At 52.2% G+C, this 141,319-nt stretch overlaps 3 protein-coding genes and 1 non-coding gene across 16 annotated transcripts; all 4 read right to left on the bottom strand.

Annotated features, from left to right (window-relative positions):
• Positions 1-19,438: 19,438 nt before the first annotated feature.
• On the bottom strand, positions 19,439-29,963 carry NOP53 (NOP53 ribosome biogenesis factor). 3 transcript variants are annotated; one of them, XM_033430605.2, is made up of 13 exons: positions 29,620-29,963; positions 29,099-29,163; positions 27,177-27,285; positions 26,347-26,546; positions 25,926-25,996; positions 24,673-24,768; positions 23,260-23,364; positions 22,983-23,186; positions 21,968-22,143; positions 21,665-21,731; positions 20,827-20,903; positions 20,664-20,720; positions 19,439-20,280 (listed from the first exon to the last, which is right to left on the bottom strand). In XM_033430605.2, exons 1-13 carry the CDS (start codon positions 29,946-29,948, stop codon positions 20,055-20,057), a joined length of 1,782 nt encoding a protein of 593 aa, XP_033286496.1. In that variant the 5' UTR covers positions 29,949-29,963; the 3' UTR covers positions 19,439-20,054. The 3 variants fall into 3 exon arrangements, with proteins under 3 accessions (XP_033286496.1, XP_004271154.2, XP_004271155.2); XM_004271106.2 differs by lacking the exon at positions 19,439-20,280 and adding an exon at positions 20,342-20,402; XM_004271107.2 differs by lacking the exon at positions 19,439-20,280 and having other exon boundaries at positions 20,660-20,720.
• On the bottom strand, positions 21,508-21,618 carry LOC117201845 (small nucleolar RNA SNORD23). The gene has a single exon (XR_004483974.1). It is a non-coding gene; the product is annotated as a small nucleolar RNA SNORD23 (small nucleolar RNA).
• A 1,494-nt stretch (positions 29,964-31,457) lies between the features above and the next one.
• Positions 31,458-49,318, bottom strand: EHD2 (EH domain containing 2). Of its 2 annotated transcripts, XM_004271108.3 has the most exons (6): positions 49,172-49,318; positions 46,704-47,164; positions 46,250-46,347; positions 41,880-42,292; positions 35,919-36,083; positions 31,458-33,256 (listed from the first exon to the last, which is right to left on the bottom strand). In XM_004271108.3, exons 2-6 carry the CDS (start codon positions 47,105-47,107, stop codon positions 32,705-32,707), a joined length of 1,632 nt encoding a protein of 543 aa, XP_004271156.1. In that variant the 5' UTR covers positions 47,108-47,164; positions 49,172-49,318; the 3' UTR covers positions 31,458-32,704. The 2 variants fall into 2 exon arrangements, with proteins under 2 accessions (XP_004271156.1, XP_049559618.1); XM_049703661.1 differs by lacking the exon at positions 46,704-47,164 and having other exon boundaries at positions 49,172-49,285.
• Positions 49,319-54,002: 4,684 nt separating this feature from the next.
• On the bottom strand, positions 54,003-137,300 carry BICRA (BRD4 interacting chromatin remodeling complex associated protein). Of its 10 annotated transcripts, XM_049703652.1 has the most exons (17): positions 133,626-137,299; positions 132,755-132,963; positions 110,720-110,921; positions 78,292-78,392; positions 76,167-76,212; positions 76,023-76,065; positions 73,958-74,023; positions 69,328-71,292; positions 68,618-68,794; positions 60,281-60,898; positions 59,944-60,124; positions 59,520-59,629; positions 58,503-58,564; positions 57,199-57,347; positions 56,897-56,991; positions 56,601-56,703; positions 54,003-56,029 (listed from the first exon to the last, which is right to left on the bottom strand). In XM_049703652.1, the coding sequence occupies exons 5-17, from the start codon at positions 76,205-76,207 to the stop codon at positions 54,921-54,923; spliced, it is 4,719 nt and encodes a 1,572-aa protein (XP_049559609.1). In that variant the 5' UTR covers positions 76,208-76,212; positions 78,292-78,392; positions 110,720-110,921; positions 132,755-132,963; positions 133,626-137,299; the 3' UTR covers positions 54,003-54,920. The 10 variants fall into 10 exon arrangements, with proteins under 10 accessions (XP_049559609.1, XP_004271157.1, XP_033286503.1 ...); XM_004271109.3 differs by lacking the exon at positions 110,720-110,921; XM_033430612.2 differs by lacking the exons at positions 73,958-74,023; positions 110,720-110,921 and having other exon boundaries at positions 133,626-137,300.
• Between the last annotated feature and the right edge of the window lie 4,019 nt (positions 137,301-141,319).

The raw sequence follows: 141,319 nt of genomic DNA, 5'->3' as shown, positions 1-141,319 counted from the left end.
ATTCCTATTTATTTACAGCATAGTGAGTGCTGGGAAGAAAAATAAAGCCCGGAAGGATGGCAGGGAGTGCTGGGCTGGGGAGTTTTGTAAATAGATCAGGGAAGGCAGCTCTGTTATTAAATACACAATGAAACAAAAGCCTCCTTCAGGCCTAAATGGCAGGAAATGTGTTATCCCATTTTACAGATGGGCAAACTGAGGTACTTGGATGAGGTCACACCAGGCACAGAGCATGGATATGACCCCACTGTCTGGCTGTGGAGCCTGTGCTCTGAACCACCTTCCTGTCGGCAAGATGGAGAAAAGGGGGGTGGGCAGGTGGGGTGGGCCAGGTGGGATGGGGGGTTGTCAGGGACCCCGAAAGCTCCAAGGGGTGAAGGAGACCTGGACTTCCGAGAAGCCAGGAGGTCCAGCCTCTGCCCCACCCCTGCCCCAGGGAAGACGCTGCCCGAGACTCTGTGTCTAATCAGGTGGCCCTGGAGAGTGACCTGGAACCCCATCACGCTTTCAGTGTCTTCAACACCTTGATGCAGGTAAGGCTAGCGGCGGGGCACCCCATCTGACTGTCGTTCTGCACGGGGGCCAGGGCCCCCCTGAGGCTGTGGCTCCTCCTTGTGCGCCCCACCCCCACCCCAGGGACAACCACTGAGCCCTCCGCAGACCGGGCCTGTCTGGGGAGGACCCTGACTCCACCATTCATGGGACCAGCACGTGCAGAGGCCCCCACCTGAGGGGGAGCCTGGAGCGTGTCCTGAAGCACTGACCTGACCTTGTCACTCCTCTCTGTGGGCCCCCCAGTGCCCTCTAGACAGGTCCAAACTGTTTAGTACTATTCACTCTTTCATTCATTCATTCAACAAACATTCACCGAGACCCTGATATATGTTGTCCCCAGACGGAGAAGACCCAGAGTGGGCGGGGCTAAGTTTGGAGGCATCCAAAGGGGGCATCTGACCAGCCTGGGAGGAGGTCAGGGAGGGCTTCCTGGAGGAGGGGACTTTGAGTTGACGAGGAGGAGGGAACCTGGCAGCAGGAAGAGCAGGTCCGAGACCTCTGTCCCCGGCGCCCACCTTCAGCTTCTCCAGATCTCCCACACCGAGACCAAGCAGGGTGCTGTGCTGCACCCCACCTGCATCTTCGCCAACATCCCCAAGGTGCTGCACACGCAGGAGCAGGAGGCCAGGGGCGGCGACGAACCGAGATACCGTGAGCCCAGGCGGGGGTTGGGGGAAGCCCTCCATTGGGGACGTGAGGGACAGGACAGTGACCTCAGGGTGCCCCTCGCCGTCTGGGGTTACCTCCTCGCTCCTCCCCACACTCTGCCTTCTCTGGGACTGCTGACGTGGGACCTGCAGGTCCCAAGAGCCAGACCTGGCTGGGTGGCCTTGGCAAGTGCACCCCTTGCTGAGCCTCGCCCTCCCCATGAGGTGCTGGCTGCCCTGAGCCCTGAGCCCGTCCCAAGGCCTGAGGTTTTAGCAATTAGAAGCAGCGCCTGCCGGTAGACCCGTCCCGGGAGCCCCGTGAACTTCAGGGCTTGGTCCTGCCTGGGGGGCTCCCTCAGCTTTTCACAAAGCTGCTCTGTACCTTCATGCACATACGTCTTTGCACGGCCACCTGCTTTCCTCTGTCTTGTAGATACCTAGGTGTAGAAGCCCCGGATCAGAGGGTGGGTGTATGGTTAACTTTTCAAGAAACTGCCCAACTGTTGTCCACAGTGGTTGTAACAGTTCATGTTCCCACCAGCAGGGGCGCCAGAGTTCCAGTTGCTCCATCCTCATCCTCGCCAGCACTTGGGAGAATCAGTCTTTTTTTTAATTTATTTTTATTTTTATTTTTTTTGCGGTACGCGGGCCTCTCACTGTTGTGGCCTCTCCCGTTGCGGAGCACAGGCTCCAGACGCGCAGACTCAGCAGCCATGGCTCACGGGCCCAGCCGCTCTGCGGCATGTGGGATCTTCCCGGACCGGGGCACGAACCCGTGTCCCCTGCATCGGCAGGCGGACTCTCAACCACTGCGCCACCAGGGAAGCCCGAGAATCAGTCTTTTTAATTTCAGCATTCCAATGGACCTAGGGAAGTATCTCACTGTGATTTAAATTTGCATTTCCCTAAATATTAATGAAGTCTTTTCATGACCTTATTTGCCAGTCCTATGTCTTCTCTGATGAAGTGTCTATTTCCTCAGATCTTTCGCCCATTTTTTATTGAGTTGTCTTCTTCTTATTACATTGTAAGAGTTCTTTATATATTCTAGATATGTCTTTTGTCAGATATCTGTTTTGCAAATATTTTCCCAGTCTGTGGCTTGCCTTTTCCTTTCTGCAACAGTGTCTTTTGAAGAGCACGACTTTCATTTTGATGAGTCCAGTGTATTTTTTCCTTTAATTATACTTCATGATTTTGGGTGTCATATATAAGGTATCTACATCAAACCTAAGGTCACTAAAATTTCTTCCTCTATTTTCTTAGAGAAGTTGAAGGGTTTTATATCTTCTTTTAGAGCTTATGCTTTTTTTTTTTTTTCCTTATCTGGCTTCTCATCTTGTTCAAATCCATCACTGCCACTTGGCCTCTTGGAGAGATAAAGATTCAACCTGCAGGCATCAAGGGGGTGAGGGAGCTAGAGTGTCAGAAGCAGTTGCTATAGCAGTCTTGGGTCGGCTAGCCTTAGAAAAGTCCGCATGCAGGGTTGGCCCTCGCCTAGCATTGGGGAAATTGGCTGATAAACATTTTCCTCCACGGATATGAAACTTCCCTAAAGATAGGAGTGCTCAGTCTGCCTGGACTGTACGAAACAATATGGTTTATGCTGCTGATGTCTGCTTGCTTTCTGGAAGTCTGGAATTTGGGTACATGCTGGGTAGAGGGTACCTACGTGAATAGCCTCCCCAAAACGCTTGGGTCCTGAGCCTCTAATGGACTTCTTTTTTTTTTTTAAACTAATAACTTTTTTTTTAATATTTATTTAGTTGCACCGAGTCTTAGTTGCGGCACATGGGCTCCTTAGTTGTGGCATGCGAACTCTTAGTTGTGGCATGCATGTGGGATCTAGTTCCCCTACCAGGGATAGAACCTGGGCCCCCTGCATTGGGAGCGCAGAGTCCTATCCACTGTGCCACCAGGGAAGTCCCTCTAATGGGCTTCTCTGTGCAGAAACGTTGCATACACATTGCCGCATTTTCATTGCCGGGGAAACGTGCTCAGGGTGAGCCCTCATGGGAAGGGAGTGAACATAAGGAATCTTGCACGCGGATTTCTCCAGACTCTCCCATTATGATCCGCTGCGTGTCCTACTATGTCACTATAATAAATCAACTCTAGGGAGTTCCCTGGTGGCCTAGCAGTTAGGATTCCCGGCTTTCTCTGCTGTGGCCCGGGTTCAATCCCTGTCGGGGAACTGAGATCCTGCAAACCGCATGGCACGGCCAAAAGAAATCAATCCATCAACTCTATACGGACTCCTCTAATACCTTCTAGCAAATCCCTGAACACGGGGCTGGTTTGGGGACCCTGACACAACTGGTAACCCTGGTCAGACCCAGAGGACGGAGGGTACGCAAAAGAAAAAGTCTAAAACACAAACCACGCCACGCTGTTCGCTGTCGCATTGTGTGTGGGCTTGAGGGGGCTGCCAGGAATCGCTTTATGAAATTTCGACTCTACTGCACTAGGTACGGAGAGAATGGGCATTTTTCACGGATTTGGGATATAGTTAATGCAAATTCCAAATGCATACTTCCACTCCTGAATGCCAGGTTTTTACATCCAACTGCCTACTTGCCACCGACAATTGGGCGTCTAACGGGCACCAGCAACCTGTGGTCCTGATTCGCCCACCCCACCTCTGGGCCCCTCCTTCTCCGGTCTTCCCCATCTCGAAATGGCAACTCCAGACCAGGCAAAAAAAACCTTGGAGTCCATTGGCTTCTTTCTTTGTAGATCAGTCAGTGATGGTGGATTTACTTTCACAATGTATCCCGGATGTACCCACCCCTCTGCACCTCCACCTGCGGGCGCTGTTGGAGACCCTACCACCTCCGGGAAGGACTTAGGGAGCTCCTGCCCTGCCCTACTTTCCCTCACAGTCTGTTCCCTATGCGGCCGCCAGGAGGCGCCGGTCCCCACCAGCGTCTGCTCACTCCCGGCTTCATCACCCAAAGTCACCGTGGACCACAGGCCCAGATGTTCTGACCCCCTCTTTACCTCTCTGATCTTATGCCCTCCTCACTACGCTCCAACTACTCTGGCCTCCTTGCTCTTCCCGGAACAAAACTGACACGCCTCTTCAGTGGTTTTTGGGGTTTTGTGGAGTTTTTTCCTTTTTTAAAAATTGAGGTTAAATTCACATCACATAAAATTAACCATCTTAGAATGTACGATTCAGTGGCATTTGGTACATTCACAGAGTACATCCTGTATTTTTAAAAAATGGTCTTGTGATCATTTCTTATAGGAAATGGTGGCGATGGGAGACGGGAGTTGTGTGTGTTTTAATTGTGGTAAAATACACCTAATCTAACACTTAACATTAGAAGCATTTGGTATAGTCACAGTGTTGTGCAACCGGCACCTCTATCTAGTTCCAAGACATTTTCATCACCCCAAAAGGAGGCCTATATCCATTAAGCAGTCCCCACTCCCCCCCTCCCCCCAGCCACTGGAAACCACTAATTTACCTTCTGTCTCTATGGATTTGCCTGTTCTCGACATTTCGTGTAAATGGAATCATACAATACGTGATTTTTTCTTTTGATGTGGACCATTTTTAAAGTCTTTATTGAATTTGTTACAATATTGTTTCTGCTTTATGGTTTTTTTTTTTTTTTTTTTTTGTGGCCGCGAGGCATGTGGGATCTTAGCTCCTTGACCAGAGAATGAACCTTCACCCTTTCACTGGAAGGCGAAGTCTTAACCACTGGACCTCCAGGAAAGTCCCTACATCGTCTTCTGTGTCTGACTTAGCATAACTTTTTCGAGGTTCGTCTGTATTTTAGCATGTATCCACCTCAGAGATTTTGGGTTTTGTTTGTTTGTTTGTTTTATCTTTTTATTTATTTAGCTGCGTTGGGTCTTAGTGGCGGCACGCAGGATCTTTGTTGCAGCGCGTGAGCTTCTCTGTAGTTGTGGTGCATGGGATCCAGAGCGCGCAGGCTCAGTAGTTGCCGCACGCAGGCTTAGTTGCCCCACGGCATGTGGGGTCTTAGTTCCCCAACATTGGAAGGAGGATTCTTAACAACTGGCCCACCAGGGAAGTCCCCACCTCAGAGATTTTGCATTTACTGTTCCCACAGCCTAGAACACTTTTCCTTCAGACAGTCACAGGGCTCTTTCCTCAATTCCTTCAGATCTTTGCTCAAATGTCATTTCTTCCCTGACACCCTCTTTAAAATTGCAACACCTCCTCCAGCCCTCTGTACCCCCTTTTTCTCATGGCGCTTACGCCCTTGACATTCTATGTATCTTACTTTAGTTTTTTGTTGTTTGGTTTTTTTTAAGCTGTTAGCCGTCTCCTTCGCCTAGAATGTGCACTCCGTGTTTTTCTGTTTTTTCTTCCCTCCTGGTATGTGTCCAGCCTCTAAAGTGGTGAGTGGCACGCGGCAAGCACTTAGTAAATACTTGTCAGATAAACGTATCTTTAAGAAAATATTTAGTAAGCTTATTAGAGAGTCTCTTATATTAATGGATACAATTGAATGGTATAAAGAATGTAAGAATCTGCCTGCCAATGAAGGGGACACGGGTTCGAGCCCTGGTCCGGGAAGATCCCACATGACGCGCGGCAACTAAGCCCGTGAGCCACAACTACTGAGCCCACGCGCCGCATCTACTGAAGCCCGTGTGCTCTAGAGCCCGTGCTCTGCAACGAGAAGCCACCGCAATGAGAAGCCCGCGCACCGCAACGAAGAGTAGCCCCCTCTCACTGCAACTAGAGAAAGCCCGCGCGCAGCAACAAAGACCCAACACAACCTAAAATAATAAATTTATTTTTTTTTAAATGTCTGTGAAACAGGAATGCAAACTAGGTCATTTGTTAACACCAGGAGAATTCTTATCTTCCTCTCCCTGTGATAATTCTTATCTCTTTCTAGGCGAGTACCAGGCGCTTAGAATTCAGGCAAGTTGAAGGGGGGAGAGTGGGGGCAGGGGGTTCACTTCCTTGCAGACTGGACCTTGGCTGATCAGAAGCCAATTTACATCCTTAAAGGGAAAGGGCATATTTCCAATTTTAAATGTTGTAAAGTAGGGCTTATAGGCTCTTCTTCCACTGGAGGCAGATTTGTCCAAAGTCCCACCGAGTTTCCATCAGGCCTCTTTCATTCACATGGGGCATACTGAGCCACCGACACAGGTGCAAACGGTAGGAGGCAGGAATCTCGTGTGACATATTCTGGTGAATATGGTACCCAAAGGAACTAGGGCAAGTATTTTGGTGCGGGCTACACTGAGGAATACGGTACCTGCAGAAGCCTCGGAACTTTCAGTGGTGCTGGTGACAGGAGTGTTTATTCAAATGTCACTTCCTAGGCGAGGCCTTCCCTGACCATCCTCTTTTTTTTTTTTTTTTTTTTTTTTTTTTGCGGTACGCGGGCCTCTCACTGCTGTGGCCTCTCCCGTTGCGGAGCACAGGCTCCGGACGCGCAGGCTCAGCGGCCATGGCTCACGGGCCCAGCCGCTCCGCGGCATGTGAGATCTTCCCGGACCGGGGCACGAACCCGCGCGTCCCCTGCATCGGCAGGCGGACTCTCAACCACTGCGCCACCAGGGAAGCCCCACCCTCTTTTTTTTAAATTACCTTTTTAACACAGTATAGTGCACAAATATTAAAGTTACAGCTCAGGGCTTCCCTGGATCCCACATGCCGCGGAGCGGCTGCGCCCGTGAGCCATGGCCGCTGAGCCTGCGCGTCCGGAGCCTGTGCTCCGCAACGGGAGAGGCCACAGCAGTGAGAGGCCCGCGTACCGCAAAAAACAAAACAAAACAAACAAAAAACACTAAAAAAAAAAAAAAAAGTTACAGCTCAGTGTAATTTTCACATGTATAACACCATTTAACCACCTCCCATATCAAGATATAGGTCATTTCCGGTTCCCCAGGAAGTTTTCTCATGCATCTTCCCTGTCAGTTACCCAACAAGGGTCACCACAATCCTCTCACCATACATACGTGAGTTTGCCCTCTTCTAGAACTTCGTATAAATGAAACCATACAGCATGCACTCTTTTTTGTTGTTTTGTTTTGTTTTTATTTATTTAGTTTTTTACATCTTTATTGGAGTATAATTGCTTTACAATGGTGTGCTAGTTTCTGCTTTATAACAAAGTGAATCAGTTATACATATACATATGTTCCCATATCTCTTCCCTCTTGCGTCTCCCTCCCTCTCCCCCCCATCCCACCCCTCTAGGTGGTCACAAAGCACTGAGCTGATCTCCCTGTGTTATGCGGCTGCTTCCCACTAGCTATCTATTTTACGTTTGGTAGTGTATATATGTCCATGCCACTCACTCGCTTTGTCACAGCTTACCCTTCCCGCTCCCCATATCCTCAAGTCCATTCTCTAGTAGGTCTGTGTCTTTATTCCTGTCTCACCCTAGGTTCTTCATGACATTTTTTTTTTCTTAATTCCATATATATGTGTTAGCATGCGGTATTTGTCTTTCTCTTTCTGACTTACTTCACTCTGTATGACAGACTCTAGGTCCATCCACCTCATTACAAATAGCTCAATTTCGTTTCTTTTTATGGCTGAGTAATATTCCATTGTATATATGTGCCACATCTTCTTATCCATTCATCTGATGATGGACACTTAGGTTGTTTCCATCTCCTGGCTATTGTAAATAGAGCTGCAATGAACATTTTGGTACATGACTCTTTTTGAATTATGGTTTTCTCAGGGTATATGCCCAGTAGTGGGATTGCTGGGTCATACGGTAGTTCTATTTGTAGTTTTTTAAGGAACCTCCATACTGTTCTCCATAGTAGCTCTACCAATTCACATTCCCACCAGCAGTGCAAGAGTGTTCCCTTTTCTCCACACCCTCTCCAGCATTTATTGTTTGTAGATTTTTTGATGATGGCCATTCTGACTGGTGTGAGATGATATCTCATTGTAGTTTTGATTTGCATTTCTCTAATGATTAATGATGTTGAGCATTCTTCCATGTGTTTGTTAGCAGTCTGTATATCTTCTTTGGAGAAATGTCTATTTAGGTCTTCTGCCCATTTTTGGATTGGGTTGTTTGTTTTTTTGTTATTGAGCTGCATGAGCTGCTTGTAAATTTTGGAGATTAATCCTTTGTCAGTTGCTTCATTTGCAGTATTTTCTCCCATTCTGAGGGTTGTCTTTTGGTCTTGTTTATGGTTTCCTTTGCTGTGCAAAAGCTTTGAAGTTTCATTAGGTCCCATTTGTTTATTTTTGGTTTTATTTCCATTTCTCTGGGAGGTGGGTCAAAAAGGATCTTGCTGTGATTTATGTCATAGAGTGTTCTGCCTATGTTTTCCTCTAAGAGTTTGATAGTTTCTGGTCTTACATTTAGGTCTTTAATCCATTTTGAACTTATTTTTGTGTATGGTGTTAGGGAGTGATCTAATCTCGTAATTTTACATGTACCTGTCCAGTTTTCCCAGCACCACTTATTGAAGAGGCTGTCCTTTCTCCACTGTACATTCCTGCCTCCTTTATCAAAGATAAGGTGACCATATGTGCGTGGGTTTATCTCTGGGCTTTCTATCCTGTTCCATTGATCTATCTTTCTGTTTTTGTGTGCCAGTACCATACTGTCTTGATTACTGTAGCTTTGTAGTATAGTCTGAAGTCAGGGAGCCTGATTCCTCCAGCTCCGTTTTTCATTCTCAAGATTGCTTTGGCTATTCGGGGTCTTTTGTGTTTCCATAAAAATTGTGAAATTTTCTGTTCTAGTTCTGTGAAAAATGCCAGTGGTAGTTTGATAGGGATTGCATTGAATCTGTAGATTGCTTTGGGTAGTAGAATCATTTTCACAATGTTGATTCTTCCAATCCAAGAACATGGTATATCTCTCCATCTATTTGTATCATCTTTAATTTCTTTCATCAGTATCTTATAATTTTCTGCATACAGGTCTTTTGTCTCCTTAGGTAGGTTTATTCCTAGATATTTTATTCTTTTTGTTGCAATGGTAAATGGGAGTGTTTTCTTGATTTCACTTTCAGATTTTTCATCATTAGTGTATAGGAATGCCAGAGATTTCTGTGCATTAATTTTGTATCCTGTTACTTTACCAAATTCATTGATTAGCTCTAGTAGTTTTCTGATAGCATCTTTAGGATTCTCTATGTATAGTATCATGTCATCTGCAAGCAGTGACAGCTTTACTTCTTCTTTTCCGATTTGGATTCCTTTTATTTCCTTTTCTTCTCTGATTGCTGTGGCTAAAACTTCCAAAACTATGTTGAATAAGAGTGGTGAGAGTGGGCAACCTTGTCTTGTTCCTGATCTTAGTGGAAATGCTTTCAGTTTTTCACCATTGAGGATGATGTTGGCTGTGGGTTTGTCATATATGGCCTTTATTATGTTGAGGAAAGTTCCCTCTATGCCTACTTTCTGCAGGATTTTTATCATAAATGGTGTTGAATTTTGTTGAAAGCTTTCTCTGCATCTATTGAGATGATCATATGGTTTTTCTCCTTCAATTTGTTAATATGGTGTATCACGTTGATTTATTTGCATATTTTGAAGAATCCTTGCATTCCTGGAATAAACCCCACTTGATCATGGTGTATGATCCTTTTAATGTGCTGTTGGATTCTGCTTGCTAGTATTTTGTTGAGGATTTTTGCATCTATGTTCATCAGTGATATTGGCCTGTAGTTTTCTTTCTTTGTGACATCCTTGTCTGGTTTTGGTATCAGGGTGATGGTGGCCTCGTAGAATGAGTTTGGGAGTGTTCCTCCCTCTGCTATATTTTGGAAGAGTTTGAGAAGGATAGGTGTTAGCTCTTCTCTAAATGTTTGATAGAATTCGCCTGTGAAGCCATCTGGTCCTGGGCTTTTGTTTGTTGGAATATTTTTAATCACAGTTTCAATTTCAGTGCTTGTGATTGGTCTGTTCATATTTTCTATTTCTTCCAGATTCAGTCTTGGCAGGTGGTGCTTTTCTAAGAATTTGTCCATTTCTTCCAGGTTGTCCATTTTATTGGCATAGAGTTGTTTGTAGTAATCTCTCATGATCTTTTGTATTTCTGCAGTGTCAGTTGTTACTTCTCCTTTTTCATTTCTAATTCTATTGATTTGAGTCTTCTCCCTTTTTTTCTTTTTTTCCCCCTTTTTTTCTTGATGAGTCTGGCTAATGGTTTATCAATTTTGTTTATCTTCTCAAAGAACCAGCTTTTAGTTTTATTGATCTTTGCTATCGTTTCCTTCATTTCTTTTTCATTTATTTCTGATCTGATCTTTACGATTTCTTTCCTTCTGCTAATTTTGGGGGTTTTTTGTTCTTCTTTCTCTAATTGCTTTGGGTGCATGGTTAGGTTGTTTATTCGAGATGTTTCCTGTTTCTTAAGGTAGGATTGTATTGCTATAAACTTCCCTCTTAGAACTGCTTTTGCTGTATCCCATAGTTTTTGGGTCGTCGTGTCTCCATTGTCATTTGTTTCTAGGTATTTTTTGATTTCCTCTTTGATTTCTTCAGTAATCACTTCGTTATTAAGTAGTGTATTGTTTAGCCTCCATGTGTTTGTATATTTTACAGATCTTTTCCTGTAATTGATATCTAGTCTCATAGCATTGTGGTCGGAAAAGATACTTGATACAATCTCAATTTTCTTAAATTTACCAAGGCTTGATTTGTGACCCAAGATATGATCTATCCTGGAGAATGTTCCATGAGCACTTGAGAAAAATGTGTATTCTGTTGTTTTTGGATGGAATGTCCTATAAATATCAATTAAGTCCATCTTGTTTAATGTATCATTTGAAGCTTGTGTTTCCTTATTTATTTTCATTTTGGATGATCTGTCCATTGGTGAAAGTGGGGTGTTAAAGTCCCCTACTATGAATATGTTACTGTCGATTTCCCCTTTTATGGCTGTTAGTATTTGCCTTATGTATTGAGGTGCTCCTATGTTGGGTGCATAAATAATTACAATTGTTATATCTTCTTCTTGGATCAATCCCTTGATCATTATGTAGTGTCCTTCTTTGTCTCTTCTAATAGTCTTTATTTTAAAGTCTATTTTGTCTGATATGAGAATTGCTACTCCAGCTTTCTTTTGGTTTCCATTTGCATGGAATATCTTTTTCCATCCCCTCACTTTCAGTCTGTATGTGTCTCTAGGTCTGAAGTGGGTCTCTTGTAGACAGCATATATATGGGTCTTGTTTTTGTATCCATTCAGCCAGTCTGTGTCTTTTGGTGGGAGCATTTAATCCATTTACATTTAAGGTAATTATCAATATGTATGTTCCTATTCCCATTTTCTTAATTGTTTTGGGTTTGTTATTGTAGGTCTTTTCCTTCTCTTGTGTTTCTTGCCTAGAGAAAGTCCTTTAGCATTTGTTGTAAAGCTGGTTTGGTGGTGCTGAACTCTCTCAGCTTTTGCTTGTCTGTAAAGTTTTAATTTCTCCATCAAATCTGAATGAGATCCTTGCTGGGTAGAGTAATCTTGGTTGTAGGTTTTTCTCCTTCATCACTTTCAATATGTCCTGCCAGTCCCTTCTGGCTTGCAGAGTTTCTGCTGAAAGATCAGCTGTTAACCTTATGGGGATTCCCTTGTGTGTTATTTGTCGTTTTTCCCTTGCTGCTTTTAATATGTTTTCTTTGTATTTAATTTTTGACAGTTTGATTAATATGTGTCTTGGCGTGTTTCTCCTTGGATTTATCCTGTATGGGACTCTCTGTGCTTCCTGGACTTGATTAACTATTTCCTTTCCCATATTAGGGAAGTTTTCAACTATAATCTCTTCAAATATTTTCTCAGTCCCTTTCTTTTTCTCTTCTTCTTCTGGAACCCCTATAATTCGAATGTTGGTGCGTTTAATGTTGTCCCAGAGGTCTCTGAGACTGTCCTCAGTTCTTTTCATTCTTTTTTCTTTATTCTGCTCTGCAGTAGTTATTTCCACTATTTTATCTTCCAGGTCACTTATCCGTTCTTCTGCCTCAGTTATTCTGCTATTGATCCCTTCTAGAGTATTTTTAATTTCATTTATTGTGTTGTTCATCACTGCTTGTTTCCTCTTTAGTTCTTCTAGGTCCTTGTTAAATGTTTCTTGCATTTTCTCTATTCTATTTCCAAGATTTTGGATCATCTTTACTATCATTATTCTGAATTCTTTTTCAGGTAGACTGCCTATTTCCTCTTCATTTGTTAGGTCTGGTGGGTTTTTATCTTGCTCCTTCATCTGTTGTTTTTCTGTCTTCTCATTTTGCTTATCTTACTGTGTTTGGGGTCCCCTTTCACAGGCTGCAGGTTCGTAGTTCCCGTTGTTATTGGTGTCTGCTGCCAGTGGTTAAGGTTGGTTCAGTGGGTTGTGTAGGCTTCCTGGTGGGGGGGACTGGTGCCTGTGTTTTGGTGGATGAGGCTGGATCTTATCTTTCTGGTGGGCAGGTCCACGTCTGGTGGTGTGTTTTGGGGTGTCTGTGGCCTTATTATGATTTTAGGCAGCCTCTCTGCTAATGGGTGGGGTTGTGTTCCTGTCTTGCTAGTTGTTTGGCATAGGGTGTCCAGCACTGTAGCTTGCTGGTCATTGAATGAAGCTGGGTGCTGGTGTTGAGATGGAGATCGCTGGGAGACATTCGCCGTTTGATATTACGTGGAGCTGGGAGGTCTCTTGTGGACCAGTGTCCTGAAGTTGGCTCTCCCACCTCAGAGGCTCAGCACTGACTCCGGGCTGCAGCACCTAGAGCCTTTTATCCACACGGCTGGCACAAGGTGGCCATCCCTGGTTTCACATCAACATGATCTCAGGCACAAACCTCCTTGTTTTTCCATTTTGTTTTTAAGTTACTTGTTGAAACAACCGGCCCGCCGTCCGCACGACTGTCGCGGCTTCAGCCGCCGGGGCCCCTCCAGAGCCGGCAGCCTCAGTGAGGCCACCCTCCCCTCGGGCTCCGGGGCAGTTCCGTGACGGCGGAGGGAAGAGACCCCGAGCTGGGAGTTCCAACTCTGCGGAAACGCGGGCTCCGTTCAGCATGCACTCTTTATGTTTGGTTGCATGGATAAACGGATGGACCAATGGACAGATAAGTGGATGGAAATGGATGGATTGATAGATGGATAGATGGATCCAGTGATGGATGGATGGGCTGAAATGATGCCTGCCAGCCCCTAGGGGTTCTGGGTAAGGTCTCTGCCTGGCAAATGGGGGAAGGTACAGGGCAGGTGGGACAGGGGAGTAGTCAGAGGTGAGGCCTGACATGCCTTGCCTACAGCAAAGTGACAAGAACTTTTGAGTAACTGTCTCTGCCCCTCCTGCCCTCGCCCCCACCGGGATCTACACACGCCCTTCATGGCAGGATCCCTGTCTCTCCTATGGTCCCTCTGGCCCTCGCCCTTCCATCACCTCTCCATGTCGAGGACCCCTGCCGACCCCCGCCTCCGATCTGCTCCACCCATTCAGAAAGCGTTGCCTCTCGCCTGGGGGGTGGGGTCTAGCTTTTATCCCGCCTGCTGCAATGTGGTCCTTTGAGGGGTCTTGAGTAAGGGGGAGGGGGAGTTAGGGTCACCTGGGAACCTCCAGGCCAGCTGGTTCCGGGTGTGGGCTTTCGGCGCTCCCCTGGCGGCCACTGTCTCTCCAGCATCTCTACTCGCTAGGGTCTAGAACTTCCGAGATCCTGCATCTGACGGTCCGCACCCGACACTCTGGGAGAGGGGGACGTTAATGTTCACGCAGGACCACGGGCGGCGCCATGAGACCGCTCCAGGTATGGTCACCAGGGGCGTCCCCGCCCTGGATCCCCAGGACAGTTCTCAGCAATCCATCCCGAACCCGACCTCCTGGCCAACCCTCCTCCCTGCTGGGGCATGTCCAGCCCGTGGGAGTGGTTCCTCTGCAGTCCAGATTCCCTCCCACCTCTCTGGCCGCTTTTGCTGGGTCCCTTTTGCTGATCCCCGCCCGCTTCCACGCCTCCTTCCCTCCCTCTCCCATCCCCCTCTCTCCTCTCCTCCTGCTTTTGTTTACTTAGCTCCCACTGCCTCAAATGCCACCAATACCCACTTGCTGACCGCCCCAGTCTCTCCCCGACCGGGCCTCTGAACTCCTGGGTCCAGCCACTTCCGCCACTTTGCCTTTTACAAGCCTGATAGGCAACTCGGGCTCGATCTGGTCAAAATTCAATATGAATTTCTCTGCCCCAAGCCCCCTTTTACTTGAGTTGTCCCCATCTCAGTTAACCAGCTTTTTACTATTCCCCCTCCATCCGTTCAGTTCTCACTCATTCTCTGTCTCCCTCTGCCTCTCCTCACCAGCCAGGAACGGGTTAGTGCTTTGCTTCCTGGAACCTGTGTTCCCCAAACCATCTATGTCCCATCTCCTCATCGAGCATCCCGCTCCATCCAAATGTTCCACCCAGAATATCCTCGGTGTCATCTTTGGTCTCTGTCCACCCTCTCACGTCCACGTGCAACCTCTCAGCCAATCTGGGCGTTCCACCTTCAAAATGGATCCAGAATCTGACTGCTTCTCCCCTCCACTGATTCCACCCTAGTCCAGCACCGTCATCTCCCACCTGGACTACTGCAGCTGCTTTCTCGCTTCATCTCTTGCCCCCAACAGTCTGTTCCCCAACCACGGCCAGAGGGACTCTCTCTCCTCACATGGTCTGAATGGCACTGCATGATGCCGTCTCAGGTTGCATCACGGGCCTCACATCCCACATTCTCTCTTTGGTTCACTTGGTTGCAGGCGCCCAGGTCTCTTTGCCCTTCCTGAGGCTCCCAACCCCAGGGCCTTTGCACTGGCTGTTCTCTCCACCTGGAAACAATTTTTCCTGTCATATCTTCATGGCTGCCTCCCTTGTTTTATTCCAGTCTCTGCTCAAATGTCAATTACTAGGAGAGGACTCGGTATTTTGGAGTTAGTACCTGGGTGGGTAAGTGGGGGTGGGGACAAATGCAAGAGCTCTTTCAAAGGGAGAATGGACATGACCCGGGTAGAATCTCAAATCTGGACAAGTCACTTCCCTTGTCTGTGCTTCAGATTCCTCAATGGTAAAGAAAAAAAGAGGTGGGGGGAGCAAGAGAACGCCTGTCACACTGGGACCAGAACAAGGACGTGGGACAGAGACAGCCTTCTAATTATGGAACAAGCATTAATTGTTTAAATGACATTATCATTAAAGGAAAGGGAGGAATCCATGATGTTGCCAGGTTTTTGGCCGGGGGGACTTAATGTGTCACTCTAGAGTTTGGGTCACAGGAGGATTTTAGACCATAGGTCAATTCCCCCCTCCCCTCGCCATGAACTTGTGGGGCAGGTGAGCACAAAGGGTTGGAGGTGTCCTCAGCCATCTATCTATCTGTGCTCCTGCCTCATTCATGGAAGGCTGGGCTCTCTAAGTGCAATGGACAAAGTTCTGCCTGGCCCCTGACTCTTAGCAACTGTGTGGTCTTGGGTAAGCCCCTTGTCCTCTCTGGGCCAACATCTCTTTGGATGGCAAATGAACACAGCAAAAACGTCACAGAAATGGTTTAGTTTCTTGCAGACCTCGGAAAGCTCTTAGAATTTAAAAAATTACTTTCCTGAGCGTAAAAACAATGCATCTTGGGCAGGGATCAGAGCCTAACTAGAAACCACCCCAGGTGTTTTAAACAGGAAGGGATTTAATACAGGGAATCAGGTGCTTACAAAACCAAGGGAGTCTGGGGCAGCAGGCTCTAGGCTGGGCCCTAGGCTGGGCCCTAGGCTGGGCTCTAGGGATAATGCCCAGGATGGCTGCACAGAACCCACCTGCTTCCAGGGAAGCTCTGGGCATCAAGAACGCCCAGTACTGGCTGTGACCCTGGGGTCACTTCTGCCGTCCATGTCTCTGGAGGGACTCTAACCGCTGGGGCCTGTTCTACACCTAGAATCCAGCTGCAAGGGCGTCTGGGAAATGCAGTTGCTGCCTCCAGCCCCTGCTGTAAGGAGGGTGGGTGGAGGTTGGCAAAGCCCACCCAGGGTTTGCCCCAGTGAAGTGGAGAAGATACATAAAAGCAGATTTAAGGAGGAAGATACAAATCTAGCATCATTCACCATCCGAGCGTAGTCCCTGGTAACCCTGGTGTACATCTTCCGAAATGCCTTTCTCTGCCTATGTTTATTTACATTTTTAAACCAGTTAGAGTCATAATCCTTTCCCCATTTAACAGTCCTCTGAGACAGACCATAAGTATTTCCGCCGATCATTAAAAATTCCTCCCCATCCCCCCCAAAAATATTCTCCCCAAAGCTGTTTTTTTCCTTAAATGGTGATGAAATACCCCATTGTGTAGACATCTCACTTATAAAAACCCATTTCCCATCGTCTATATTTGGACTGTTTCTGTTTCTAATCTTCCACACAGCACATCAAGGCATCTATGTCCACATTTTGAATTCCTATTTTTAAAAAAGTTTGGAAAAGCTGGAAAAAGGCTGAAGATGGAAAACGCATCCCCTGGAATCCCCCACCCGAGACTCTGGGCACAGGGTTAGTACAACGAACCCCAGCATGGATGGGGCAGATCCTGTTTGCTTTATTCCACAAAAGAGCAGAACATAAACACATTCCAGTTACTACACGTGCTTCCGACCCCTGGGTTAGTGGCCGCAGAGGCCTCCCTCCCCCGAGTGGCCAGGCCCAGCCCACGGCCATTACCACGCTTCCTTCCATTCTACACAGCACTCCGACCGACCTGCCTCTGCATTATGCTTTTCCCCAAGTTTCCGGCCATTTCCTTCAGGCATGTTCCCAAGAGTGCAATCAGTGGGTCAAAGGAGCATGTGTGAGGAGTCTTTGGCACAGATTGCAAGTTTCCACACTTTTTTTTTCCCCATTTGTGTTTCCCCCTAACATTATAATACACTCCTCTAGGGCTTACTCTGTGCCAGGACCCTGTCCTGAGCACTTCTGTGTGCAGAATCCACCCCTGGAATAACCCAATGAAGTAGGCACTATCATTATGTCCATTTTGCTGATGGGGACTCTGGGGCACAGAGAGGTGAAGTAACCTTCACGAGGTCACACAGCTAGTATGTAACGGAGCTGGGATTTGAAATCAAGACTCTAGCTCCCAAGTCCATGCTCCTAACCACAATTTAAGGCTGCTGCCTACAGATGGCCTCCATCCTTTAAATAACCAACTCTAGCTCCCTCTGCAGTATAGATGCACTATCATTTATTCAGGCACCACTCAACTGGTGGGTAATTCACTTTTTTTAATACCACAATTGGGAAGATTCAGGTTTTGTGGTGTCTGAAGCTTTTACAATTTGGGGGACCCGCTACAGGAAAAATTGTAAGTTACAAGTTCGAAAGGAGGTGTAGGACCTTGGAAGGGACCAGTGCAAGTTAATTAATTGACTTTGAACCTTAAGCCTCCATCAGCATCACGCTAAATCCCAATGTGCTTTTTCCCAATAATTATTAGCAAGATTTTCAAACAGTAAAGGCAAGTGAGTTTTCCTGGGAGCACCCACATGCACCAGCACCCAGATTCTACCGTTAACATTTCCCTGAACTTGTTTGTCCGTTCATCCCCTTTATTTTATGCATTTCAAAAAGAAGTTGCCGACATCAGGGCACCACTGCAGCTTGCAAATCTTTACCTAGAGTTCAGCATTTTTAAGTTTTTTCTTTTAATGTAAAAATCAGAAGTGAAATATAATTGACATGCAGGGAAACCCACAAACCTGTCTTTGCTGCTACCCCGTGTTTTTTGCACACAGGGGAACAGATGCATTTCCCCAGGACATTAAACAGTGAGAACTTCCTGAGGACACTGCCTAATGCCCCGGCTGGCAGAATCTGCCCTCGGGTAGCTGGGATCACTCCATCCCCCGGGTATCCCAGCATTTGACAGATGCTCTGCTGGCCATCTCTGGACATTAAGAGTTTCCTCCCTTTTTCCAGCAGCTTCTTTCAGACTCTCTTCCCAGGATGAAGTTACTGGGTCAAAGGCTGGGGCTTAAGGCTTTAGCAGACACTAAATGGCTTCCATTTGCACCTCAACTTACCATCCTCTGCCCCCTCCCCTATACACACACGCACACTGCAGTGTTCTTGTCTGTACAACAGTCCTTTTTAAGATGGGAGAGGGGGAGGAACAGCAGGAACAGTTCCTTAAATTGTGATGTGGGGGGAAGGAGGAGGCTCTGACGTTAGTCTCTCCCTTCAGCCATTTGTTTTATAAATTGCCTGCTCTATTTTTATAAACATCTTGTCCTGGAGCAACCTGCCTAAAGGCCATGATAAAAAATAGACGAAGACTAACAGAAAACTAAAAGCAGTGGACACTCCTGACAAGATACCATGCACAAAGTCAAAGGAAGAGCCTGGAAGAAATGTCTGTGACATGTATGACAGTCTTCGGATCCATAATAAATAAAGAGCTACTATAAACAAACAAGAAAACAGCCCAGGAGGAAAATGGTCCAAAGGTTTGAACCAGCATGGAAAAAACCACCAGTGATCATATGAAAAGGTGCTCAACCTTACTGGTAACCATGCACGATAAAATAAAAATAGTGAGACCATACCGTAGTAAAGCTATGAGCAAACAAGGGGTGGGGGGGCTCCTGTAAGCAGGGAGCATTTTGGCTGGATCCAAATGACATTTTAGATACACTTTCCCTGTAGCCCAGAGATTCACTTGCAGGTACCTGTCCTACAGACACATGTGAAATGGCACAGGTCCATAGGTATCCCCTCCAGCTTCACCAGGAGCAATATGGGCCTGGGTGAGTGGAATCACAGCACGGTCGTACCGTGGAATTCTCTGCAGCTGTGAAAAAGAATGAGGATGCACCCTACACAGACATAAATTCCTCAACATGCACTAAATGGCAAGTTACAGAACCACATATGGTATGATCCTATCCCAGACACAGAAAAATTAAAACACTTCTATTTTCCAATGTATACGTATGTAATTTAACAGACTCACACGTGGAACATGACAGAACCCTTCAGAGCAAACTGCAGAGCCGGCTACCTCTGCAGAGGATTAGAATGGAGGGCAGGGCTTCCCTGGTGGCACAGTGGTTAAGAATCCACCTGCCAATGCGGGGGACACGGGTTCAAGCCCTGGTCCAGGAAGATCCCACATGCCACAGAGCTACTAAGCCCATGCGCCACAACTACTGAGCCTGCGCTCTAGAGCCCGCGAGCCACAACTACTAAAGCTCGCGCGCCCAGAGCTCGTGCTCCGCAACAAAGAGCAGCCCCTGCTCAACGCAACTAGAGAAAGCCCACACGCGGCAACGAAGACCCAACGCAGCCAAAAATAAATTTATATTAGAAAACAAATCAAAAACCCAAACACCTCTCTCCCTTCTCTCTGCCCTGGGTCTCTCCTTCCTCCTGTAACACTGAGGGAATTACTTCTTCAGGAGCCTCAGTTTCCCCTTCTATAGAAGGGGGGGTGGGGAAAAAAAGGAGGGCAAAGGTCAAGGGTGATGTTCACGTTTCTTTGGTATGTGTATGAACCGTATCAATGACTTACAGTGAGACCAGTCCTTTATTACTTGCAGAATAAGTGTTTTTAAAAGTCCTTTATAGTGGGGGTGGGGGGGGGAGGATCAACCTCCTTTCATGGACTTCAGTTTCCTCACCTTTAAAAAGGGGATAGGGACGGGGGGCTTCCCTGGTGGCCCAGTGGTTAAGACTCTGCGCTTCCACTGCAGGGGGCGCAGGTTCAATCCCCGGTCAGGTAACAGATGCCACATGGTGCGGCATAAGAAAAGGGGGGCGGGGCGGGGATGGGTAACTCCAGCCCTCCTAAACTGGCTGTCAGGGCTTGAATAGAAAGGACAGGCGGGCAGCGAACGTCAGCTACTACTCTAAACAATGTGACATGCCTGTAGTCAAGGTGCCTGCGGTCAAGGTCCGCCTCCCCCCTCACTGCAGTGCAGTGGGCCACCTCCCCCCACCAGAAACCCAAGTGCAGCCCTCCCCTCTCCCACACCCAACAGCAGCTGGCCCGTCCCCTCCGCCTATTTCTGTAAGACGCTGCTCGCTCCCGGGACAGCTGCCCCTGCCTCTGCCGGACAAGCCCTCTGCCACGCCCTGGCTTCCCACCAGCCTTTGGTGGAGACGAAGGTCCTGGTACCCACATCCCTGTGTGCTAGAGGGGAACAGGCAGAGCTGCCCTCAGGAGGGAGACAAGTCACACGCGAGGCCTGAGGTGTTGGTCAGAAGGTGCTTTATTGAAGGGCAGGGGCTCCAACATCTCGTGGCAGCTACAACCTGGGGACAGAGGGGAGGCTGAGGGTGGATGGGGGGGGCCACATCCTCCTCCACGTGACACCCCTTCTTCCGGTTTGGGCCCTTCCATTTCCCCTCGGGGACCCTCCCTGGTCTGACTCTGGGGTCAGGTGGCTCTGGCAGGCTGACCCTGTCCCAGGCCTGGCCGAGGGAGCATCGCTCCATCACTGGCTACAGCAACCGGGTCTGGGAGGGGCCCCGGGACCGCTGGAGACCACTGGGGAGAAGGGGAGCGCCACTCACTGGATCTCGCGGAACGCCCGCTTCTCCACCAGCTTCACTTTGTACTTGCGCTTGAACCTGGGGGAGGGAGAAGAGAGCAGTCGGCGACCTAAGCCCATCTGGCACCCATCCGGCGGGGGAAGGTTCCCGATGCCCGCCCCACATGGCAGGCCCCGGCTCTCACTTGGCTCGCTCCCGAGGCTCGATCATGTTTCTTCTCTGGAAGCTCTTGAACCGGTCACGGAGGATGTTGCCCTCAGGCTGCGAGACACGGACAGGGAGGCCTCAGCTGGTGCTAGGCAGAAACCCCAGGGCCCTGACTGCTCCACAGGGTCCAGTGGAGGGGGGAGTCCGCCCCGCAGTCCCCCCATTAGTCAAGGCCCCGAGTCTGGCCTCACGTACACCAGGGGCTCAGCCTGGCCCTGACTCATGGGGTGATAGGTACTGACCCATGGGCCGGCCCTGAGCTGGGCTTGGAGGAAGCAACACGAAGGAGGCTGGAGAAGGGGGAATGGGTGTGGCCGGCAGGGGAGCGCAGGGGCAGAGGTGGGGTCAGAAGAAGGGTGCACAGTTGGCCCACTACAAGTACAGCTGGCTGGAGCCCCAAGGCGCGTCAGACCACACAGGGTCTGTGGCTGTGTGAGCTGGGCTTCCTCCCGGGGGCACTGGGGAGCCACAGCAGGCTCCGAGTGGGGGAGGAACAGGGTCTATTCTGAGCTTTAGAAAGACCCCTCTGGGACTGCAGACGCTGAGAGTGGGGCCCGCAGACCAGGGGCTACAATGGGACCTGGCCAGGAGGAACGGTCTTCTGAGGGCCCCAGGCTGCAACTATCCATCACTCGGCCCCTCACCCACGGGGACCCCGTGCCCTCAGCCCCCAGGCATCAGCCCAACCAGCCCAGCCTGGGGGCAGCCATGATGTCGCCCATAGTCCCCGGGGGACACGGGGAGCAAGGATGGGTATCATCACCAGGCACGGGTGTCTCCCCTGCAGCCCCCCAGCCCCCCAGCCAGACAAGTACCTTCAGGGTCCTGAGTGAGTCAGACAGCTCCGAGCTGAGCTGCACGTCAATGTCGGGGTCCTGATACCTGGGGAATACGGGGCGTCCGGTGCGGGGGGGGGGTGAGGTGAGCCTGGCCCAGGACACAGGGCCAAAGACCCCTCTTGGGAACAAGAGGCCGGGCAGTGGGGTTGAGAACACGGAACTCTGGGGGAAAGAGATGGTCTCCCAGGAGAGGCCCAGGCTGAGCAAAGATAGGAAGGCGCCAGATAGGGGATTTGGACTCCTCCCAGACTCCCAGGGAGCCCCCAGCCCAGGCCTCACTTGAGCCGCCCCAGCCGGCGGGGTCTGTCCGTCTCTGCCAGCCGCTGTGCCTGCCGCCGCTCCCGCTGTCGAGCCAGCTCCGCCAGCCGCTGCGCTACCTGCGCCTTGATCCCGCACAGCCTGAAGACCTGCTGGTGCCGAAGCCGGGCGGCCCGCACCGCAGCCTGCTGCACCCTCTGCGGGGACGGGCAAGGTCAGGGGCCAGGTCGAGCACCACCTCGCCCGGGGGGGCCTTTCCTCCACCTGCTCCCAGGTCACAGCAGCTGTTTCTCCACAGCGCTTGCTTTCCTTTCTTAAAAATTTTATTTATTTGTTTTTGGCTGCACTGGGTCTTCACTGCCGTGCCTGGGCTTTCTCTAGTTGCCGCAAGCGGGGGCTACTCTTCACTGCAGTGTGTGGGCTTCTTGTTGTGATGGCTTCTCTTGTTGCAGAGTACGGGCTCAAGGCACGCGGGCTTCATTAGTTGTGGCACGCGGGCTCAGTAGTTGTGGCTCACGGGCTCTAGAGCACAGGCTCAGTAGTTGTGGTGCACGGGCTTAGCTGCATTAGTTGTGGCACGCGGGCTCAGTAGTTGTGGCTCACGGGCTCTAGAGCACAGGCTCAGTAGTTGTGGTGCACGGGCTTAGCTGCTCTGTGGTATGTGGGATCTTCCCGGACCAGGGCTCGAACCCGTGTCCCCTGCGCTGGCAGGCGGATTCTTAACCACTGCGTCACCAGGGAAGCCCAGTGCTTGTTTCGTGAACTGACCTTCCTTATCCGTTTCTCTCTGTCTGTGGTTCATAAAGCCTCCCCAGCCCCCACCCCCGAACATCATCACCAGGGCAGCAGGGCCTGACCTGGCGTGTTCCCCACTGCATCCTCTGAGCCCAGAGAGGCATCTGGAAGATGCCAGGAACCAGGTCTCAGCTGACAAAGGAGCTTCAAGGATCCCAAACAGCCCAAAAAAAGCAGGCTGCAGGCAGGAGAAACCAGGCTGTGGGACTGGGCAGAGCAGACTGGAGCCCAGGGTGCTCACCAGCATCCGGGCAGCCTTCTCCCGCCGCCGCTGCTGCTCCGTCTTCTTCTCCACGGAGGCCGGGCGGACGGCTGTGGGCGAGGCCTCTGCTCCCGTGGCCTGGTCTCCTCCAACCTCGGGACCCTCGTCCTGGCCCTCGCCGGGCTCCCCTTCCCCATCCGACTCCTCCAGCAGCCCCTGGCACATCTCCTGGAAGGCAGACTCCTGGGGAGAGGGGGCAGGTCAGGCGCAAGGCAGGGAGCGGGCGGGAAGGGTGGGCGAGTGGGCCTGGGCTCACCTGGGTGGCGGCCTGCTCCGAGGCCGGCGGGGCCAGCTGCCGCTCCAGCTTCTCTGCTGCCTTCTGCCGCAGCAGCTCCACCTCATGAGCCGCCCGGAGCAGGGTCTGGGAGGGGGCGGGGATGCAGGTGAGGACCCAGGCCCTGGAGGCCTCTCCTGGGAGTTACAGACCCAGCCCTTTTACCTCCCACCTGCACCTCCACCCCAGGGCTCAGCCCACTCCCCTCGATGGCCCAGGCGCCCCCTCCTCTCCCTGGCCTCCCTGCACCGGCCAAAGGGGGCTTCTCATCCCTAATCTCACATCTGCTCTGCCCGTCCTCTTAAAGGACAGTCTGGTCTCTACACGCCGCAGGGTTCCACTTCTAGGCAGTGCCCTGAACAGGCACGCGCACAGACAGGAAGAAGTGGTGGCTGCCCGAGACCAGGGGAAATGGGGAACTGGGGGTGACGGCTGATGGGCATTCGCTTTCTTTCTGGGGTGATGAAAATGTTCTAAATTTGACTGTAGTGATGGCCACACAACTCTGCATATACTAAACACCACTGAATTGAGTCCTGTAGGTGGGTGAATCACATGCATGGAAATTATATCCTGATAAAACGATTATATTAAAAAAGAGAGAAAAAGAAAACGACAACAGCTCCCCGTGAGCGACAGCCTCTGCGAGCAGCCTCCTCTGCCTGTGGCCAGCCTCATCCTCTCAATGTTTCGCGCGGCGCTGTTTGTCCCGTAGTTGCTGTTCCCTGGGAGAGGGACACGGCCCCCCGCCCCTGGTCAGCTAAGAGTCTGTCTCACGGGGAACAATGCTGAACAGCATTCACAGGAGCACCTGCATCTACTCAGTGACCTCGATTTCTCTCCAGGAACCCGAGCTCCCCGAGGGTGGGGGTTTGTCCCCTCTGTTCGTGACATCTGTACCCGACAGATTTCTGTGAGATAAACACTGACTCTTGCCACCAGCTTTTCCTGTTGCTAAACTACCTTCACCCTTGCACAAAGCTTACTAGGTCACACGTTTTGTTGCCAACAGTTAAAAGTTTTTTTTTTTTTTTTTTTTAGTTGAAAGCCTTTTGCATTTATGTCCCACAGAGTTCCTGAAACGTGCCACAGTCTCACCCATCTCTGGGCCTTTGCACATGCCTCTCCCTCCGACTGGAACACCCCCATTCCTTCCTCTCTTACCATAACAAACTGCCCCCAGTCTCAGCTCTGATGCCCCATTCTCCAGCAAGCCCTCCCTGACTCCCAAGGCTGGGTCTGATGCCCCCTCGTGCCCTTCCATCCCAGCCCTGCCCACTCTGGGTCATCACTGTGCACGAACAGTTCTGTCTCCCCGACTGGACCACAAGCCCTGGGAGGGCATGCTGACCAAATGGCCAAGCAGCGAGTGAGAGGCCTGGTGGGGCGGCGTACCTGGTGGTCCTCAAAGGTCGGGTTGTAGGAAGCTCCCGCGGGCATCACCTCCACGGCAGGCGCCTTGGAGGGCTTGGTGTGGAGACGCTGCGGCCGCTGGAGGAGGACAAGACCAAGGCAGGCTAAGGCCTGGGAGCGCCATGACTCAAGCTCCCACAAGTGCTGGGACCCGGGCCCGGGAGGCGGCAGAGGCCTCAGCACGGCGCACGGCCTTCAAGCTGGGAGGTGCCTGCGGCAGCTGGAACAATGGACAGCTGGTACCGCAGGCGCGGCAACCCCAGGACGAGCACGCAGGGACTCCGCTTGTCTTTCCTGAGTAGGGTTCCTGTCGCCAGAGCGGTGGGGAGGGGTGACACTTGCAAAACCGTATGGTACGGTCATCAGGCCATAGCTGAGATCGGCAGCTGCGCCTGGCAGAGGGCATGAGGTTCTGTGTCTGTCAGTGCAGGACACCGCAGACAAGGGCTGACAGACACTTAGAGTGTAGCCCTGCGCCCCCGGGAGCTTGGGAGAAACGCAGGGCCACGGGCTCACCTGAAACCAGCTAACCAGAACCTGCACTTTAACAAACCCCCAGGGGACCCGAGTGCACGCTCAGCTCTGAGCAGCATCTCCCCGTCTGGACTTGCCACGTCCCTGCACGGCTGGCCTCCACCCCAGCAAAGGCTCCCCGTCTACAGCAGAAGCCTGGGGGTCGCCCCTGACGCCCCCTGCCCCTCCCCACAGCCAACTGCCCGCTAGGCTGGGTGCTTCTGCCCGAGGACTTGCCTTGGGTCACCCCCTTCACCCCCGCGCTGGGGTGCCCGGCCCCACCTGTCCCACCTCCTCAGAGCATCCCACAATCCCACCGCTCCCGTGTGCAAAAGCACTTAGGATAAAAGCCCACAGCCCCAAGTGGGCTCCCGCAGCCTTCTCCCACCCCCGACCAGCGGGTCTCCGCACCCTACAGCCGCGCCCTCACTGGAGGCTCCGCCCCCCATCTCTGCAGGCTCGCTCACGACACCAGGTCTCCTGCCCCTTAGTACCATCTTACTTTCCAGTGAAGGTTCCCCTCATCTCCCTGAAGCACGTCCCACCGACCTGCCACCACTCTGCTCTGTGCCCTGGAGGCGGCACTGCCTGCCTGGCTCCAGCAAGTGGGCTCCCGGTCACAGGACGGTCGGGCTCTGACGCTGAGGCTCTACGGCCTGAACGCTCCCCAGCCCCGCGCTCTGACCCCTATCCCCCAGGACGCCCTTCTGACGAATTCTCACCTTCACACCTTTCTTCTTGGTCTGCTCCAGGAAAAAAGGGTCCTGGCGCTCCAAGGGCTGGTCCAGAGGGTCTGCGGAGGCAGCGAGGGGCAGCTGCTGGGGGAACATCGGGGCCCCGAGGGGCTCCCTCCCAGCCCTCCTCCCTTAAGACGGCACCGAAGCACTGACTGCAAGATGGCCCGGGAAGGACTGACTCTCAGACCCCACAGGGCTTCGAACGCCAGGCAAAAGAGCATGTGGACAGGGTCCAGAAAGCAGAGGAGACCCCAGGCGGAGGGGCAGGAGCCGGCCCGCTTGCAAAAGGGGAGCGCGAGCAGGAAAACGGTGCCACTTCAAGACTCCTGACTCTGCCGAAGACCCTCAAAGCAACCCCCGCAGGGCGCCCCCCTTAGACACGGTGCGCCGCAGCTGCGACACTCACTGTCTTTGACCCAAAGGTCGTAGAAGGGCCGCTCAACCGTGTCCTGTGGCCCCGGCTTGGCTTTGGCCACAGGAGGGTGGAGGAGCCGGGCCTGAGCCCTGCGCACCTCCCGGGGCAACTCGCCCTGCTCTGCCAGCCTCTCCCATAGCTGCTCCTTCCGCTTGAGCTTCCTGGCGTTGGGGACCTGGTGGGCGCGGATGCTGGGCCGGGGAGAAGCGGCACAGGCGCAGCGGGTGAGGCGAGCTCCCCCTGCCCCCGCCAGGCATCCCAGCACCTCCTCCCTCCACAGGGGGCCTCCTCACTCGATCCAGCAGCTTCAGAGACCACCTCCCCATGTCTGCCCCCAGCCCAGGTCTCTCTCCTGAGCCCCAGACCTAACAACACAACAGCCCCTGGGGCCCTTGCCCTGGATGTCTCCCAGGGACCTCACACACCATTTCACAACCAACCTCAGCATCGCTCCACTGTCCACCCCATCAGCCATCCACGCCCCACCCCCACCCCCACTTCAGGGGTCAGTCACTAAGCCCTGCCTGACCCATCCCCTGGCCGTGGCTGCCCACCCAGCCCTCCCTTCCATCCCCAGAGCCCTCGGCCACGTCCAGGCCCATCCTCGCCTGCCCCGCCACAGCACCCTGGCCCCAGCCTCACTGCCTCCAATCCGCTCTCCAAAGCGCAAATCCGACCCCATCCTCCCCTCCAGTGCCCTTCACCTATCACCCTCCCTCCCCAGAATTCCTTTAGGGTCAGGAAGTGAATAGGGCCTGCACAGAAGGGTGTGAGGCCAGAACCAAAGGGGAAGGAGGGTCTGGGGCTGGTGGGACACTCACTCTTTGGGTGCAGGGACCTTGGACGTGTTCTCTAGGATGAGGTCGATCCGAAGGGGTTTCTTGAGAAGCAGCGACCTCTTCTGACCTTTGGTCCTCTTCTTGTTCGGCTCTGGGGGTGGAAGAAAGGAAAGAATTAAGGCCTCAGGCCTCCTCACTACCCAAGACCAACTTCCCACTCCCCTCATTCCGGCTCCTCTGGAGACCTGCATCCCAGTACAGACGTGGAGGGCCCAGGCTGACCCCAGGCTCCCACCTGAGGAAAGAGGCCCCCGCAAGGGCAGGGCCCAGGGTGCCCAAGCTGTGACTCCCCACACCACACCCATTTCCTGGGCCAGCTGGAGGCAGCCCTGTGCTGGGGACACAGAGGAGTCAGACCCACAGCCCTGCAGACAAGGGGCTTCCAGAGGCAACAGGGAAGAGGCCACAGAACCACTAACGCTAACAAGGAAGAAAGCAGGTGATCAGGCGACATGAGGCCCAGGGAGCTGGACTCAGGACCCAAGACAGCCGATTCTCAGCGCAACAGAATTTTCTGCTTTTACTTCTAAAGCCTAACAGTAAAAAGGACTCTAGAACAACACATACTAGGATGGAATCCGCATCCTTCCATTTGCTAAAGGACCTCATGAAAGTGACTTTCCTCCCCTGTGCTGCCAAAACGAGGTTTAATGCCTACCTCACAGGATCAGGCGGAGATGTACTGGGTTGACCAAAAACGTCGTTCGGGGTTTGCCATAACATCTTATGGAAAAACCCAAACAAACTTTTTGGCCAACCCAATAATTGCAGCTGACCACTGAACAACATGGGTTTGAACTGCGAGAGTCCACTTATACCAAGGTTTGTTTCAACAGCAAATACTACAGGAACACACGATCTGCAGTTAGTTGAATCCACAGATGTGGAACCAAGGTACAGAGGGCCGACTACAAATTACACGTAGATTTTCGACCCCATGGAACGTCAGCACCCCTGACCCCTGCATCGTTCAAGGGTCCATTGTATTTCGACTCCACAGCACAGTGATCACCCGTGAAAGCGCGCAATCGCTGTTATCCTTCTGCTTTTTTTTAAAAAATCTAAAGCAGAATCTGTAACTACTTCCTCGCCTGTTCACCAGGGCAGCTCCCTGCCTTTACTCTTCTGTTCACAGAGCAGATCTCCTCACTCCTGTGAAAGTCGACCTCTTTAATACCCCTTCCTTACCTGCTCACTCAAAGACTGCTCTCCCCCAAGAGGTCCTTTCACTTCCCTTAGACCAGACCCCTTGACTGACCTCATACGTGCTCATCAAGGCCATCCTGCTGCTACAGCAGCCTGACGTTCTGCTCATTAAAGCTATCGGCTTTCCCGTTCAAACGGACTCCTCAGCTTTTCTAGACGCTCCTTAAAACAAGTCGCTTATCCTTCATCTGTTTCTCCAGGTATTGACAGTGAACCTTATTACTCACTGAAGCAAACCCTAACTTGCTTCTCCTCCACTTGTTTTAGAAGGTCCCGACCCTGCATTTTGGCAAATTAAAGCAAGCGGGTCAAGAAGGATCTCTTATTCAAGTTGATCCTTTTGTTCTCATTAAAGGAAAAACAGGTACGATTCCTTACAGCAAGTCCCTGACTTGGTTTTCTGCAAATTAACGGAGACCTCCTGATTTATGATTATCTACTCAACAAGGCAGACCCCGACTGGATTCCCTGGGCATTGAGACCTCTCTGAAACCTCAGAAGAAAAAATGAGTTCTTTAGGTTAGTTCCTAACTTGCTTTCTGTTCATTCCAGGTCCTCTTGTTTATACAGTAAATACCTTTTTTTTGCAGGCGTTTTCCACCCAAGCCACGTCATTAACACAGGTCCTTTCAGAGGCTGAGAGAGCCTCAATAAGGACTAATCATCGCCATACACCCGCCACAAAAACCCTTTCTCACCTTCATTCTTGGAGCCAGTGTCCACGAAGAAGAGTTTTTCATCGGGGGCCTCTGATATCAAGCCACTGGAAGATAGAAATTCAGAATGTCAGCCATACATGTTGGGGAGAGGAGCACGAAGCTAAGAAAGGAACAGGTTTAACCTCTCCGGGCTCAGCTTTCCTGTTATGCTCATTCAAGTACAAGCTTCCCGCCTGGGACCCCTCCAGGCCAGAGCTCCTCCCTCCGGTTTGCAGAATTTACTACGTAAAACGCACTCAACTAGGCTGGGTGCGTGGTACGTACTGATATCAGAAAAGTGTTTGTGGTTTACCTAGATTCTAATTTAACTGGGCGTCTTGTACCCGGTGACCCTATCAAGTCCCACAGGCCGTCACCCGGAGTTCCCAGTCTAACCCCTCGGCTTCCCCAGCGGTGCCAGACAGGGGCTCCCAGGCCCCCGGAAGTCCCCCCAGGCAGCTCGGCCTCGCACCCCGCCACAGAGAACTTGGCCCACCTGTCCGCAGTCCCGCCCCACTCACCCGCTCGTGCGCTCCTGCAGCCGCACGTCCTCCAGGAACTGATCGACCTCCAATCCCAGCGGCTCCTGAGCGAGCCGCCGCCAGCCCCGCTTCTTATTTCTTGGGCCTCGCCGCCGCCGCCTCAGCGCCGGGTCCACCGAAGTGGGCCGCAGCCCCAGGAAGCCGGAATTGGCCTCGCTTTTCGAGCACTGCCCGCCACCACCACCACCCCTTCCCACCGCCATCTTGTTAAAGGAAGAACTTCTTCTCCGGCGCCCGGAAATCCGGTTTGGGGCATGCGCGCGCCGAAATCCCGCCCCTTCCCGTGACCTGCTTCCGGCGTCCGCCATCTTGGTAGGGTGGCTGGAGCCGCAAAGGGGCGGGGAGGCTAGTATCTTGGTAAAGGATAAATGGCTCCTCCCTCTTCTGCAGATTCCGGTCCGCCCCAGGTTGTAGGTGTGGGGCTCTAGCCCTAGGCGAAATACCTTTCCTGGCCGCCTAGGAAATCTTTTAAAATCTGAGTATCATTTTTAATTTGTTGAATTTTTAAAAAATCTAGTTTTCTTAAAAAAGAAAAGTTATACCCGTCAGTGGCAGATTCGGCACACAAGACTTTCCAATCTCAGAACGTTTGACCTGTCAATGTTCCAACCCTAGAATCTTGGAAATCAGAGTTTTCGGAATGTCGAGGTTGGGAGCACAGAACATTTACGTGCGAGAAATGTTAGAAACATACATTATTAGAACCCTAGAAGCACAGGCTCAGAATCATTAATCTTGGGTAAGCTACACAGTTGTGCCTCAGTTGCTTCATCCTAAAATGGGGGCGATAATGGTTCATCTGCCTCATAGGTAATTCTGGAGATTAAACAAAGTAATATATACAAAACCCTTAAGATTGTGCCGGGATCTAAATGTTAACTATTGTTATTTCCTCGCCCCCTGAGACTTTATCTTAGAACCAATTAATCTATGCTGTTTACAAATAAGGAAAGGGAGCTCAGATGCCCTTGGGCCCTGGCAACCATCCGTAGGGATCCAGAGCCTCATAAGGCCGTTCTCCACTCGAAAAGAAAAAAGGCACAGAGAAGGAAGGTGCCACGCTGTGTTCCGGGGTTACACAGCGGAACTCGGCCTGGGGAAGGTGACAGGCCCGGGATTTGGCCCTGGAGACCTGATCACCCACCACCTGGGGCAGGGGGTTCAGCGACCGGCCAGCCTAGCTCTCGTGTGTCCACCAGGGGGCGCCAGGAGCCGCGCCACCGGGCGCGCGTGGGCGGGGAGGGCGCGAGGCCAGAGTGTCCCGGGGGCCGTGGGTGTGGCCTCGGGTGTGAGTCGGCGAGACCACGAGCGGGGTCCCCCCTGGGCGTGAGCGAGCGCGTGCGCACAGTTTGGGGATCCTAATGGGCAGCATCACCTCCTACCCCTCCGGGAGCCCGCTTGTCCTCGGTGTTTTGTGTCAGAAGCTATGTACCCAGGTTGTGTGGGTGGACGTCGGCGGGCAGGGAGGAGGACGGGGGCACCTTGTAACCAAGTTGGCACACACACACACACACATACACACAACCCCACGGCCCAGGGCTTGGTTCCCAGGCCCCCGCGGCAGGAGGTCTGAGGGAGGGATGTCCCGGAGGGAGGGCCTCAGAGTAACTTTTCTTCGGAAAATATGTCGGTCTGGTCCCCAGCCCAGGCCTGAGTCATCAGGCTCCCGCAGCATTGAGTCACGGCCTCCACCTCTGCCCCTGAGAGCTTGGAGGGTACCCCCCTGAAGTTCTGCCCAGGGCTCTCCTTCCCCAGAGGGTTTGGTGGGGAGAGCGATCCCCACCTCTAACCTGTCCCAAGACAGCCTGACTCCCACAGAGAAAGAAGCCATGGCTTTATTTGCACTGTGGGAACGCTATTACGTTCACAATCCCCTCCCAGGCACGGGGTGAGGGGTGATGGGCGTGGGAATCCCAGCGAACACCCTGGAGGGGGCATCGTCCCCATCTGTTTCGCGCTTCCCCATCTTTTCCGTGTGGTCCCCCACCAGGGTCAAGCACTAATACGTAGTGAAGGCAGGAAAAGGTGTGTGTGTAGGGGGGGTGAGAGTTCCCTTTAGGGGAGGGGAGGGAGGGTTGTAGCACCAAGAGCCCCTCCCCCCACGACGTCCCTGAAAAGGGGACTAAAATAACATCCTGGGGCCTATCTGGCAGGGGCTCCACTTAAATATGGACTGATGGTGGGCCCTGTGCCCCAGCAGTCTAAAATTCGGACCACCAGCTGTGGGGAGCCTGAGGTGGGGGGCGCAGGCTGGGCTTTCAATCCAGGGCAGGTGAGTGGAGGACAGAAAGGCCTCAGAGCGGACGCCTTCTGGGAGAAGCAGGGATGGAAGGCGGTTTTTGGTCTGCAGAGGATCCTTCTTAAAGAAAGGGGTGTGGCAGGAACTGGGGGGAGGGGCTGAGGGGTCCAGCTGAGGAAGTAGGAGGTGTGGCTCCCCCCCCCCAGCCCCCAGTGGTGCCAAGACCTGAGGACGCCATGGGGTGGAGGGTCCCCGCCTGGCTGGGCAAGAGGAAGCAGGGCAAGGGGACCCTCTGTTAGTCATTTCAACCAAGTGGCCGCTCACTTATGAGGGGTCCTGCTCAGAATCACGGATCAGACGGGTTAGGCCTGGGGGTGTGTCTCTGTGTGTTTGAGTGATTCTGTAGGTGGTCTCTCCTGAGAATGTCAGCTCCATGAGGGCATATAGAGGTGTCTGTTTTGCTCTCTGCTGTAATCCCCAGTGCCTAGAAGGAGCCCTGAACATAGTAGGTGCTCAAACAAATTTTTGAATGAATGATGCATGGATGGATGCTTGTGTGTGTGTGTGTGTGTGTGTGTGTGTGTGTGTGTGTGTGTATTAGTGTCGGAATGATGTGCTAAGTGTACGTGAGGGTAGAGGTGTGAAGGGTGGGCAGAGAAGCCTTGCCCCTCCCCTGGTCCCCACAGAGGGACCCCCATCCTTGCAGCTGGGAGAGTGGGCAGGCAGGGTGCACATGGGCCAGGGTGGGAATGTGCGTGCAGCCATCCGGAGCTGGGGAGCCACAGCAGGGCAAGAGGGAGGAAGGGCCGGCAGGCAGCGGCTGGCTCACTCAGCGGAGCCCTTGTGACGCCGCTTGGAAGGTGGCACCAGGCGGCGGGGCAGGTTGGTGGGCAGCCCGTGGCCCTCGAGCTTGGCCTCGATGAGGTGGCTGGCCAGGGCGAACTCCTCGTCGTCCAGCATGCCGTCTCGGTCAACATCGCTCAGCTTCCAGATGCGGCCCAGCACAGAGTTGGGGAGCTTGGTACCCACCATCCAGGTCTTGGCCTTGGTGCCGCTCAGCTTGCCATCGGACGGCGCCAGGTTGTAGAAGATCTCATCATATTTGGACTTGTCCTTGGTCACCACCCACTCAGCCTCATCATCCGAGCCCTCCTCGCCGTCCTCCAGGACCTCGTCAGGCCCCCGCTCTATGAAGGGGCCCATGTGCGTGCCCTCGAAAGCGCCCCCCTGCACGCCCACATCCGTGCTCTCCAGCTCCTCCTGCCGGAGCAGCGGCATGAGCTTGGCGATGTTGTGGGTCAGCATCTCATCCAGCGCCTCCAGCAGCTTCGGCTTCAACGAGTGGAACTTGGTGAAGTCGTGAGCCATCAGCAGCTCCTGTGGGGAGGGGAACACAGAGAAGTCAGGGGGCACCATCCCGAAGCCCCCCAGCCCCGTGCTGGCTCCGGGCAGCTCTTGACAGAGAGGTGCAGAAGTATTTGATTATCTGAACACCCCAATCCACTTGGGTACCCACCACTCAGAAGAGACTTGGGCAGCAAGGTCCCACGGTGCCCCCCACCCCACCCAGTGCCGGGCATGACCCCAGAATCCCTGGACAGTAGGGAGAGCAGGGGCCTTTCATCAGCTGGTAGAGAAGGATTTCAACATTTTGACATCAGCCATGGCTTTACCAGAGCACACCCACCAGCCCTCAGTCCTGCCCACCCTCTACGGTACCCCAGCTGCCCAGTCAGCATCCCCACCATTATGCACGTTGAGAAAATGCAATTCCTGCCACCCTGCTGGCTCTGTTACCCGACCTCACAGAAAGGGCTAAGCGGCTTGCTCCATATTTGGAGGTTAGGTTTGGGATGGACAGGTCATCAGGAGATCCTGGGACTACCCCCCACCCCCGGGGCAAGAAGTCATCTGGTACTAGAGCCGCTGCAGGGCTGGGTTTGTGGTCACGCTGCTTCTCACACGTGCAGCTGTTAACGCGATTGCCCCAGAAGAGTTGCAGCAAAGACCAGTCCATATCGCAGCACCACATTAATTTCCAGAGCCAAGGCAGAGAGCTCCACTGATCATGACCATAAAGAGACGGGGGTGTGATTAATGGTGATGAGTACGGAGGACTCCAGGGCCAGGCTGCCCAGGTTCCAACCCAGCTCTGCCACTTGGGAGCTGTGTGTCCTCAGTCAAGTGAGTTGACCTCTCTGGTTTCCCTGTCAGTTTCCAGATGTGTAAAACAGGTTGAGAACTAGCACTCCCCTCACTGGGAGGCGGGAAAGGCGAAATGAATTCATCTGGATGAAGTGCTCAATAAATGTCAGCGTAATATTCACAGCTGCTCTTTATCTAGCCCAGCGGCTCTCAACCAGGGATGACGGTGTCCCCCAGGGGACAGTGGGCAATATCGGGAGATATTTTTTTTTTTTTTTTTTTTTTTTTTGCGGTACGCGGGCCTCACTGTTGTGGCCTCTCCCATTGTGGAGCACAGGCTCCGGACGCACAGGCTCAGCAGCCATGGCTCACGGGCCCAGCCGCTCTGCGGCATGTGGGATCTTCCCGGACCAGGGCACGAACCCGTGTCCCCTGCATCGGCAGGCGGACTGTTAACCACTGCGCCACCAGGGAAGCCCCTGGAGACATTTTTGATTGTCACAACTCAGGGGTGCTACTGGCATCTAGTGAACAGAGGCCAGGGATACTGCTAAACAGCCTGCAATGCACAGGACACCCCCTACAAGGAAGAATTATCTGGCCCCAAATGTCGGGAGTGTGGAGGCTGAGAAACCTTGATTCGGCCCAAACTCTGTGCCAGACACTGTCTAAGGAGGTCGCGAACACTGGCCGATTAAGCATCCAAGGTAGATACTATCAGGATGCCAATTTTCCAGCTGAAGAAACTGAGGCTCAGAAAAGTTAAGTGACTTGACCAGGTTCACAGAGCTAGTCAGTGACCAAGGGGAAATTCACTCTATTATAATTGTTCAGTATTGAACTAGAAATATCTAAGACCTAAAGGTCACAGGCTTTCAGTATCAGCCTAACACAACCTCAAAACAGAGGCTGGGTTAGGGGCGCTAGTCCTTGCCTGCATGCCTGAGCCTGGACCTCTGTCCCCACGTGCATTGGTCACTCCTGCCCTGCCCACCTCCTGCGGCCCTTCATTTACCCCACACTGCCACACCCAGACTCAGTGCTTTCCCCGACACTGGTTAATCCTAGGCCTGGACATGTGAGGAGCCTCCGGTTATCCCCTAATATCCATCTTCCTTTCTTCCTCAGTATGGAATCCCTGAACGTTACCTGGGTATCTGGCCACCTAGAGAAAAGACTACACTTCCCAGCTTCCCTTGCAGCAGCTGTGGCCATGTGACTAAGTTCTAGCCAATTGGATGTCAGCACGAGTTGCACATGCAACTCTAGAATTGCCCTGTTCAATGCAGTAGCCACATGTGGTTATTTAAATTTAAATTAGTTAAAACTAAAACCTAAACTTTCAGTTTTAATGTGGCTAATGGCTACCACATTGGACAGCATGGCATAGAAAGTCACCATAGAAAGTACTATTGGACAGCACTGTTCTAGTAAGTGTTTTTAAAGAGAGAGACTGTACCATTAGCTTCCCCTCCCGCCCCGCTCCTCCCCCTCTTCTTGCTGGCTGGAATGCAGACACAATGGCTGGAGTTTCCACAGCCATTTTGTACCATGACGGGGTTCTTGGGACTGGAGGCCAGACTTGGAGGAGGATTAAGACAGAAGGAGACTGGGTCCCTGGCTCTGTAAAGCACCAAACCAGCCCTGGACCATATTCCAGGACATTTATGAAGGAGAGAAATAAACTTCTATCCTAACGAAGCCACAGTTGCTTTGGGTTTGCTGTTCACTCCCTTAATTCACAAAACCACGCTCCCACAGAATCATTTGCGGGAAGTGCTTTCAGGAACCTGCCATCCATCCCTCTAGTTTTCAAGGTCCCATCCCCGAGCCCATGGAAGCCAACCTTCCCATCACATCACCCCTGATGCCTTGCTCCTGAGCGGCCTCCCACCTGCATCTTCTGGCAGTCCGGGAAGTCGCCGGGAGATATGTGATGCTCCAGCTGAATCTTGGCAAAGATGACGGGCAACTTGAGGATCAGCTGCTTCTTCTTGTTCTCCTTCCCAAACACGGAGGGCATCTCCTTCTTCAGGTAGCTGATGATGTAGGTGTGAACCTGTGGGGAGGAGAGTTCTCACCTAAGCCTGCCTCACGGTCACCTGCGGGGCTCGTTAAAACATGGGTTGCCCGGAGTTTCTGATTCACTAGGTTTGGGGTGGGGCCTGAGAATGTGCATTTCTAACAATTACAGGTGAGCTGCTGCTGCCGCGGGTACAAGGGCTTCCCATCTCTTCTAGGTACCCTCAGCCCCTCCCGTGGCATAAACATCCCTCCACGTCCACTGCCAAACCTACATACCAGCCCTGGCCTCTCCCTGGAGCTCAAGACTCAGAGCTGATTGCCTTGTCAACATTCCTGGACAGCTCCGTCTTAGGACGCCCGCAATGGAATTCAGGTCCAGCTCCCAGAGCTGTGCCACTCTCAGCTGTGCCCATCTCGGGAGACGAACGGCACCTCTACCTCTCCCTACCCAGTGGAGCCCAGAAATCTGAAAATCATTCCTGATTTGATTCTCTCTCCTCACTGGCCACATCTGTTTCATCAGCGAGCCCTTTTAACTCCTAAATCTCTCTTCTACTTTTCCATTTCTCTGCACCTCCGTTGCTGCACCCCCAATCCCAGCAGTCCCATCTTTTGCCTGGGGAGGACACACCAGTCACCCCACTGGACTCCTGGCTTTTCCTCTGGCCCCTCCAGCCCCTCCAATCCTTTCCCCATGAAGTAGCAGCTGGAGGGTCGTTTTTGTTTTGTTTTGTTTTGCTTTTTTAAGGAACAAGTGCGGCACCATGAGACACTGCTACTATGTAACGATTTGCTTCTTATCCAAGTGCAAAATTCCTCCCACAGCTGATAAGGCCCTACTGCAGCAATTCTCAAACGTGGCCCGGGGGTCCCCGAGACCCTTTCAGGGGTTTGCAGACTCAAAACTATTTTCATAAGAATATTAAGGTGTTGTGTGTCTTTTTACTCTCATTTCCTCCCCAGTGGACAGTCGAGTTTTTAAAGGCTAAAAGATATTGCAATTGACTGCAGAAACAGATGCGCAAATCCAGATGTCTCCTCTGAAGCCAGACATTAAGGAGATTTGCAAACATGTAAAACAGGGCCACTGTCCTCCCTAAGTTGGTTTTTTTTTGGGTTTGGAAAACAGTTAATTTTCATACAACATCTGTTACTTAGGTTAACAGGTAGTAGATTTTTTCTTGCTATTTTAAATGATCTTACAATGTTAATTATTATCAATATCTGTTCATTAGTATACATCGACATGATCAAAATGTATAGGTAACATTTATAATAAATGTTACTTATCAATAAGGATATAAGTATTGTTTGGGAATTCCCTGGTGGTACAGTGGTTAGGACTCTGTGCTCTCACTGCTGAGGGCACAGGTTTGATGCCTGGTCGGGGAACTAAGATCTCGCAAGCCATGCGGCACAGCTGAAAAAAAAAATTATATAAGTATTGTTGGTTAATTAATATTATGAGAGAAATAAATATGAAACATTTTCTTAGTATTAACTTACTGTTTTTTGTTTTGTTTTGTTTTGTTTTTGGATGTAACGCGAGGCTTGTGGGATCTTAGTTCCCCGATAAGGGATTGAACCCAGGCCATGGCAGTGAAAGTGCTGAGTCCTAGTCACTGGACCGCCAGGGAATACCCTCAGTTTTAACTTCTAATATGGTTAATTTAGAAAGATTTAATCCGTGTACATACAAACTCTTGGGGGGCCTCAATAATTTTTTTTTTTTTTTTTTTTTTTTTGCGGTACACGGGCCTCTCACTGTTGTGGCCTCTCCCGTTGCGGAGCACAGGCTCCGGAGGCGCATGGCTCACGGGCCCAGCCGCTCCGCGGCATGTGGGATCTTCCCGGACCGGGGCACGAACCCGCGTCCCCTGCATTCGTAGGCGGACTCTCAACCACTGCGCCACCAGGGAAGCCCGAGAGCCTCAATAACTTTTAAGAGTGTAATGAGGGCCTGAGACTGCTCTACACGACTTGGCTCCTCCCACTTCATGCAACTTTATCTCCCTCCATCTGCTCCAGCTTCCTCACCTGCCGTCCTTTTTTTAATCAGCATGCCAACCACTTTCCTACCTCAGGGCCTTTGCACGTGCTACTCCCCACCTGGAACTCTGCCCTAGTCTCCCAACAACTGGCTCCTTCAGCTTCCTTTTGATGTCATCTCCTCACAGAGGCCATCTTATGGGAAGCAGGTGCCGCAAGCACCACCATCCAATTCCTTTCTACCTTTACTTTTATTGTTTCATTCACAGCACTTATCACAATTCATCATTATTTCATTTATCTGTTAGTTTACTTATTCTGTCTCCTTCCATCAGAATGTGAGCTTCAGGAGGGCTGGGACCTTGTCTGTTCCCTCTGTCCCCAGCGCCGGCACAGTGTGCAGAGAAAAGACTCAAGAAATATTTGTGGAATAAACCAATGAACTTGAGAACCTTTGAGCCACGATCTCATAAGTTATCGAAAAGCAAACAAGGAGGGGACTTCCCTGGTGGTCCAGGGGCTGGGACTCTGCACTCCCAATGCAGGGTGCCCGGGTTCGATCCCTGGTCAGGGAACTAGATCCCACATGCTGCAACTAAAAGGTCCCACGTGCCGCAACTGAAGATCCCACACGCTGCCACGAAGACCCCTCACGCCGCAACTAAGACCCGCTGCAGCCAAATAAATAAATAAATATTTTTATAAAAAAAAGAAAGGAGAGAGAAAAAAAGAGCATTCATATGTCCTATTTTTAATAAGAAGCTCAATAATTAAATGGATAGGCTTAAATAAAAATAGAATATATCTGGAAAAAGACACAAGAAACTACTCACGGGGGTTGCCTGCAAGGAAGAGGACCTGAGAGCCATTGGGGTCAGAGGTGGGAGGGGGCACGTTTGACAGAACATGAGTGCCTTCCCATGAGATGGTCTTAAATGTTCAATTAAAAGCACTCGTTAAAAAGTCCTTTTAGTGAAGAACCTAGAGGCAGGACAGGAATAAAGACGCAGATATGAAGATGTAGGACTTGAGGACACGGGGAGGGGGAAAGGGTAAGCTGGGATGAGACAGTGGCATGGACATATATACACTACCAAATGTAAAACAGAGAGCTAGTGGGGAGCGGCTGCATCGCACGGGGAGATCAGCTCGGTGCTGTGTGACCGCCTGGAGGGGTGGGATAGGGAGGGTGGGAGGGAGACGCAAGAAGGATGAGATATGGGAACATATGTACATGTATAGCTGATCCACTTTGTTATAAAGCAGAAACTAGCACACCATTGTAAAGCAATTATACTCCAATAAAGATGTTAAAAATAAAAAGTCCTTTTAATGAGTCATAGGTTTAGAATGCTAAACATTTTGGTGGTACCTTGGCTGGCTCTGAATCCTCATCTCCCATCTCCACCACCCTGGGCTCTGCATTCAAGCACGTCCCGGCCTCAGGGCCTTTGCGCTTGCTGTTCCCTCTGCCTGGGTATGGTCTCCCCCAGATCTCCACTCTGCTCACCCCTTCCCCTCCTTCAGGCCTCTGCTCAAATATCGCCTACTCCAGGAGACCCTCCCCAATGACCCTAAAATAGCCTCTCACCAGTCTCTCTGCTTCATTTTTCTTCATAATCCTTATTACATACAATATAATATTAGAGATTAATTTGTTTAACATCCACTTCCCAATTAAAAAGCAATTCTACAAGAAAAGAAACTTTATCTGGTTTTGTTCCCTGCTCTATCCTCAGGACCTAGAACAGTGCAGGAGCACACTGTAGGTGCTCAATAATTGTTTGTTGAATTAATGCTATCGAGTCACCTCAGCGAGCTCGGTATGAAGGTTCACGGCATCCTGGTCTCCTTAGAATCAGAACCTCCCAAGACCCTGGCCTCAAGTGTCACAGCACAGTGAAATCGCCCCTTCTAGCAGCAGCTGCCACTTCAACCAAAGGGCAGAGCCAGAGGACTCATCCACATCGGACACTGGGACAGACAGGGAAACTGAGGCACAGAGGGGTAGTTACCAAGAGTGCGGAAAGGCCTTGTACTGTTGGGGGAGAGCATATGGGGAGGTAAACGGTGTGTGCTGTTGTTTGATGGCTGGACCAAGTGTGGCAGAATCACATGTGGGGGATGAGCGGGTGACACGGGGCAGGGGAGAAGCAACAAGGCTTGGTCATTGTAGACCCCGTGTCTTGATTGGCCCCGGGGAGCCATAGATGGATTTGCAGGAGGAAGGGGAAGGAGTGGTCTGCAGGTCTGAGAAGGCCAATCAGGGCAGGGGTGTGGCCAGGCCGGTGGGTGGGGCCTGCGAGAGCGGGCCAACGGGGAGAGGGGACGGGGCCTAAGGGCGGCTCCTCGGGAACCCAGAAGACAGGAGGAGGCCAGGCACTAATGGCTTTTCCAGAGAGGAAGCCGCGGAAGGTGCCAGGAAGAGATAACGTGGGTGGGCGGGGTGGGCCGGGGCGCGGGTCCCGGACTCCGGGGTTTGTCTGGGTTTCCGGAGCCACCTCCTGCGTGGCGGGGGCACCAGGTGTCCGGCCCCACCCCACCCCTGGGTCCCACGGACCCTGGGCTCCCCCTCCCGCTGCTGTCTGCTTCCCCGAGGGACCTGGGGGACCGGGGTCCGTAGGGGAAGAGGGTGACCCGGGGGAGACTGAGGGAGGGAGGACTGAGAGAGGGAGAATGGAGAAAGAGAGAGAGAAAAGAGAATGAATGAGGGAAGAGAAGAGGAGAAAAAGACAATAAGGGAGAGAGAGAAACTGAGAAAGAGGTAGAAATGAGATGTAGAGAGACACACACAGAGAGAGACAGAAAGACAGACGGAGACAGTCCAGGGCCGGGGCAGAGGACGAGAGAAAGGTGGACTCTGGAGCCCTCAGGAGCCGACCACACTGGGCGGCTCCCTCCCAAGGAGGATTCCTGGGGTGGGGGTGGGGCTCTGACTCACCCCCTCTCTGCAGCTCCTTAAACCAACACCTCAGGCTCCTCCATCCCCCATAACCTTCCAGGCCTCCCTGCCTGCCCAGCTTCCTGCCCCACCTCCACCCTGGCAGGCAGCCTCCCCTGTGAATGTTCCATTCGTCCTCCAAAACGCTCTTAAACCAGTGCTCTGCCCTCCCAGTCCCGGAGGCCCTGTCCTGATCCAGGCTCCTCCTTGACCCTCAATCCCCAGCCTCCTCCCTGGTCTGGGAGCCGAGTCTCACTGCCCTTGAATCCACCCTCCAGAAGGCAGCTAGAGTCTGACCCTGTCCCTCCCCTGCTCTGAATCCTTCCATGGCTCCCCAGTGCCCTCAGGACAAAGCACAAGTTCCAGGCCACAGCCCTGGGTGATCTTTCACCCACCCCACCCCACCCCTGCCCCTAGGCTCAGATTCAGTTACTCCCACTGTCTACACTGGCTTCAACACTGACATTTTTTCCTCTTCCTTGAACTGGCCATGTTCTCATCTCCAGTCCACGCACTTGCTGGTCCTGCTTTCTAGAATCTCTTCCCCTCTTCGTCCTCCTCATCCTCCAGTTTGCAGCTCAGATGCCCTCTCCTCCAAGAAGCCCTCCTGGATTTCCCCTGGGCTCCCCAGTCTCAGCCCTGATAATGTTGGATGGTCACTGTCTGGGGATGCGGTGGTCTTCTCCCCTGGACTGCCTTGGTCACCGCTGTGTTCCCAGCACCACCCGCCACAGGGCCAGGCACAGCAGGAGAACTTTCTCAGATTAGAGAACTTAGCTAATCAGAGAGTTGATGCCAGGGACCAGCAGTCACGTTAGAGGAGGATCAGAGGAAAGGCAAGAGCTGCCGCTGCCTCCCCAGCCCCGGTTACTGCTCAGCCAGCCCCCCATCACTGCTCACCCGCACCAGCCGGGCCCTCTTCACCAGATCGTTGAGCTTGCGCAGTGCGGCGTGGCGCGGCAGGCCCTGGATGTCGCGGAAGAGGTCCTGCTCCTCCAGCTCGAAGAGGCGCCGGTTGTCGGGTACCAGGAGGGGCTGGGACCAGAAGGAACCGATGTAGACGCGCAGCACCTCGGGCGTGCCCACCACCTTGCCCAGCGCCCACATGAGCGCCCCATAGACGCGCATCAGCTGCTGCGTCTCCACCATGTCGGCCTTGTTGAGCACCACACGGATCTTGTCCTCGTGGCCTCGCAGGGCGCCGATGGCCTCCGAGAACTCGTCTGAGATCTCCAGCTTGTGAGCATCGAAGAGTAGGATGATGAGGTCCACGCGCTCGGCGAACCAGCGCAGCACTGCCGGGAAGTCGTAGCCTAGGGGGAAGGGGTGATACATGGGCGCCGGGGGCAGAGGTCAGCACCCGAGCCTCCAGCCACGGGGATGCAGCCGTTCCTTTGGACTCAAGTTAGACTGTACCGGACGTTCAGGTTGTTAACCTTCGAAATTTTTGTCTGTGAGAAACAGCTGAGGCCCCAAGAGTGCCCCACAGCTCTGTCCCCACAGCCTTCAGAATTTCCCCCATCACTCTGGCCCCCGTCTCTCAAGCCATCTACTACAGGCGGCAATCACACCCTCCCCTTTTTCATTCATTCTTTAGGCAGATATTAGCAGCGGGCATTGGCCCAGTTATTGAAACACTCAAGTGTTCCTAATAGATTCCCTGTGCTTCTATGGACAACCCACCACCCCTACCCCCCGCAAGGCCCCCGAGTGCCTCCGTCACCCCAGGCCCTCCCCAGGATCTGTCAGATCTCCCCACCGTCCAGCAACTAAAGATTTCACTCGGGCCCTGGTTACGCTCTTGCCATAGCAGATGTTAAATATTTTAAATTTATTCACAACATTTACTGAGTCTTCTGTGTGCCAGGCCCTGTCCTGGGCACTGGGGGGTCCCACAGAGAACACTCAGACAAGGTCCTTGCCTTCGTGGGGCACCCATCCCAACAGCTGGCTCCTGGGCCCATTCATTCATTCCTTTCACCTTTCATTTCCTCACTCACTCATTCATTCACGCTGTTTGCTTTTTTGCTTGTTCGCTCATTCATTCAGCAACAAGTGATGCTTGCGAGAGAGGAGCAGTTGAGACCCCCCGACTTGGCAGTTGGGAAGACCCGCGTTTGAATCCCGGCTCTGCCCCCATCAGCTAGGTGACCTAAAGCAAGCAGGTAACCTCTCTGAACCTCTGTTTCCTCCTCAGTAAAATGGAAATCATCATAGGACCTACCTCCTAGAACTGTGTGAAGATTAAAAGAATACACATGAGGGGACTTCCCTGGTGGCCCAGTGGTTAAGACTCCTTGCTTCCAATGCAGGCGGCGCGGGTTCGATCCCTGGTGGGGGAACTAAGATCCCACATGCCGCACGGCCAAATAAATAAATAAAATTTAAAAAAAATTTTTAAGTAATACACATGAGCTAAGATATATAAAGAGCTTAAACAGTGCCTGGCACTGAACTATACACTTAAAATGAGTGAGCTTTAGGCATGTAAATTATACCACAATAAAACTCATTAAAAAAACGGTGCTAGGCGCATGGTAAGCAGTAAACATTACTCATGATGCCTGTGAGACACCGCTGGGGGGGTCATCCAGGAGCCACGCCCAGAGCCGCCTGCTCTGTGCTGGGGACACAGTGTGGCTCAGGCAGCCCCAGGTCTGTCCTTACTGGGCTCACAGTCCAGAGTGGTCAGGCTGGGATGCAGCAGCCCAGAGGGGAGCACCTGACCCAGCCTGGGTGGTCAGGGAGGGCTTCCAGGAGGAGGGAACAGAGTGGCAACCTGGGGGATGGAGGAGTTAACGGGCAGAACAGGGAGCCATCGCTGATTCACCCGAAGTCATCTCATGCCCTTCCCGATGCAACTTATTGAATCTTCAAAACGACCCCAGGAGACAGGCACCCTTATGACCCCCATTTTCCAAAAGGGGAAACTGAGGAACAGAGAGGTTAAGGGATTTACTCCAGATACGCAGGTAGGAAGCAACAGAGCAGCAGCCCCGTGGGCCTCCACGCTCTGCTGGGGAGCTGGTGCCAGGCCAATCCTGCATGGGAGGAAGCAGGCTCCTGCAGCCACTGGGGACTGGATGGGATGCGGTGGGCGTGGGTGACACTGTTTTGCGGGGAGAAAGGGCCAGGTCACCAGCAGCTGGGGCCCCTCCTCCCTCCCCAATGTCTACACAAACACACACAGCGGCCCGGCTTTGGAAAGTGTGTCTCATGCAGGGAGGGACAGAGGGAGGGAGGTTGAGTCAGCGCGGGAACCGGAGACGTGGCAGAGAGGCGCCCGGGGGCGCACAACGACAGCCTTGCAGAGGAAAAGCAGTCATCATGGGCACTTCCATAGCACCTTGTGTGTGCCAAATACTGCTCTAAGTGCTTCATACATTTTGACATTTAAATTGAACCCTCAGGGCAACCTATGAGGCTGATACTATCACGTTCCCGTTTTACAGATGAGAAAACTGAGGCCTGGAGAGGTTAAGTGGCTCAGCCAAGGTCCCACAGTTTAGGAGGAGCAGAGGCCAGATCTGAACCCCGCCAGAAGGCTCCACTCTGCTACAACCACACACGTGTGGCCTTCACAGATATTCCAGGCAGAGGCCGCATGCTCCACCAGTGCACACACACATGCACACACACGTGCACACACACACTCGTGCACTCAGGAGCGTACACCTGGACACCATCAGAGCCGCACACTACAAGATGCACACTCCCAAACACACCCCCACTCACAATCTGGAACCTACACAGATATCCGTGGTCACGCAATTGCAAAGACGTGAGACCCGCAGAGTAAGAGCAGCGGGCACACGCAAGCCCGTGCACACGCGCACACGCACCAAAGTAGAGACACAATCATATATAGTTACACAAAAGATACACTCACGCACATACACACACACACACCCTCACTGTACACACAAGGGCACAACTGTATACAGAGATACAATCACATGTGATCACACCCAATCCAACAAAATCCCCTCAGTCTTTCCTACATGGTCACACACAGGTACAATCCCAAGCACAGCCCCGACACCTCAGAGTCACACCCACAATTACACACTTTCCCAGACACACACTACATGATCCACACAGTCACAGAAGAGTTCCCTTGCCCAACACGCTCACACACACATTTCACAATACAACCACATATGGAAACACCACCAGTCACTGTCCCACACAATCCCACAAAGCCCCCCGGAGTCCCTCAGAGCTGCACACAAAGTCACACCCTGCCACAATCGCGGGCACAGACTCCCAGACACTCACACACACGCATCCTTACAGACAGATGGGCGGACTCTCCTCTTCCCCTACCTCTGCTGAAAGGGAAGGGGACCCTGTTCTCTGCTCTTCCCCACTTCCTTTGGGCTCCCACCCTGCACCCCTGCCCTGGCTTGGAGGCCTCCCTCCCCTCCGACTCTCCCAGGCCCACGCCCCAAGCTCCCCACCCCCACCATTGCTTCTGCAGCTGCCTCCTGCCTCTCTTCCGGGGAACAGGCACCTCCTGGGCAGCGGCCAGGGACTCCCGGAACCGTCCGCGCCCTCCCCCCAGGGCCCAGCCTCCTTGCCTCCCTGCAGTGGCCTCCCACTCCCCTCTGCCCCACACTGCAGCCTCCTCTGCCCCAGTTTCTGGCCTCCGAGGCCTTGTGGGACAGGGGTGGAAGGGGACAGAAATGCTGGGTGGAATGAGGGTGGGGGCCGGGCTCCCTCGGAGGCCCCGCTGGAATTCACCCCCTCCCCTCTACGCTCCCCCTGCACAGCTGTTTATAAATTCCAGGCCGCCCTTGGCGCCCGCCCAGATTCCCCTTCCCAGGTCCTGCTCAGCCCCATCTGGGGCCCAGACGCAGAGCCAAGAGCTCACACGGGCCCAGGGCCTGCCTGCCCGGCTCGGCCTCCTCGCTGGGTCTCCTGTCTCTCTGTATCTCTGCCTCGCTCTCTGAATCTCTGTCCATCTTTGACTTTGTGTATCTCTCTCTGCCTCTCTTGATCTCTCCCCCTCCATCCTCCAGACCCACCCAGATATGCAACTACAGCCCGTTCGCACGTGTTCACCCACACGCCTCCCCCACCCTTCAACGTGTGCCAACATGGAGGAATCACAGCCTTCCACCAGCTCCCTTCTGCTACCCCACCAGCTCAGGGCCCGTGGACACAGGCCCAAGTCCTAGCAGAGACCCTGGGACCCTCCCGCCTCAGACCCAAAAGTCCAGGCCCCCAGCCCCTCCCCGCTCAGACCCAGAGATCCGGGCCTCACTCACCGCGGCTCACTCTCTGTTTGGCCCCCGACAGGATGCCTGGGGTGTCGATGATACTAATGCTCTCCAGGACCTGATTGGGGAGCTGGGCGCACATGAACCTGGGGTAGAGGGAAGGTCAGGGGTCAGTGCAGGGAGGGGCGGGAGGAGAGGACACATAAGAAGGGAACCCAGGACTGCACCGAGGAGAATCAGGTTCAGGGATGGTTATCCCCATTTTCCAGATGAGGATAGGAGAGAAACAGAGAGGTTAAGTCACTTGCCCAAGGCCACCCAGCTAGACAGCGGTTGAACCCATGCGTCCCTGGCTTAACTGCTCCCCTAGAGAAGGCAGGAAGAGGAAGGATCTAGTAGAGAGAAGGGAATTGGGGCTGAAAAGGAGAGACACACAGACAGGGATGGGGCAGGGTTGGGGGCCAGGGACAGGAAGATGCACTCCTGGCTCTTGGCCGCACACCTGTTGAGGAAGGTGTTCCCAAAGGGGTTGAGTTTGCGGAAGGGTTTGTCTGGGTCAACGACGAGGGCGTTGCCAGGCACGATGCCCTCGGTGTCACCATGCATGACGGCCACGAAGCAGTCGGTGGTGGGCTCGGGCCCGACCCGGGAGCCGGGCACCTCCTGCTCCAGCAGGTACTGGATGAAGCTGGTCTTGCCCGTGCTGTACTGGCCGGCCACCAGCACCATGGGCTTGCCGTCAAAGTCAGCATCCTCCAGGGCTGGTGAATGGAAGGCCCCGAAGCGGTAGTGCTCCTCGAGAGGCAGCAGTTTTTCACGGTACAGCTCCTTGAGGGCTGAGGTCACCGTGCGGATGGCCTCGGGCTGCTGACCCCGAGCCCCGCCCCGCTTCAGCCAGCTGAACATGGTGGCTGCACACTGCCTGCTGAGCTCGCTGATGGAGATGCACAGGGGGAGAGCTACCTGTGGGAGGAGAGGATGTTGATGGGGGACTGCCTGGAGGAAGAGGTGGAGAAGAAAGAGAGCCAGGAGGTCGAATAGATGGAGAAAGATGGGTAGGGAAGGGGAGCTTCTTAGAGCACTGTTGGTGGATGGTAGGAGTTGATGGCTGAAGGAGGAAGGTGATTATTCCAGCTGGAGGAAGAGAAACAGAGTAACAATGGCATGATTGAAGAAGGGGGATTGATGGTGGAAGACCAAGAGATAAACAAAGGGAACGATGCAGAAGCTGATTGGAAGAAGTGTATTCCTTCATCTTTTTCTTTCTCCTCCACCCCTCCCATTACTTTGCACAATTTCACTGAAATCACACCATGTGTCAAGAGCTATGAATGCAAAAATACTTCAGAGACCAGCCCCCCCGCCCCCAGCCCCGCACAGTCAGAGCCTCCAGTGAGGACAGAACCTGGGCACCAAGCAGTCAATGATGCTTGGGAAATGCCGGGCAAGTGGACTTGTAGGCACCAGAGGGGGACGTGGTGAGCCAACCACAGGATTGGGAAAGCTCTGGCTGGGCTGACTTTTGAGCTGCTCCCTAAAGAGTGGGCATGACAAGGGCATTTAGGCAGAGAGGGTGGGGAATATCATGACCTGGAGCTGTGGAATGGATGGACAGAGTGGCTGGACACATGGGCACAAGGATGAGAAACGAGTCTGAACTACTGCCTGGGTCGCCCCAGATCATGATGGGGCTTGGGCATTCACAAGAATGTAACATTTATGATCACTGCATGCGAGACACTGCTCTAACTCATTTAATCTTCACAAAAACCTTGTCAGGTAGGGCTGTTATTATCCCCACTTTTCTGACAAGGAAATGTAGGTTCAAGAAGATAGCAATAACTTGCCCAAGATCACTTTGCTAGAAAGTGCTCAAGCTGGGACTCCAGGCAACCTGACCGCAGATCCTGCACTCCTATCATAGGTCTAAGGAGTTAGGGAGGGAAATAACTACCAACCCAGCAGCAGTGAGCACTTGCAGCGCCCAGATCATGTTCTCTACATTTCCTTACTATCCTTTCATGCTCTGTGGGATCTGTAGTGATGTCCCCTCTTTCATTCCTGGTATCAGTCGTTTGTGTCTGCTTTTTCTTCTTTTTCCCCCTTGATCAGTCTAATTGGATGTTTATAATTGCACTGATCTTTTCACAGAACCAACTTTTCGTCAGATTGGAGTCTCTAAATACCATTTTCCACTAAAAGAGAAACTGAGGCTTCTTGAAGAAATGGCTGATTCTGGGGCTGAGGTGGGGAAAGAACAAGTGAGCCTGGGTCAGACAGTGGGGAAGTGCTCAAACATAGATGGGGCATGTCACAGGGACACAGACTCAGCTAGACAGGACTCCCGCTGGCCAAAGATGGGACAATTTGAACATCAAAAATAACTGCAAATCAAATATGTTAAAATACATAAAATCATAATGATACTTAAAAAAAAAAAAAGGAAAAGAATTCGGGGAAGGTATGCCAGAGAGGTAAAGGAGAGGCTGGAACCAGGACCTGGGATGTTGGCAGAGGGAGGGAGCCCTGGGTGGTGCCCTATGCAGGGAGGGACCTGGGGGACATCTTGGGGAGGCCGCTTTGGGGTTGACTGGACAGGCGATCGGGTTGGTGAGGTAGGAGAGGAGCTTGTGGGTGGGAGGAGGGACCAAATAGGAGAGAGATGGATGAGGGCGGTGGAGGGAGACCCCAAGGAGGGGATCCCCTCTGGCTGAGAGGATGAGGGAGTGGGAGACACTGGAAGGGAGGAGGAGAGTGGGGGACACTGTTAAGACTGGAAGGGGCTGGGGGGAGTGGGGGAGACAGGGAGGTTTCGGAAGGGAGTGGGGAGACCCGGGAGACCGTTACACAGTGACTGGGGTGGGGACTGAGGGTCTTTGGCGAGCAGGGAAATAACTCAGAGCCAAGGCAGACTCGGGGGCTCCGCGGGCGGAGGCTGGGAGGCGACATCTGCGGTCGGGGACCACTCACCGATGGGGCGCGCAGGCGGCTGGACCGGGCGGACGAGCTGGGCGGGGGTCCCGCGGGGATTCAAGGCGCCCCGCGGATCGGCCTGTGCTCGCGGTCCAGTCCGGAGCCGTCTGAGCCGGGTGGGGCCGAGAGCAGGGAGGAGGGACGGGAGGGGCGGGACAAGGCGCCCCCGCACCCCCCCCCCGCACCCCCCACGAAACCGGGCGCCGGGCCTCTGGCGCCCCCCGGTGGGGAGTGGCAGGGCGCCTTTGCGAGATGGGTGAGTGCGCGGGCTCCCGGTCCCGGGTTCAAACTCCATCCCTGTCTCCCTTCCTAACATGGGAATCGTAATAATAAAACAATAACACCAATACTACTAATAATTTATTATCAGTAATAATAATTTTAAAACTTAAACGAGTTCATGAAACTCCTCTGCTCACAACACTCCTTGGTTCTTCTCTCACTCCAAGTAGAAGCCAAAGTCCTCAGAGTGGCCCACAAGACCCTGAACGACCCGCGGGCTCCCTTTGCCCTCACCTCCTTCTCTCTCCCCTTCGCTCACTCAGCTCCGGCCACACTGGCCTCTTCGCTCTTCCTCATACAACCTTCCAACTTCAGGGCCTTTGCACTTCTCGTTCCTCCATCTGGAATGCTGTCTCCCCCAGGGATCCAAGTGGCTCCCTCCCTCCCCTCCCCTCCTTCAGGTCTCCACCCAAATGTCACCTCCTCTGAGAAGCCCTCCCTGATCTCCCACGATTTATCCATTATCGCTGCTTTATTCTTCTCTGCTGTCTTTATCACCACTCTACATATTTCACATTTCTCTGCTTCAGCGACGATCTCCCTCACGAGAACATGAGCTCCACGAGAGCAGGGATTTTAGACTGTCAGCAAGAGGAATCGCGGATGTTCTCACACTTCGGTTGTTTTGGAATTTCTAGGGATTGTTCACTCATCGCTGATTAGACCCACAGCTAATCGTGAGCTGATACACCAGCCCCATTACCATGTCACAAACTTGTGGATTAAAAAAAAAAATTTTTTTTTATTTGGCCGTGCGGCATGTGGGATCTTAGTCCCCCAAACAGGGATCGAACCGGGGCCCCCTGTAGTGGAAGCATGGAGTCTTAACCACTGGACCGCCAGGCAAGTACCAGACTTGTGGATTTTTCAAAATATACTGATGGGACTTCCCTGGTGGCACAGTGGTTAGGAATACGCCTTCAGGGACTTCCCTGGTGAAGCGGTAGTTAAGAATCCACCTGCCAATGCAGGGGACACGGGTTCAAGCCCTGGTCCGGGAAGATCCCACATGCCACAGAGCAACTCAGCCCCTGTGCCACAACTACTAAACCTGCTGTACTCTAGCGCCCGTGAGCCACAACTACTGAAGCCCGTGCGCCACAACTACTGAAGCCCACATGTCACAACTACTGAAGCCCATGCACCACAACTACTGAAGCCTGCGCGCCTAGAGCCTGTGCTCCTCCACGAAGAGTAGCCCCTGCTCACCGCAACTAGAGAAAGCCCGCGAGCAGCAATGAAGACCCAACGCAGCCCAAAATAAATGAATAAATATAAATAAATAAACTAAAAAAAAAAAAAAAGATGAAGAAGGCAGCCAGTGAGCTTGTAGTTCGGACACTGTCAATCTTGGGTTCCAATCCTGCTCTGTGTCCAGGTGATCTGGGCCCTGAAGTAGCCATTCCTGGCCTCTTTTTCCAGATGGCTCAGCTGTAGAAAAGGGACCCCCCCCCCCCAGATGCCCACTCTGCTGCTCCTAGCGTCTAAGAGCAAGTATCTAAGAAGTTTGGTCCCAGGACTTCCCTGGCGGTCCAGTGGTTAAGACTTCGCCTTCCAGTGTAAAGGGTGCGGGCCAGATCCCTGATGGGGGAGCTAAGATCCCACATTGCCTTGCGGCCAAAAAACCAAAACATAAAACAGAAGCAATATTGTAACAAATTCAATAAAGACTTTAAAAATGGTCCACATGGAAAAAAGAAGTTTGGTCGCAAGGACTAACCGTAGGAGTTGAGATCAGTTTTGGTCTCCTGCCCAGGGGCCCGGGAGGGGGAGTGTCTCTGGCTCCTGCACAGCGGGCCAAGGCTTGCTGTTATGTACACCCCTCCCCCCAAGCTGGGTGTGCATAGGGGAAGGTCGCAGGCTCCCAGCCAGACCGCCGGGCTTGCAGCCCAGTCTGACACTTACTGCATCCCTCGGGGCCTCGGTTTCCTCACCTGCGAGGTGGGACTATCAATTCCCACACGGGGGCTTCTGTGAGATACCCCAGGTGAAGGGCTCGGAGCAGTGCCTTGGTAAGTGTTCTGAAAACGTTAGTCATCGTGTTCCTCTGCTCGGGCTGCATGCAGCCAGCCTCTCAGAACTGAGGCCGTGAGCAGGTGGAAATCACTGGCAAACTTCTTTACGCGGCCAGGCCACGTGAGGTCTTCCGGGAGCTTGCAGGGGGTTAGAGGATGTTAAGAACTGCCATTCTCCTTCAGTGCTTTATTACGTACGCGGGGGAAGTAGGTCTAGAGCTAGGAAGGGGGGCGGTCCCTCTCCTGGAGATCCCATGTATATGCTTCTCCCCCTCAAACACCCCCAGGGGCCTGAAGAGGAACGGGGAGCATCATCCTAGTTCAGCCGCCGTCACTCCCACTGGCTAGGGCAGTCGCCTCCTCGCCATGTCGGTTCCCCACACGGCCGCCAGAGGGCGCCTGGGAAACCTAAAACAGCTCAGCTCTCTGCTCGGAACCCTCCTGGGGCTCCCGCCTCACTCACGGTCAAAGCTGTCATCACCGTGGGGCTCAAGATCCTTCAGGATAGGCCCCGTTTGTTCTCTCTGACCTTACCTCTTGTCTGCACCCCCTTCTTCCCTAGGTTCCAGTCACAGGGCCTCCTCGTTGTTTAACATTCCACCCACGCTCCTCCTTCAGGGCCTTTGCACTGTCTGTTCTCACTGCCTTGGGTGCTCTATCCCTAGATCTCCCCGTGGTTCCCTCCCTTATTTCATGCAGCTCTCTGCTCAAATGTCACCTCCTCAAAGAAGTCTTCCGCTCCCACCTGATCCTGAGGGCCATCACGTGCAGTTGGGCAGGTTGGTCACTACACAAAGCACTCGCTTGTATGAAGGGGGCTGGACTCCAGGTCACATGCTGCTCTCCAAACTCTAGGAGAAACGGGTGCTGTTTTCTAGTTCACACAAAGGGGTTCTAGGGGATAGCAGCTGCTTTGTCCACTCCTTCACTCTGTGTCATGGATTGAGTTGCGGCTCCCCAAAAGATACGTCAATGTCCTAACCCCTAGTGAATCAGGTGTGAATGTGATCTTATTTGGAAATAGGGTCTCTGCAGATGGAATCAAGTTAAGATGAGCTCATACTGGAGTAGGATAGGCTCTAATCCAATATGACTGGCGTCCTTATAAGACACACTCAGGTACAGGGAAGATGGCTTGGAAGGAGAGACTGGAGTGGTGCGGACACAAACCAAGGAACACCTGGGAGGGCCAGAGACTGGAAAAGGTAAGGAAGGATCGATCCTCCCCTAGAGTCTCTAGAGGGACTGTGGCCCTGCTCACACTTTGATTTGAGACTTCTAGCTTCCAGAACTGAGAGAATAAATTTCTTTCTTTTCAGCCACCCACCCAATTGGTGGTACTTTGTTATGCCAGCCATGGGAAACTAACACACCCTGCTTGATTTTCCCCACATCTCTGACACTGTACACGTTTACGGTCAATCCTCACTGTGAGCAGGTGCCCTATTTGTGAATGAGTCCACGTGTTAAAACGTCTGTGATGCCACAAACTCGCAGCACTTCCATGGACACGCAGAGTGGCAAAAGCGTTGAGTCGCTAAGGCGGCGCCCTTGTGCTGGAAATGAAGTATCCTTTTGGGGGTCTATTTAGTGCCACGTGTCTCACATTTTTTGTGCTTTTGTTGATTTCACTGTTTTATTTTTCATATATATATTTTTAAATTTAATTTTTGGCTGTGTTGGGTCTCCCTTGCTGCACGCGGGCTTTCTCTAGCTGTGGCGAGCCGGGGCTACACTTCCTTGCAGTGCGCGGGCTTATTGCCATGGCTTCTCTTGTTGCGGAGCACGGGCTCTAGAGTGCAGGCTCAGTAGTTGTGGCGCATGGGCTTAGTCGCTCCGCGGCATGTGGTATCTTACCGAACCGTGTGCCCTGCATTGGCAGGTGGATTCTTAACCACTGCGCCACCAGGGAAGTCCTGATTTCTCTGTTGTAAGTGGCCCCCAGGTGTAGTGCTTTGTGCTGTCTCACGTGCTTAAGCACAAGAAGGCTGGGATGTGCCTCACGGAGAAAACAGGGGTTAGAGAAGTTTCACTCAGGCACGAGTTATAGTGCCGTTGGCCGTGAGTTCAACGTTAACGAATCAGCACTATACATTAAGTGAGGTGTCTTTAAACAGAAACACACATAAAACAAGGCGATGTCTTGACGGCTTGACAAAAACGTGACCAGAGGCTGGCAGGAAGCTAACCCTGTATTTCCCCCCCAGGAGCGATGGTTCAGTATTTGCTAATTCCGTGTTCCCAGAGACCACAGAACCTTAGCAGGAATGATACGAATCGCCTGCGTTTGGTTGAACTTTTTCACTGTCTGCCTTCTCCACCACGAAGCTGGCCCTCCCAGGACAGGCACTTGTCTTGTTCAGCTGCACCCCTGTGCCTGGAACAGGGCCTGGCGCCCAGTAGGGGCTCACATGCGTATGTGGACTAAGCCCTCGCAATCCCCCTCTCCACCCACCTGTCGCCCCTACCCCCGGACTCCAAACAAGTCCCCAGAGACCCGAAAGCAAAGGGGGCCGGGGGGGGGGCGTCAGTACAGTTTTAAAAAAAAGGATCGATTTTTAATTTACAAGAGTTCTAAATGTACAGAATTCTCCTTTAAAAAAATCGTTATACACAATAAATACAGTACAAAAAAATTTATCTTACAGTACTAGTTTTGTCTCCAAGATTTCGAAATCTGGCGTGGGTGGCTGGCGGCAGGAAGAACAGAGGGAAGACTGGCTGGGGAGGGGGTGGGAGGAAGACCCCGGTTTCCTGTTTTGGAGGTGCTCGGATTTCAGTCGAGGGACTGGAGGCTTCGCAATCTCTCGTTCTCATTCGAGCGCACACAGAGGGACATAGGACACGGAGCGGGACGCACACACATGGATGGGACACAGCTGCCCGCGGGCACAGCGCTCCCAGCTGGGGGTCCCGGCATGCAGGCTCACGCCGCCCCTCCCGTGCGTTTCCTATCTCGGCCTGTGGGGGGCGGTGGGGAGAGGCTGAGCGCAGCTCGCAAGGACCTGCCGGCTCTGAGCGCCCTCCACGCAGGGATCCGTGAAGCCACACGGACAGGCCCGGTACCCGGAGACGCGTGAGCAGTGGGGACAGCCAGGAAGCCCTCATCCCTGGCAAAAGCGCACGTGTCCCCCGGTGGGGGGGCGGAGTGTGCAGGAAATGGGAAGAAATAGGAAATGACACACCAGGATTACCCCCTCCTTTGGCAGGGGGACAGTTTACATTACAGCCCCTCCCCTTAATCCACGACCCCCACCCACCAACCCGGCTGAAGCAGGAGGTGGGGGGCGAGGCCTTTGTGACTCAAATAACTTAGGCAAGAAAAACTCAAGGGGTCCCCGGCTCGTGTCCCCCAGGAGGCTGAGGTCGGACGCCCGGCTGCCCCCCTCCCCCCTCCCCGCGGCGTCCCTGCGGAGCGAGGGGACAGGGAAGGGAAGACCAGCCCGGTGTTATCTGTTCAACGTCCTGGCGCCGAGGCCACCGTTGTGACTGGAGGGCGGGTAGGCCTCCGGCCTGTGCAAGGGCGTCGGGGAGGCAGGCGTGACCGCCGCCGGGGCGGCGTGTGGGTACGGGGGAGCGGGCGTCCGGCCGGGGGCCTGTTGGAGGTTCAGGATGCTGTCGATGGCGCTCTGGAGGTGTTCCGTGAGCGTGTCGTCCTGCGGGCTGTCGCTGGAGAAGCTGGCCTGGTCCACGTCGGGCGACTCGGACTTGCGCCGCTTGGCCGGGGGCAGCGGGGGCGCCTCCCAGCCGGGCTCCCGGCTGCCGCTGCCCTGCCCGGCGCCGGCCGCGGGTTCGGCCGGGGCGCCCTTCAGCATGCGCTGGTACAGCTCGTCCTCCACCGCCGCCAGCTCGCGGATGAGCCCGCTGGTGGCCTCGTCCACTTTGGTGGGCAGCGGGGCCGGGCTGCCACCCCGGGCTCTGCCCGCTGCCGCGCCCTCGGCCGCCCCGCCGCCCGAGGCCTCCACGTTCTCGCGGTAGGTCTTGCGGAGGGGCAGGCGGGGGCAGTGGGGGGCCGGCGCCGGTGGCTTGCGGTCGGCAGCGGCCGGCGGCGGCGGGTGGTCCACTGTGCCGTTCATCTGGCCGGTGGCGGGGGGCGGCGGCGGGGGCCGGGGCGGGGGCTCGGCCGCCTTGAGGGCGGCGGGGGGTGGCGGCGGGGTCTGGTGCACCGGGTCCAGGGCTGTGTTGTGGACGACCTTGCTGAGTCCGGCTTCCTGTTTGATCTTGAGCTTGAGGCCAATGCGGCTCCGGGCCTCATAGGTCTTGATGGGCGGGCGGTTACGGGAAGGCATCGGGCCGTCCTCGTCGGCGTCCAGGGAGGAGGCAGCGGAGGACAAGGCAGATGAGGACAGGGAGGAGGAGGACGCCCGGGCCCAGCTCACGGAAGGGGAGCCGCCCGCCCCACCGTGCCGGATCACCAGCTTGGTGGGCAGGTGCAGAGGGGGTTGGGTCGGGGCCCCAGACGCTGAGGACGGTGATGGGCCGTGGCTGGGGAGCCGGTGTCCCTCGGAAGAGGCGGCGAGGGGGAGGCCGAGAGAGCGCGAGGAAGACACATACTCATCTGCAGGAGAAGGGGGCCAAGAAAACCCAGGGGGTTAGGGAAAGCACGAGGCGCCTGCAGAGCAGAGCTGCGAGGAGCCGGCGCACACTGAGCGCCTACTACCCGCCAGGCCCGGGGCTAAGCCCTCGACGCATCGAGTCCTGAGGACATACTGCTAGGTAGGACCCCTTCCCCAATTCCCAAGTCCCCCCAGTGTGCAAGCACAGGTCAGCACCGGAGAGGGGACGCCCCCTCCACTTCTGCAGCCCAGGCACCTCGCTTGCTGCACCCCGGCCCTGGCTCTGCTCCCCTGCTTTTCTATCCCGTGGCGGTGGCAGAATGTTCCCTCCATCCAGGCCAGGATCGGGGAGGTGAAATGGACACTTGGTGATGGAGGAGGAGGAAGGTGAGCTCAGCCTTCTGTGGTTTCAGAGCCGGGAGCACGCGGCAGGAAGGCGGGACTCGGGCGCCGCCCAGTGGTGGGGTGAGGTAAGGCCACGCACCCTGCTCCCGCCCCAAGTCTAATTCGGCGGCTCTGGCACTGGGCACTACGCGGGTAGGAGTGGGGGACTCCGCCTCTCTCCCCTCTCACCAGGCTTCTCCTTGGCCAGCTGCTTGTCCAAGGCCAGCGTGGTCTTTTCCTCCTGAATGAACATTCGGTCGATCATTACCATCTCCGCTGAGGGGCTCACCCTCTGAGGGGGGAGAGAAGAGAAGATGGGCAAGTGAAGAGGTGAGGTGGGGGAGGGGACGCGAGCCACCGGCATGGATGGGACACATTCCAAACTGTCCTTGTGATCCCACCCAGCCCCCCTCCCTCCTTCTTGCCCAGAGGGGGTGAGGGGAAAGGGCAGGGTCCCCCGGGGAAGAAGGTGATGGCCACCCTACCCGGGACTCCTCCAAGAGCAGGAGGCGGTATTTATTGAGCATGGCCTGGGTGCGTTTCAGCAGCTGCGTGGAAACCGTCTCAAACTCCTCGTCCACTGTGGAGGAAGAGAAGGGGTCCGGAGGCCCAGATGTTGGGGACCTAGGGACCCGCAGATGCGCACGGAGCTGGGCGCATCCTGACCCACAGTCAAGGGCGCGTGCAGAGTTGCACTAGCATCTGCTCCTCGGCACCCTCTTCAGTCCTCGCCACCCGCCTCCACACGCCGGGGACAGGGTGGGGAGAGTCCCAGGGGAGGCCTCACCTTTGTGGTAGTCGTTGGGGGAGGGGAGGGCACCCTGGTAGACGTGGTAGGGCAGGAGGCGATGCAGGGCGTCCTCAAAGGAGGGGAAGGCCGTCTTGTAGTCAGGGTGCAGGACGGAGCCCTGATGTTTGTGCAAATGCTCCAGGAAGCTGGGGGTTGGGGAGGATACCACACACCCACACACACACACACACAGCACCCACACACACACAAACACACGCACACACACACAGAGCTGGTGGTGAGGCCAGGAGACAGCAGATCCTGGACCCTGAGCCCCAGGCCACAAGACAGAAAACGACGGGACAGGGAAAGGAACGCTGGGGGAGTATGTGTTAATGGGTGCTGAATGTGCCTGTTCTGCCTCAGTGCATCTCTGGTGACAACCAAAGGCAGCAGGCGCTATCATTATGCCTATTTTACAGATGAGGAAACTGGGGTCCACAAAGGTGAAGTCCCTGACCCAAAGCACCTACAGCGAGGAAGAGGCAGTGCTGGGAGTCAGAGGCCAGAGCTCGAGACTCAGCTTCCATGCAATACCGTCTCCTGCCACCTGGGGTCAGCATGTCCCCGCTCTGCCTCTGACCCAGCAGCAGGCTTGGGGAGGCGGGCAGGGAGGTTGGGCCCCTGGTTGGTTGGTTGATAAGATCCTGTTCTCTCAATGGGCTGTTTTCTAGCCCAGCACGTAAACATGTACGAATGTACATCATACACCAGACATAATGTCCCACCAGACATGCTTGGCTGTACCCTGTGCTCTAGACCAGCAGCCCCTACACATCACGGGGGCAGGACCTGGTCTGGCTGGTGTTTCCAGAATCCAGCACAGGGCTGGGCACCGTATGAGGACACGACCAACACTCGGTGGAAGGAGGGCAGAAGAGAGGGACAGACCGCAGGCAAGCCGCCCATCCACCCAAACATCGGACCAGCCACGCACCCGTCTCATTACCATCCGTCCATCTACTCACCCAGGCCCCCATTCGTCCTTCCACCCGCCCAAATGCTCATCGCCCATCCCCTGATACGAAGCACTGCCTGCCCCAGGCCTGTTTGAGATGCTGGGGGTGCAGAGGTGACCAAGCCACGCCAAATCCCTCCCTCTTGAAGCCAGCAGCCTAGCTGTCTCATGAGTGCTCCTAACACGGCCTCACTGAATCCTCACCCATCACCCTATTATCACTACTATTCCCACCCCGCTTTCTAGAGGGGGAAGCTGAGGGTCTTCAGGGAAGTGGCACTGCCCAAACCACAGGGCTAATGGGAGGTGGAGGGAAGGCACGAGGACCGGGCACTGAACTCACCAGGCTTCTTTGCTGGGCTGAAGGGTAGGTGGCTTCTTCAGGCTGCTCAACTTGCACTCATACTGCGGGGTGGGGGGGTGGGGGGGGAAGAGGCCAATGAGAGGTACTGCGACGGAGGAGCCTTCCCTTGGCAGCCTGACCCTCTCTACCCCCCAGCCCGGGACAAAGATGGGAGGGGGCCGACGTCGCCCGAGATGGGGTCCTGGTCCCAGCTGCGGGACGCTCTACCGCAGCTTCAACCTGCGGGGAAGACCCGGGCTGGACACGGTGAGGAGAGGGTGACAGGCAGGCTCGAGCCCTCGGCGCCCTCCACCTGGGTCCCCTCCAGCCCCTTATCCGGCCTGGGTCTCTCGGCCTCCGCCTGGTGTCTCCCTCCCCGCCCACCAAATGGCCCTTGAATCCCTCGTCCTTGTCCGGCATCTGATTTGCAGACTCTTCTCATTTTGCCTAAATCTCTCTCTTGACTTCCCTTGCTCATGCCCGGTCTTCCCTCTCAAGCTCTTTCGAATCTTGGTCTCCGCCTCGGTCTCCCCCAGACCCCGCACACTCCCTGTCTCGTCCCTCCAGCCTGGATACCACTATCCTAGTTCTCCCCGCAACCTCCCCCCTCCATCTCTGCCGTCTCTGTCTGACTCAGTGTCTCACTGCCCACCCCGCCCTGCCCCTCCATCTAGGGTCTCACCCCACCTGTCCCGAGCCCATGCAGCCCCTCCTCCTACAGTCAATCTCTCACCTGCTCCAGTCCCCAGTGACCGTCGGGGTTCTCACTCAGGCCATCTCTCCTATCATCACCCTGTCATTTTGGTGTCCGGGAGGGGTCTCTGTCCAACTATCTCGGTCTCCCGTGTGGCCCCCCCCGCCCCGCCCAGACCGTCCTGGTGTCCCACCCATCGCCAGGCTGTGTCTCATCTGCTCGTCTCTGTCTGCCGGTCAGCACCCCTGCCCCCCTCCGGTCCCCGTCCCGGTTTCCCGGCGATGTCGCTCAGGCCCTAGCCCTCCACTCTGGCGGCCCCTTACCTGCAGCCCGGAGGACTTCCCTGGCCCAGATGCAGCGGCCTTGGCCACAGTCAGGGTGGGGAGGTTGCTGGCAAAGGCTTTGCTCTCGGCGGGAAGCAGAGGAGGGAGGCCTGGGGACGAGGTGGGGCAGACAGGACTCAGGGGTCACTGGTGCGAAGGTGCCTCCAAAGACGCGACCCTGCACCCCTCACTTCTCTGCTTCTTTGGCCTCAGTGGCTGTGTCAGCCCTGGAGGGAGCGCCCCCGGAGGGACATCTGGAGAGACGGCCCTTCCTCCTCCACCTTCCCTGTCCTGGGAGGTCTGGGCGACCCCTTGGGCTCATGCCCCCCAGGCTCTGCCCTAGCCCGTCCTCCCCGGCCCCCAGCCCCCCATCCACCCACCTTCGGGCCCCCCAGCCCTCGTGCGTGGGCCACCTCTCCCCTACCTGCAGTGGCCACGGGCGCCGGGGCCGGGGCATGGCTGGGGGCGGTGGAGGTCCCAGATGGGGCCTGCCCACTGACCAGCCCGGAGGCGGTGGGGCTGCCGAGGGGCCCCAGGCTGGCGGAGGTCTGCGGGGCGGCGGGGGCGCCCACAGCCTTGCTCTGGAGGATGATTCCGGACGGCACCTGAGGAGGGCGACAGGTGGCTGGGGGGCACACGCTAGGAGTGGGGGCGGCCAGGAACCAGGGCTGGGGGCGAAGACAAAGCCATGGAGTGCCAGGGGCTCCAATGGGACTTAAGGGGGGGCGGGGCGGGCGGGGCCGGTCCCTGCCTCCGATTACCTGGTGAAATCTCTCGAGAAGAGCCTTCGGCTGGGGCAGCGCCGGGAAGGGGGTGGCCACCATCTGGAAGGTCCGAGGAGGCGGGGCGGGGGGCGCGGCGGGCTCGGGGACCAGGTGGAGGGTCGGAGGGGGCGTGGGGGACTTGTGGGGCCCCTGGCCAGGGGGGAACTGGAGCTGGAAGTCGGGCGGCGTGGGGGCTGGCAGCCTGGAGGACGTCTCGGAGGAGGAGGCCACGACAGAGGAGGTGGAGGCTGGGGCCAGTGGCCCCTCCAAGGGCTGGGAGGGGGGTCGCAGAGGGGGCTGCGGTGGGCCTGGGGCACTGGGGGCCGGCGTGCTCGCAGGTGGGGGGACGCCCAGCTGGTTCTGGATGACAAAGATGCTAGGCAGAGTGGGGGGGGCCTGGGGCGGAGGGCAAGGGTGCAGGGCAGGCTCTGAGGGTGGCCGGGACAAGCTCTGGGGCTGCGAAGGTGGGCGGGAGTGGGGTCGGGAGGGCGGGCGGGAAGGGGGCCGCGGAGGGTGCGGGGAGGGCAGGTGAGGGCTGTCTCCCAGCGGGGCCTGGTGAGGTAGTGATGGGGATGACGAGGGGCCTGGGCCCTTCAGCGGAGCCGCCGCTGGGATCTGGGCAGGGGAGGGAGGGAGAGCGGAGGGGGCGGGGTCAGAACCAGCCTTGGCTCCCGTTGCCCCAAGACACTGGGGACCCCGGCCGCTCCCACCAGAAACCCCCGCTTCTTAGCCACCCCTTGTCCTGAAAGGACCCCACCACCCTTCCCGCCTCTCACTTCTGAACTCCCCACCTCACCGCTCCACCCGCCCCCCTCAAGCCCTGCACACGTCCACCTACCTCATTCCCTCAATCCGCCCCCCACCTTCCCCCACGCTGTCTGTCCCCACCTCCGCCTTCCATCCATCCCCCCATCCCCCGACACCTCTGCCCTCCGATCTCACACCCCTCCGCATGTGCCCCCCCAGTCCCCCCAGATGAAGGCGAGCTCTGCAGGCTTTGGGGGTAGCAGCATAGGAAGCAGTGGCGGCGGCGGGGGCACTACGCCAGCTGCCCAGCGGATAGGCGGGGGGGCCGGGGAGCATGAGCACAGCAGCAAGGGGGGGAGGGAGGTGGCCAGGCGGGGGCAGCGTTCCAGCCGCCGGCCCTGGCCCGACCGTCCAGCTAACCCAGGAAAACAGATAGCAGCACACACACTGTGGCTGCATACTGGGGCGGGGGGCTGATGGCCGAGGAGCGCACGGTTGGGGACTAGGGGATCCAGGGAGGCAGGGGTAAGGACTGAAACTGAGGGTCAGGGTCAGGCCCCTCTGGACACCAGCCCATGAGTTACGGGTCCCCTTCTAAGTGTCCGTGGCCGCTGCCTCCGTGTGCCTGTGTGGCCGTGGCTGCACGCCTACCTGGGAGCCACGTGAGCCTGCAGGTACGGGCGTGCATGTGTGTGTGCGTGCGTGTGCACACTCATGGGTCAGACTTGCGCACGCAATCCGGGCACTCGTTCTGTAACACGTACAGTGACCTCGCCTACAACACACCTCGGCCAGAGCGCCTCAGCCCTCTGCACTCTTTTCCCTCAGAGGCCACCTCCCCAAGAACCGTAACCTCAGCAGCTACTGTTGAACAGCGAGCACCACCGGGTACCTGACACTGTGCTGGCGGCGCCTTTCTGCTCACTGTACCCCAGTGACGGTGCACACTGATCCAGCGCGTACGGCTGGGAACCTGTACCCACTCGTGTGGTCTCTCCACGGTCCCGAGAGCTGTGATGATATTGGACCCATTTCACAGATGAGAAATTGAGGCCAGGGAGCCAAAAGTACTGGTCGAGTCTTGGACAGGTGCTCATCATCTCCCCGGCTTATCTACACCACCCAGTGAGTGACTTCCAAGCTGAGCAAGGAGGACGCATGCTCAGAGGGCTCGGGGGACTTGCCCAAGGCCACCCACGGCTGCCACGCTCCAGAGCTCGGGCTCTTTGCTTCAAGCCCCCAAAGTGGGCCAACTGACAATTCCGGAGTTATGGCTTGCTTTTTAAGCCTCCAGCCTTGGCCCTGCATAACTTCAAATTCAAAGTTAAAAAACCAACTAACCTATCAACCACTCTCTACGTCCCCAAAGGCTTGCCACCTCTAAGGAGGTATCAGAAGCTTGGACCTTGGCTCTCAAGGGGCTGGTGAGATTGTCACCTGGACAACCCTCTGGAAGGCGGTTTGATCTGGTGCTTTTGAAAGACCCTCGAGTTGACCTGGTAATCCCCCCTCCAGGAATCTGGGATAAGGGGCATTCAGGCGCACGTTCACAGGGCTGGCCACTGTGGGACTATTTACACTAGAGAAAACAGGAGAAGAAACCCAATGGCGGCAGCAGGTGAGTAGCTGAAGTGAGTAAGGGCGAAGGGAGCCGGCCCACTCGACACTTCCCCCCACCCCCCCAAGCACAGGCTTCCGAGGGCTTGGTGAAGTGGCAACACAGCCGTGCCAGATGCTAAGGGAGATAAGGAGAACGGTCCATGACGCGGTCACTGGACCACTGGCTAGACTGCATTATGGACAGTGGATTTGCCAACTGTATTGTCTCACGGCTAGATTTGCGGAATCTGATAACTCTGCTGTGATCGAGTAAGAGAATGCTCTTATTCTCAAGGGCTGAAATACTATGCTAAAATATTAAGGGGTAAAGAAGCATGATGTCTGCAATTTACTCTCAAATGAGTCAGGGAAAAAAAAAAAGTAGACATGCTGAGAGGGCTACAGCTAGAGCGATCGCAGCCAGATAGATATTTACAGTGGGTAAACGTGGCGGGGCAGCCGGCTTCTGAGGCGGCCCCCAGCGATCCCCGCCTCCTCGGATCCAGTCTCCCACATTGTATCAGGGTTGGTCTCTGGTCAAAAGCGGCCAAGAGAACTCAGGAGAAGCGACCACACGTCACTTCCAAGATTAGGTTATACTATAAAAGACTGTGGCTGCCATCCTGGGTGCTCTCTTGCGCTCTCTCTGCTGGATCAGGCACTTGGGGGAAGCCAGCTGTAGAGCATGTTGTGAGCTGCCCTTCGGGGAGGCCTCAGCCTCAGTTCGTCTCTACACAGGCCCTCCCTCCTGCCAGCAGTTGCACGAGTGCACCATCTTGGAAGCAGATTCTCCAGCCGGGTCAAGCCTTCATATCACCGCAGTCCTGGTTGATACCTTGACTATAATCTCCTAAGAGATCACGAGCCAGAACCTTCCAGTTAATCTGCTTCCGATTCCTGATCCTTAGAAACCATGTGAGATAAGTTAACGTCTGTTGTTTCAAGCTGCTACATTTGGGGGTGGTGGTGGTGGTGGTAATTTGTTACACAGCAATAGACAACCAATACATCTGGTCAGAGAGTAAAGAACTCTCATGAGTATTATTCCCATGTACTAGTCTTATAAATTTGCTGTATGTTTGAAATGATTTTAAAATGAAAAGTTTAGTGAATTCCCTGGAGGTCCAGTGGTTACGACTCCATGCTTTCACTGCCAAGGGCACGGGTTCAATCCCTGGTCAGCAAACTAAGATCCCACATGGTGTAGCCAAAAAAAAAAAAAAAAAAGAAAAAAAATAAAGAAAGAAGAGAAAAGTTAAAAAGTAACCAAAAAAGTTTAAAAATTAAAAAAAGAATCTCATCCTCATTAAAAATACAGAGATAAATACACACTCCCCCCAAACCAAGTCAAAAACCAAACGACATACTGGGGGAAAGAGTTGCAACTCATAGCCTAGACAAAGCTCATCTCTCTCATATACAAAGAGCCTCTAGAAATCACAAATAATAACAAGCAGTGAGAAAAAAGATGATCAGACAGTGTGCAGAAAAAGAAACACAAAAGGCTGAACTGTATCAAGAGATGTTCAACCTCACTTGTAATAAGAGAGACGCAAATCAAAACACCCTATGGAACCATGTTCAGGCATCGCATTAGGAATAAGCCGTACGTCTCATAAAGACACTCGTGCATTGCCTTTGGGGGTCTACACTGGCACCATTTGCTACAGCCTCAGAGGAATGCAATTCAGCAGCAGCTGTGCAAATTCTAAGTGCACCTGTGCTTTGAACCGGCAAACAGGCTTCCAGGAAGTGACCAGAGAGATACGCCTGCACATGTGGGAAATGACAGGTGGATGAGTTGTTTACTGCAGCTCTGTGTGGAGGACCAAAGCCTGGACGTGGTCTATCGTGCATCAGGACAGCACTTCCGGGGATGAATGCTCACCCATCCCTATCTGTACAGAGGAATACTTCTCCGCTGTAACAAAGGACCAAGGAAACTCCCCATGTGCTGCCCAAGTAAGTGGATAACGTGCTACCTGCTGGAGAGAGAGAAATGTAAACCCGTATTTGCACGAGGCTATATATACACAGAGCTGGAAGGAGATACAAAAAGTAAGTGCTGAGGCTACGGGGAAGGGCCGGGGGCTGGGAATGCAGGCATGGGGTGGGATGCTTTTCCCCGTACTTTAAAAATGCTTTTTCATGATCGAACCATGGGACTATAATACCTAATGTCAAAAGGACAAACGTTTTAAATGGATGGGAAGAAAAAAAAGCAAGGCCGAAAGGAAACGTCATACCAAGAATGTTACCAGTGGCTTCTGCATGCTGGTATTGTGGGTGATTTGTTTTTCTTCTTGGTTCTTTTCTGTATTTTCTAAATGCTCTAAAGAAGCAGGAAATTATTTTTATAATCACTTTTTTTTTAAGCTCCCACATGAGTGGACTGTTTACTGAGAGATTCCAACTGCCCGTGAGGAGATGGGAAGATGCTCGACTGACGCAGAGAATGAGAGAGAAGCGAAGGAGGAGGAGTGCATTTTTCCGCCTGGCCAGCAGTGAGTCGGCTGCTGATCTGGGGTTGAGGAAGCCGTGGGAGAAGGCCTTCACTGGCACAGACCTCACAGAGGAGCAACCGGTTTGGTCCATAACATGCTTGGGAAGCACTTACAGTCAACCCTCTGTATCCACGGGGATTGATTCCAGGACTCCCTCGGATACCCAAATCCAAGGATGCTCACGTCCCTTATATAAATGGCACCGTGTTTGCATATAACCTATGCACATCCTCTCGTATATTTTAAATCATCTCTAGATCGCTTATAATATCGAATATAATGTAAATGCTATGTAAATAGCTGTCTGAGCGCAGCAAAGCCAATGTTGCTTTTTCCGGAATATTTTTCCCCGAGTATTTCAGATCCGCAGTTGGCTGAACCTGGGGACGCAGAACCTGTGGATACGGAGGGCCAACTGTATACCCTCTGGTCCAGCCATTCTATTTCTAGAAATTTACCCCTACGGGTATTCTCATGCATGTGCAAAGCCTGATACAAGAATACGTAGGGGAGTGTGGTCTGTTACCAATTCCACGGGAAACCACCTTAAGTATTCATGAATAGGGGACTGAATAAATGAAGCCTTGAGTGTCTACGTAATGAAATAAAGACATCAAAAGGGTTGGCAAACTATGGCCCAGAGGCCAAATCTGGCCTGCCACCCGCTTAGCTGACCATTTTGTATGGCCCGCAAGCTAAGAATAGTTTTTGTACATTTTTAAATGGTTGAAAAGAAGTCAAAAGAAGAAGAATATTTTCTGACTTGGGACACTGACAGGGGATTCAAATTTCAGTGTCCATACATAAGGTTTTATTGGAACACGCCCATGCCCATTCATTTATCTAGAATCTAGATCTAGAACTGCTGCTAGGCTATAATGACAGAGACCTGCAAAGCCTAAAATGTTTCCTGTTGGCCCTTCGTGGCAAGTTCACCCGGCTTCTTTCATGCCTTCAGGACTTTCAACATGCCCGGCCCTGTTCAAGCACTTTACATACATTAACTTATTTATCCCTCACAACAACCTATGAAGTAGATGCCACTATCATCCTCCTCGTTTGACAGGTCAGGAAACTGAGGCACAGAGCGGTAAGGGACTTGGTGGAGGTCACAGAGCCTGTAAGTGGCAGGGTCGGGAGCAGAGTCCCCGTTCCTAACTTCCCCTAACAACAATTCTCCGGGACGGTGGTTTTCAAGGCACACCTAGTGCCCATCGGTAATGGCTCTCCCTTTGCTCTCGCGGTGGGCTGCTCAGCGCCGGGCGGGTGCTCGTAGGTGTGGCTGGGTTCCTTCCTCCACTCATTTATTTTACAAATGCTCACCAAGCATCTGCTGCAGGCCAGGCACTGTTCTGGGCGCTGGGGAGACAGCAGGGCCTGAACGCACACAACTCTCTGCCTCGTGGACTTTACGCTATAGTGAAGCGTATACGTTACAGAGAGGCATTCATGTTACAGTGAAGACAGTTAACAGGGAAAACAGGCGGCCTGGTCAGAGGGTGGTCAGTGCTATGGAGAAATGCAAAGCAGGGAAGGTGGCAAGGGAGGGCCGGGAGGAGTCAGGAAGGTGACCAACTTGTCCTGGTCTGTCTGGGACCGTCTCAGTTTTAAAACTGAAAGTCCCGTCTCCCGAGATCCTCCTCGGTACTGGGTAAACTGGGCTGGTTGGTCACCCAAGGAGCGAGTCTAGACAAGTACCTGCAGGGTGTGCAACATTAAAGTGGCAGAGTACACGTGTGCCCTGGCCTGGCTCTCAACCACAGCACTCAGAAAAAGGGCTCCTACCAGCCCCACGTTCCAGCTGAGGACGGGAGCTCGTGAGGCTCGGAGAGGGGACTGCCCTTGGCCCCAGGGACCCAGGCCTGGTCCGACCACTCTAGAGACAGTGCTTCCAACCTGAGTCTCTCATGGGCCAGGCGGCCCCTCGCCCCTCCCCTACTCCTGCCTGGTCTTCCTCTCTGGGTAGAGATGACCTGAGGACATCCTGGCCCCATGTCCCTCTGGACTGACCCATAAACACAATAGCTAAGATAATAATAATAGCAAATATTTATGGAGTGCTTACCCTGTGCAAAGCACATATTAACTGGTTTATTTCTCCTAACAGACCTATAAAGAAACTATTATTCCCATTTTCCAGATGAGGAAATCAAGGCTTGGCAGTTACAGGGACTCGCCCAGGGTTAGCACAAGGCCTGACACATACGTGTCAACAACTGTTGATGGAATGAAGAAACTAGTTGCTTCAAGTCACATGGTGAGTAGCAGAGCCTGAGAATGAAATCATGGCTGTTTAAGGCCAAGGCCCAGCTGATTTCTGCCTTCCTGGACCTCGCTTATGTTATTCCCTCCTCTTCCTGCCTACCCTAATCCACCCACCCACTGGTCCTTTTCAAAGGAGTACAACATCCATCCTCTCAAATGCTGATGTGCTAATGACTTATATGAGACAATGGCTAATTTCTCTAATATGTAAAGAGTTTCTACAAATCAACAAGAAAATGACCATTAACCCCAAATTTGAAAATGGCCAAGGATATGAACAGACAATTCCGTAGAAAGGAAAACACCAATAGCTCTAAATCTATAAAAACCTGCCCCGCCTCATTTACCGTAAAACAAAATGCATATTAAAACAAAACAAGAGACTATTTTCACCTATCTGATCGGCCAAGTTCAATATTGCTGAGGGTGGGGGCAAAAAGGCACAGATCATATATTGCTGATAATCTGTTAAACCAATTTACACTCCAGAGCAATTTGGCAATATCTGTCAAAACTACAAATACATTTGCTCTTAGACCTAGCAATTTCCTTTTAAAGAACTTATCCTACAAAGAGACACATGTAGAGTTCTTCTTTGCAACCTTGCTCAACCACAGCTAAAGACCAAAAGTGATCTAAATTCCCAACAACTGATTAAATAAGTAATAGTACCTCCACACAATGGAATACTATGCAAGAATGAAGTACAGTCTCCAAGATGAACTGTTAAATAATAAAAGGTGCAGAATGCATGCAGAGTACACTATCACTTTGGTAAAAATGGAAGGGAAGGAATCCAGTTGTCATTTTGCTCGTCTATGCGTGGGAAAGGAGTGCCAGAAACTGCCTTGGGAGGGAAAGCAGGAGAGGGGGCTTTGACCTAGACCCCTTGGTATCTTCCTTAAAATGTGAGCTACCTGAAGATTAGTTACCCAGATGGGAAAATGATCATTCGAGGACCTAATCCATTTCCTGCTGTGTGGATCTCGTGTCCCTGACTAGAGTGTGGTCTCACTCTAGTGAGACCACATCCATCCACATCCATGACTGTCCGGAGACCCTCAGGAAACATCTGGGGAGCCAAGGAGAGCACCGTTTCCCAAGCCAGCGAGACAGAGAGGCAGGCAGGGCAGCCAGGGAGCGAGCGGAGGGAACGGGGAAGGGGGGCGAGGGGCAGGGCTGGTCTGCGCTGGGACAGAGGCTGCTGGGGTTCGTCTACCTGGGGGGCCGGCGCCGGGGAGGCCTGGCTGTCGGGGGCCTGAGGGCCAAGGCCAGCTCCTTTGGTGACGGGGGTGGTCAGGGCTGGGTCTTGGGCGGGAGGCGGGGCGCTGACTATGACCGAGGCGGGCACGGAGAGGTGGGGGCCCTCTGTGGAGAGGGGCTGCTGGCTCCTCTCCTGAAACAGGCAGCCCGCACAGGGTCAGAGGCCATCCCCACGGACCCGCGGCCTCCCCACCCTGACACCCCGCCCCCACTGATGCACCAGGGAAGCGGGTGGTGGGAACCGGCTGGGGGGCACCAAGGCCGGGGGCTGGGAGGGAGCCCCAGGGTCCAGGAGGCCACAACCCGGGGCAGCTCCGAACCCTCAGTCCCGTGAGTCGTCTTCCAGCTCCACCCCAATGTGCATCTCTCCTGCCCCATCTGTCCGTCCATGTCTCAGCCACTGTCTCTGTGTGACCCCTCTCCAACCCTCCAGCAAGTGGGCAGTCTGTCAGCCAGTCACTCTCCTTGTCTGTCTGTCTCTGTGTCAGTCAGTTGGCCCTGTCACCCTCAGGCCTCCTCCTCGGGGACCTGGAGCAGGGGGGCCATGTCTGAGACGCTCTCCCTAACCCACAGGACCCTCCCACCCGCTGCTTCAACCACACCCGGTTCCAGCTCTTGGCCCCTCTCCACACAGACCCCCCGCCCCTGCCCGGCAGCCCTGGTTACCTGGGGCAGGAACATCTGCAGGGAGTCCTGAGTGAGGATGGCCGTGGCGGCGGCAGAGGGCGGCTGCCCCAGGACCATCTTCTCCGGGCTGGACGCCAGGCCTGGGCTGGGCTGGGGGGTGGAGGCCTGAGCCGGGGCGGCCTGCGGGGCAGGGCCCTGTGCGGGCTGCTGCTGTTGCTGTGCCTGCGGCTGCTGGAGGCCCAGAGGCAGCGGCGTGCTGACCGCGGGGGACGCCTGGGGCGCCGTCTGCACTGTGAGGACAGGCGCGGCCTCCCCAGCGGCGGCGGCGGCAGGGGTGGCGGGCTGCACCAGACCGTCGGGGGCGTTGAGCATAGCCACGGCGCTGGGGGGCAGAGTGACCCCCTGGAGGACGGTAGTGGCAGCGGGGCCGGTGGGTGCCGGCTGGCTCTGTGTGGGCAGGCTGCCCGCGGCCAGCGACACGGGCATCTGGAAGAGCGCTGGCTGGCCCACCTGGATGGGGGCCGCCGAGAGGATGTGGGCTGCGCTGTGGGCCCCGGAGTGGGGGGCCAGCACAGGGCCCAGGCTCAGCGGGCCCGCCAGGTTCTGGTTGGTGAGGATGGGGTTGGCGATGAGCTGTCCGCCCGCGTGGGGGGCTGCGGCCGCCAGGATCTGCCCGCCCACGTTGGCCGGCAGGGCCGAGAGCGGCTGGGGGAGCTGGACTGCCGACGTGCCGGGCAGCAAGAACTGGTTCTGGCCCGGCAGCATGTGCTGGGCGGGGATGACGATGCTGCTGCCTTGATTCAGGAGGTGCACGCTCATGGGCTTGCTCAGGGCCCCGGGGGTTTGCGGCGGGGCCCCGCCCGTGGTGGTGGCGGGAGGCTGCTTGAAGACGTTTGCCTGCAGGGCGGGCGCCGGGAAGCCCGACAGCACCACGTTCTGGCCGGCCTTGCCCGCCGCCATGAAAGTCAGGTTCTGGGGGGCCTTGGGCTGCTGTGGGAGGCCCCCTGCCTCGCCCTGGATGGTGAGCGTGGCGCCCGCGGGGGCGAACGGCTTGGGTGTCAGCTGGTAGAGCTTGGGGGGCAGCACGCCGGCAGGCTTGGGCTGGATGGGCGTGGGCGTGCGGTGCAGGATCACGTTGGGCGCCGGAACCAGTGGCGACGTGCCGAGGCCCGGGGCCACCGCCAGCGGCTGTCCCGAGGGCGCCCCGCTGGCCGCGGCCGTGGCGGCTCCCGCCCCTCCGAACACCGAGTTCCCATTGAGCGTGGTCGCCACGGCGGCAGGGAGGTTCTTCTGGATGACCAGGCCAGCCCCCTGCGGCGAGACGCCGGCCGATGCCAGGGTCACTGGCTCTGAAGGGCCAGCTGCCGAGGCCAGATAACCGCTGACGGGCACCTGCTTGGCCAGGAGCTGGGAGGTGGGCGGGTTGAGTGCCATGACGGGCTGGCCCACCACCTGGATGGGAGCCAGGCCGAGAGTAGCCGCCGCGGCGCCCCCGGGGCTGCCGTTGGGCAGGCCCTGAAGGCCTGGGATGGGCTGCAGGGTCACGTTGCCCAGGCCCACGGGCTGCAGGAAGGGCTGGACACTGAGGGCTTTGCTGACCACGTCCTGGGGCGGCACCAGGGCCTGGTGGGTCAGCACGGTGGGCGGGGCCTGCAGCCCCAGCAGGTCAGCCCCACCCGGGAAGAGGGCCTGGGGCCCCGTGGCCACGGCGGCAGCCCCTCCGGTCCCCGCTGGGCCAGCCCCGCCATCCGCAGGCTGCAGCGTGGGCAGCTGGAAGGGGCCCAGGTCCAGCTCGGCCTCGGCTTCGAGTGTCTGCTCGGTGATGTTGGCCTCCTGGAGGCTCTGCTGGAGGATGTCACAGGGCTGGTCGGCGCCCCCGCCGCCCCCGCCCCCCGCCGCCGGTGAGCCCAGGATATCATCTTCCAGGAAGTCGAGGTCCACGCTGGGGGCCGGCTGGCTGGGCTCTGGGTTCAAGTGGTTGCCAGAAGCTTCTTGCACGTGGAGCTGGAGGCAGGTAAGGTGTGAAGGAGAGAGCCGAGGTTAGCAAGGGGCCGGGCTCGGCACCGCGGAAGCAAAGGGCACTCGGAGTCAGGGCGGCAGGGATAGGAAGAACCTTCCACCTAGAAGTGGCTGGACCCGGGTTCAAATGCCAGCTTTGCCAGGGCTGGGCTGGGCAACCTGGGGCTTGCTTAATCCAGCCTGTTTCCCCATCTGCGCACGTCAGCAGAATGTAATAAAAACCATTTTCTAAACAGCCGTACAGGCCCGTGATACTTATCTGCAATTCCCAAACCCGAAAGGCTCTGGAAACCACAAACGTTTTGCTAACTGTAGGCTGTAAATCCTGAACGGAACTCAGGTGATGCTCTGAGGGAAAGGCATAATTCATCCACGTAATGTGACTCGCCTTAAGTCCGACCACAGAAAAGCGAGTGTGTTATGTTACATGCCGCACACACATATTCTGCATCACCTTTCCAGTATCTGAAAAACCCTGAATTCCAAAACAAGCCTGGCCCCAAAGGTTTCAGATAAAAGATCGTGCGGTTCTGTTAAAGGCAGCAGCGGCAGCAGCTACCGGACGGGAGCCTCACTTGGTGCCCAGCGCGATGTGAGCCTGACTGATTGAGCAGCTACCGGACGGGAGTCTCACTTGGTGCCCAGCGCGACATGAGCCTGACTGACTGACTGATTGATTGCTTGCTTGCTTGCTGCGTTGGGTTTTCGTTGCAGTGCGCGGGCTTCTCATTGCAGTGGCTTCTCCTGTTGCGGAGCGCAGGCTCTAGATGGGCGGGCTCCAGCAGCTGTGGCACACAGGCTCAGCAGTTGTGGCACACGGGCCCAGCCGCTCCGCGGCACGTGGGATCTTCCCAGACCAGGGCCCGAACCCGTGTCCCCTGCATCGGCAGGCAGACTCCCAACCACTGCGCCACCAAGGAGGTCCCGAACCTGATGTTTCTTAAATGCTTTCCGGGATGGCAATCCAGGACACGAGTGTGTAATCGATACATGCACGCATTTTTGAGCAAATATTCTACAAGTAATAATCATGCCAATGGCATGGAAAACCCACTGATACTTGACCAGGTAATGGATCAAAACCTGTAGTTCGGGGGCTTCCCTGGTGGCGCAGTGGTTAAGAATCTGCCTGCCAATGCAGGGGACACGGGTTCGAGCCCTGGTCCGGGAAGATCCCACATGCCGTGGAGCAACTAAGCCCGTGCGCCACTAGTGAGCCTGCGCTCTAGACCCCGCAAGCCACAACTACTGAAGACCGCATGCCTAGAGCCCATGCTCTGCAACAAGAGAAGCCACTGCAATGAGAAGCCCGCACACCGCAACGAAGATTAGCCCCCGCTCGCCGCAACTAGAGAAAGCCCACGCACAGCAATGAAGACCCAACGCAGCCAAAAATAAATAAATAAAAAAAAAAAAAAAAAAAAGAACAACAACACCTGTAGTTTGAAAGATTCTGAGTTAATCCAAGTGGAGGGCTCAGAGCAGTACCTGGCTCTTGGCTGGCACGCGGGAAACGTCTAGCGTTGTTACTGTCATTATTACTGTCCATGTTGTTGTTAATAACAGCCCAGTGAGGTGGGCACTGCTCCCTCCTTGCCTCCCAGACCGGGGAAAGGGGTCACCCTGCTGCGGAGTGGAGGGCAGTGCCTGGCAGGATGGGGCTCCGGCTCAGCCCCCAACCAAGGACCAGGCAGTTCTGAGTTCCTAACGGCTAAATGGCCATAACCAAACCCGCCTCCTAGGACAGTCGTGACATTCACTGACGTCACATACAGGAGGTACTGAGAACCTGACCAGGGACGTTATGGGTATTAAAAGAGGACGGCATGGGTAAGAATAATGCGTATTGTTATTGTAATGTAATGTAAATAACATGTAAATGTAATAACCCGAACATAAGGTTTGTTTGTTGGGTTCTGGATTTAGTCATTTATATTACGCCAGATAAAGTATTTGGAGTGTTACTGTGGTTGTTGCGAGGATTAAATGAAAATTACTGTAAAGGGCCTGGTATATGATAGGTATTCGGTAACTGATAGTTATGTTGATGAAGAGGGAGGAGGGGGGAGCGGGAGGGAGAGAGAAGAGGGGGGGAGGAGGAAAAAGGAGGGGGAGGGATGGGGAGCGAAGTGGGGAGGGGAGAGGCCACAGGAGAGGAAGAAGAGGGAGGGACGGCAGGCACTGAGTAATGGCCCGTCGCACAGTAGGTGCTCGATAGAAGTCCACTGTGTTCCCCGCTCGGGGCTTTGCTCATCACCCCAGCCTTCCTCTTCCAGGTGGAGACTGAGATCCACAACAGTCGATCCCCTTCCCCCAGGTCACATACTCCACCCGTGGCTGGGCCGGGACAGGACCCCCACCCCCCACCCCCGCCCTGCCCACTGTGAACTCCACAGCCAGCCTCTGCCTCTGTACCACCTCTGTAGCAGCTGCCCTCCAAGGCCAGGGACTGAGGACCACACCTCCTTCTCTGAGGGGCCTGAGGGCACAGCTGGGGGTCCAGCAACTCCGGCCTCACCTCCACCCCACACTGCTTCTCAGTGACTGCCCCCTGACCCCCTCCCGGCAAAGTGCCTAAGGGGACAGTGTGACCCTTTCTCCCCTCCCCCACTGGCTGCCACCACAGGCCCCGAGCCCCCGGGCCACTTACCCCAGGACCTTCATAGAAGGCACTTTGGGCCTCCCCGGGATTATCCAGGAGGTCATCACTGTCAAGCTGCAACAAGACCCGCCCCCACCCAAGGTCAAAGGTCAGCTGGGCAGTGGGCCGGCCCACCTCTAGAACAAAAACCAATTTAGGGTTACATGGGACAAAAAGACAAAGACGAGGTGGGGGGGCTGAGGGGGAGATTCGAGGGGTACAGGAAACTCCGCCTCCAGAAAAGATGCCCCAAAGAAAGGGGCTTGGCTGCAAGATTAAAATGCGAGGCAACCCCAGCACTGAGTCCGAGCCTCTCCCGGCACGCCTGCCTTGAACTCTAGAATCCTGCCTCCGTGGCTTTGCTCAAGCGTCTTTGGTAACACATCTGGCAGGGCCTGTCACCTTTGTCACGTCCTCCCGACAACTGTCAGTCCCTTCCTACTAAGTCGCTCCTTCCACCGCCCAGCCCAAGCACCCGGCACGCCCTGCCACCCGGGCACCTAATGTGCGTGCTGTTCCCGTGTCTAGGAGCACAGGGACCTGTCTCGTTCCCGCAGACATGGGCAATGCCTAGAACAGGCCCCAAGCGCCCAATGAATGTCTGTCCACAGCCAAGCCTCCCCAGTGTCTCTGTCCAGCTGATCTTCTTCCAGAACCCCAGCCTGGTATATCCAATAGCCGCCCTTGGACTTCTACAATCCACCTCGAACCCCCAGTCTCAGAGAACGGTACCACCACCCACTCAGCTGCTCAGGTCAAGTCCAAGAGGCATTCTGGATGCTCTTTCTTCCTCACCATCTAATCCACCAGCAAGTCTAGTGATTCTGCCTCCCAGACAGATCCCAGAGCCAGCGCCTGGCACCTGCTCCTGTGCCTGCCCTGGGGCCCAGGCCACCAACCTCCACTCCACACTCGCCTCCGCTCCACAAATTATGTGATACATCCCCTCTCAAGGAGCAGAGCTCCGTTCCCTCCCTGTGAGTGTGGGCGGGCTTAGTGACTCGCTTCTAGTAAATGCAGTATGACGGAAGTGACAGTGTGTGACTTTGGAGACTAGGTCATAAAAGGCACTGAGCTTCCTCCTGGCTCTCTCCCTTGGGTCACTTGCTCTGGGGGAACCAGCTGCCATGCTGTGAGGACACTCAAGCAATCCTATGGGGACGCCCACATGGTGAGGAGCTGAGGTCTCCAGCCAACAGCCACGGCAGTGAGTCATTGTGGAAGCACATCCTCCAGCCCCAGACAAGCCCTCAGATGACAGCGGCTCCAGGCAACATCCTGACTGCTACTCAGGGTAGACACTGAGCTAGACACCCAGCTAAGCCACTCCCCAGTTCCTGACCCTCAGAAACTGAGAGCTCTAACAAATGTTGTTTTAAGTCACTAAGGGATGGGATAACTTGTTATGCAGCTGTAGGTGACTGATACAGCTCCTCATGGCTCAACAGACATCCACTCTCCCCCACTTTGTTCCATTCTCTGGAGTGCAAACAGAATGTGGCATTCTCCTGCTTAATAACCCATCAGAACTGCCTGTCACGTTCAGAATAAAGTCTGAACTCCTCAATCAAGGTCCTCCAAGCCCTTCATGACCTGGTGACTTCTGTCCACTCCAGTCTTACCACCTTCTAGTTTCCCCTTCATTCCGGCCCCACAGGCCTTCTTTCTCAAACTTTCCAAGCTTCCTACCTGTCCTTCCCCTGCCCAGAGTGCCATGGGCACCTCCCTTTGATCCCTCAGGTTCACACCAGCTAGAGAAGCCCCTGCTTCTGCCTCCCATTCATTTTCTTTTAAACCTCTTTTGTTGTGCAAGTGACATTATTATTCCTTATGCTGCTCTGCATGGTGCTTCCCACCATCACCTTTATTAGCTCTCTGGCTGCTTTGTTTACCAAGGAGATGTGTATGGAGTGAGGGCAGGGATTTGCCAGCTCTTTCGCTCTCTGCCATAACCCTGGGGCCTGGCTCATGGAAGGCAAGGGGCAGATGTCTACTGAATCGGGGGGAGCGTCTCTCAGCTCCCAATTCCACAGGCCCCTGCCCTGGGGATGCTTCCCCCTGCCCCAGCACTCACCTTCTCAGATCCATGTAAGAAGTCATTGAGGGCCTGAGGGTCACTGAAAGAGAGGAGAGGAGAGACATTTGAGGAGATGAGGGACAGGGGAGGGGAGGGAGAGGGTGGGGGAGGGCGGGGTGGGGTGGGGAGCCCATTACTCACCAAATCACGTCTAGTAAGCATCTCCCATCCTCATCATCCATCGCCACTGGACGGGGCGGGGCGGGAAGAGGGCAAGGGAGACAAGTTAGATGTCGGCAGCGTGCCAGGACCCTCCCTGCAAGGACCATTCCCTGGGGCCAAGACCCCTGGAGGGGTCAGGGTTTCTGTCCCCTTAAGTCTAGGGGCATGGGTAGGGGTGGGGCAGGTGCCCTCTGTACCAGAACCTCCTGATCAGAGACAGACAGCTGCCTCTTCCTCCTCCCTCTCTCTCCCCAGCATCTGATGACGATGGTGATGACATCAACCCAGACTGAGTCCTGATCACATGCAGGCCCTGTGCTAAGTGCTTCACACACATGTAACTCATTTAATCCCCACAGTATCCCTCGAGGTGAGTCCTGCCACCCCCGCTCTGCAGATGAGTAAAAGGAAGAGCTGAGACCATGGTTCTCTGCCTCCCAGCTAGCAGGTGGCAGAGCCAGGCCTGAACCCAGAAGTCTGGCCCCAAGCCTGTGCTCCTGTCCTACACGTGACTGGGTGAAGGAGGGAGGGAGGGGAGGCGGCATGAAGGGGCCCGGGTTCTGGGTCCCCCTGGAAGACACATGCAGCGTGGTTCTCAAGGAAGGGAAGAGAGAGGGAGAGGGACCAGGAGGGTGGGCGCTCTGAGGCAGAGGAACCGCCGGAGCCGGGCTGAGCCTGTCGGAATGATGAGGACGGCTAACATTTGTCTCCTGCTTACCAAACGCCAGGCACTGTCCCAAGCGTTTCACAAATGTTAGCTTGTTCAGCCCCCATGGGAAAGGGATGCCGTGTGCCCCATTTTACAAGTGAGAAAACAAGTTCTCTGTGTTTGCCCATCCACCCCTGCGCCAACCACCACTGCTCCGGACATCCCACCAAGCTTCCACGCACCCATCTTTCCAAACTTCCACCCAACCACCCATCTTCCTCGTCTTCCAAACACACAAACGGACCCGTCCTTCCACCCACTCCTCCTGTTTACTTTTTTGGGCCACACTGAGAGGCTTGCGGGATCTCAGTTCTCCAGTCAGGGACTGAACCCGGGCCCGGGCAGGGAAAGCACTGAGTCCTAACCCCTGGACCGCCAGGGAAGTCCCCATCCGCCTATCCTTCCATCAGCCCACACGTCCTTCCCTCCCAACCGCGCAGACAGAACACGAGAAATCACACACAATCCCAGTCCAGGGCTGTGGAGTTCTTAGCCTCTCTTTTACTTCTTGGTAGGGGGAGGGGGATGGTGAGGACATGGTGACTGTCGTGCACCGCCCCCCTCTTCCCCGCCAAACACACACAAAATCTTACTTGTGCTCTCAGCTGGGTCACAACCCCTAACCCCCAATAGCATTCTCTGAACTTCCTGATCGCCACTACAGCCCCTATTACCCTCGACGGCTCTGTGACACAAGGAATCTCAGGGAGGGACCCCACATGGTTAGTTCAGGGTCTTCTCTGAACAGTACCTTGGAGAGTCTGATGAAAGCAAAAGACCCTCTTGCCAGAAACATGCATGTGGGCCAGAAACGTTACACGTTCTTTCCCAGGGGGAAGTGTGTCATGGGACACACACATACATATGCACACACGTACACACTTCATGGGCCCTGGGTTAACAAGCCCAGTCTAGAACAGACACACACGGCCCCGGAGCCTCACACACCAATCACCCTCGCCTCTAGAGCCGGCCCCGGGGACTGCCCCAGAGAGGCCCTTCCAAGGCTCTTGCTGCGTCAGTGCAGCAAGATAACACACTGTCTCCGGCTTCATATCTCCGCCCACACGCACTGTCTTCCCAGGTCACCAGCTCTGTGGCCTACGAGCCCCTGCCCTTCCCAACCAGCCTAAGGTGGGCAAGGCCTGGCTAGGGAATGACAAGGCAGGATCTGCAGAGAATCTGGAGAAGACGGAAAGCGGGGAGGGAGATCCTGGCTGCAGATGGCATGGAGGTTGGGGGAATGGCCCGAATGACCCAGGGGGCCCAGGCTGGAGAGGGCGGGGCTGAAGGATGTGGCTGAGCCAGGCTCTTCCAAGAAGGAACGTCCCTTCCGGGGAGGTGGACGGGGGACCACGGCCCCTCCGGGAATGAGCGGGATGCTTGGCTGGTTACCTGCGCTACAAACGAATCATGAAGGGAAGGAGGGGGTGTCCACTCCAGGTCTACGCAGGGCCCCCAGCTGGGGACGTGGGGAGCGTCCTTTCGGGGGCCAGCTGTGGAGAGAGAATGAGAGAGAGGCTGTGAGTGGGACAGTCAGTGAAAAGGAGAAGGATGTAGCCAGAGAGACGAGAGGTCAAATACAAGTTTAGAACTACAGGAAACAACACTGTACATTATCACATATATATAAGCAGACACACCGCACTATATCTACATATACTGTGTGTGTGTGTGTGTGTGTGTGTGTATAGACACACACACACACACACACACATCATGCAATAGTATATAACATTATATGGTATAATCCTTCAGCACTTCAATCTAGCAAAATACAGTCAGGTCTTGTCATCTGAGGTGCTTATGTCCCATAAGGTCACTGTGAATTTGGGATTATGGCCACTGAGTTGCCGCCCCTGGGGAAAGACGGGGTTAGCTTCCTGCCAGCCTCTGGTCCCATTCTCATCAACCCATCAATATATCCCCTTGGTTTATGTGTGTTTCTGTTTAAAGACACCTTGTTTGGGACTTCCCTGGTGGCGCAGTGGTTAAGAATCCGCCTGCCAATGCAGGGGACACGGGTTCGAGCCCTGGTCCGGGAAGATCCCATATGCCGTGGAGCAACAGAGCCCGTGTGCTACAACTACTGAGCCCATGCGCCTAGAGCCCGTGCTCCGCAACAGGAGAAGCCACCACAGTGAGAAGCCCGCACACCGCAATGAGAGTAGCCCCTACTCGCCGCAAACAGAGAAATCCCACGCACAGCAACGGAGACCCAACTCAGCCATAAATAATAAATAAATAAATAAATTTATTTTAGAAATAATAAAAACAATAAAGACACCTTATTTAATATAAATCGTTGATTCGCTCACACTGAGCTCAAGGCCAACAGCGCTATAACTCATGCCTGAGGGCAGGCCATCTCACACGCGCGATTTCTCCAGAGCACATCGCAGCCTTCCTGTGCTTACGAACACTGGGCGGCCCTTCAGCCCTACACGGGAGGTGCCGTCTTTAAGAGCAAAACCACCAACAAAAAGCACAAAAGTGCAAAACAACAGGGCACTAAAGAGGATGCTTGTTTATAGCTCTCGCGCTGAACAGAGAGGCAGAGGGTCGCTGCGTTCGACCTCAGCTGGGAGCACGCGCATCGGGAGACTCAAATAGACTCACAGCTCTGCACACGTCTGCACGTGACCAGGAAAGCGCCGTGAGTATTGACTCGGGGGTTATCAATGTTAGCAAATCGGCGGATTCACAAATATGGAATCCACGAATAACAAGGATTGACCTGATGACAATAATGGTGGTGGCTGTGATGATGATGATGGTGGCTGTGATGATGATGGTGGTGGTGGCTGCTGGTTTTAAGTACTCTGCACGTATTAGCCTGTTCACCATCTTTGAATCCCTATGAAGCAGGTGCTTTTCGCAGCCCCATTCCACAGATGAGGAAGGCGAGGCTCAGAACAGTGAGCCATATGCCCTAGATCCCTCCAGTGGTCAGTGGTCAGGCTGGGGTCTGAGCCAAGGTAGGCTGACTCCAGAGTCCCCACCCTTAACCACTATCCCACAGACGGTCCTCTCATCATATTGGGTTTTTTTGGGTTTTTTTTTTTTTTTTTTTTTTTTTGCGGTACACGGGCCTCTTACTGTTGTGGCCTCTCCCGTTGCGGAGCACAGGCTCCGGACGCGCAGGCTCAGCGGCCATGGCTCAGGGGCCCAGCTGCTCCGCGGCACGTGGGATCCTCCCGGACCGGGGCACGAACCCGCGTCCCCTGCATCGGCAGGCGGACTCTCAACCACTGCGCCGCCAGGGAAGCCCCATATTGTTTCTCTTTTAAATGTGAAGCCAACATGGCCACAGCGTCAAGATAAGACGAAGCTGGGTGACAGCCTTTGTTAGCATTTTGTGAATGCCTGGGATAGCTCAGATCCAAAAAAGCGATAAAGCGAGAGCAGATGGAAGAGAGAGGAGGAACGGGAGCTGCTGCTCCTTTTTATGGAGAGCCCCAGGCCCCAGAAAGATCTAGAAGCATCTGTCACAAGACCCTGCAACACGGGATCCTGGCCCATCTAGATTCCAGGTGCGCTGCCCTGGACCAGGCGGCTTTGTGAGAGCCGCCAGCTGCATGTGGGTTCTCCCCTCCTTCCTGCCCCACGCTCTGGGTGTGGCCCAAGTTCTGTAAACGTCGGACCAGAAGTAGAGCCAGGAGGTGGGTGTCTCCTGAACAGGGCTCTCCAAACAGGATCTGCGGGTGAATGTCCAGTGGGAGGCTCCAGCCTGTGAGAATCTGTTATCCATGTGTTTTCATTCAGACGGTCACAGCAGACCAATGGATGAGGGGGACTTTCCGGGGAGAGGGCAAGGCTCTGCATGGTGATGGGGTGTCCGTTACATGGGGGTTTAAAAATTCACAGCTCAGATTTGTGTATGTCAACACATGTCAATTCAACGCATGTTAATTTTACCTTTAAAAAACTGTACAAAATAAATAATCAGCATAGAGTTGTAGTGGGGGAGGAGAGCTAACAGACATGGCAAATGTTGGTAACTGTGAGAGCTGGATGATGGCTACCTGGGGGCTTCAGTACACCATTCTAGTTAATTTACGTCTTCTTGAAAGTTTCCATAATAAAAAGAAAACCATTTGTCGATGATCAGCACGTTCGGGGTTCCTCTGAGATGGGTCCCCCGTTCAGGTGCCAGGGTTGGCATCTATGTCGCTATCAGGTTGATGCCAAGAGGCCCAGCATGGGGTGACAGTCTGGGGTTGGAGTCAGCAGTTCAAATCCCCACTTCCCCACACATGGGCTGAAGTCGGGCACGTGACCTCACCACTCTAGGCTTCAGTGTCCTCATCTGTAAAATGGGCACAATCATAGTCCTTATTTTCGCGTACGGCAGTGGAGAGGCTCTTAGGCCTTTAATCCTCAGGTGCAGTAGAGTATTTCGTAAGCGACAGATCCTGTTACACAATCATTTTAGCTGCCGTGTGAACCTTACCTAGCGTGGCAACTCCCAAAGCTTTCTGGCCACAGCACAGTCAGGTTGGACAAAAGTCCCCAGGCCCCAGCTTTTCCACCTGGTGCCTTTTGCCACATTTGGCCCTTGAGCACATTTTGAAGGGTTTACACCCAAGGCAATAGAAATACAAGCAAAAATAAACAAATGGGACCTAATCAAACTTATACGCTTTTGCACAGTAAAGGAAACCATAAACAAAAGGAAAAGACAACCTATAGCCTGGGAGAAGATACTTGCAAATGATATGACTGACAAGGGCTTAATTTCCAAAATATACAAACAGCTCGTACAACTCAATAACAACAAAACAAACAACCCAATCAAAAAGTGGGCAGAACACCTAAATAGTCATTTCTCCAAAGAAGACATACAAATGGCCAACAGGCACATGAAAAGATGCTCAACATTGCTCATTATTAGAGAAATGCAAATCAAAACTACAGTGAGGTATCACCTCACACCAGTCAGAATGGCCATCGTTAAAAAGTCTACAAATAATAAATGCTGGAGACGGTGTAGAGAAAATGGAACCTTCCTGCACTGTTGGTGGGAATGGAAATTGGTGCAGCCACTATGGAGAACAGTACGGAGGCTCCTTAAAACACTAAGAATGGAGTTACCATATGGAAGGGTTTACATATCATTTGATTATGCACGTGGTCCGACTTAAACTGCCAGGTACCAGGTCTCCTTGGGTCCTTCCAAACCCCTGTTGTTACCCTATTTGTTAGGTGAGATAAACGAGGCTAAACAGAGTGTTGAATGGGAGACCATGGGCCGCACACAACCAGTGATACGTGCCCCCTGCCCACTCATGCACAGGGCTACCCGGGATCCTGCAGCTCTCAACCTGGCAGACAGAGGGAGCCTTGAAAGACACAAATGAACCCACTAAGAGTGGAAAGACAGAATTTGAATGCTGTCTGGATACTTGATGATACTAAGAAATTGTGATTAAGATTCTAGGTATAACAATGGCATCGTGGTTTTGTTTTTCTGCTTTTTTTCCTTTAGAGTCCTTACCTTTTAGAAACACATCCTAAAATACGTAGGGGTGAAATGATAAAATGTCTGTGATTTACTGCAAAATAATCCAGTTCTGGGAGTTCAGGGGCATACTGACCTGCGCTGTCCAAAACGGAAGCCACTAGCCATGTGTGACTACGCGCATTTAAGTTCAAGCTAATGAAATGAAATTAGGGCAGATGACTTGAGTAGTTATTTGTCCAAAGAAGATATACAAATGGCCATAAGCACAGGAAAAGATGATCAACACCACCAATCATTAGGGAAATGCAATCAAAACCACAGATGCTGCCTCACCCCCATTAGAATGGCTACTATCAAAAAACCAAAAATTAACAAGTCTTGCCGAGGACCTGGAGAAACTGGAACCCTGGTGCTCTGTTAGTGGGAACGTAAAATGTTGCAGCTGCTGTGAAAAACACTTTGGCGGTTCCTCAAAAAATTAAAAATAGAATTAGCATATGACCCAGCAAGTCCACTTCTGGATATATACACAAAAGAATTGAAAGCAGGGTCTTGAAGACATATGTATACACCCACGTTCACAGCAACACTATTCACGAGAGCCAAAAGGTAGAAACAACCCAAGTGTCCATCAACAGATGAACGGGGAAGCCAAACGTGGTGTCTATTTACAATGGAGTATCATTCAGGGAGGAAATTCTGATACAGGCAACGGCATGGATGACCTTAAGCTAGGTGAAGTGAGTCAGTGACAAAAAGACAAAGATACCATCTGATTCCACTTATGACAGAGAGACAGGAAGTAGAATGGCAGTTGCCAGGGACTGGGGGCAGGGGAGGAGAAACCGGGAGTTATTGTTTAGTGGGTGCAGACTTTCAGTTCTGCAAGATGCTACAAGTTCTGGAGAAGGATGGGGGTGAAGGTTGCACAACTATGCAAACGCACTTCATGTCGCTGAATCGCACACTTCGAAATGGCTGAGATGGTAAGTTTTGTTATGTATATTTTACTGCAATAAACAAATGGGAAAAGAAGGGAACAGTGAGGAATATGAAAGTTTTAAATGAAAAAGATTTACCTTAAAAGTGTAAAGGAAATTAAACATTTAGTTCGCGGTCACGGTGGCGGCATTTCGTGGGCTTGACAGCCACACGTGGCTGGTGGCTACCACACAGGACACCGCAGATCTAGAACATTCCCATGGTGGCAGAAAGCTCTCTTGGACAGCGCTGGTCTGTCAGAGTGGCGGAAAACTGAAAATTGGCAAAGAGTTGGTTGATGGGGTCCATGTTTTACTTATTCTACTTTGTGCACATCTGCGGTTTTCCAAAATGAAAATGTTTTACTTTGAAAATACTTGAACATCAAAAAATCATACGTCTCTCTGAGTTTTTATTGTCTGTCTCCCCCACCAAAATGTCAACCCCCCCAAGGACAGGGATTTTTGTCTGTTTTGTTCCCTGTGGGACACCCAGAGCCTGCACAGAGCATGGCACATGGTAGGGTGTCACTAAATATTTGTGGGGTGAACAAATGAATTTGCACAGGGGGTTAAACAAACCCAATCATTCGTTCGAAGAGCAGCCTGGTGAGAAAGGCATTTACTGATCTCCCGCTCTGTGGCCAGCATGGGGGAGAGCTGAGGATACCGTAATGAACAAAAGCAGACCCAGTCCTTGACCTTGGGGAAGATCATGACTAGTGGTTCTCAACCAGGGGTGACATTAGACGTCCCTCTCCTTCCTCGACACACACATACTCAAAAAGCTTTTGAAAAAGTGACCAGGGGAGGCGGGGGACACACAATGAGCATGCGAAGCTGCAACCCCAAATTACGCACAGGGGAGTGGACGTCTTGCGTTCCTTCAGAGCAGAAGCTTTAAAAGCCATCGCATGGTTCTGCCCAAGTCCTGGCATGACATGGATACACGGACAGAGCCACAGCCAATGCACGAAGCTCGGACACATGAGCGAGAGAGGAGCCTTTGCTGTTGTCAGCCACTGAGATCCAGGGCTCACTCATTACTGCAAATCACTCAGCCGAAGCTGACTGCTACATCTTGGAAGAGCCCACCCTGCCCCAGTGCTTCCTTGGTATCAGGCCCTGGGCTAACCCCACATCTATGGATTCCTCCCAGTCCCCGGGGAGGCAGGAGGAACATTTCCCACAGCGCAGGAAACTGAGGCTCCCAGGGGTCAGGACACTTGCCCCAAACCACACTGTGAGGCCAGAATTTGAACTCAGACCCTGTGATTCTGAAGAACCTCATTCTCCACCACTGGGCTATAAAAAGCAGGAAAAGCTGGGCTTGCGAAACCACAACCAGCTCAAGAGAACAGCCATGATGCAACAATGACAAAGTGTCCTTCCAGAAAATCGTGTGAATTCCTCCGGCACTTGGAATGCCATTGGAGTTTTGCGTTGTCATCAGGAGTTGTGCAGAAGCCAGGCTGCTGAGCAGGATACAGAATTAAAAGTCCCCGCGAAGCTCCAGAAACAGGCTAATTTTAATTTAGATTTAATTTAATGCTAGTAACCCTCGGGTTATTTGCAAGTCATAAAAATGAAAGTCGACGGAACTCTACCATTTGCTGATGGGAAGTGATAGGCGGAGAAGAGGATGTGGCAAAGCCTAGCTGTTGCTTTTCCAAACACCGTTTCCCCACCCCTCCTCGCCCTGCTCACAGAAGCCTGGTGCTGCTCGGGGTAACCCCTGCCAATTCCAAGATGTAAACAAACGCTGTTCTGAGTCAGTCAGTCTTTTTCAAACTATGGGTCATGCCTTTGAGGGTTGTGAAATCAAATTAGCAGGTTGCGACAAGGAATTTTTTTTTTTTAGTTAAAGAGTATAGGGTCAAATGGAATGGGATAGAATAGAAAATACTAAAAAGCATCACACAGGGTAAGCAAAAGGACCAGTTTGTGATACTGGTTTCAATTATGTGTGTCTCTGTGTGTACATACTTCCTACTGTGGGTTGTGGCCAAAATAGCTTTAAAATAATTGGACGAGGCCGGGGCACTGCTATCCCGTTTATCAGCCATTCACTTTCCCAGGCTTCCTAGCAGCTAGGCTAGCCAGAGTTTTGCAAATAAGGAAAAGCCAAAGTGTACAGAGTTGGGTTCTGCTCAATGAATCTTCTGGGGAAGACAGAATTTGGGGAAGTTTTTCTTCCAGAATATAAAGACAGAGCTTCTCTAGGGAGAAAGTCTTTTGCTTCTTGCTTCCAGCTTTGAATACAGTTGAGAAGACTGGAGCTGTGGCAGCTATTTTGCAATCATGAGGCAATAAATCTGAGGCTGATAAGCCTACCTACGGAGGATAACTGATGAGAGGAGAGAAAAAGACTAGGTTCTGAACAACTCCTCATGGGTTGCCTGCCTCCAGACTTCTTAATCTTTACAGTTTAAGCCACTGTTAGGTTTTCCGTTATTTGCAGTCAAACACAACCTGACACAAACGAGTTGGCATTTCTAGACATCTTTGCAGCCCATCACAAGGACTCTCAAAGCCTTCCGTGGGTCAAGGACTGTACTCTGTGAATCCGCTGATTGAGAAGAGAGGCCCAGCAAAATGAGAGAGGGCTGATGGTAAGGGGATCTGAAAAAAAGTCCACTGGGGCCAAAAACTCTTCTTCTCCCTAGTCCCATGTTTAGAGCTCCTCCTATTTATTATCCAACCCTTGAACTTGGGCTGGCCTTTTGACTTGCCTTGGCCAACGGAATGTGGTGGAAGTGATGGTGTGCGTTTCTGAGCCTACTCTTTGCCCAGCTGCCATGTGACAAAGTCCAGGCTAGCCTTTTGGAGGACAAGAGACACATGCCCATCACCTCTATCATCCCAGCTCACAGCCAGCCAAACCCTAGAAGCAGAGCCGCCTAGCTGACCTACAGCTGTACACACCCAGGTAAGAGAGAAGTAGCCAGAGGTACCCAAGGCCAAATTCCAACCATTAGAATCACCGTTTTGTTTTAATCCACTGTGGCGCATTGTGTTTTCCAAAGATGGCTGAAATAATGTCTCCAACCTCCCATGATCTACCAAAGTGCGATCTTGCCAGTCCTCTTGAATTGAGGAAACTTTGTGCCTACTTCAACCAGGACAGTGCAACAGAAGTGCCACTATGTGACTTCTGAAGCTAGGTCGTAAGAGTCAATTCAGTTTCTGCCATGTCCACCAGGACATTTACCCTGGAAGCCCTAAGCCACCTTAATAGAATTCTGACCGCTCTGAGGCCACCACGCTATGGGGAAGCCTAAGCTAGACACATGGACAGACCATGAGTAGACGCTCTGGTTGATGGTCTTATCTTCAAGTCATCCCAGCCCAGGTGCCATTCATGGCATATGAACAAGCCCTCAGCCCCCAGCCTGCGAGTCTTCCCAGCCAAGACTGCAGACATCATGGAGCAGAGACCCACTATGTCAAATTCCATGTCAAATTCTTGGCCCATAAAACCTGTGAGCATAATACAATTGTTCCATTAAGCTGCTACATTTTGGGGTAATTTGTTAAACAGCAACAGTAACCAGAACAGCCTCTAAAGTTGGCGGTTATTTGTTATGTGGCAGCAGCTAGCTGATACAGCCCTCTCTAGAGACTAAGTACCAACTTTGACCTCACACCTCTGACTCACCCAACTCTTTCTTTTTTTTTTTTAAATTAATTCATTTATTTTTGGCTGCATTGGGTCTTCATTGCTGCATGCAGGCTTTCTCTAGTTGCAGCGACGGGGCTATTCTTCGTTGTGGTGCACGTGCTTCTCACTGAGGTGGCTTCTCTTGTTACGGGGCACGGGCTCTAGGTGCACGGGCTTCAGTAGTTGTGGCACGCGGGCTCAGTAGTTGTGGCTCACGGGCTGTAGAGCGCAGGCTCATTAGTTGTGGTGCACGGGTTTAGCTGCTCCGCAGCATGTGGGATCTTCCCAGACCAGGGATTGAACCCATGTTCCCTGCATTGGCAGGTGGATTCTTAACCACTGTGCCACCAGGGAAGTCCCTCACCCAAGTCTTACCCATTCCACCTCCCAAATCTCTCCACTTTATCTCCTCCTCTCCATGACCACTATTCCTGCCCAGATCCAGGCCTCCCCATCTCTCTTTTCATCTATCCATCCAGCCAGACTTTTGGGGAGAGAGAAAGAAAGAGCTATTTGGAGAGCAATTAAAATCGACACCACCTTTATGTTCAGTGACCTTTAGAGTTCTAAAATCCCTGAATTAGTTTAACAACATAAAAGCGTGCCCTGTAAAACCTGGATTGCTCATAAAGCAACTGGTGTCTAGCTCCTAAAAGCCTTGTTTACACAGGTAGTCACACACTAGAAATGTTTGGTATGTTCTCTCTCTTCCCTTTTCGCCATTCACCGCTCTCCTAAATGCAGCTGTAAAGCCACAGTCTTGCCGAGAAAATCAGGGATCCAAAAAGGTTTTTGAATTTTTTCTTAATACGAGTGTATAAAAAACAGGGGGAAATTCTGAGGAGTGAATCAGGTAACGGGGTGGGGTGAAGGGAACAAGAGCAGGGATTACACTGACCGGACACAGGGCTGCCCAGGGCATCAAGCGAAAGAGACCACTTCAAGTTCAGGAAAAAATGGAGTTAGGGGTAGTGAAGGGGGAAGAAAAGTCCCTACAACATTCCACACATGCTTTAGAACACTTGTTCCTAAACGTGGGCAGGCAGAATCACCTGGAAGGCTTTTAAAATAAAGAATGAAAAGAATGGATTTCAGAATCAGCAGGTTGGGGGCAGGGGCGGCGGTGGGGAGGGGCTGCTGAAAATGTGCATTTCTCACAAGTTCCCAGGTGATGCTGATGCTGCTGGTCCGAGGACCACTGCTCTAGAAGCTTTTGTCTCTTTAGTTTTCCTTCTGGGGCTCTTGCTCTTGTACAGAACACAAGCCACCAGTTCCTAGCCAGTGTCCAGGCCCCTGACAATGTGGCCTCACGGGGTCCTCTCCGAGGCTCAGGAGGGTCCAACATCCAGTCTCAGTCTGATATCCTTTTAAACAGAACTTGGATTTGGTTCCATTCAGCAATGTACCCTCCTAAGAGGATGACTCACAGTGAGTATAGGCCTTTTGCCCCTTTGCCAGAAACTTCCTTTCTCAGCCTCCTTTGCAGCCAAGTATAGACACGGGTAAGATTTTTACATTTGGATAAAAAAGACAGAGTCTTACATTGGGAAGAATTATTTGCCCCTACTCTTTCCTGCTTGAGAGAATGATGTGAAGCATGGTGACAATGGCCAGTGCTACAGCAGCCGTTTTGCACTCCTGAGGGGGAAGGCCCAGTGGATCAGAGACAGACCCAGCGTCCTGGCAACACTGAGTTGCCAAATATCCCTGGCATGGCCTTCAACTAGATGTTTTGTTCCAGAAGAGAACTAAAAGCCTGAATTAACTAAGGTTAAACATATACCTACTCTATGACCCAGAAATTCCACTCCAAGGTATTGACTTAACGGATGTGAGAAGTATGTCTACAGAAACATTTGTACAGAAATTTTCATAGCAGCATTATTCACAAAAGCCCCAAATCGGACACAGCACAGTGTCCATCGACTGGTAGATGGAGAAACAAACTATGTTATATCCACGCACTTGAATACAGCTTAATAATGAAAGGGAATAAACTACTGATACAGGCAAGGTCATGGATGAATCTCAAATCCACCATGCTGAGGAAAGGAAGCCAGACACAGAAGACCATTCACTGTGCGATCCCCTTGAAGTAAAGTTCTAGTGAAACTGATGGGGAAAAAAATCGGAGGTGTGATTGCCTTAAGGGGGCAGCAGGAGGGGGAGAGGGCTAAGTACTGACTAGGAAGGTCCACGAGGAAATCTGTGATGGTGGAAATGGTCTGTAGCTAAATCTGGGTGATGGTTACATGGGTAATATTTGCCAAAATTCATCAAGCAGAGCACTTAAGGTTTGTGCCTTTTATTATACTTAATTTGTATCCCGGTGAAGCACAGCTTAAAAAAACAAAAAACAAAGAAACCCTACACAACCAACTCTTGTGATTCATGGCAGTTATGTTCTACAAAGTTGCCACAAACACTGAATTAGAGAATAAGGAACTATTGCTCCTGGGGGAAATACAGCTTCTCATGAGCCTCTGGTCCCAACATTTTCATCAACCGATCAATACATAACCTTGTTTTTAACGTGTGCTTCTGTTTAAAGACACCTGATTTAATATATACGGCGGATTCATTCGCAGCGAACCCATAACCGACGGCGCCGTAACTCACACCTGAACGAAGCTCATCTGAGACACATCACAGCCTTCTGGAGCTGAGGAACACTAGCCAACACTTCAGCACAATGTTTGGCGGGCATTTTAAACAGTTAAATCAGCAACAAAAAGCCCCCAAATGTGAAAAACGCGGCACTAAACAGACCAAGAAAAAGCCACTTGGCTACAGTGTAAGAGCTGAAACAAGAAGACAGAGATCGCCCTGGTCGATCTCAGCTGGGAACAGGCACGCAGGACGACTCAAATTTTTCACCTGCTCTGCACATGTCTGTAAATGACTGGGAAAGCACCCGGTGTGCTGATCTGGGGGTTACAAAGAAATTTTAGCAGGTAGATGAATTCACAAATACGGCATGTGGGAACGAGAATCAACTGTGCAGGGAAATACTGGTCAAGATTATAGCACCTTTATTTACCCTTTACCTGGAGATTTCACTCATGGGCCTGATCCTACAGGTACAACCTGACATATCCAAAATTATACATTTAGGAGGTTTTTAGGGCAAGGTGTGTGTCTACCAGCGAGATATTGGAAGTAATCCACTGGCCATCAGTGGAAAACAGGTTCACTAAACTGGGTCCATCTAAATGGGAATACTATGCAGCTGTAAAAAAAGAATGAAGGATGCAAATGGCCAACAAGCCCATGGAGAGATGCTCAACACCATTAGCCACCAGGGAAATGCAAATCGAAACCACAAGTGGAGACTGCTTCACCCACTAGGATGGCTACAATCAAAAAGACAGACAGGCGGAGATCACCTTCCTCCCCACAGATACACCAGAAATACATCTACGCGTGGAACAACTCCTACGGAGCACCTACTGAACGCTGGCAGAAGACCTCAGACCTCCCAAAAGGCAAGGAACCCCCCACGTACCTGGTTAGGGCAAAAGAAAAAACTAAACAGAGCCAAAAGGATAGGGACGGGTCCTGCACCAGCGGGAGAGAGCTGTGAAGGAGGAAAAGTGTCCACACACTAGGAAGCCCCTTCGCGGGTGGAGACTTCGGGAGGCGGAGTGGGGGAGCTTGGGAGCCGCGGAGGAGAGCACAGCAACAGGGGTGCGGAGGGCAAAGCGGACAGATTCCAGCGCAGAGGATCGGGCCGACCGGCACTCACCAGCCGAGAGGCTTTTCTGCTCGCCCGCTGGGGCGGGCGGGACTGGGAGCTGAGGCTCCGGCTTTTGTCGGAGCGCCGGGAGAGGACTGGGGTTGGCGGCGTGAACACAGCCTGCAGGGCGTTAGTGCACCGCGGCTAGCCGGGAGAGAGTCCGGGGAAAAGTCTGGACCTGCCGAAGAGGCAAGAGACTTTTACGTCCCTCTTTGTTTCCTGGTGCACGAGGAGAGGGGATTAAGAACGCTGCTTGAGAGAGCTCCAGGGACGGGCGCGAGCCGCGGCTAAAAGTGCGGAGCCCAGAGACACACATGAGACGCTAAGGCCGCTGCTGCCGCCACCAGGAGGCCTGTGTGCGAACACAGGTCACTAGCCACACGCCCTTCCGGGGAGCCTGTGCAGCCCGCCACTGCCAGGGTCCCGGGATCCAGGGACAACTCGCCCGGGAGATCGCACGGCGCGCCTCAGGCTGCAACGTCACGCCGGCCTCTGCCGCTGCAGGCCCGCCCCACACTCCGTGACCCTCCCTACCCCCCGGCCTGAGTGAGCCAGACCCTCCGAATCAGCGGCTCCTTTAACCCCGTCCTGTCTGAGCAAAGAACAGACGCCCTCCGGCGACCTACACGCACAGGCGGGGCCAAATCCAAAGCTGAGCCCCTGGGAGCTGTGAGAACAAAGAAGAGAAAGGGAAATCTCTCCCAGCAGCCTCAGAAGCAGCGGATTAAAGCTCCACAATCAACTTGATATACCCTGCATCTGTGGAATACCTGAATAGTCAACGAATCATCCCAAATTAAGGAGCCCTGTGGATGAAAGGCTCTTGGTGCTGCAGCCAGGAGTCAGTGCTGTGCCTCTGAGGTGGGAGAGCCAACTTCAGGACACTGGTCCACAAGAGGCCTCCCAGCTGCACATAATATCAAACAGCAAAAATCTCCGAGAGATCTCCATCTCAACGCCAGCACCCAGCTTCACTCAACGACCAGCAAGCTACAGTGCTGGACATCCTATGCCAAACAACTAGCAAGACAGGAACACAACCCCACCCATTAGCAGAGAGGCTGCCCAAAATCATAATAAGTCTACAGACACCCCAAAACACACCACCAGACGTGGACCTGCCCACCAGAAAGATAAGATCCAGCCTCATCCACCAGAACACAGGCACTAGTACCCTCCACCAGGAAGCCGACACAACCCACTGAACCAACCTTAGCCACTGGGGACAGACACAAAAAACAACAGGAACTACGAACCTTCAGCCTGCAAAAAAGGAGACCACAAACACAGTAAGATAAGCAAAATGAAAAGACAGAAAAACACACAGCAGATGAAGGAGCAAGATAAAAACCCACCAGACCTAACAAATGAAGAGGAAATAGGCAGTCTACCGGAAAAAGAATTCAGAATAATGATAGTAAGGTTGATCCGAAATCTTGGAGATAGAATGGACAATAGAATGGACAAAATGCAAGAATCAGTTAACAAGGACCTAGAAGAACTAAAGATGAAACAGGCAACGATGAACAACACAATAAATGAAATTAAAAGTACTCTAGATGGGATCAATAGCAGAATAACTGAGGCAGAAGAACGGATAAGTGACCTGGAAGATAAAATAGTGGAAATAACTACTGCAGAGCAGAATAAAGAATGAAAAGAACTGAGGACAGTCTCAGAGACCTCTGGGACAACATTAAACGCACCAACATTCGAATTATAGGGGTTCCAGAAGAAGAGAAAAAGAAAGGGACTGAGAAAATATTTGAAGAGATTATAGTTGAAAACTTCCCTAATATGGGAAAGGAAATAGTTAATCAAGTCCAGGAAGCACAGAGAGTCCCATACAGGATAAACCCAAGGAGAAATACGCCAAGACACATATTAATCAAACTGTCAAAAATTAAATACAAAGAAAACATATTAAAAGCAGCAAGGGAAAAACGACAAATAACACACAAGGGAATCCCCATAAGGTTAACAGCTGATCTTTCAGCAGAAACTCTCCAAGCCAGAAGGGAGTGGCAGGACATATTGAAAGTGTTGAAGGAGAAAAACCTGCAACCAAGATTACTCTACCCAGCAAGGATCTCATTCAGATTTGATGGAGAAATTAAAACCTTTACAGACAAGCAAAAGCTGAGAGAGTTCAGCACCACCAAACCAGCTCTACAACAACTGCTAAAGGAACTTCTCTAGGCAAGAAACACAAAAGAAGGAAAAGACCTACAATAACAAACCCCAAACAATTAAGAAAATGGGAATGGGAACACACATATCGATAATTACCTTAAATGTAAATGGACTAAATGCTCCCACCAAAAGACACAGATTGGCTGAATGGATACAAAAACAAGACCCATATATTTTCTGTCTACAAGAGACCCACTTCAGACCTAGAGACACATACAGACTGAAAGTAAGGGGATGGAAAAAGGTATTTCATGCAAATGGAAACCAAAAGAAAGCTGGAGTAGCAATTCTCATATAAGTTATATATATATATATATATATATATATGTAGTTTGCTTGAGTGCAGTGTTTTTTGTTTTCTGTACTGAATTCATTAGCATGGGTCGGTATAAAATTTAGCATAGGTCAATATGTAATTTGTAAACTAATAAGGTCTTAAAAGTGAGGAATTAAGTCTTTTAAATTTAATTATTTATTGCAAAGAGCAGAATAGCATACATAAACAGGTGCCTAAGGAAAACTTGTATTCTAATATGGAACTCTCATGAACACCTTTTTTTTTTTTCTTCTAACGGTATGATAGTAGGCCATTTGATTATTTTTATGGCTTTAACTTTACAACAATGAAATATTCGTAAATTTTAAAAAGTATTTTTCTTTATTTGATGCGGGTGGGATACTGGAGAAATGAAAGGTCAAACATCTATTGAGGAATCCATACTTGTCTATATATTGTGTACTTTTATTTCAAGAACTGATTTAAAATTCCTAAAAGGATGCTATAATAAGTTATTATGCCATTTTACAGACTGAATTAAGTGAATTTCAGGGAGGTATGAAACTTGCCTAAGGCTATCCAGCTACCAAGCGGTAGAAGTGAGAATTAAATCCAGGTATACCTATTAAAAAAAAAAAAAAAAAAAAAAAAGAAGGCGAGGGCAGCACCAGGGTATGGGGTTGTTAGTTTTATAGGGGTGAGTAATTTCATACGCTGATGAGTGGGAGGAGTATTCCAGCTATTTTGGGGAAGGGGTGGGGATTTCTAGGAATTGAGCCACCGCCCACTTTTTGACCTTTATGGTCATCCTTGGAACTGTCGTGGCACCTGTGGGTGTGTCACTTAGCTTGCTGATGTGTTACAATGAGTGTATACTGAGGCTCAAGGTCTAGTGGAAGTAGACTCGTCCGCCATCTTGGACCTATTTTGTTCTAATCAGTTTATGTTGTGTCCTCGGGCTATGTAATTCTTTTAAAGGTTGTGCCCTGCCCCCTTTCCTCCTGTTTCATATTGAATATATAATATTTACCAGAAAAAAAAAAAAAAAAAAAAAGACAGACAATAATGAGTGCTGGTGAGGATGTGTAGAAAGCAGAACCCTCAGACACCGCTGGTGGGAATGGAAAATGGCGGGGCCTCAGTGCAAAGTAGTCTGCAAAACGCCCCAAACACTTAAACACCGTTACCACGAGACCCAGCAATTTCACTCCTACACAGATACCCAAGAGAAATGAATACATGCATTCACACAAAAACTTGTACCCAAATGTCCATAGCGGCATTATTCACAATAGCCAAAAGGCTGAAATAACTCAGATGTCCACCAATGGGTGCACGGATGCACAAAACGTGGTCTCTCGGTATGGTGGGATATTACTCGGACATCAAAAGGAACGAGGTACTGATATACCACAGTACAACACGGATGATCCTTGAAAGCATCATGCTGAGTGGAAGAAGCCAGACACAAAGGACCATATATTGCATGATCCCATTTTATGAACTGTCCAGAATAGACAAATCCACAGAGACAGAAAGATTAGGGGTTGCCAGAGGCTGTGGAGAGAGAGGAATTTGAAGTGGCTGTTCTTGGGCACAAAATTTTTTTTTTTGGGGGGGGGTGATAAAAATGTTCTGAAACTAGATAGTGGTGACGGTTGCACATTATATAATCTTGAATATATAACCTGTGAATATTCTAGAAAGTGCTGAATTGTATACTTTAGATGGGTGAATTTCATGGTATGTGAATTATATGTTAATAAAGACGTTATTTTTATTTTTTTGCGGTACGCGGGCCTCTCACTGTTGTGGCCTCTCCCGTTGCGGACCACAGGCTCCGGACGCGCAGGCTCAACGGTCATGCATGGCTCACGGGCCCAGCCGCTCTGCGGCATGTGGGATCCTCCTGGACCAGGGCACGAACCCGTGTCCCCTGCATCGGCAGGCAGACTCTCAACCACTGCGCCACCAGGGAAGCCCCAAAGACGTTATTTTTAAAAAAGGAACAAGGATGTTCTCCATATACTGACAGAGAAAGTTCTCCACGACTATTGTTCTGTGCGGAAAGTAAAATGCAGAACAGTGTGTATAAAACGTCACCATCCGCTTAAAGACAGTGGGGAGGAGATACAAGAATATATATTCTAGTAAATCAACTATACATCCACTTAAAAAAAAAAAAAAGACTATATATCCTAAATGCCTTTCTAGGTCTAAAGAACTTCCAGAAGGATCTCTACAGCACTAAACTCACTTATGAACTAGGAGGGGGACCCAGCAGATGGGACAAAGATGGGACGGAGACACTCCACTGCAAATTTTTCAAAAATAGTTTTTGGTTTTTCAGCCAATGTCCTAACCATTCCAAAAAGCAAAAGTTTTTTTTTAATTTGGTTTTTTTTTTTTGGCCATGCCCCGAGGCTTGCGGGATCTTTGTTCCCTGACCAGGGATTGAACACGGGCCACAGCAGTGAAGGCTCCAAGTCCTAACCACTGGACCACCAGGGAATTCCCCAAAAAGTACATTTTAAAAAATGTGTTAAAAAAAAATAAGAGGACAGTTTCGCCATCACTCATCAGCGTGAACTGTTACTTGCAGCCAAATGCACACAAACTGAAAAGCTATTCAGTGGTAAAAGGAAGCACTGGGATTTGAACCCAGACTTCGGGACACCAAATCCTTGGACTGCCTTCCAGGACACCCCACTGCCTCATTTCCAGTGTCCAGGAAAATGCTGCGAAACTGGGCATCTGCTGGCACGACCTCCCTTCCCTCTACCCTTCCCCGGTGGAAATTCTTTTCTTCCTGAACTTGTCAGGAGCCTTCCCTAATCATGGCCCGATTTCTCTCACATGATGCTTGAGGCAGAACCACTGGGGAGTCCTGAGAAGTGGGAGCCTGAGGTCTACCCCACGAGGGCCAGGGAGTTGGGTGGACAGGTCCTGAGCCAGCCATGGGTTTGTGGTCCTGGTTTCAAGATGCCACACTTCATCCTGTTTCTTAACAAATGCCCCCCACCCTCCTCCAGGGCTTACTTACAAGCAGCATCGTCCGTCTAACCCTATCTGTGCTCACCCCTGGAGGGCTGCAGCGGAGTCGCTAACCGGCCTCTGGCTTCCTCTCGGGTCCCTTCTAAACTCAGCTCCCCACTCGGGCCAAAGAGATCCATTTGATTTGAGGTCATGTCCTTCCCAGGACTCTCCACTGCCCCACTCACTGCTGGGGAGACAGCGGCAAGGACGACAGACATCCCTACTCTCCTGGTGACGTTCTAGGACAGGAGTCAGACCACGAACAAAGACATGGTGCCGAGAGGAGGAAAGCAAGGAGGCGGGAGAAAGGTGCTGTGGGGAGGGGGCGGGGAGGGCTGCAGGTGCATTTTTAGCGAAAGTGGTTGGGGCGGCCTCACAGAGAAAGGGGAGTCTGAGCTGATGTGCAGGAGGTAAGGGAAGGAGCGATTCAGACACCCAGGGAAGGGTGGTCCAGGAAGAAGGAACAGCAGATGCAAAGGTCCTGTGGCAGAAACACGCTGGGGATGCTTGAGCGACAGCAAGGAGGTGAAGCGGGGTTGAGGAGACGATGAGGGTCAGCCACAGAGGGCCTGGTGGGCCGTGGTGAGGACTCGGGCTTTTATTCTGGGTGAGTCTGGGGACGTGACCTGACTTGGGTTTTCACAGGATCCCTCCGGCTGCTGAGTGGAGAACAAATTGCAGGAGGTGAGGATGGGAGCAGGGAGCCCAGAGAGGAGGCAATGGTGGCAGGGGAAGAGGCGAAAAGTGGTTGGAGTCTGGATTTGATGGCAAAGCAACAGGGTCTGCACACGGACTGACCAGGAGGTGTAGCGGAAAGAGCAGAGTCAAGGGCCCGCTGGAATCTGAGCCGGACAGCAGGGCAGAGCAGCTAAAAGTGGGCGGCCAGGCAGGATGTGAAGTGCACACGCGCCCTTACGCCAGCTCTCTTGGTTGATCAAGCAGCTGTCCAGCTAAGGCCATTTCTCGCTAAGGTATTCTGATGGTCCCAAAGCTACTAATTATCTTATTAGGAGAGGGGTTGGCCTCCCGCCCAGGACCATGCAGGGAGGGCTGCTGCTCAGAGCCTCAGAGACAGAGAAAAATAGCTGAGATATGCAAGGCCTTCAAATCTTCCTCACCCAGCAGCTCTTTGTGTGTCTTGTTTCAGAACCTGGCCTTTCCCCAAAGTCTAAACTGAGATTGGCGGTTTACATCTGACTTTGAATCCTTAAACCATCTGGGGGTATACGGTGTAAGGTAGGGATCCCATTTCACCTCTTTCCAAATGAATGACTAGTTTTTGGTCCCCAGCTTGGTTTATCAAGTCTCTCCCTTCCCCATCAACGTGGCCACTGGCCACTCTGGCCTCAGACCAGATGTCCATACTCATCCTGGGCTCTCTATTTGTTTCCATTAGTAAAATGTCAATTTCTAGTTATTCCCTAATCTCGGAGATAAAACATATTCAGCTGGACAGGTAATCAATAGATGGATTGATGCTGGGCAGAAGGTGATGGACAGTCCAGGCAGCAAGGTGCCTCAGAAGGGTACAAGGTCCCCAAAGCAGAGACCATGATGTCCCTTTGCTTGACAATACGTTCTCAAGTAACTTGACTTATAGATCACGTTATCAACTTTTAATGAAACTATCCTCACAAAAAGAGACAGAGGGCATAAGAAAGGACTCACAAAGAAACCCAAAGATTAAAAATCATAATCTACGGACACAAAAGGTCACATATCGTATGATTCCATTTCTAAGAAATGTCCAGAAAAGGTAAATCTATAGAGACAGAAAGCAAATTAGGGGTTGCCAGGGGCTGGGGGAGGAGAAACGAAGAGAAACTGCTTAATGGGTACAGGGTTTCCTTTTGGGCAACGAAATTATCCTAGATAGGTGGGTTGGCAGGAAACTAGATAGAGGTGATGGTTGCATAACGTTATTAGCGTACTAAAAGCCACTGAACTGTGCACTTTAAAATGGTTAACTTTTTAAAATTGAAGTATAGTTGATTTACAATGTTGTGTTAGTTTCAGGTGTACAGCAAAGTGATTCAGATATATATATATATATATATATATATATATATATATAATTTTTCAGTTGCTTTTTCCCTTATAGGTTATTACAAAATATTGAGTATGGTTCCCTGTGCTACACAGTAGGTCCTTGTTGTTTATCTCTTTTATATATAGTAGTGTGTATCTGTTAATCCCAAACTCCTAATTTATCCCTTCCCCCTCAAAATGGTTAATTTTTATGCTATGTGAATGTTATTTCAAAAAAAGAAAACACAGTTAATGTAAGCAGAAAATAAAGACGATGGTCCCATTCCTATTGTAAGCTGTTCCTATTGTAAGCTCTTTTTAAGCCACATTAAAAAGTAAAATCAGGGACTTCCCTGGTGGCACAGTGGTTAAGAATCTGCCTGCCAATGCAGGGGACTCGGGTTCGAGCCCTGGTCTGGGAAGATCCCACATGCCACGGAGCAGCTAAACCTGTGTGCCACAGCTACTGAGCCTGCGATCTAGAGCCTGTGAGCCGCAACTACTGAGCCCACGTGCCACAACTACTGAAGCCCGTGTGCCTAGAGCCCATGCTCCGGAGCAAGAGAAGCCACTGCAATGAGAAGCCCGTGCACCGCAACGAAGAGTAGCCCCCGCTCGCCGCAACTAGAGAAAGCCCGCGCAGCAAAGAAGACCCAACGCAGTCAAAAATAAGTTAAAAAAAAAAAAAGTAAAATCAGTGATGTTTTCAGCAGAACTGGCAAAAAGTTGACTGAAACTTTAATTATCAAGAACATCATTCAAAATAGAGACTTTAGGTTTTATCATTAGTAATGACTATTGATAAATATAATGCTATTTAAAATGTTTGACTTTTTAAAATCTTCCTCACCTGTTTTTAATGTACATTTTTATGTATTTTTTTATGTGCCAAAATGGAGTCATGTACGTATACAGTTTATAAAAAACAGGTGACGGTTAAGGCCTGGACTTTGGAACCAGACCTCTGGGCTCAAATGCCGCTTAACTGACGTGTGACCTCAGGCGAGTCACTTCAGCCTCCCTTTCCCTACGGTTTCTTTCTCTATAAAATGGGATTAAAAGTAGCGCCCACCTCAGAGGGTTGTGAGGATTAAAACGAATGGATGCGTGTAAATAGATATGCGTCAGGCACACGCTTACCATTTTCACTGCCAGGAGTGAGGAATCAGAAGTATTGTGGCCTCCGCCAGGCGATCAAGGTCAGCGTCAGCCATCATAAGTCAAGTGGATAGTATGATGTGATAAGATGGGAAGGGCACTTTATCTCTGTGGTCTTCCTGCCAAACCCCTAACCCCTTGTCTAATCACGAGAAAGACATCAGACAAATCCCGAGAGAGGCACATTCTCCAAAATCCCTGGCCAGTAGTCCCCCAAAATGTCGAGGCCATCAAAAGTAAGGAAAGTCTGAGAAACTGTCACAGCCAAGAGAGGTCTAAGGAGACATGACGACGCAACGTATAACGCGGTGTGCTAGGTGGAGTCCTGGAACAGAAAAAGGACATTAGGGGGAAACTAAGGAAATCTGAATCAATTCTGGAGTTGGGTTCATACTGATGTTGGTTTTTGGCTGTGACAAACATCAACCAGGTTCTGTCCCCTCTGTCCCCCTGATTCTGCCCTGGTTCTCCTACAATCTCATCCCCACATGGTGACCAAAGGGATCATGTTAGAATGCAAGTCCGCTCACGTCCCTCCTCTGCTCGGAGCTCTCCCATGGCTCCTGCCTCACTCAGAATCAAAGTCCAAGTTCTTACTGTGACCATCTGCCCCCATCCCACCTCTGTCCTCACCTCTCACCCTCTCTCCCTCCTTCACTCCCCTCCACCCACACCAGCCTGCTCCATATTCCTCCGATGCCCCAGGCACACACCTGCCTCAGGACCTTTGCACCAGATCGGTGAGGCTCAACCTGATTCTGCTGGCAGTCACGATCCCCACCCCCTCACCCAGCACTTCCACCTCCCTCTCCTGCTTTGCTTTACTTCAAAGCTCTGATTACTATCTCACGCGTGACTCTGATTTATCTTATCTATTGCCTGACTCTGCGAGGAGGAGCGGGTGAGCCCAGGTTTCGGTCTGTTGTGTTCCCTCTGTGTAAACATGGACTGAATGACAGAGGGGCACCATTCTCAGTGGTCACAGCTGATTCTGAACAGAGTAGGTGTGTGACCAGGTTTGGGGGAGGGCGTGGTGGGCAGGGGGGACACATCACAGGCTGACCAGGGACCCACAGGGCAGGGCTCACAATGGGGGACCGGCCACTGGGATGAGAGCAAGGCCCAGGGGCCCAGAGGGAACCTGTCAGGGGCAGATGGGAGAGGAGGTGAAAGGTCACAGGTGGGGGAGGGGTGAAATTGGGCCTCACCACAGAAAGCTGCTCAGAGAAGGGAGAACTGAGCAGAGGTGCTGATGGGGCCGATGCCATAGAGAACGTCTCAGAGACAGTCAGACACGGAGAGAGAGAGGAGGTGGGCGCATCTTCCCAGGACAGTGGGGGGATGCTCCACAGGACTTACCACCGGCCCCACCCTGCACACCAACCCAGGAGGCAAATTAATCCAATCAGTCTACACCAGCGGCTCCTGCCGCAAATGCCAGGAGCCACCCCAATATGGAAGACAATAAAAACTCCAAGCAAGTGTGCAGAATGTGTACAGACACCACCCCGATGAACCCTGTCAAGCTGGTTAGGAACCCTCCACAGGGGCAGGACCCCCCAGACAACGCCCGCATCCCCACTGACATTGTGGACGGCTCGTTCACAGGCGCTGTGGAAGACAACATCTCTCAAGTCCACAGAGCAAGAGTTAAATAACCAACACCAGCAGCAGGGACTGCCATGATGGCTTTCAACCCTCACTCAGAAAGGAGGGTTCTAGAACATGCGATGAGGGGCACACCTCCGTCAAGAAGGGAGGGGAGCCTACAGATAATTTCTACCTGGCATCACACAGAGCCTGGGGCTACTCTAATTCCACCCTTATGAATAATGGGGCAGATGTAGAACATTCTAGAACGTTCACAGCACCCTTGAACTGGAAACAACCCAGATGCCCATCAACGGAAGAATGCATGAATATGCTGCGGTCCATCACACAATGGAACACTACACAGCAATGAAAAAGGAACAAACTACTGGTATATACAACATGGAATCATCTCACAAACATCATGTTGAGTGAAAGAAAACACCACTGTATGGTTTCATGTGTAAAGTACACACCCACTTTTAACTATGGAGTTAGAATCAGGATGGTGGTTCCCTGGGGGCTGGAGGGGTGGGGGGCATGTGGAGGGGCCAGAAAGGGTTGGGGCATCTTTTGGGAGGGGGTCATGTTCTGGGGGTTTTTTGTGTGTTTTGTTTTTAAATCTGGGAGCCAGTTACATGGGTGTGTCCAATGTGCAAAAAATTCATCCAACTGGACATTTATGATGTGTGCTCTTTTCTCCATGTTGTAATTCAATAGAAAGTTCCCCCAAAGGGGGAGAAGACAGAAGAATACAAAAGAATAACTGTCTCCCGCATCTACTACTGGTAGAATGTAACATGGTGTGATCACGTGGGAAACAGTCTGGCAGCTCCTCGAAGGATTAAACAGAGTGACCCTATGACCCAGCAATTCCACTCCTGGCTACATTACCCAGGAAACATGAAAATACGTATGCACTGAAAAACATGTACACAAATGTTCACTGCAGCATTATTCATAATGGCCAAAAGGTAAAAGCAATCCAAATGCCCATTAACTGATGGATGGAGAAACAAAATGTGGTCCAGCCATACAATGGAATATTACTCAGCCACGAAAAGGAAGGAAGCACTGACACATGCTACAGCATGGATGAACAGAGAAACCATCATGCCAAGTGAAAGAAGCCCGTCACGAAAGGCCACAATGTTATGGGATTTCGTTTCTGTGAAATGTCCAGAATAGACAAATCCACAGAGACAGAAAGCAGATCAGTGGCTGCCAGGCCTGGGATGGATGGGAGTGGCAGGGGAGGGTGATGGCTCAGGGGCACAGTGTTTATTTTGGGGGTGATGAAAATGTTTTAAACTGAAATGGTGATGGTTACCCATCTCTGAAAATGGGTATGATATGTGAATTGAATGTGTGTGATATGTGAATTGAAGCTCAATAAAGCTGTTTAAAAAAGAAGTAACTGTGAGAGTGTTAGTTGATCATTGCTAGGTGGAAGACACGTTTTCTACTCTTCTGTATGAACACTCTATTTCAAAATTAAAAAGAAAAGAAAACTACAAAACATGTACTAACCACACCCAGGCACTTGATTATTCCCATTTTACAGAATGAAAATTGAGGCAACACCCCCCTGAGCATGCCCCAGGTCACAAAGTAGGTCTGCCTGGAAGCCGGGCTTTCGGTTGTTAAGTGGCTGGGTCCTCCCGATACCCTGCTTGTTCTAGGGGGCAGAAGCACAAGAGGCTGGTTTGGGAGTGTGGCTGGGACTGACCTTCTAGCCCTCTTCCCTGCTCATTTGCTTCAGCAAATGCCTCCTACTGCTCTGCTGAAATCATTCCTTCATTCAATTCAAAAATCAATAAATAGTTCCCGAACCCACATCATGCCTGAATTTCCTCAGCAGCCTCCGCAACAGTCTCCCCACCCCCACTCCCAGTTTAGGGATCTGGTTTGACCCTGAGTCACCTCCTGTCCCTCCTCTGCCCTGAATCCGAGCAGAGTTCTTGTCTCACTCGGAGTCAAAGCAAAGTCCTCACGGAGGCCCACCAGGCCACACAGGAACTGGCCCTGTTCCCACTGCCCTCATTCCCTGCCCTCCCTCCCTCCTTTTTCCACTCAGCTCCAGCGACATGGGCCTCCTCAACCTTCTTCTCCCTTGCCTGTCTGTCTGTCCAGGGCCACCTGGCAGGGGACTGTTCCCAGTTTCTTTTAGGGGGGAATGAAAATGTTCAAAAATTGATTGTGTTGATGGTTGTACAACTCTGTGAATATACGAAGAGCCACTGGTGAATTGGAGGGTATGCGAATTACATCCCATAAAGCCATTTAAAGAGAAGCACCAGAGGAGGCATCAGGTGGGAACAGGGATGCCAGGGCGCTTGCGGAAGAGACAGGGTGGTCTTGAGAGGTATCTGGATTGGGATGTAAGCTGGTGGGGGGAGTCACCACAGCGGCACATCAGCTGGGGCCTCAGTTAGCTACCCGCCACTTGGAAAGCCAGCAGGATCTCTGAAAAGACCCCAATGTGGTGACTTTGTCAACTTTACAGAACACACCTACTGCAAACAACAAGAATGGACTCACATGTTGCGAGAAAATGTTCACAACACATATATCAGACCAGGACATATATTCAGAATATATAAAGAAATACTACAACACAATAAGAAGACCAACAACCCAATTTAAAAACGAGCGAAAGGAGACCTACAAATGGCGCCTAAGCCAGTGAGATATTCGACATCTTTAGTCAGGAGGGAAATTTCAATTAAGACCATCATGAGACACCACTACATACCCATTTGAAAATTTATAAGACTGATAACAGCAAGTGGTGGTGAGGATGTGGAGCAACTGGAACTCTTATGCACGCATGGGGTAATGTTAAATGTTCCGGCCACTTTGTCAAATGGCTTGACAGTTTCTAATAAAGTTAAACATATCCTCATCCAACCCAGCCGTTCCATGCCTAGGTATTTACCCAAGAGAAAGGATGGCATATGTCACACAACGAGTAGTACCCGAATGTTCACAGCAGCTTCGTGTGTAATGGCCAAACACTGGCAACAGCCCAAAGGTGCACCCACAGCCGAAGGGATAAACAGATCGCAATGTATTATATCTGCACAATGGAATTACTGCACAGCAACAAGAGGAAACGAACCACTAAGATGCACAACATAGATGAACCTCAAAATCACTGTGCTGGGTGGCAGGACCCAGACACCAAAGAATACAGGCTGTGTGATTCTACTTACATCAAATGCTAGCAAATGTTCTGTGCCTTGACCGGGAAGGCGGTTACACAATAGTACTGATTTGTCAAAATGCATCCAATAAGTACCCTTAAAATGGATGTATCACTTGGGGGGAGGGATAAATTAGGAATTTGGGATTAACAGATACACACTACTATATACAAAATAGATATACAAGAAGGACCTACTGTATAGCACAGGGAACTACACTCAATCTCTTGTAATAATCTATAATGGAAAAGAATCTGAAAAAGAATATATATATGGGGCTTCCCTGGTGGCGCAGTGGTTAAGAATCCGCCTGCCAATGCAGGGGACACAGGTCGAGCCCTGGTCTGGGAAGATCCCACATGCCACGAAGCAACTAAGCCTGTGTGGCACAACTTCTGAGCCTGTGGTCTAGAGCCCGCAAGGCACAACTACTGAAGCCAGTGAGCCACAACTACTGAAGCCCATGCACCTAGAGCCTGTGCTCCGCAACAAGAGAAGTCACCACAATGAGAAGCCCACACGCAGCAACGAAGACCCAATGCAGCCAAAAATAAATAAATAAAAGAATATATATATGTATAATTGAATCACTTTGCTGTACACCTGAAACATGGTGAATCAACTACACTTCAATTAAAAAAATTAAATTAAAAACATTTTTAAACGGATGTATCACATTAAATATAAATTATACCTTAATGAAGTTCATTACAAAACAAAAACAAACTCTAACTCCAGACTGCCTGGTTCAAACTGTGACTCCACAAGTTACCAGCTGTGAATTGGGGCAAGTATCTTCACTTCCCTGCCTCAGGACCTTTGCACTTGCTGTTCTCTGTCAGGAACACCCTTCCTGCAGATAGCTACGGGGCTTCCACCTCACCTTCTTCAGGTCTTTGCTCAAATGTCACATTTTCAGCGAGGGCAGGTTAAAATGACCACTCGCACCACCAGCCCTCTCCACCCACTTTCCCTTTTTCTCCACTGCATTCAGTACCTTCTGATGAGTCCTATCATGGGTCTCCCCCACCAGCCAGTCAGTCCCCAGACAGCGGGGATTTTTGTCTTGTTCATGCTATATCCCCCCTCCTAGAATAGTGCCTGGCACATAATAGGCACTTAGTAAATAACTGCTGAATAAGTGAGCTAAGGGATACATGTTACTCCCATTTGGGGATGTGAATTGCAAAATGCTCAATAAGTATCTAGTAAAGAAAAGAAGGAGAAAGCACAAGGGAAGATGGAAAGAATCGGGCTTCACCACTAACCTCAAGGATCTGAAGCTCAGAGAGGCGAAGGCACTGGCCCCAAGTCACACAGCAAGTAAGGGGTGGAGCTTGGGTCCCCACTGGGCAGGCCGACACCACCAACCACCTACACTGCACACTGCATGAGCCCACACCACCATGAAGCCCAGATTTCATCCCCTGAATGACAGGCAGCAAGAAGGATTGGAGGTCTCTGTACACAAAGACTACTCAGTCAAGACACAGAAAGCAGGGGCAGAGAAAACAGGCAGGGAAGAGGCAAGGAGAGTGTTTGGGGGAAAATTAAAGACAAGGCAGTGAAAAACAGTGGTCCCATCCGCCAAGTGGAAACAGAGATGAGAATTTAGATGCACACCCCCACCCCATTTAAAGATGTTCAACATCATTAGCCATTAGAGAAATGCAAGTCAAAACCATAATGGGGGGCTTCCCTGGTGGCGTGGTGATTAAGAATCTGCCTGCCAATGCAGGGGACATGGGTTCGAGCCCTGGTCCGGGAAGATCCCACATGCCGCGGAGCTACTGAGCCTGTGCGCCACAACTACTGAGTTTGCGCTCTAGAGCCCACGTGCCACAACTACTGAAGCCCATGCGCCTAGAGCCCGTGCTCTGCAACAATAGAAGCCACGGCAATGAGAAGACTGCGCACCGCGACGAAGAGTAGCCCCTGCTCGCTGCAACTAGAGAAAGCCCATGCGCAGCGACAAAGACCCAATGCAGCCAAAAATAAATAAAAAATTTTTAAAAAAACAAAACATAATGGGATACCGCCTCACACCCAGTAGGATGGTTATGCTAAAAGAGAGAAATTGGAATCCTCATGCATTACTGGTGGGAAAGCAAACTGGTGCAGCCGCTGGGGGAAAAAGTCCGGCAGTACCTTGATAACTGAACACGGAGTTATCATTTAACCCAGGAATTCCACTCCTAGGTATAGACCCAAGAGAATTAACATACAACCACACAAAGACTTGTGCACAAATGCCCATACCAGCATATTCACAAGAGACAAAAAAGTGGCAACAACCCAAATGTCTATCAGTGGATAAATAAAATCTGGTATATTCATATAATAGAACATTAATCAGCCAGAAAGAAGAATGAAGCGCTGATCCATGCTACGACACGGACGAACCTTGAAAACATTATACTCAGTGAAAGATGCCAAGTACAAAAGACCACACACACACTGTATGATTCCATTCCTGTGAAATGTCCAGACAGGCAAATCTATAGAAACAGAAAGTAGACTAATGGTGATCACGGGCTTGTAATGGGGAAGGAGGGCTGGGGGAAATGAGGAGACTTCTCATGGAAATGGGATTTCTTTTGAGGGTGATGAAAATATTCCAGAATCAGAAAACGGTGATGGTTGTAGAACCTTGTAAATATACTAAAACCCACTGAACTGTGTACTTTCAAACAGTAAATTTTATGGTATGTGAATCGCATCTCCATAAAAAAAAGTCATTAAAAAAAGCACATCCCGGGGCTTCCCTGGTTGCGCAGTGGTTGAGAGTCCGCCTGCCGATGCAGGGGACGCGGGTTCGTGCCGGTCCGGGAAGATCCCACATGCCGCGGAGCGGCTGGGCCCGTGAGCCATGGCCGCTGAGCCTGCGCATCCGGAGCCTGTGCTCCGCAACGGGAGAGGCCACGGCAGTGAGAGGCCCGCGTACTGCCAAAAAAAAAAAAGCACATCCCTTGATGATACCAAATGACCATAATTTTTACTAGGTTTGACAATGTCATCGTGGCTATGTAAGAAAATGCCTAGTTTTGCTTTTTAAATACACACGAGTTTGTAGAATTAAAATGACAGGAGATCTGGGATTTGCTTTAAAATATTGATACTTCAACAGCAACAAAAAAGATATCGATACAAGCAAGTGTGGCCAGATCTCGATCTATGGAATCTGGGGATAAGTAAGGAGGGTTCATTATGCAGTTCTCTCTAATTTTGTATACAGTTGGAAATTTTCATTAATAAATTTTTTTTTTCTTCTGCACACCCTTTGTCCCAGCAATTCCACCTCTGGGCTTTTAACTTACACGGTACTCACATAACTCACATTCATGCAAATCAACAGGTGTACACACGGTACCTCACTGTGGTCTTGTCTGTGATAGCCTAGAACTAACCTAAGTTTCCAGCAGATGGGGACTGGTTCAGCAAGTTAGGGCCCTCCAATGGCATAAATACCATGCAGCTGAGAAAGACACAGAACTTGACAAGTTAGAACCTCCAGGATATATCATTAAAAGCTAGAGGCAAAGGGCAGAACAGTGTTAGAATAACTTGTCATTAGTGCCTTAAAAAATGGGGGGGGTGGGGCATGAAGAGAGAGAGAGGGAAGGAAGGAGGGAGGAGAAGAGAGAGAGGGAGAGATGCTTACACATGCACAAAATGTCTGTTTGAAAAGAGGGCCCCAAACTATAACCATTTACCTCTGGGAAGAGGATGTGGGTACAGATAGCTGGGAGCTGGGAGAGGGAGGGAGACTTTTCACTAGAAATCTCTGATATTATTCGAGTTTTCTACTTGGGTGCGTTGCTCCTATTTAAAAAAAAGAAAAATAAATTGTTTTAAGCCCCAAAGAAAAGCTGTTTCCTACATGTGGCCCTGTCCCCACACATCTCCCCTGGGGCTGGGTTAGAAGGATCTGGTTGTCCCCTCTGTTCCCTCCCAGGGGTGGGAGGCCAGGCAGGGCTGAGGCTTCCCTGCTGGGAGAGCAGAACCGCCCTGTGGGACTGCCCAGGGCTCCCTGGAAATGATTTCCAGACTCCTAAGCCCTCCGCTGAGGCTGGGGGAGGGGGAGATACAACACAGGAAGAACAGGAAGACGAGGAAGAGAAAGGAAAAGAGGAAGGGCGGGGAGGGAGAGAGGGAAGCCTGTGTACCTGTCAGCACACAAAGGAAGCACAGGCCTGGGCAGGGGGTGGCTGGAGATGCCATCTCCCACCTCAGCTGAAGAAATAGCCACCAAGTAGCTTTATTCACAGTTGACAAAAAGTGGAAACAACCCAAATGCCCACCAATTGACAAGTGGATAAACCAGATGCGGTACATTTGTACAGCAGAATATTATTCAGGCATAAAAAGGAATGAAGCGCTGATCCAGGCTACAACGTGGATGAACCTTGGAAACAATACGTGAAATGAAAGCAGCCGGACAGAAAAGACCACATCTTGCACGATTCCATTTGTACGAATGTTCAGAAAAGGTAAATCCCCAAAGATGAAGTAAATGAATGGTTGCCAGGGATTAGGGGAAAATATACAGGGTTTCCTTTTGGGTGATGAAATTGTTCTAGAACTAGATTGTGAGGACGGTTGCACAACTCTGTAAATGTACTAAAACCCACGGAATTGTACACTTAAAGGGGAGAAATTCATGGTATGCAAATATCTCAATGTTTAAAAAGAAAAAAAAAAAAAGGAATGAAGCACTGATCCATGCTCCAACGTGGATGAACCCTGAAAACACACTGCACGAAAGCCAGACCCAAAAGGCCACATAGTGTAGGGTTCTATTCATAGAAAATGTCCAGAACAGGCAAATTCACGAGACAGAAAGCAGGTTAGGGCTTGCCAGGGGCTGGATGGAAGGGGGAATGGGGAGCAACTGTTAAGGAGACGGGGTTTCCACTTGGGGGGATGAAAATGTTCTGGAACTAGGTTGTGGGGATGGCTGCACAACTCTGGGAATGTACCAGAAAACCACTGAACTGTATGCTTTAAATGGGGGAATTATGGTTATGTGAATTATATCTCAATAAAGCTGCTCAAAATTTTAAGCAAGGAAAAACCGGAAGGAAGGGAGGAAGGGAGGGAGGGAGGGAGGGAGAGAGGGAGGAAGGAACCGGTCACATGGCCCATCCCCCCCCACCCCCACCCGGACCATGACTCCCAACCTGCACTTACCAGGCTGCACATCCTCCCAGAACATGTTCCCTCAGCACGGCCCCCGCCCCCCAAACGCACGGGGCAGTGCCCGGACCCCCGCCTCGCTGAATTTCCTGGGTGCCCTCCATGACCCAGGGGGGACACCCCCAGCACGTCCCTGGGTCACTGCCCTCTGCACCCACTACTGGCCCTGGGATGGGGGCTGCACGTGTGAGAGGTGAGTGTGAAGCTTTAGCCTCTCATTCCATCCACCACACCCCACCCCCCAACCCCACCAAAGCCAAAAATGGGCAAGAAAACACACAAACCACAAAGGCATGTGAAATGTGCTGGGTTTGTAGAATTTTCTAAGTGTGTAAAGTGCTGATTTCGGAGGCAGAAATACCTTTATACTTCAAAACACAAAACCAAGCAAACACAGAAATCTTTAGACTTCAACAAAAAGTGAAAACACACACACACAGAGCAAATCAGGCCAGAGGGACCTGAGGGAACCCCCCTCTGCCCCGCCACGCTCTGCGGTGCCTTGGGAGGTTAAGTTGGTTAGGAGGTGAGATTTAGGACTGTTATTTCAGCAGGGGGGACAGAAAAACACACACAGTTCCTAAGCGATTCTTTTATGAAATAATAATCTATAGACATATGTGCTCACGTCAAGCAACCAAGCTATTGATTCCACAGAATTCCTGGGAACAGCTTTCCCAGCTCGGTTCTCCCCCTCTCACCCGACCCCCACCCAGACTCTCTCTTACAACACCCTGTGGACAATTCACCTTCCCAAAATGCTGATGAGAGGAAGCTGCTTTCCCACTGGGCAGGGAGAAAAAAACACAAAACCAAAACATTTGCATTCATTCACTCAACAAATATTCAGTGAACACCTACTATGCCCCAGGCCCTGGGAGACCCCTCATAGAGCTAAATTCTCCTGGAAGAAGCAAACCATAAATTGGTAAAAAAAAAAAAAAGTCATCTACGTGATATTGGCTAGTGGCAAGTGGCCAGGAGGAGCTCAAAAGGCAAGATAAGGGAATGATGGGGAAGGGGAGGCTTTAGTTTTAAAACAGGCTGGTCAATACATGTGACACTGAAGCAGAGACTGAAATGAAGGGAGCCATGCAAATAGATGAGGGCAAAGCATCCCAGGCTGAGGGAACCGTGAGTGCAAAGGCCCTAAGGCAGGAATGTGCCTGATAGGCACCAAGAACAACTAGATCATTGTGAGGTGGGTGGAGGGCACTGGAAAGGATGTCAGAGAAGTAGCTGGGGTGGGGGGGCAGTAAGCATGGGAAGCGAGTAGATTTTGTTCCAAGTGTTCTAACCTTCCAGAATTGCCCCAATGCCTCCAACGCGCTTCTGGAACTGGGCCTGGGACGCGTGGGGAATTGAGGTGGTACTCTCTCAGGAGTGTAGAAGTTGCCCATACGGTTCCTCACGTTTCTACTTTCATTTTCAGCGCTTTTCAAATTGTGAGTTGGAAAATTTGAGCAATGATGAAATCAGTATAGTGAGTCTCAACCATCACTGAAACAAATGAAGGAAAATTGAAAAAACATATTGAATGACTCAAAGGTGGTTCAGCTAAGTGTTCCACAAAACTTTGTTTCAGGTGTGTGTGTGTGTGTGTATCCCTCCTGGATCATGGTGTGAAATATATGTCTTATCAGAGACTGCAGGTCCAAAGGTCAGGAAAACAGCTAATCCAGATGCCCCCTCCCATTGACTGAGACCTTCCCACTCATTCCACTGGCCACCCAGGCATCTACAAATACACACCCACTATGGTGAAGACTGCTGTATGTTTCCCCCAACCATTTTCTTTCCCTGGACTACATTTCCCAGCATCCCTTGTAGCTGGGTGTGGTCACATGACTGAATTCTGGCCAACAGAACATAAGTGAAAGTGACATTCGTACTTTCCAGGCCTGCCACAAAAGACATCCCTCCACACTTCTTCATCTACAGTGGACTCCACAGGCTTAGGGGAGGGCAAAGCCACTCTAGGGAAGGAGTCTGGTTCTCTCAATGAGTTCACATGAGGCTGCCCCACCAGAAACACCCTCACTGGTCTATAACATGTGTGAGAAAAATGCTTTGAAGCCACTTAGTACACTGAAGCCACTGAGAATAAAGGTCTTATTTGTTACAGCAGCTAGCATGACCTGTGCTAACTTACACACCCCCCAAATGAAGGTTGGTTAACTCAGCAGCCTGCTGAATGAAGAATCTTTTGCTGAAGTTCCAGAGAGGAGAGGAGAGGAAACTGAGTCTCTGGACGCCTCACAGTACAACAGGTATGCCCAACTCAGAAAAGCCTAGTGAAGCATTAAGGTCACATCCACGGCCAGAGACTTAGCATCCACAAAATGCGTTCTAAGCCACGTCAAGTTCATATTTTGAAAAGAAACATAAGCTCCATGGGAATTCCCTGGCGGTCCAGTGGTTAGGACTCAGCGCTTTCACTGCCTGGGGGGCCCAGGTTCAACCCCTGGTCGGGGAACTAAAATCCCGCAAGCTGCGTGGTGTGGTCAAAAAAAAAAAAAAAGAAAGAAAAGAAAAGAAACATAAGCTCAATGATGAAGGGTCCAAGTTGCATCTCGAGCCCAAGACCACACCAATAACAAAGCCCCCATTTAGAAATCGCCATTACCATAAACGGGATACCGGGTTTCCATGACAACCATGCACGGTGGGTACCTCTATCCCTACCTTACCGATGAGGAAAGCTGAAGCCTACAGCTAACCTGACGACAGGAACTGCGGTTCACCACAGGCCACCACAGTGCTTAATTCTACAGGACCCTGGAGGTGGGGGCCTGGAATAGATCAATGAGGGTGAGGACGCTGCCTGCCTCATCTACCACAGTGCCCGGCACATGGCAGAAATGCAGAAAATATGTATGTTCATGTTGCATTCACGAACAAACAGCTGCTCTTCTCCCTTTTTACAGATGAGGCGATGAGGCCCAGAGAGGGCAAGTCACTGACTCAAGGTTACCCAGCAAATGACGGAACCACATTTCAGGTAAAGTTCAGACCCCCACCCCCCGCAAAGCACTCACTGTGTCTCTTCTGCCAGCCTGTTCCTAGTGTCCCTCACACTCACCCAGGGCCTGATCACACCAGCTTTTAAGCCTCGGGGCCCTTTTTCTGCTCTTCCCAACTTCCTCTCCTCTCCCCAATTAACACACTTTCTTTTGGCTCATTCACACCCTCCCAGGTTCCTCATTCACGAAATATTCATCCATTCAGCAATTAAAGCGTGGGATATGTGCTGCGTGCCAGGCTCTGTTCTAGAAGCTGGAGGGACGGCTGTGAACAAAACAAAGATCCCTGTTCACGTGGAGCTTACGTTTTTGAGGAGGGTAAGGAGGGAAACAAGAAAGAACAATATAACAGATTATACTAAGTATTTACAAATATTTAATTTACATGTATTTAGCTTTTATTTATTGAATAAATATTGAATAGATATTAGAATATATATGTCATGTATAGAATTATCAATATTTAAAATACAAATGTTACAAAAGATTATGACATGTAAAATCAATATACATGTAAAATAAATATTATGTCAGAAGTTGCTAAGTGCTGTGGAGGAAAAGCAATGAAAAAGAAGGACAAGGTATTTGTAATTTTAACTAGAGTAATAAAGGCAGGCTTGATTGAAGAGGGGAGGGAGGGAATCATGGAGCAGAGGAATAGCAAGCGCAAAGGCCCTGAGGTGGATGCGTGTCTGAGTCAAGGAAGGAGGCCAGTGAGGCTGAAGTGGAGTAAGTAAGGGGGAGAGTAGTTAGTGGGAGATGAGGTCAGATAGATAGAAAGCCAGGGGTCAGATCATGAACTAAAAATAATATCAGCTAAAAGGCAGAAACAACGCACGTGCCCATCACCTGAGGGATGTAGATAGAAACAAAATGCGGTACAGCCACACACTGGAATATTATTCAGTCTTGGAAAGGAATGAAATTCTGATACATGCTACATTATCGATGAACCTTGGCAACGTTACGCTAAGTGAAATAACTCAGACTCAAAAGGACAAATATGGTATGATTCCATTTACATGAGACCATAAGGGACCTCCCTGGCGGTCCAGTGGATAAGACTCTGCGCTTCCACTGCAGGGGGCACGGGTTCCATCCCTGGTCGGGGAGCTAAGATCCCACATGCCGCAGGGCGTAGCCAAAAGATAAAAAAATAAAATAATTTTTAAAATGAGATGCATAAAATAGGCAAATTCATGGAAACAGAAAGTAGAGGAGAGGTTACGAGGGGCTGGTGGGAGGGGAGAACAGGGAGTCATTGTTTACTGGGTACTGAGTTTCTGTTTGGAATGACGAAAAAGTTCTGGAAATGGATACAGGTGATGGTTGCACAACACCATAAATGTACTTAGTGCCACTGAACTGGACACTTAAAAATGGTGAAAATGGTAACTTTTATGGTATGCACATTTTCCCACAATTAAAAAGCAATAACAGCTAACACGTTGCATTAGACGTATCAGGCACTGCCCTCAAAGCTTTACTATGTGCGTTCATTCACCCTCCGACAACCCAGTAGGGGAGGTGCCTTCTGAAGCAGCGCTGCCCCCAGAAAGGCGATGCCGGCCACACATGTGATTCCAAATGTTCTAGTGGAAAGAAGAGGTGAATTTAACGTATGTTAATTTCAAGAATACATTTTATGTAACATATACAAACATGATCATTTCAACGTGTCATCAATATAAAAATAGTATTAATGGGGAACTGACTTTTTTCCCCCTTCCTTCGAAGTCTTTGACATTTTTAACACTCACAGCTCACCCAGTGGTTAGTGCATTGGTGAGCAGAGTCCTTGGGCGAGCTCGGGAGGGCTCTGAGCAGAGAAGGGCCGTGAGCTGACTCAGGTTACAACAGGGTCCGGCTGGCTGAGTGAGGGAAATAGCCGGTGGGGGGCAGGGGATGGAGGGAACCCCAGGAGGAGGAGACTGAGATGGTCCAGGCGGGAGGTGATGGTGGTTGGACCGGGGTGGGCGCGGCGGGGGTGGGGAGACAGGCCAGACCGTGGAGATCTTCCACAGGCAGAGCTCACACGCTACACTGCTGGACTGACGGGGTGCAGAAGACAGAAGGATAAGGGGCGTCCACACAACAGTGTGACTAAAAAGGGCTTAAGATGGTAAGTTTTATGTCGTGCGCTGTTTATCACAATAAGAAAAATTAAACGAGGGAGTTCCCTGGCGGCCCAGTGGTCAGGACTCAGCGTTTTCACTGCTGCAGCCTGGGTCTGATCCCAGGTTGGGGAACTAAGAGCCCGCAAGCCGAGCAGCAGACATAAGTAAATAAATAAATAAAATTTAAAAAGAGTCAAGGATGGTGCCAAAGTACCTGACCCAGGCCACTGGGAGGATGGACCGAGACGGTGATGAACCGGAGGGGGCAGGCTTTACTTTTGTTCATGTGCTTGGGGGTGGGGGCGAGGGCTCCGACGTGTTAAGTTCGAGGTGCCTCTGAGACAACCCAGTGGAGGGCTCGGCAGAGCGGGACGGGCTGGAGACAGAAGTGAATGAAATCTGCCCTTAATTCCTCTCCTGCCCATTTCCAGGGCCTGGCTTCTGTCTTGGTTCCCTCGACACCGTGTCCAGCCGCGCAAGGAGCATCCTATCACAGGGCAGGCCCCAGTCTGGCCCATCATCACGTTCCCCCTTCCTCCCTCATCGCCAGTCACAGCCCAACACAGCCTCCAGGCTCCCAGCTTTCGGGGAACAGGCTTCCAGAAGCCTCCCTGCCCACTCCTACCACCCACCCGGCTTCCTCGCCTTTGGAGCCCATCAAGGCTCGATGTGGCTGCCCATTCTGCGTTGTCTAGCGAGGAGCGCGGGATCTGAATAGTAAACACCATCCAACGTCGCCAAACAGTACAGGCAACGTGCACCCTGGGGGGTGGGCAAGCGCGAGACAGAACATATATTCTAAGAGGTCCAAGAGCCTTTGTTCAAAACCTTTGAGGGGAGATGCTTTCCGAAAAGCAGATTCTTTCTCAGACTTTGCCAGGTGCTGGGATGCGCACCTGTCTATGACGGAACACCCACAACCAGCTCTGAGACGCCACCCAGTAATCAAACACTAATATTTCTGCAGCCAAATGTATGAATATTCACATGGAGAGCAAAGACAGACCACAAATAGCTTGGCTTCGGGTCAGGTCCTGCTGCCTGTTGAGTCACTGCAGGAGAGCTGCCGTTATCATTACTGATGGAGGTGGTGTTACGGTGAAAGCATGCCTTGCTCGCTGGTTGATCTAAGAAGGGAAGAGTCTTTGTGCTAAGCCCAAGGCTCCCCCAAGGTCTGGAAGCGGGGAGCCCCTGAGCTCAGGTCAGACAAACCTGGCTTCAAATCCCTGCTCTGCAATTTCCTGACCCTGAGCAACCGACCTCATTTCTCCAGGGGGTCTCCGTCCTGGGGGGGGGGGGGCGGGTCTGGAAGGATCTGGCTGTTCCCTATAAGCCTTAAATCAACAACAATGACAACAGCAGCAGCAATAATAATAATAGTGGCTGACCTTTATGGAACCCTACTCTGGTCCAGGAGGGCCCTGAGCTCCATGTGGCCACCGTCTCATTGCCTGACCCTCATTACTCTCCTGAGAAGCAGCTTCTACTGCTATTTATCCTCTTCTAACAGAGGCCTGGCGCAGCTGGCCTGAAGAAGGAGACAGCTGGGGCTCCAAGTCCAAGTCTGTCTGCCACAGGGCCTAACCATGTCCAAAGCATGGATCATGCCTGTCCCTAGGTCAGGCCGCCCCGTCCCTGATGCTGATCCCCTCCCAGTGGGGATAAGTTAGCCAAACAACCACCCGTGTGCTGTCTGCTTCCTGCTGAACCCTCCCAAACAAGCCCCAAGGGGGAGGTAGGTACTATTACTTTACTCCTTAGCTGTACCTCAATATGTCCCACATGCGTGGGGTGCCCACACACGCAGTCTCCAGGCCAATACAGTCCACTTCTTGGTCCAGCCAGAGCTCACACCAGGGCTGTGCCAGGCCTCCTTTTGGCACCTAGAATAGCCTCTGGCCTCTCCTTTTTTGGTTCCTCTGAAAGCTTCACCTTCCTTTGAGCTCAGAGGCCGCTCCAGAGGCTGCCCCGCGTTTCCAGGACCAAGAGTTATTTAAGTAGCAGGACTTGGGCTGATTCTCGCCAGCATCTCTAGGGCCTGGCACGAAGCAGTCACTCAGTAAATTCTGGTTGCTGTTTGCAAGGGATGAGAATAGTGAGGCCTTTCTGGAATGCCATTTGCCAGGGCCTCCTCAAACCTCAGCACACGCTTCCCTTTGCCTTAGCAAGTCCTCTTCCAGGAATCTGGCCAGTAGAAACGCTCTTGCACAAGCAACTGCAGGTGTGGATACAAAAATGTCAGGTCGGGTCACTCCCCTGCTCAAAAGCCTGCCATGGCTCCCATCTCACTCAGGATCAGAGCCCAGGTCCTGGTCAAAGACGCAGAATGGAAACTCTAGGGTAATAAAGAGGTAGCATGAATCAGCTCCTAATGGAGATAAGATGGAAGGCCACATTACTCAAGTAATCTAAAGGAGGCAGGAAACGAGAGAATAAGGAACAAAGAACACCAGAGATAAACCAAAAATGAATAGTAAGATAGAAGATTTCAACGCAGCCGCATCAGTAAGGAGGGCAAATACGAACGGTCTAACCCTGCATTGTCCACTCAGAGAGGCCTCATGTGACTGCCCAGCCCTGGGAACAGAGCTAGTCCAACAAGATGTTCTGAGTGGAAAATGCACACTGGATTTCAAAAACTCAGTGCGGGGTGGAAGCGGGGAAACACTGTACAACACGTGCTGGCGAGGATGTGGAGAAATCGGAACCCTTGTGCATTACTGGCGGGAATGTGAAATGGTGCAGCCACCGTGCACAACAGTGATTTCTCAAAAAGTTAAAAAGAGAATTACCAGATGACCAAGCGGCTCCATTCCTAGGTATATATCCAAAAGCATTGAAGGCAGACTCAGATACTTGTATGCCAATGTTTATAGCAGTGCTATTCGCAATACCCAAAAGGCGGAAGTAACCCAAGTGTCTGTCTATTATTGGATGGATAAACAGCGTGGTCTATTCAGACAATGGAATAGTATTCGGCCTTAAAAAGGAAGGAAATTCTGATAGATGCTACGAATGTGATGACTATCCTTGAAGACATTATGGTAAGTGAAATAAGCCAAACACAGAAGGATAAATACTGTATGATTCCACTTACATGAGGAAGAGGTGGTCAAATTCATAGAGAAAGAAAGTAGAATGGAGGTTACCAGTAGGTGGTGGGAGAGGGGGATGGGGAATTACTGTTTAAGGGGCACAGAGTTTCTGTTTGGAAGGATGAACAAGTTCTGGAAATGGACAGCGGTGATGGTTACACAACATTGTAAATATACTTAATGCCACTGAATTGTGCACTTAAAAATGGTGAAAATGGGAAATTTTATGTCACGTGCATTTTACCACAATAAAAAAGACTGTGAAATATCTCATTAGTGACTTCTAGACTGATTACATGTTGAAGTAATAGTATTCTGTATATAACAGGTTGCATAAAATATATTCACATTAATTTTCCCTATTTCTTTCTCCTGTGGCTAGGATTTTCTTACTGGACAGCACTGGTCTCGACATTCCAATCATCAAAAGGATATAGGCTATTTGCTGTCTGCAAGAGACACACTTTAAATGTAAGCACACTTTAAATATAAAGACATATATAGGCTCACAGTAAAAACTGGAACCAAAAAACAAATCCATAGAGTAGAGGTTAAATAAATTACGGAATATTCCTCCTCCTTTCGTTTGCTAAAAGAATGGGTTCTGGGGGGAGGGGTGGGGGACGGATGAATTGGGAGTCTGGGATTAGCAGATACAAACTATTATATACAGAATGGATAAACAACAAGGTCCTGGGACTTCCCCGGCGGTCCAGTGGTTAAGACTCTGCGCTTCCAATGCAGGGTTTGATCCCGGGTTGGGGAACTAAGATCCCACATGCAGCACAGTGCAGCCAAAAAAAAACCTTAAAAAACAAACGAACAAACAAACAACAAAAACAAAAAAAACAAGGTCTTGGGGACTTCCCTAGTGGTCCAGTGGTTAAGAATCTGCCGTCCAATGCAGAGGACGTGGGTTTGATCGCTGGTCAGGGAGCTAGGATCCCACATGCCTTGAGGCAACTAAGCCTGCACACCACACCTAAGCCCGCGCACACCGCAACTACTGAGCCCACGTGCTCTGGAGCCCACATGCCACAACTGGAGAGAGAAGCCCATGCACCGCAGTGAAGATCCCGTGTGCCACAACTAAGATCCAACAAAGCCAAAAATAAATTAATTAAATAAATAAATATTTTTAAAAAAACAAGGTCCTACTGTATAGCACAGGGAACTGTATTCAGTGTTCTGTAATAAACCACAATGGAAAAGACTATGAAAAAGAATGTAAATATATATGTATAACTGAATCACTTTGCTGTACAGCAGAAATTAACACAACATTGTAAATCAACTATACTTCAATTAAAAAAAAAAGAGTGGAGCTCTAGATTGCTGCCATGGAAATAATTCTAAGACATTTGTTCAAGTTAAAAAGCAAGGTGTAGAATAATTCATACGGTACGTGTGACCAAGAGGAAAAAAATGTATGCACAGAATAGAGGGGTAGAAAGAATGCACCCTCTCCTCTGGAGAGGGCAGGACAAGGGGACAGTGAAAAGACTTTCATGGTGTTATATATGACTTTTTTCCGTGCCTAATTAATTCATACAGATCTGCCCTCAAATTGGCAAACCCCAAAGAGTTAAGGAATCTGATCTTAGCCTCGGCATCCAGTGCAGGGCCCTTGAAGCAACTCGGAAATCGTCCGGAAACCACTCTACCCCTTGCTCCTCAAAGGAGCAGCCTCAGTGTCCCCTGGGAGCCTGCTAGAAATGCAGAGTCTCAGGCCCGCCACAGACCCGCTGAATCAGACCCCCCCATTTGAACAGGCTCCCCAAGGGATTCGTGTGCACGTTCAAGTTTGAGAAACTGTTGATCTGCAACACAGCCCAATCTGTCTGCACAGATTTAGTAGGTACAGACTAAAGGCTGGTCAGTGATAATAATAGCAACCGCTGTGATAGTAATAGCAACCAGCACTTTCAACGGGCTTATTAACTGCCAGGCGGTACCTTATCTCAATGAAACTCCGCAGACATCCCACCACGTCGCAGATCATCTCGATCTACAACCCCATATCTGCAATTCCAACCTCCAAAAACCTCTAAAAGCCATCCCTTTGTCTTCCCCTTTATTCATTGTGGGGCAAAAGCTAACCTGCAATGACTATCCTTACGTATCCTTCTTGGTGTAAAAGCCACAGATATATTAGCAGCAGGAACAGTACTTGCTGCAGAAATCTTTAGCCTATCTGGGGAAGGGGAGCTGCCCTGCCGGGCTGAGGGCTGTTTCACCTCATTCCAGCCTGCGCTGTGGTCTGAAATACTCTGAATGTCGACGCACCTCGTAAGCTGGTTACTGCCATCAATTTGCAGCACATCTGTTGACATGTGACATCATCTATGAAAACTCCGAGAGGAAGGCATCAGGCCCCCCCTTGCTGATGGGGAAACTGAGGCTGCGAGAGGTGGTGGGCCCCCGCTCCAAGTCCCGCAGCTGCCTCCAGGCCAGATCTGCCTCCGGGGTCCTGACCCCTTCCCTTGCAGGTCTCACCGTCAGTCACGCACCCGGGCTCACAAACTCACAAACACATCCGAGGAAGCTGGGAGCGCCGCAGTTATGTTAATGAAGACACCACGGAGGGTAAAAAGGGAAAGAGGAGGGGGGGACGGCACCCTGCTGAGCCGGGGCCTCCACTGGCTAAGCTGAGACCCAAGCTGGATCCCAGGGCAAAAAGCGGAGTGGAGGGGGCCGGGGCAAAGGCAACTTCCTGACTGTGGGCTTTCGGTCCTGGTCCCTGTAACAAGCAAACAGTGAGGCTTTATGGCTAAAAGCCTGGGCTTTGGGGCCAGACTGCGCCCCCCGGGGTTGGGTGGGGGATCCCCAGTCTACCCTTTAGCAGATGTGTGACGCTGGGCAAGTCACTTAACTGCCCAGTGCCTCGGTTTCCTCATCTGTAAAATGGGGATGCTCACTGCCCCTACCTCCTAAGGTCCTAACGTGAGTAACCGAGTCAGGACTTGTGAGGGCCCTAGACTGGTGCCCATGGCCGTGTGGGCTGTTATTATTATTGCTGCTACAGTTGTGAGCTGTGGAAAGCTCCTAACTGGATCCACAACACCCCTGAAATCCTCCGCCAAAGGCTGCGATGTGGAGTCAAGCATGCGTTTCTCTGGGGGAAACGTCGGAGCAGGTTCCCCAAAGGACCTGAGCCCCCCTTCCCCCACACTAAGGACCACCTCGTGCTCTTAAGACCTTGCCCTGGAAAAGATAAAAGGCGGCTGCCTCTCCCAGCTGGGGCAGGATGGCCAAAGCTCTCGCCCTCCCAACAGCTGGCAATACCACCGGCCTCCCCCTCTCCTGCCCCCCAGCTCCTGTCACCCCCTCCTGTCTCCAAGCAGGTTTGCACTGGCCTTCTGAACTCCTTCCCAACTGCACAAACATCTTTCTTCTGCCTTCACACCCCTCTCTTCCTCACCTCCTGACCTGTAAGGAAGCTTCACTCTTGAGTCCAACCCAGCACCACCCCTCCTCCCTCTTCTTCTAGAATCTTCCTTCGCTCCTTTCCTTTTCTCTAAGTCTGCTCAGATCCTAAAACTCTCTAAGCCTGGTCCCTCATTCATGCAGTGAATACTGAGTCTGGACGCATTCCCAGTCAGGTCCGGGGGAAGAATCCTCATACAGAAATAAACTGCGTGACATGGAGGAATTTGGACAGGGTAGTCCAGGAAGGCTTCCCAGAGGAGGCGGTATTTAAGCAGAGGCCTGCAGGACAGGATGAGGAGCCCAGAGACAGGAAGGAATGGGAGAAGATCACGGCAAGTAGAGGCAAGGGCAAAGGTGGGGAGGCAGGAACAAGCTGGGTGCGGGAAGAAAGCAAGGTGAAAGGGCAGGAGATGAGGTCAGGGAGATAAGCCCAGGCCAGACTAACGGGGCTCTGTGGGGGGAGGTGAGAGTTAGACTTTCACCTGAGGGCACTAGGGAGCCATAAAGGGTAGCAAGATTTTTTTTTTCAATCTCTGGCTGCCAAGAGCTCCATCTGCCTGCCTGCCTTCCGTCCATCCGTCCATCCATCCATCCATCCATCCATCCATCCACAAAGCCATCCTTCTCTCATGACTTCGCACCATATTCCAGTCTGGCTTCCGCCCCTACATACCCATCAAACCCAGGAAATCTCTGCTTCCAGAACAGCTTCATCCAACCCAGGAAGCCTGTCCTCAGGTCCATGGAAGTTAAACCTCTCTAAAAACTCTCCCACTTTGTTCCTGAGACGCTGATTGTGCCTCATCCTGCTCCTCCCTTTCTCTGTTTGGGCCAAAGAAGCTCCCACCCCTCCCTACACGTGGGTGGCCGCCTAAGTTGATTCTCCACCCGCTCCTGTCCTCTCCCTGGGGAATCATCCCCATCCCTGGGACTTCAGTGATCACTCCGTGTCGCCGTCTCTCACTCACGATGCCTCCAGTTCATTCATTCATTCCGTCTGCACCTCACCACCAGCCGAGAGGGAGCTGGAGCTCTACTCTCTGGGGTTTGTGTTCCCCAAACTATAGACACCACTACAGCATCTCAAGAAAGGGCACCTGCATCCACTCAGTTGCTCAGGCCAGTGACTTTGGATCATCCTGGACTCCCTCTTTCTCTTACCTGCCATCAACAAAACCAAAGCACCCCAGACCTCAGCCCCAGTGTCCTGGGCCCTCTTTCCCCGCGAAGCTTCAACTGGCCTTTGTGCAAAGCATGCCAGGTTTCTCTCTGCTAGAAACGGCGTGGAGCCCAAAGCCTGCCCCCAGAAGCCCTCTCCTCCAGGAAGCCTGCCCTGATGCACCAACATACCCCAGAAGCAATGCCTCCTCCTGGCCTCCACCAGCCCAGCTGACACTCCTGAGACACTGATCTCACCTTGCAGGGAGGATGGGTGTGTTTTGGGCTTACCCCACTCCCCTGTCCCGAGTGCAGAGCTCTGAGGCCCTGCACAAGGGAGGCCTGCTATGTGGGTCTGAATTAACCAGTACGACGCGCCTGGATTCAAATCCCTGCTCTGCCAGCAGCTAGCTGTGTAACCTTGGACAAGGCGCTTCACCTCTCGCTGTAACAGGGAGAGGAAGGCAACCCTGGGGTCTGGCCCTGGGGAGAATTCTAAGCAAACCATGAAAACTGCACCGCACGCAGTCCCACAGCCAGGAGAAGCAACAGACAAGATGGACAAGTAACAACACAGGAGGCCTGAAAGCGGGTGCTGGGCGAAAAAGACTCAGAAGGAGAAATACAGCAGGATCCTCTGTAGAAAGCAAAAATCCACCACACAAAGCAAACAATTCGCCAGGGCACAGAACAATTTGCCAGGGCATTGGACCAGGGAAGGGAACGGGAATACAAGGGAATCTTACACAGATACATATATATGCACTTGCATACACGTGTATACAATATATACATTTACTATATGCCTATTATACTGCTAAGCTTAAATTTACCACTAAATTATTACATAAAGTATAATAATATGTAACATATATTAATGTATGTGTGTGGGTATATATATTTTACCGTTCATTTGCTTAAAGCAGACTTCCGTCAGGAACTCCCTTAAATAAATCTCCCTATTCTGCTACAGAGTCTGGCCGGGGGCTCTTCAGGCCCAGAAGTTGGCTCCGTGTTCCCTGTGACCAATGCAGACACGGCTCCCTGCCCCTTAAAGGTCGCAAAGAAAAAATAGGACTGTGGAAGGGGGACGGGCTCGGGGAGGGGCAAGGGCTGGGCAGATGTCAGGGAATTCTGCTGGTCCAGCTAAGGAGACAGAAATCTGACAAAGAAAAACAGCTCCTCACGAAACAGCTTTGAGACTTTAGGTGGCAAAGCACAGGCAGCCCGGGAGGGCCCCAGAAACCAGAAGGCAAAGACGGAGCAGAAGTTTCCCGGACATTTTTATCAACTTCGAGACCTGAGTCTTTCCCCATTTTAGCATCTCTGTAAAAGGAGGCGTAACTCACAACAAATGGCTCGTGTGAACACAGCATGTGTGGCTTCCAGTCCTGGTTGAACTGAGGAGGACAGCACCTGAGCACCCCCCTCCAGCCTCAGTCTCCCTGCTGAGCAGTGGGCAGTCCTGACCTGCCCCCTGGGCCCTGATTCACTCCCTCTCTGAAGACACTTAGGGAGTGAGTACTGGGCAATGGGGAGGTGGCTAGGGCAGGATGGGCAACGTCCATGGACCAAGTGTCAAGTGCAGTTGGGAGACCCATGGCTGCCTGTCCTGGGTGAGGGGCCTGCCGGTGGAGCTTTGCCACTGCAGGCAGAGCCCTGCAGCTTTGAGGGCTGGGCTTCCTGAGCCAAGGAACCACTCAGGGGCCAGGCTTGATAAAAGTGGTGGGGGGATGGGCCCGGGGAGGGGGGCAATGAAGGCAGCTGAGCCTGGCTGGGGGCCTCTCGGGCCCCACCCACCAGGACTCCCAGGAGATGCGTGGCACCCCGAGACTGGCATTTTTGGTGCTTTGGAAGCAGGTGGGTCACACTTTTTAAGAAACAGAATAGCAACTGCAAGCACAGGCTCTCTGCTCCCTTTCTCCATGCCTGTGACATGTCCATCCTTCAGTCAGTCAGTGGGTCAGTCAACAAACATTACAGGATTCCTACTGCACACCAGGAGCTGAGAACACGAGGCACATCATTTCCCTCCTTCTGTTTATAGAATCTAGTGAGAAAGCCAGGCCTGAAGAAAAGCTCACGGGATACCTACATCCCAATGGGGCTACGAGGGGTGGAACAGTGAAATGGGAGAGCATCCCTACGCCAGAGGCTGAGGCTGGGAAGGGCACCCAGGGGAGGGGTGATGAGACTTCAAGGCGGGGCTGGGGGGGCAGATTTCTCTCTCCCGAGAGAAAGGAGGTAAAGCCTTCCCAAGGACTCCTCCTCCGTGATGAAAAGGCTAAATCTCAAAGCAGTGATGCTGAGCTGAGGTGCTCAACCCAAAGGACCACACAAGTCTGCGGGATTCAAGAAGAGGCAAGGGCAGACCCACAACAGGATAAACGAGCAGCGGCCCGTGACCCGCTGCTCTGGGAGGGGGTGCTGACTGTGAAGGGGCACAAAGCAACTTTTTGGCTGCGATGTGAACGCTCTGGATATCGATGGGGTGTGGATTACACAGGCTGCTAGGGTTTGGCAAGACTCGTGGAGAAGCACCCTTAACCTCTGTGTATTTCATCGTATGCCAGTTACACTCAATGAGAGGCTGGGGGAGAAAAACATACATACATACATACACACACACACACAAAACTTTCTGTGAAAGGGGATGCACGGGGGCTTCCCTGGTGGCGCAGTGGTTAAGAGTCTGCCTGCCGATGCAGGGGACGCGGGTTCGTGCCCCTGTCCGGGAGGATCCCATATGCCGCAGAGCGGCTGGGCCCATGAGCCATAGCCGCTGAGCCTGCGCGTCCGGAGCCTGTGCTCCGCAACCGGAGAGGCCACAGCAGTGAGAGGCCTGCGTACCGCCAAAAAAAAAAGGGATGCATGTCCACAAAAGCGGGAGGGCACTGGGCATGTTCTGGGGAGAGAAGTGAGGTCACCGTGGCCAGGGCCTGCTAGGCCGAGGGGAGCCTGGCCTGAGAGGGTAAAGAGCTGAGAACTCCTCAGGGGGCCCCCCGTCACCTAGCCTGGAGGGCTTGGTGCTCGAAGATGCGTGAGGTGCCTTGAAGGACAGGAGGGAGGTTACAGTCTAGCCAACTGCCACAATCATCCCGTGAGCATCTGTGAGCAACAGCCTGCCCAGTACCACATAGTGGACGAGAGGCAGGGCAGCATCCACCCTCTGGAAAGGGGGCTCCAGGGACCTTCGATCTGCAGGTGTCCTGGAGGAACGGACCGCTTTCACCTCCAAGCTGTGGAGGCCACCGGGGCTCCCTCCAGGGCCCCAGGGGTCATTAACGAAGGTCCCACAGCCATAGAGATGTCCTCCCTCACTCCGCACCCAAGGCTGCCAGGATGGGACATAGGGGACACAGGAGGCTGGGGGGGGGTTACCTAGACGTCAACAGCCCCCTCCAGTCCCTCGAAGGACAAGAAACACTTTGAAGGAGAATTATAGAGGATGGAGTGAGCAAAAGGAGGGGATTAAGGCAGCCAGACCTGGTCAGGGGCTCCAGGGATATAACCCTTCCTCTGACCCTCTTACCCCTGGAAGGAGCGTTTGGTTACAGCCTCCACCGAAGTGATAACTAACTACAGTGACAATGGTGACGGCTACCTTCTGCAGAGCGCTTACTCTGAGCCAGGCACTTGCAAAACACTTTTCCACTCAGGACCTGATTTAACTGATGCAAAAGCTCTTGAGAGAAGCATCCATTTATTATTCCTGTACTTCTGGTTCTCTAATCTGGAATTAGAGAAAGGAAGTAACTTGCCGCCAAGTCACAAGGTTAGAAGGGGCAGAAAGAGGACTCGAACCCGGGCGGCTGACCTAGTAACCCCTCACTGCCGGGGTCATTTGTCCATCCCCCTGCCACTGGCCCACCTTCTCTGACTGTGATTTCTGCACAGAATATCAGAACCCACTTCCAGGCATAAATCCCCAAGCCCGTGTGATCAGAAACAGCCACCAAGGTGCAAAGCCTGGGGTGGCCAAGACAGGATGGGAACACAGATCAAGGACAACCTGACCAAAGTTTACTACCCGCAGCCTCGATTTCCCCAATCTATGAAATGGGCCTAATGTCTCTTCCATCACAGAACAGGATAGAACCCGGAGGTGATGAAACAGATTCTGGATACCAAAAATAATAACACCATTAGTAACGATAATGATACAGTTGAACTGATATGATATCTGGAATCTGCTTAAAGGTACTCCAGTAGAAAAGGGAAAAGAAAGCGCAGGGCGGCACGGAGGGGGGGGGGGGGGGCGGGAGAAGGGATCAGTAGAAAATTGGTGAAGCTGGCGATGGGTACACAGGGGTTGATTATTTTATTCTCTCAACTCTTGGTGGGTACTTTAAAATTTCCATGATAAAAAATTAAAATAATAACAAGCAAAGTGAATTTTCACCACACTCCTGCAAGCCAGGGCCTATCTTAAAAGCTTTCTACATCTTCACTCATTTAAGCTTCACAAAGACTCCATGAGTTCTGTTACAGATGAGGAAACTGAAGCCCAAAGGGTATTTGATTGCCTTGGAACCTTCCCTCTGATTAAAATGCCAACATTGACTGCCCGGGGTTTTAGGGGAAGGAGGCAAGGACGCAGGTATCTAATTCCACGGGAGATTTCTCTCCACCATCATCATCATCGTCATCATCATCATCACCACCATCATTACCATCATCACCACCAACACCAGCACCACCAACACCATCACAGCCACTGACATCTTCTGAGCACTCGTGATATGTCAGGCACTGTGTTAAGCACTGAACATCCATGAGCACACAGGTAGGTCTCCCATCACAGCCGTTCTTCCAGATGAGGAAAGCGAGACCCAGAGCAGGACAGCCCTGTCTGTCCCCAGGGCCATGCCGCCGCAGCAGCCTGCCCTGTGCCCTCCGCTGCTGTGCGGTTTAGAATGCCAACAATGTTCCCTATGTGCCTTTCAGGAAGACAATGGAGAGCTTTCAGAGTGGCGAAGTCAGCGTGGGGCCCACAGGAGAACAATAATCATAGTGAAGATAACAGTAACATCAGATGCTCCTTCCTGAACGGCTACTGCACGCCCGGCTGGGGAGGGCAGTGCCTCCTTCGGCCCTCACAGCCCACCTGCCAGGGAGCCATCATGGGCCCATTTTACAGACAAGGAAATCAAGACCCAGAAAAGGATCGCTTGCCCAAGGTCACGCTGCAGGTGAGTGGAAAAGCCAGCATTCCCTCCCCTGCCTGCCAGTAAGGGGGCTCACAGCCCAGAATTAAGGGGTTCCTGACCCCAGGAGACAGAACTGCCATAGAATGACAGATGACACCTCCACTGAATGACTCAGCTAGGCTACCCATGCACCTTGATGGGTATTATTTAATCCTCACGACAACCTTTCCAAAAGTAGGTACTGAGGTGAACCCATTTAACAGAGGGGACAACTGAGGCCCAGAGCCAGCAAGCCCCCTGCCTACATCCATTCAGCCAGCAAGCGGCAGAGCCGGGATTCGAATCAACAGCGCCCCCACCCTTGACCTCTACACCAAGTGGCAAGCTCAGGGTGCAGGCCACAGGCAGGAAGGAAGGGGCAAGGAGGTCACAAGAGGCAAAGACAATGGATGGATGGGTGGGATGACTTGAACAGGAGCGGAAACGATCTCCTTCAAGATACAGCTCCACAGGTGCCTCCTAAGAGTGACCGAATCGCAGGCTCTTGACCCAGCAACCCCGCCTCCAGGAGTTTATCCCGCTGGCATACCCACTTCCCAGTAAGACAAATGGATGCATGCCCTCTGGCTCCGCACGCTGAAACTTTAGGAAACACCTCCATATCCGTGTTGAGTCAAGGAGGATTTGCCCACACTGACGAATACAACGCAGCTGAGAAAAAGCCAAAGAGACTCCTCCATGTATCGTGCACATCTCCCAGGGAGATGAAGTGACAAAAGCAACGTGCAGAACGATGGGAAGAGGGGGCTACCATCTGTGCAAAATAAATATTTTTTAAGACATACACATGTATACAAATGTGTGTGCACAGAACATCAGGATTGAGGCGGTGCTCTGGGGAGGCGAGTTGGGGGACCAGGGATGCCCCGGAGGGTAAAGGGGGAGACTTACTATGTTTGAGATTTTGACTTTGTCCCACGTGGATGTATCAGTTAGAAAAAAAGAGAAAGAGAGAAAGAAGCTGCTTCCCCCTTGGAGCCTTTGCAAACCACCCAGACAAAAGGCATCAAAGTCCCCCAGCGGCCTTGAAGACGACACTTCTCTCTAGACACTTCTCTCTAGCCTCCTCCCGGATTGGGTCCCAATATCACAACTGGGCCCCAGGGCCGTGGCACACAGTAGGCCCTCAGGAAGTTTAATCGGGAACAATTAAAGACAGACAGGCCCTCTCTCCAGCTTCTCCTGCCAACAGATCCCCCGCCACCATGAATACCTGCAAACTCAGGACACAAAACTAACTGTCGCCAAACTAGAAATGTCTTAGAAAACCTTCTCTTTTCCCATTGGGGGATCTTGCATGCCACTGAGACACAAAGGCTTCAGTCAATGGGGATAAAACTCTATTGGTGGTACCCCAGGCAGGGGAGAAGTCTAGGGAAGGAAGGAGGAGGGAATCCTTGGGGACCAGTCAACCAAACATTTCCCATGTGTCTCTAGTGTGACACATCCTACACTGGGGAGCCAACTGAGACAGGCCCTCCACCCTCAGAGAACGGGGACAAACTTGGATATGACCCGGTGGAAAAGGGGGGCAAGTCATTCGGATTGGGGGGAGAACATTTTATATCATGGATGTAAAACAGGCAACTTGCTGTTTCCACTAAGAGTCAGGGAGCCTGGTGGGGGAAAGACCCCGAAGAGACAGAGGCAGGAGAACCATGCCCCCCCCACCTCTCCCCTGCAGGGCGGGAGAGGGAGAAAGGCAGCCCCTCACTGCTTTCCAGGCCCAGGCCGGCTAGAAAGGAATGCCATGTTTTCCTGTTTCCAATTAACTTCCCCCCACCAGCAGCCCTCTGCATTCTTGAGACCAGGAGTCAAGACAGCCACGGGGGAGAGCTGGGAGGGCGGGAGGGAACTCTGATGGTGGCTGGGCCTGGAGCTCAAAGGTGACCCCCCCCAGGACCCCGGGGTACCCACACACACCCCAGGACCCTCCTGCCAGGCCCCCTGGGCTTGGGGCTGACCCCTGGACCCTTTCACAGACTCTCACAGGGGAGAGGGGGAAGACCCCACATCCCCAGGTAAGGTTGGGGAAGGCCCCTGAGGCCTCTGGGAAGGAAGCGGGCAAAAAAGGGGGGCGGGGCATAGGCCTGTCACTCTTGGGCCTCACACTTCCCCCCTTTTCCACTGCCCCCCTGCCCCCCCAAAAATCAGTTCCAACTTTCAGGAAGCACTCACCCTAGAGAGACCTACAGCCCCTCCCCTCCTGCCCCCGCCCCACAGGAATTATGATTACTTATGATGCCTGTCACCTCAGGAAGGTATTTGCAGGGTGTCCCTCAAAGTGTTAGCCCCTCTCCAATCACACCCCCGTCCCTGAAGTCTGGGCTGGAGTCCCCTCTCAGCCATGGAACAGGTTTCCGCTGGACTCGGTTTCCTCATCTGTAAAATGGCAAGATCGCCCCGTATTGCCCCCCTCACTGGGTAAGCTGGGCCCTCCCCAGCCCTTCCCCTTCCTCCCCCCGCCCACAGCCCACCGGCCAAATGTGTATTCGGCACCAGTAAGTGCTGAAGGAGTGGGGTCCCAGAGAGCTGGAGATGGAGAGCCACCAAAGTGGAACCCCTTACTGCCTGCCCTCACCCACCACCACAGGGAAGTCCTCCAGGGTAGATGCCTTTTGCCATTCACCCTAAAATACCCAGCACCCAACTTTCCTCCCCACTCCTACAGGCCTGCCATATCCCCGTATGCTGAAGGAGAAATAAAAATAACACGTTTGGATAAAACTTTCAGTCACCGCAAGGTCAGTTAAGGAAGCTCTACTGATCCCCACCTGCAGATGAGGAAACTGAGGACCAGTGACTGAGGTTACAGAGTGGGACAGGGAGTCTGCCACCCAGGCTGAGAGGAGAACGGGCAGGGGAGTTCTCTGCCAGCTACATCACGGAGCCACGGAGGGTCACAGGGCAGAGCGACGACGAAGGTCCCCGGCAGCTCAGATTCCCTCCCAGCGGGGCCGAGTCCCAGCTCAGGTGGAACAGGAAGAGGATGACAGAGGGGCCACCAACCAAGTGCCCCCCAAACCCCAGCCAGCGAGGCCCGGGGCCCCCCCTTCTCCTGACTCCACACCTCCAATCCTCAGCTCCTGCAGGCAAACACTCTGCTCCAGCCACAGGTGAAAGCATCCTGCCCTCAGCCCAGCTTCCAGATGCTCCTTACCCCTTCCCCAAACGAGCACTCGGTGGGTGGGTGGGGGGGGCGGGGTGAATTCGGCCGCTCCTTCCTGGTATTATCTACATTTGAGACTCAACTGAAGTCAAAGGGACAAACTGCCAAAGAGGGGTACAGGAGAACCTAAGAGTTTTGAGCTGAGTTGGAAAAACCTGAGACGGTTACAGACTGGGGCTGTGTGACCCCGGGCAAGTCACTTAGCTTCTCTGAGCCTCCATTAGCCTGTCTGCAAAATGGGAATCACATAACTGACCCAACTTCCTCCTCGGGTGGTGGCCACTGGGTAGCGCACCTAACAGTAGCCAATCCCTAATGCTCTCTGGGTAGGAGATGTTATTTCCGCCTTCCAGGAGTGGGGGAGCTCTGGGGGAGGGGGGTGTAGCTAAGCACACCCCTTAAGTCTCACTGGACGCTGGCACATGGGAAGGGGGTGGCTCCTCAGCTGTCCTCCTCCCCTGTTCTCCCACCACCCTAGCAGGTCGGCGTTGACTGAGGCCCCCATCCCCACCCCAGGTGAGGGGAGAGGTGTGAAAGCACAGAGCACTTCTCAGAAGTCTCAGGCCGTGAAGTCTGGGGGTGTTTCTAAAAACTGTTTCCCTGACAAGCGCCCCGGGAAAGGAGGTGTGAGGGAAAAGCAAACCTTCAATACATCCCCAGATCTATACTATCGGAGGGCTGTGTGACAAAAGGGGCTGCCTGTCCGGACAGAAGGCCGAGCACGGGCAGGAGCCCCGGTCCAGGTACACCAGAGGGCTGGGACCTGTCACCCTGGCCTCCGGGGAGAGCTGACACAGCGGCCTCTGACCCCACCTCCCGGGAAGTTCAGCTGCTCAGAACCACAAAGCAAAACAAAGGGGTGCGGAGAGGAAGGAGCCGCCGTGCCTTCCAATCACCGCTGCCTCCCGAGCCCGCCCGCGGCTGCTCGCCCCGCTCGCCGCTGGCCGCGGACCAAGGCCTGGGCAGCCCGCGGTCCCTGGTCTCCCCGCGGCCGCCCGTGACAGGAGCCGGAGAAGCAGCCGAGGGGCAGCGAGGGATGGGAAAACCAGATGGCTCCATCCCTCCTCCCTCCTGCTCCATCCCTCCCTCCGGGTGCCCGCGGCCCGGCCGCCCTCCGCAGGGGCTAGGGGAGGCCTCGGGCCCGGCTCGTCCGGGCTCACCACAGGGAAAGGGCTGCCTTTGTCTAAAGGTCACCACCCGAGCGCGGTGCCCGGGCTGGGCCTGGTGCCTCCCAGTGCTAGGCCGAGGGGGTGGAGATGGGGGGCCGCCCCAAATCTCGGAGGTGACAGGGGTAAGGCTCACCTCCCTCCTCCCCCCACCCCCCGTAACGGCCCCCTCCGGGAACAACCAGCTAGCGGGGGCGGGGGTCAACTCCTTTCATTGCTGGGGGGTGGGGGACCAAGTCAACTCCTTTCATTGTTTCGGGGCGGTGGGGAGGAGGAGACCCAGTGGCTTCCTTCCGCATCCATCCCTCCCCAGCATGCCGGAGGCCCCGTTTCTCTCCGGCACCCCCGGAGGGATCTGAGGAGGGAGCGCAGGGGACGGGCGAGAAGGGGAGATGAAGGCTCGCCAGCTCCGGCCGGGAAACCACCATCCGCTGCCCCCATTGCCCTCTTCTTCCCCAAAAGGCAGGGAGCAGGGTGAGGGGAGGGGAGGGGAGGGGAGGGGAGGGGAGGGGGGGCCCCCGGGCCGGGGGAGGGGGTCTCCCCACCCCTCCCCCCGTGGAACGTTAGGTCTCGTTTTTCCGCCGCTCCATTGTATCCCCGGCAGCCGGCGGGAGGGCCGGGGAGGCACCGGGCGCCGGGTTTGGGCAGGGGAGCCCAGGGTGGGTGGAGGGGGGGTCCCCGCAGAATCGGGGCGGCGGTGATGGAGAGACGCGGGGGGTGAGGGGGGGCTGCCGGGGGTGTGGGCGCCGAACAGAAAAAGAGGCAGCGGGCGATGCGCCCCGGTTGGGGGGCTAAGTGTGTGAGTGTCGGGGGGGTGGGTTCGGCCCCGGCTCCGGCTCCCCCCACACACACCCTCGCCGCCAACCCCCACTCCCCCCTCGCTTTTGCGCCCTGTCACAGCCCCGACTCGCAGGTAGAGAGAGTTAAGAGATTTAAAGAGAAATTGCTACATTGTGAGAAACTCACCCTGATGTTTGAGCAGCCGTCGGCGCGGGGTCTCCGAGACGGCCCCGCACGGGCTGCAAAGGGAGGACCCAGAAGGGGCCGACCGGCCGGGCCGGTCAGCGCACTGCCTGATCGCATGGCGGCCGCCCGGCAGCCTCCGCCAGGCCCCTGCCGCCGCCCCGCGCCGCGGCCCGGGCACCCCGGACCCGCGCCCGCTCCGGGCGGGACCCCTCGGGTTTGCAAAAAAAAAAAAAAAAAAATTATTTTTTAATTACATGCAAAAGAAAAAAAAACCTTGCAGGTTTTGTGTTCCGCCCCCCCCTTTCCTCCTCCTCCTCCTCCTCCTCCTCCCTCCGCCCTCGCCGAGGGACGGGCTTGGGGGAGGCCCCGCCCCGCGACTCAGCAAACCAGCTTCGGCTCTGGGCGCCGAGCTGCGGGCCCGCGAACGAATGGGAGGCTGCGAACGCCCCGGGAGGGTGACCTCCGCACCGGCACCGCCCCTTCCCCAGCCCTAGTCCCGGGGGTTCAGGGGCGCGCCTTCCCAGGCTACGGTGGAGTCCGCCGACTGCATCGAGCAATGCTCCGGATTAGGGGAAAAGGCTAAAGGGATTCGCCCTCCCGTATCCCGGGCGCCCAGCCCGTCTGGGGAGCGGGCGCGGTGCGCCCTGGGCGCGCCCCGACGCGGGGGATGGTCGCCGGACGGGAGGACGCGACCAGGGGGAGCGCCGAAGGTTCGAAAAGGTAGCGGGAGTCGCGGCTGGAGGAGAGGGGGAGGCCCCGCAGGTGGAATCGCGAAGGAGCCGGGAGTCGGAGCCAAAAGGGTGGAAGGTGCGGGGGCGGGGGGTGCTTTGGGGCTACTGGCCGGGACCCCGAACGCGGCTCGCTCACTCACCTCAATCGGTCTTTTGAGCTGCTACGCCCCGGGGAGGGCGCCGGGGACGTGGGTCCGACCTGTCTTAGAGCCTCCTCGAGGCCTCTCGGGCCGCGCAGATGGGACTCCCAGAAGCCCCGGGACGCCTCGGTGGTGTTGGGTCTGTTTCCGCCCCGCGGGGCCGTGTACGCCTTGCGGGCGTGACACTTCGGTTCGCGCGTTCGTTCAGGGAACGCTTGCTGAGCGCCTGCTGTGTGCCCTGCGCCTTGCTCGGGGCCCATCGAGCACCCAGACAGCTCGGAGCTACCCTGCCGGGGCGCACAGGCCAACGGGACTTATATTCTGGTCTCTTCTTACCTTCTGTTTCCCCGATGCCCTGGAAAAGCCATGTGTATACCGAAGCAGTTCAGTAAATGTGTGTTGAATAAATGAGTGATTGAGACCTATGTGTTTTAAGCTTTACAATTGATCCTGGCATCTTGGTGGCACTACGCGTATTATTTAAGACACCACGGAGGTTAAGCGCGCTGACTCAAACCAGCGAGCCTGTGCTTCACATCCTGCCGCTTCCTTTGCTGTGTGACCTTGGACAAATTACTTCACCTCTCCGTGCCTCCATTTCCAAGAGGAAATAATTAATAGGCCTCATTTCATAAGGTCATTAGGAGAAAATGTTCTCATGGGGAGCAGCATCTGACAGGAAGTGCCAGATAAGTGCTGTTATTATTTACTATTATAGTAAAAGGAAACTTTATCAATTCCAGAAGTGAACACGTGTTGCCGCAAACATGAGACAGTGGTCAGTCTATAACTCATATAGTTATAGTAATCCATGGCCCACTGAGATATGTGACCCTTCCAGGAACAGCAACATAGGAGGACATTATTTTTGTGCAGGTTGCCCTTCCATTTGCTAAGATTGAGCCACTGGGCTACACCCTGAGTATTCATTTACCTGGGTGCCATTTTTCCAGTCTTCACCAAGAAGAGATCTCCAGGAACTCCCATCTAGAGACCTTTAGTTATTCCCACCTTGCAGTGTAGAAAACTAAATTGGCTCAGAGAGGGGAAGCGTTTTGCCCAAGGTCACACAACCGGGAAGTGGGACCTGATCTGAGCTGGGTGGCACTGATGTCTCTTGTTATAGCTGCCAACCCTGGGGGACTCGGAACTAGGGAACTGACTGGGGTTCAAAGGTAGCAGACCTGAGGCATTGCGGGGGGTGACTGTCCAAGTTTATTCATTCATACAGGAAGTATTGTTTATGGGTATCTAGTGTGTGCCAGGAATATAGCAGTGACCAAGAACACTCTGGTTCCTGCCCCATCGCTACCCCCTACCCCCATTCTGCAGCTCACAGTCTATTAGGGGACACAGACGATGAGCAAGTAAGCAAATAAGTCACTTAGCCTCAGTTTCCCCTGCCCTCTGTAGCAGGTTCCAGGCTTCTTAGGTGCATTATGGTATCTACCACTCCCCCAACACACACCCCAGAACAGTGCCTGGCACTTAATAAGTGCTCAAGAAAGATCTGCTGAGCAATGAGATAATACCCACCCTTCCACAGGCATACCTGACCTCTTAGGAAGATGGTCTTGAGGCCAGGCGGCCTGGAATGGGCATGGGTGTGAAAGAAGCCCCCAGTCTAGCCATCGCTGGCAAAGCCCTGGGAGGTCAAATGTCCAAGGCCAGAGGAGGGGTCTATATGCACCCAAATGGGAAGAGACCTGCTATTCTTTAGGGGGTGACACACCCCTGCCCTTTGAAAATCAGATGCAAGTTGTAAGTTCCAGGTTCAGAATCGGGTTGGCAGTGAGACCCAGATAGGTTCAGCAACTTGCCCCAGGGATACCCAGCCAGGGGAGGGACTAATCCCAGATGTTCTGTTTTGAGTCACCAGATGAACCTGGGGCAAGTCACTTCTCCAGCTCCTCCATTTTCTCATCTGTAAAATGGGACTGTATAGTCAGACACCAAAATCCATCGCCCCCCAACATTTTATTCTGAACATTTTCAAATATGGAAAAGTGGAAGAAATAGGATAAATACCCACCACCTAGATTCAACCATCAGCATCCTACTCTACTAGCTTAATCACACATCTGTGCATCTATCCATCCATCAAATCCATCTCAGTTTTTGATGCATCGCAGACATCTATCTCCCCCAAACACATCATTAAGCTGGTAATCCTAACTAACTCCTCACTTTGATAAACACTCTGACAACTGTTAATACCAACCCCCTGGGCCAGGCCCTGACTCTCATTTAAACCTCAATTCTAACTTTTTTGTGTGGAGAAACCAGTTCAGAGAGGGTAAGAAACCGGATCAATGTCACACAGCCGGGCAGTCAAACCCAGCTCTGTTTGTCCCCAGAGTCCAGACGTTATGAAGGCTATGGAAAGGATGAAATGGGACGAGGCACATAGAAGCTCTTATGGGACAGGGACAGAGCAGCATCCAGATGTGAGAAATTAGGACGGGAGAAGATGCACCCACCTTTTCTCATCTACCAAATACGCTACACCTCTGTGCTCAGCTGGGCTCTGGACACAGGGTCCTTGCCTGCCAATATGGAACTTAATCCCATATAGGTCATGATATTTCCTCTCTCCTAACATAGGTCTGGGCAGGAGACAGACACCTCACAAATATTTGCTTAATGAGCTTGGATTTCTGGGCCCCTCATCTCAACGTTTCATGGACTGTTTTAATTATAACCGTGCAGCTGAAAAGGAACAGCAGGAAACCCATTTGCTGTGGAAAGTCCAGGACACTGGAGAATTAACCTGCCCTCTCCCAGGGGCTGTGATGCCTTGTTCCACTTTTAGCCCACCGGCTCCAAGTCCCCCTGGTCCTCCCAACCCTCCAGCCCAGAAACCTCCCCTCTCCCACCCCCAGTACAAGCGCATTTTCTATCCCGTCAAATTTCTAGTCCCCTCAAATTTCTAGTCCTTCCCCACCCCACCCTCAGCTCTCCCAACCAGATCCTAATGCCCTTTATCTCTGAGTCCTACACCTCCTACCCGTCCAACAGCCCAGTTCCTACCCTGAGGGAGCCTGACCAGAGTCTGGCCTGATTCCCGTTTCTCTACAGAGGCGTGGTTTTCCTTTTTCCTTCTTTCTTTCTTTCTTTCTTTTTTTTTTAAACAAGTTGTTTGTGCCTCTGAAAGTCAAAGGAACGGCCATCGCGGCTCCTCCCTCGCACCCGCAACTGCAAAGTCTAAAACTTGGCCAACCCAAGTTCTGTTTCTTGATCTGGCAAGATGTTTCCAAGAGTGTTTTTCGTTTTCAGTTGAGCAGCACGCTTAGGATCCGTGCACTTTTCTGGAGGCATGTAACACTTCAATAACAAGAAGGAACAAAGCAAGAAAAAACCTTGCCCAAAACACCCCTGCGGTCCCTCCACTTCTCGTTCAATCCGACTTCAGGGGAAAGTTTTCATCAAAGACCTCTCCAGGATCCGAATTCTAGCCGCCAGGAGGGGAAAAATAGGAGGACTAGGAGGGAACTGACTCCGGAGCGACCTGCGCCCTCTGACCGCGCCCTTTAAATATGGCTCGTACAGCGGGACAGTGCTACCCCAGCACGCAGCTACGCTGGCTCGCCTGGAGCGCCAAGACCGCGAGCGGCGGCAAATCAGGCAGCTACAAGCCCACCCCGACCTTGGGTCCTCAGAGCGGCAAGTGCGGGGGGCGGGGTCTAGTCGTCCATTGGCCCAAGATGGGGGGCGGGGCCGCATCTCCGTCCCGCCCCCATCCCCCGCCTAGTTAAATAGGCTTCGCGCCGGCCCGGGGAATTATTCATCGTGGGGCGGGGCCTGGGTTTGTTTACACGCTGCCATTGGCTGGATTTGAATCGGCCCGACTGCGGGCCGGCCGCGGGGCGGGGCGCCAGAGGGCCCCGGCCTGCGCCTGACAGCTTCAGCTAGGCAACCCACATAAGACGAGCCGCCAAAGCACTGGAACCCTGGAGATGGGGATACTCTAAATGGAGGCTGGCAGCGGGGGCGGACAGGTTGAGGCTTCAGCAGGTTTCTTGATAAATGCTAACCAAGGGAGTAGGGAACATTGTTTTTGTTTTCATAAAAAGTAGTAAGGATAAACAAACCCGCAAACAACCTAGCTGTCCATGGATAGGGGACTCATTAAATAAGCTGTGGTCTGGCCCACAGGGGGACATGAAATAACCGTAAAATGAGGAAGTAATACATGAACCGACGCGGAATAAGCTATGAATTCAGTTAAGGGGAAAAGGCAATGAAGGAAGAAGAGTGTATAATAATTTAAGGGGGAGGTGAGAAAATATAAGCTTCTGCTTGTTAAATGCACAGAATATCTTCGAAAGCAGAAACTGGTAACTGCAGCGTCTGTGGGGAGGGAGACCGGGGTGCGTGGAGGGTAGATCTATTTGGACCTTTGTAAAGTTAGAAACTTGTAAACAAATATTAAGTTCTGAGAACTCTCCCTTTTCATCCACGTACCTCGAAGCAATGGCCCCTAGGAAACTTATTGACTTGGCTATAGAGGCCATGGACCCCCGACCTGCGACCCCTACAACCCACAGTGGTATTTGGGGAATTGAGTGGCTTTATTTAATAGTAATCACTGCAGGATTTAACATCCCAACGGAGAGGGAGGGGCCGCTTCCTGAGAGATGCTAAGTGGGGGATGAGAAGGAGAAACCAGCCAGGCCCTCTTAGGAGAGAGAAGAGAAAGTCAAAACTAGGAGAGGCCCCTTTAAGAAGGGAAGCCTGCCTCCTCCGGAAAACGACGCTGGCGGAATTGACCTGCAGAAGGGAGAGTTGTCCGGGTTTTGACTTTTATTATTACTCTCTGTTCCGGGAGATCTGGAGCAGAGAATGAGAACGACTTCCTGCAGCTGAGATTTGACCTGTTATGGATCTTACTTGTCAAGACTTCCTCCGTATAAGTTCGCTACAGGGTTTATGAAATATTGTTTAGATGGCTGGGAAAGTCACCCAGGCCTGGAGTGAAAACTTGACCGGCTACGACATGATGTAGTTCTAAGTTAACGCCTACCAGAGCTGGCGCTGCCGGCTCAGGTACATAGATAAACTCGGTGAATGCCCCTAAAGATCCTAGCAGGTTCTAACAGCATCGCGTTTTACGCATGTGGAAACTGAGTCACAGAGAGTTATAGAATTGCCCACATCAGGCGTCACAGGGATTCGGACCCAGGCAGCCCTTCTCCAAAGTTCATACATTTAACCACCATATTACACTTGCCCCTAAAAACGTTTTTGTCTTTTGATGCATTGTTTTAGAAGCTATAAGAAGCTTAATGCAGATTTTGTTTTCAATCTTTGAATTTTATTTATTTTTTTATACAGCAGGTTCTTATTAGTTATCTATTTAATACATATTAGTGTATATATGTCAATCCCAATCTCCCAATTCATAACCGCCCCCGCCCCGAGCCTCTTTCCCCACTCGGTGTCCATACATTTGTTCTCTACATCTGTGTCTCTATTTCTTAATGCAGATTCTTAATGAAGGTGAACTATTTTGTATGCTTCCTGTCGTAGAGGAGTTTTGTGGGGTTTTTTTTTTTTTTTACTTTTTTAAATTGAAGTATAGTTGATTTGCAATGTCATGTTAGTTTCAGGTGTACAGCAAAGTGATTCAGTCCATATATATATTTTATATATATATATTCTTTTTCAGATTCTTTTCCCTTGTAGGTTATTACAAAATATTGAGTACAGTTCCCTGTGCTATACAGTAGGTCCTTGTTGGTTATCTATTTTATATATAGTAGGTGTATATGTTAATCCCAGACTCCTAATTTATCCCTACCCTCCTCCCCTTTCTCCTTTGGTAACCATAAGTTTGTTTTCTATGTCCGTGAATCTCTTTCTGTTTTGTAAATAAGTTCATTTGTATTTCTTTTTTTCTTTTTAGATTCCACATATAAGCGATATCATATGATATTTGTCTTTGTCTGACTTACTTCACTTAGTATGATAATCTCCAGGTCCATCCATGTGGCTGCAATGGCATTATTTCATTCTTTTTTATGGCTGAGTAATAGTCTTGTGGGTTTTTTTTTTAAATAAAATAATTTCTGATGGTTTTTCCTAAAATTCTGTATCAGGGCAAGCTTTTAAATTTTATTTTATTTTTTTCACCCTCCAGCTTTTTAATTTTTTTAAGTACCTTTCACGAGGAAGTGTTCTGCCCTCAGCCCTCCGACTCCTCTCACCATTAAATGCTTCCCTGATCATTACTGTGTAATGCACAGTTCTAAGCTCATTGAATTGTTACAACAACCAAGAAGTCGAAATAGTTAGCGGTCTCATTTCACAGATGAAAAAACCGAGGCACAGAGAAGTTAAATAACTGGCCCAAGGTCCCACATCTCTCTCCAGAAAAAGAAGAGGAAGACCAAGAATGGGTAGGTCATGGTGGGAGAGAGAGGAAGGCGTCCAGAGTTGCTGAGAGACAGGAAAAAATGGGAATTAAGATAAACCAGTGGATAAACAACAAGGTCCTACTGTATAGCCGAAGGAACTATATTCAATATTCTGTCATGAACCATAATGGAAACAAATATGAAAAAGAGTGTGTATATATATATATATATATATATAACTGAATCACTTTATCACTTTGCTGTACAGCAGAAATTAATACAACATTGTAAATCAACTATTCTTCAATAAAATAAATTTTTTAAAAAATTTTTAAAAAGGGAAGCCAGTGGACTGATGAATATGGGGAAAATGGCTTTAGCAAGGTGGTAGGAGCTGAGGTCAGTTTGCAAAAGGTAGTGAGAAAATGACCAAGAAACACATAAAAAGATGTTCAAGGTTATTAGTCATTAGGGAAATGCAAGTCAAAACCATGAGAGGCCACTTCGCCCTTGCTAGAATGGCCATAATCCAAAAAAGGGACAATACCAAGTGTTAGGAAGGATGTGGGGAAATCAGAATCCTCACACACTGCTGGTGGGTAAAGGGGCCACCAATATGGACAACAGTTCGCTGTTTCCTCCATAAGTTGCACCTGGAATTACTACATGGCCACACCTATGTGTATACCCAGAATAGTTGAAAACAGGTGTTCAAACAATAACATGTACATGAATGTTCCCAGCAGCATTATTCACAATAGCCAGAGGGTGGAAACAACCCAAATGTCCACCAGCAGATGAATGAATCAACCAAATGTGGTCTATCCACACAGTGGAATATTATTCAGCCACAAAAAGGAACGGATCCATGCTATGACATGGAACCTTGAAAACATGATGCCAAGTGTAAGAAGCTAGACCCAAAAGGCCACATATTGGGCGAGTCCATTATACGAACTGTTCAGAAGAGGCAAATCCACAGAGACAGAAAGCAGAGGTGGCCAGGGCCTGGGGGGAGGGGGAATGGCTAGTGACTGCTATATGGGCATAGGGTTTCCTTTGGGGGTGATGGGAAATTTCGAGAATTAGATAGTGGTGATGGTGGTACAACACTGTGAATGTACTTAATGCCACTGAATTGTCCATTTTAAATGGTGACAACAGTCAATTTCATGACACAAAAATTGTTTTTTAATTTTAAATGGTGAGAAAGCAGTGGTGTTAAGCACACGATTTTAAAAATAATACACATGGCAGTGTATATGAGGAGAGGATCCAAAAACAGCTAGGGAGGGGCTGGTGGAGGAAAAGAATGGAGTGAGATCTGGGGAGATGGCA

This window comes from Orcinus orca, chromosome 20 (genome assembly GCF_937001465.1).
Source record: "Orcinus orca chromosome 20, mOrcOrc1.1, whole genome shotgun sequence".
Taxonomy (NCBI): domain Eukaryota; kingdom Metazoa; phylum Chordata; class Mammalia; order Artiodactyla; family Delphinidae; genus Orcinus; species Orcinus orca.
The sequence above is the reverse complement of the archived record's forward strand: the minus strand, read 5'-3'. Positions and strand labels throughout refer to the sequence as shown.

What these genes read in the sequence shown, in the direction of transcription:
- NOP53 (XM_033430605.2), bottom strand. Translation starts at nt 29,948, where the DNA reads ATGGCGGACGCCGGAAGCAGGTCACGGGAAGGGGCGGGATTTCGGCGC. An exon ending in CACTGGCTCCAAGAATGAAG is followed by an intron (nt 27,286 to 29,098) that starts GTGAGAAAGGGT and finishes TTCCACCCCCAG; the next exon opens with AGCCGAACAAGAAGAGGACC. An exon ending in CGCCGGCTGGGGCGGCTCAA is followed by an intron (nt 21,732 to 21,967) that starts GTGAGGCCTGGG and finishes CGTATTCCCCAG; the next exon opens with GTATCAGGACCCCGACATTG.
- EHD2 (XM_004271108.3), bottom strand. Translation starts at nt 47,107, where the DNA reads ATGTTCAGCTGGCTGAAGCGGGGCGGGGCTCGGGGTCAGCAGCCCGAG. An exon ending in GGGAACACCTTCCTCAACAG is followed by an intron (nt 46,348 to 46,703) that starts GTGTGCGGCCAA and finishes CCTCTACCCCAG; the next exon opens with GTTCATGTGCGCCCAGCTCC. An exon ending in AGAGGGCCCGGCTGGTGCGG is followed by an intron (nt 36,084 to 41,879) that starts GTGAGCAGTGAT and finishes TCCTCCCCACAG; the next exon opens with GTTCACACCTACATCATCAG.
- BICRA (XM_049703652.1), bottom strand. Translation starts at nt 76,207, where the DNA reads ATGGATGATGAGGATGGGAGATGCTTACTAGACGTGATTTG. An exon ending in TGCTTACTAGACGTGATTTG is followed by an intron (nt 76,066 to 76,166) that starts GTGAGTAATGGG and finishes CCTCTCTTTCAG; the next exon opens with TGACCCTCAGGCCCTCAATG. An exon ending in CCTTCTATGAAGGTCCTGGG is followed by an intron (nt 71,293 to 73,957) that starts GTAAGTGGCCCG and finishes ACCTGCCTCCAG; the next exon opens with CTCCACGTGCAAGAAGCTTC.